General features: G+C 34.1%; 14 protein-coding genes and 1 long non-coding RNA gene across 23 annotated transcripts; 7 read left to right on the top strand and 8 right to left on the bottom strand.

The window, feature by feature from the left end:
* Positions 1-1,718: 1,718 nt before the first annotated feature.
* LOC149487693 (uncharacterized) lies at positions 1,719-2,230 on the bottom strand. Its single transcript, XM_089695953.1, has 2 exons — positions 1,991-2,230; positions 1,719-1,790 (listed from the first exon to the last, which is right to left on the bottom strand). Exons 1-2 carry the CDS (start codon positions 2,228-2,230, stop codon positions 1,719-1,721), a joined length of 312 nt encoding a protein of 103 aa, XP_089552079.1.
* Positions 2,231-10,520: 8,290 nt separating this feature from the next.
* Rip11 (Rab11 interacting protein) lies at positions 10,521-13,818 on the top strand. Its single transcript, XM_089696301.1, has one exon. The coding sequence runs from the start codon at positions 10,644-10,646 to the stop codon at positions 12,069-12,071; it is 1,428 nt and encodes a 475-aa protein (XP_089552427.1). The 5' UTR covers positions 10,521-10,643; the 3' UTR covers positions 12,072-13,818.
* LOC149487691 (protein KRTCAP2 homolog) lies at positions 13,804-15,541 on the bottom strand. Its single transcript, XM_089696305.1, has 4 exons — positions 15,405-15,541; positions 15,170-15,324; positions 14,334-14,461; positions 13,804-13,958 (listed from the first exon to the last, which is right to left on the bottom strand). Exons 1-4 carry the CDS (start codon positions 15,406-15,408, stop codon positions 13,850-13,852), a joined length of 396 nt encoding a protein of 131 aa, XP_089552431.1. The 5' UTR covers positions 15,409-15,541; the 3' UTR covers positions 13,804-13,849.
* A 982-nt stretch (positions 15,542-16,523) lies between these two features.
* Positions 16,524-20,095, top strand: Hmgcl (hydroxymethylglutaryl-CoA lyase). The gene is made up of 6 exons (XM_089696304.1): positions 16,524-16,742; positions 16,967-17,112; positions 17,235-17,358; positions 17,472-17,684; positions 17,792-17,980; positions 19,678-20,095. The coding sequence occupies exons 1-6, from the start codon at positions 16,683-16,685 to the stop codon at positions 19,948-19,950; spliced, it is 1,005 nt and encodes a 334-aa protein (XP_089552430.1). The 5' UTR covers positions 16,524-16,682; the 3' UTR covers positions 19,951-20,095.
* Positions 20,096-20,233: 138 nt separating this feature from the next.
* On the top strand, positions 20,234-23,161 carry NANS (N-acetylneuraminic acid synthase). The gene is made up of 5 exons (XM_089696303.1): positions 20,234-20,545; positions 21,191-21,406; positions 21,629-21,976; positions 22,256-22,406; positions 22,751-23,161. The coding sequence occupies exons 1-5, from the start codon at positions 20,417-20,419 to the stop codon at positions 22,954-22,956; spliced, it is 1,050 nt and encodes a 349-aa protein (XP_089552429.1). The 5' UTR covers positions 20,234-20,416; the 3' UTR covers positions 22,957-23,161.
* Positions 23,162-23,286: 125 nt separating this feature from the next.
* Positions 23,287-45,728, top strand: LOC149487688 (uncharacterized). 4 transcript variants are annotated; one of them, XM_089696322.1, is made up of 41 exons: positions 23,287-24,373; positions 26,740-26,846; positions 27,345-27,491; positions 28,465-28,562; positions 29,868-30,065; positions 30,400-30,558; positions 30,672-30,926; positions 31,070-31,233; positions 31,396-31,549; positions 31,796-31,978; positions 32,307-32,438; positions 34,874-34,964; positions 35,367-35,494; positions 35,584-35,760; positions 36,732-36,856; positions 37,151-37,292; positions 37,369-37,608; positions 37,683-37,836; positions 37,909-38,232; positions 38,311-38,471; positions 38,580-38,705; positions 38,839-39,063; positions 39,459-39,776; positions 39,864-40,035; positions 40,127-40,253; positions 40,346-40,460; positions 40,546-40,704; positions 40,779-41,000; positions 41,089-41,217; positions 41,321-41,485; positions 41,801-41,956; positions 42,060-42,158; positions 42,282-42,434; positions 42,652-42,789; positions 43,412-43,560; positions 43,876-43,993; positions 44,122-44,225; positions 44,598-44,760; positions 44,837-44,940; positions 45,117-45,216; positions 45,449-45,728. In XM_089696322.1, exons 1-41 carry the CDS (start codon positions 24,186-24,188, stop codon positions 45,509-45,511), a joined length of 6,432 nt encoding a protein of 2,143 aa, XP_089552448.1. In that variant the 5' UTR covers positions 23,287-24,185; the 3' UTR covers positions 45,512-45,728. The 4 variants fall into 4 exon arrangements, with proteins under 4 accessions (XP_089552448.1, XP_089552446.1, XP_089552445.1 ...); XM_089696320.1 differs by lacking the exon at positions 38,839-39,063 and having other exon boundaries at positions 23,288-24,373; positions 26,743-26,846; XM_089696319.1 differs by lacking the exon at positions 38,839-39,063 and having other exon boundaries at positions 23,288-24,373.
* On the bottom strand, positions 45,719-60,912 carry Cand1 (Cullin-associated and neddylation-dissociated 1). The gene is made up of 24 exons (XM_089696325.1): positions 60,687-60,912; positions 60,424-60,593; positions 60,122-60,335; positions 59,879-60,013; positions 59,618-59,775; positions 59,356-59,518; positions 59,052-59,225; positions 58,758-58,866; positions 56,253-56,386; positions 55,523-55,683; positions 54,786-54,988; positions 53,898-54,085; positions 53,625-53,753; positions 53,406-53,537; positions 52,637-52,808; positions 51,133-51,281; positions 50,320-50,480; positions 49,546-49,744; positions 49,157-49,276; positions 48,933-49,070; positions 48,204-48,392; positions 47,503-47,746; positions 46,556-46,702; positions 45,719-46,173 (listed from the first exon to the last, which is right to left on the bottom strand). Exons 1-24 carry the CDS (start codon positions 60,726-60,728, stop codon positions 46,043-46,045), a joined length of 3,762 nt encoding a protein of 1,253 aa, XP_089552451.1. The 5' UTR covers positions 60,729-60,912; the 3' UTR covers positions 45,719-46,042.
* A 15,482-nt stretch (positions 60,913-76,394) lies between these two features.
* Dbp73D (putative ATP-dependent RNA helicase Dbp73D) lies at positions 76,395-82,492 on the top strand. The gene is made up of 7 exons (XM_089696247.1): positions 76,395-76,568; positions 76,711-77,029; positions 77,310-77,591; positions 77,812-77,989; positions 78,367-79,018; positions 81,833-82,013; positions 82,237-82,492. The coding sequence occupies exons 1-7, from the start codon at positions 76,546-76,548 to the stop codon at positions 82,456-82,458; spliced, it is 1,857 nt and encodes a 618-aa protein (XP_089552373.1). The 5' UTR covers positions 76,395-76,545; the 3' UTR covers positions 82,459-82,492.
* Positions 79,254-81,427, bottom strand: LOC149487686 (KRAB domain-containing protein 2-like). The gene is made up of 2 exons (XM_089696248.1): positions 81,150-81,427; positions 79,254-81,042 (listed from the first exon to the last, which is right to left on the bottom strand). The coding sequence occupies exons 1-2, from the start codon at positions 81,235-81,237 to the stop codon at positions 80,081-80,083; spliced, it is 1,050 nt and encodes a 349-aa protein (XP_089552374.1). The 5' UTR covers positions 81,238-81,427; the 3' UTR covers positions 79,254-80,080.
* Positions 82,493-83,921: 1,429 nt separating the features above from the next.
* Positions 83,922-86,676, bottom strand: LOC149487684 (uncharacterized). Its single transcript, XM_089696246.1, has 4 exons — positions 86,036-86,676; positions 85,770-85,941; positions 85,550-85,697; positions 83,922-85,448 (listed from the first exon to the last, which is right to left on the bottom strand). The coding sequence occupies exons 1-4, from the start codon at positions 86,139-86,141 to the stop codon at positions 84,843-84,845; spliced, it is 1,032 nt and encodes a 343-aa protein (XP_089552372.1). The 5' UTR covers positions 86,142-86,676; the 3' UTR covers positions 83,922-84,842.
* Positions 86,677-87,778: 1,102 nt separating this feature from the next.
* Positions 87,779-114,368, bottom strand: gpp (DOT1 like histone lysine methyltransferase grappa). 5 transcript variants are annotated; one of them, XM_089696252.1, is made up of 18 exons: positions 114,145-114,368; positions 110,498-110,538; positions 106,957-107,095; positions 100,573-100,713; positions 100,305-100,490; positions 99,631-100,059; positions 99,131-99,297; positions 97,966-98,135; positions 95,556-95,710; positions 94,233-94,463; positions 93,911-94,117; positions 93,308-93,807; positions 92,995-93,223; positions 92,610-92,903; positions 92,334-92,573; positions 91,786-91,981; positions 90,822-91,055; positions 87,779-90,595 (listed from the first exon to the last, which is right to left on the bottom strand). In XM_089696252.1, the coding sequence occupies exons 1-18, from the start codon at positions 114,226-114,228 to the stop codon at positions 90,225-90,227; spliced, it is 4,014 nt and encodes a 1,337-aa protein (XP_089552378.1). In that variant the 5' UTR covers positions 114,229-114,368; the 3' UTR covers positions 87,779-90,224. The 5 variants fall into 5 exon arrangements, with proteins under 5 accessions (XP_089552378.1, XP_089552375.1, XP_089552376.1 ...); XM_089696249.1 differs by having other exon boundaries at positions 92,334-92,903; XM_089696250.1 differs by having other exon boundaries at positions 87,779-90,592; positions 92,334-92,903.
* LOC149487683 (uncharacterized) lies at positions 111,229-112,510 on the top strand. Its single transcript, XR_016315690.1, has 2 exons — positions 111,229-111,529; positions 112,320-112,510. It is a non-coding gene; the product is annotated as an uncharacterized LOC149487683 (long non-coding RNA).
* Positions 114,369-114,794: 426 nt separating the features above from the next.
* Ankrd49 (ankyrin repeat domain-containing protein 49) lies at positions 114,795-116,880 on the top strand. 2 transcript variants are annotated; one of them, XM_089696245.1, is made up of 4 exons: positions 114,795-114,826; positions 115,025-115,201; positions 115,415-115,720; positions 116,246-116,880. In XM_089696245.1, exons 2-4 carry the CDS (start codon positions 115,042-115,044, stop codon positions 116,488-116,490), a joined length of 711 nt encoding a protein of 236 aa, XP_089552371.1. In that variant the 5' UTR covers positions 114,795-114,826; positions 115,025-115,041; the 3' UTR covers positions 116,491-116,880. The 2 variants fall into 2 exon arrangements, with proteins under 2 accessions (XP_089552371.1, XP_089552369.1); XM_089696243.1 differs by having other exon boundaries at positions 114,814-114,830.
* Positions 116,204-122,786, bottom strand: rod (kinetochore component rough deal). The gene is made up of 2 exons (XM_089696242.1): positions 121,908-122,786; positions 116,204-121,739 (listed from the first exon to the last, which is right to left on the bottom strand). Exons 1-2 carry the CDS (start codon positions 122,640-122,642, stop codon positions 117,063-117,065), a joined length of 5,412 nt encoding a protein of 1,803 aa, XP_089552368.1. The 5' UTR covers positions 122,643-122,786; the 3' UTR covers positions 116,204-117,062.
* Positions 122,787-128,613: 5,827 nt separating this feature from the next.
* Positions 128,614-143,072, bottom strand: CAH1 (carbonic anhydrase 1). The gene is made up of 5 exons (XM_089696241.1): positions 142,768-143,072; positions 132,306-132,497; positions 131,075-131,292; positions 129,302-129,523; positions 128,614-128,804 (listed from the first exon to the last, which is right to left on the bottom strand). The coding sequence occupies exons 1-5, from the start codon at positions 142,802-142,804 to the stop codon at positions 128,676-128,678; spliced, it is 798 nt and encodes a 265-aa protein (XP_089552367.1). The 5' UTR covers positions 142,805-143,072; the 3' UTR covers positions 128,614-128,675.
* Positions 143,073-144,179: the final 1,107 nt, after the last annotated feature.

The raw sequence follows: 144,179 nt of genomic DNA, 5'->3' as shown, positions 1-144,179 counted from the left end.
TCGGAAATCACTTAATCTAAAGCTGAGTTGGATTTGCTGTAATTAAGAAATGCGTCGCCGAGCCTCTCGTATATTGCTTCCTCAGATTAACACCACGCTACCAGTTAATTTCCTACGTTCCACTCGTAATGGCACCATCTATGAAGCATTCCGCCGCGCTGTAATATTGTAGGACGCGACTGATTGGAGCCACATTTTTTATCGCTCTCTGTACTTAATTGTGAAAATAATTTGAAAATTACGCCACCTTACACTTTCAAATTATATTATACTAGCTTTTCGCCCGCGGCTTCGCCCGCGTTTTCAAAGAAAAACCCGTTCCCGTAGGATTTCCGGGATAAAACCTATCCTATGTCCTTAATCTCGGGTATCAAAATACATATCTCTATACCAAATTTCATGCAAATTGGTTCAGTAGTTAAGGCGTGATTGAGTAACATACAGACAGACAAAGTTACATTCGCATTTATAATATTAAGTATGGATGAGTAGTAAGTGCTAATAATAATATAAAGCTGAGAAATTTGTTAATTTGAAAGCGCTAATCTCAGGAACTACTAAACCATTATCAAAAATTATTTCACTGTTTGATAGAATATGCAATAATCCCTGAGTCTAATTAAAAAAGGCAAAATTTCAATAGAATTGTTAATTATTGTCCTGGGGCTGGGACCAACAACAAAAGTGATCAAATTAAATTTTGTGTTTAAATAAAAAGCACAGTTTAAAAACGTTTTCGTTATTTCTAGATAATGAGTACAATAGATTTAAAACAGTGTACTGTGTAATTAAAAACTCCTTACTATAGGGAGCTATAAAATCGTTCAATATGACTCTAATTGCCATTACGAAGCGCAAAAAAATTGCGCAACAGCTGTTCCTGAAATTGTTCTCTACGTAACGACTTTGAATCAAGTTTCCATTCAACTAAATACACCATTTATACCTGAAGCCGCCAGACTTTGTAGTTTGTGTAGTTGGGTACATAAATATTTTATAGCTTTATGAAATCCCTTGAAGTTATAGATATTCTGTCCAAGTTATTGTAGAGGTTGATTAATTAAAAATAATTCTTTACTTCGTAGGATTTTGAGAATTCAAAATAGCGTATCAAACAGTTTGAGTCTACTATTTACTACGTTTAATTATTATTCTCATACGATATCTACCTATATTAGAAACTCGTAACTTTGACCTCTTTTGTTAGTACATACTAGGTATTACAAAAATAAGGTCTAGGATCTTTCATATCTTATATACAAAACGAAAAGTAAAATTTATCAGACAGGTAGTTTAAATTAGAATGGCGCAATTCCTTTCATTTCGGGTGTATTGATATACATCGGTGTAAGCAACTTAGCAAGCAACTTCAGTTACAATTACGTTTGAGGTGCGAATGAATAATTAAGACACATAAATATACTGAAATAATGTTGCAATTTCATTGAAAATTTTAGTCATATAAAAATTTAAAAATATGGTTACTTAAATTACATTTTTCTTAATAATATACACTATACATATAAATTAATTATTATTAATAATATATACACTTTAAAAAAGCTTTAACATGATAAATAATATTATCTAATTGAATATTTCTATAAAAGTTTCTGTAGATCTATCATTTAAAATGAACAATATTTTCAATCATACAAAGTTACCTACGTATTTTTATGTAATAATTTATAACATATATTTGTTTTTACATTGCTAATTTATCTCTCTGGAGCCAATATTTCGTCGTTAAGATGTGGTCCGTGGCATTTCTCGCACACAACAATAAAATTCTGAAAAAGAAACGTTTAAGTTTAATTAAAATTCGCTTATCCTGGAATGTTCTTGTTTCATCAAGCAATTTATTCAGTTCATTTTCATTAATTTATAGGCAAAATATACATTGTATATACCGATATATATACCTACAATGTCTATCTTGCCTGTAAGTAAATGTAGCAAGAGTGTAGCAAAGTGTAGGATAAAGATTTACCAAATTGTATTGCAAACGCAGAAGATCCATAGCTTTATAATAATTATTTTCAGACTTCGATCCATGTTTCTCCATTAACCGCACTGTTGTTTGAGCCTGTTCCTCCAATTCGAGGAGGCTGTGTCGAGGTTCTTGTTTTTTTACTTCTCGTTTCCGACCGAATCTCGATCCCCAATTATGGTGACTACGTGGCATCATTGGACTAGAAGCCCCTTCTCTGTCTTCCTTTAAATTCACCATCATTCACTAACTGTCCAATAAATACTGAACTAAACTAGCTTCAATGATCTAATATAGGTACTACCCCATTTAATTATTGGAAAAATTCGAACAACTAATTACTAATCCTAAACGGATTAACATTATAAAAATTAAAAATAAGTCTTTCGTAGAAACATAAATTGATAATTACCTACAACAATGGACGAGGTAGCTCGATCATTTACTAGGTGCGTAAACAGCTCTTAACTAATTACTTTGTTTTGCGCGTAATTACCTAATGCAAAAACATCTACTTAATATTTTTAAGCAAATAATAGAATCAAGGAACCTAAAAGACTGTGACAAGTTATAATCTAGTTATATTTTATAATTATAACCTTATATTCCTGTAGAGTCGTACGTTAACTTCAAAAACCCGGCCAAGCGCCAGTCGGACTCGCGCGCGAAGGGTTCCGTACTATGGGGACCCCCCTTAATATTTTACTTTTTTGAATTTTTAGTATTAGCAGCAATGAAAATACATCATTTGTGAAAATTTCAGCTTTCTAGCTATCACGGTTTATGAGATACAGCCTGGAGACAGACAGACAGACAACGAAGTCTCAGTAATAGGATAGTAGGTACAGTGAAACCTGGTTTAGTGAGACATCAAGGGACCGGCAATGTCGTTTCACTTATAGAGGTATTCCACTTACCCAGTGTCTCAGATATACAGGCATAAATAAATATCTGTCTCATTTACGTTACGGTTCCAATAATAATTTGAAATTTTTCAAATAAACATCTGTATGATAGTAAAGCGAAACTAAAACTGAAGGTAATTGAAGCTCAAAATTAGTACTTACGTACTTGGATTTACTTGTGGAATTTGTGAGTAGAATAAGAATAAGTAAATAAACAATGTTATCTCAGTTACAGAGGTTTATGCATATACAATTTACTTGCTGTCTCAGTTATAGAGGTAACTATGATGATAAATCGAAAGAACAAATCCCAGATATAGAGGTATACCTCCTCCCACTAACAGAGGTAATTCAGTGCCAAAGTGTTGGGACCTTAGCATGAGTTCCAGTTATGGAGGTTTCTCACTTATCCAGGTCCCACTTAACCAAGTTTCACTGTAATAGGTAATAGGGTTTTACCCTTTGGGTACGGAACCCTAAAACCGGTTATTTGAGTAGATAAGTAATAACATTAACTGTACCTTAAAAAATATAAACCGCAGACTATGAGAAATAGAACCACAAAAACCAAGGCATGCCTTTTAGTTAAATTACATTTTCTATGATTTGAATAATTTGAATGCTTAGAAAATGAGTTTAAAAAACCTTTAAACTTTCATTAAAACGTTATTAACACAAAAGACTGCTGCATGAATCATCAAAATTTTAAAATGCAGCCTTACTACAGTATCGCGAAATATTCACTTTAGTTTAGTGAGGAATAACTGAGACGGATTTGGTCACAAAGAAGGAACATTAAGCCGTCTGCCGCTGTAATCCAGCTAAATCCGGTAATTAAAAACTTACGCTGACCAAATTTCAAAGCATTTAATATTTTTTCTTTGGATTAAGCAAGCTTTAATAATTACTTTAATATCATTGTATTGACATACAATATTAAAATTGTTATAAGTATGTAGATTGTAGGTGTTATAATTATAGAATTACTGATTCTGTAATTTGATCCATTGAAATGTTACATTTTTTAGGCCTGACCTTGAGTTTTTTAGAGGACGCAATTTTATTTTTTTGATGTGTAGGGGGGGTCAGTGTGAAGCTAAAACCAAGTTTGTGGGGTCGCCACCCTTGTCCCATGGCCGCCATCTTGAAAATAGCGGTTGAAATGGTTTTAACGATATATCTCTTAAACTATTTATCTGATAATAAAACAATTGTAACATTATTTGTTGCAAATTAAATTCTCTACAACTTTGATTCAGTAACTTTTTGTCGTAGAACTATAAATAAAAAAGTTATAAGCGAAAATGTTCAGAAATTAGAGTTATTTATATTTTTCAATAAAACTTTTTTTTATCATTTTACGAAGAAATGATATAAGACTATTTTTGTAGATTGTTTTTCGAGGAACAACTTTTATATACAACATTTTTTCATTACGTCAATAGCTAAGGTTTTACAGCGCTCAGAAGTGAGTACTATTTTTCAGTAGTAACTATACATAATAAATTGGCTATTGGCTCTTTTCCCAGACTCTACAACAATGGAAGCACACTGCAGAACATTTCAGCCCTGCTTTTCGACGTAAAAAAAAACGCACTTCCAGACTCTACCTCCTGGGTTGTGGGGAAAAGATTCAATAGTTAATTATTAATAATATTGTAAAATTAATTATTAAAAATATTATTATAACAAAAATAAAATAATTACTGGTGACAAATTATTATTAGTACACACATAATATATCGTATTCTGTATAGTAAAGAGTACTTAAAATAGTACTCACTTCAGATGGCTGTAAAACCTTAGCTATTTACTTAATGAAAAAATGTTGTAAATAAAAGTTGTTCTACGAAAAACAATCTACAAAAATGGTCTGATATAATTTCTTCGTAAACTTATAAAAAAAAAGTTTTATTGAAAAATATAAACATCTCTAATTTCTGAACATTTTCGCTTATAACTTTTTTATTTATAGTTCTACGACAAAAAGTTACTGAATCAAAGTTGTAGAGAATTTAATTTGCAACAAGTAATGTTACAATTGTTTTATTATCAGATAAATAGTTTAAGTGATATATCGTAAAAACCATTCCAACCGCTATTTTCAAGATGGCGGCCGTGGGACAAGGGTGGCGACCCCACAAACTTGGTGATAGCTTCACACTGACCCCCCCTACACATCAAAAAAATAAAATTGCGTCCTCTAAAAAATGCGACCCCAAATGTAACTTTTCAATGGACCAATTATAAATATAATTATGATGTGGGTAATATTTTTATGAGATTTATTACACGATAAGTACCTAATATCAATTATCAAAAAAAAAGACATGAAGACTATTTAAGACTTCTTATGTTTATTTTCTATAACAACACATTTTGATCATATTATTCGACAGATAGAAGTTATTAAAAGTAATTTAATGCCTTCTATTGTGATATTATTTTCAGTTAGCAAGGTGTAGGTAATAAGAAATTATCAAGCGTTGTCCTGAAATAGTTTAAGTTTCGAGATTAGACGAGATTAGAGGGTGGTGGGTAGCTCATCAATCAAAGTACTTAGACACGCTCTGCGATCCTTAGCAATTCCTATTAACGACGTTGCACTTGCTTACTTACTTTCGCTAGAGACTTTTGGTAAGAATTTCATCTTGAAATTACTAGCACCATTGTTTGGATTTTAGTAAAATGTCAAGATTTAATTCAACCCGAATCTTTCGTGTAGCAAGACTAATAAAAATGAAAAAGCTATTTCGTGTATTGAGATTGGAGAGGCAAATCTATAGGCAATTTTGATATAACCTCTATGTAGTAATTACATAGACAATAGAAAAATTTAATTATTCGTAGAAATGAATAATTAAATAAGTATATAAGTTAGTATAATAAATCGAATTCTATAATCGAATTCATCATCTATTTGGAAAAATACTTTATGAAAAGAATCAATTCCTCTTCATAAAAAAAAATGTTTTTTATTCGTACCTGAGTACACTGCTTAATCTAATCACCCTACACAAGCGTATGGGGACACAATTACCAATATTTAAAAAGTGTAAATGATAATAGGTATGTTCATTGTTCAACCCAACTCATTTATATGGATTATTTTTATTATAGTCGCTTTTTTGGACCAACTGCCTACTTTCAAGGCATTATCACTTTATATATAATCTTGCATTATATCATCAAAACCCTTTGGTTCTTTAACCAAACATTGATATTTATGCTCTGATTTAGATTTTGAAACATAAATTATGGTAATACAGACAAGATCAGGTACATGTCTGCCTATAGCCTTTTTTTTTTTTTTTTTTTTTTTTTTTTTTTTTTTTTTTTTTTTTTAGTGGGGAAATCTTGCATAGATACCCACGGCCTCCGGGGAAGAGGCCGTGGGTTATGTCGGATTCCTACCGACCAAAACCCCACTGTGTTCCGTCAAGCCGCATCAGCGACAGGGCCACGGGTATGTGTAGAATTCATCCGTGACCATGTCTGCCTATAGCCTACTAAATCATTCTAAAGCGATGTCCATCTAAGGAAAACAAACCACAGACGTCTACCCGAATTTAACTAAATCTAAACTCAAACTCAGAAAGCAATTCTACGACGTGGTTACATTGAAATTACATATTGAATAATTTATAACGTACCCTCTCGGTAGTAAAGCAATAGTAATAAATTATAATAATACATCCATAAACATTGCTTCTCTCTATTTATTCTTCTTATATAAGAAGGTACCTATATAGGTACCTTTCTACCAATTAGATGTAAAAACTGAAAAGTAAATCCGCATTGTCTGCAGCGAACCTAAATATTTTACCATGATTAGCATTGAACATGTGCCTCATAGAAATACTTTAAAAATAACGAAGTTCTATTTGAAAGGGTAATTAATACCTAATACTTCGGGTATTACAGGTTTCAGGTATGTAGGTTATAGGTACATATATAAATTTAGTTCTGACATTTTACTGATTATATTGATATTGAATCGGAAGATTATAAATAAAAATTGTCACTACTATACATTGTTCTGGAAACTTAAACAATTAGGTAATTCAAGTCAAACGTTACGTGATGAATTTCAAAATTATCTTTTACTAGCTGCTCCGCGCGGTTTCACCCCCGTGGCTCCACTCCTGTTGGTCGTAGCGTGATGATAATATATAGCCTATAACCTTCATAAATGGGCTATCTAACACCGAAAGAGTTTTTCAAATCGGACCAGTAGTTCCCGAGATTAGCGCGTTCAAACAAACAAACTCTTCAGCTTTATAATATTAAGTAGTATAGATATCAATATTTTCTTTTATTGGTCTTGCTCTTATTTGTATAAATATAAGTCACCTATAAAGGTTAAAATTAAACCTTTATTACGCAAGAAAATTACCTTATTCTACACGGTCTATTAAGCGAAAGCAACACAGAAATGAGGCATGTCCCATAAAAGCAGTGATACAAAAAAAGCTTGTAAAAATAATTTTATGTTTCACCTACATTAATCGGCAAAAGGGACATAAAAAATATGGTTCATAAAATTTACTAAGCTGTAACATTTTTTCTAACAGAAAATATCTAGTCAATTAAACGAAACACACCGTGTTATATTATTATGAATATAAAATGTTTTCTTTTTTTACATTTATATAATAGCTTTCCTCCCGCGGCTTCGTATCTAGTCGAAGGGAAACCCACATAGTTGCCGTTGCCCGTTACCGTGGAGTTCTCGGGATAAAAACTATTCTATGTGTCAGGATTCTCTTCTTCACGCTTAAACAACTCAAACTCAACTAAATTGGTTCGATTTCTATGAAATTTGGTACAATGTACATGTAGTTTGGGACATGGCGCGGACCGCGGGCACCGTACTCATTGTTATACCGCGGACTGCTGAGTGCCGGCTGCCCCGGCCCTGTCGACTTATGGATGTCAAGGGAAAAGAGAGCATTTTGAACGGCACGTTGTATGAAACGTATATCCGCCATTGAAAAGTTGCACCGCGCGATGGTCGGCGGTGTCTTTCCCCTGTCATCAAGAGTCGAGTTCCAAGCAAAGAGGGCGCCCCCCGGCCTTGTCGACTTATGGATGTCAAGGGAATAGAGAGCATTTTGAACGGCACGTTGTATGAAACGTATATCCGCCATTGAATGGTTGCACCGCGGGATGGTCGGCGTGGCGGTGTTTTTCCCCTGTCATCAAGAGTCGAGTTCCAAGCAAAGAGAGCGCCCAAGAGTTCGGCTTTCTCTTTAGCGGAATGGGTCTTCGTCCTTGTGCAAAGGTGGAAAGGATGAACGACAGAAGTTACCTTGGATGGCCTTGGCGAGGAACCAAAACGCCCGTGTTCCCGAAGGAAGTCGCGCTAGTCTATCGCCAAGTGCACCTATATAACTGGATTTAGCCCTAGCGATTTCTCGTTTGTAGGATCTAGAGGATTATAAATCTTACCATTGATTATAAAATCTTACTTGAGTAGACATATAGGAATATTTTTCAAAGATGCCTGTGTATAAAAATAGCAGTAGAGATCTCGAACAGTAGAAAAACGTGGAGGGGAGAGCGGAGCCACAACTGCTATGTACAATGGAATTTCTCGGCCAGTTTATTTATATAAATTAAACGTACTCTATTGAGAACATTTAAAAAAATAAGGTAATAAATTACGACTAATGAAAATAAAAAAAAAATAGTACAATATCTGTTTATTTAAATATATATGTATTACAATTACATTGTTGTCTACATCAAATATTTAATTGAAATGATAATATCATCGTGAAAGCGTTCTATTAGTCGTTTTTAATAGTGTTTTCTACCGGGATATGCTTTGTAGTGATGACGTTTTTCAACTCTTGCATGGTAAATAATTGGCAATCATCATTCTCTTCTATGTAGGTACTTGTATATTTGCTCCATTGCTGCATTATTTTCTTTTCAACATTACTGAGGTGAATTGAATTTTTCAGAAAATTATAACAATCCGAATTATATTTTGCTGCAAGTGTCTCTAAGTCGGTTATACCAGAAATCTTTTTCTGGATATCTCGATAATAATCGGTTTTCTGGACGGCTATAAAATTCGTGATGGATTCATTCAAAGTTGAAGTGTTGATGTATGAAATCTGACTACGCCGGCATTTTTTGGTATGGAGATACTTCAAAGACCTCGTCTACTCGAGAGAATGCCGCAATTTGGACGAATTAACCCGGAAATCGAGAGTAGCAGAAGAAACCATTAAAATAATAAAAAGGCATTCAGACGTTTAAAAGATAACTTTTTCCGGTTATGTCGCACTTGCAGTGAGCAACAGGGGGGGCATTTTGAAAATTTATTGTAGTTAAACACCTTGTAATTGGTTTAATTTTTTTTGCATTAAAATTTTGCACTTACCACTTTTAGATTTCAATTTTTTGATTGAAACCTTCTGAATAATAAAATGAAATTTTCAGGGTAGCTACCTCATAGATAGAGTAAGGTGAAGGATCTTAAGAAAGAAAAAATCAAGAAATTTCCGCCAAAAATAAGAAAATGCAAAAATATAACGGCTATGTGAACACGGGTTTAACAATTATCGCGAACACTAATAAAATGATACATATCTAGCAGGCGTTCATCATTATTTCGCCGATTCGTTTTCCACTAATATTTTTGTAAAAGTTATTGTCACATAAAGAGTAAAAAAAACATTTCGACTATCATAATACATACTATATTTTTTTAGTACGAATATGTTCTGGGAAAAGCAGTGAATATTATTGTTGTATGAAATATCTTAAAACTTTGAGGAGAGGAGAAAAAATATAAAAAAAAAATTGTTGTTGGCTACGTAGGTTTCAAAATTTCAAATATGGCATAGATCATTACGTAATGATTTAGGCATAACAATAAAAAGGCATAACAATAAAACTATAGTAATGGCAGTTATAAGGCAGTTATCATTTTATTCACCGAGGTCGGCGAATTGGTACCTACACCTAATTTTTTTGCATTTTCTTATGTATATAAAAATGTATTTCGCCATATAGATTTACAAAGGAATAAACTTATAAACTATAAAATAAATTACCTATGTATAGATGATCAATTAAAATTCAATCCTCTGCTCCAGCTGCTCCTGTTTTTTGTAAATTCCCGCACTTTTTTCAACAAGTACATTGTCAATGGTCAGTAAGTTTTTTTTATGGAGTGAAGACTAGATTGCTGACGACCTACAATTCTGAACGTTGGCATTGTTGCCAGTTTATAAAATGCATGCATGTTTATGAAATACTCCATTTTTCTAAAAATAAATTAAAATTCTATTCAAATTAACCTAACTCCATGAAATAAAACCTTTCAAGTAACGTTATATAATATGGAATGGCTATTTTATAAATTAGCTACTTTATTCAGTATAATATTATCACCACAAAAAACAATATTGTATTATTATTTTATATACAATATACATTGTCTATACTAATAAGAATTATTTGTTAGTACTTATATTTTAATTCATAATAATAATTTTAATTTTATTTTCGAAATATCTAGCAGGAGAAATGGTACGCATAAGGCAAGTGGCAACCCAGGTGTATGTGATTCATCATTCGCTATGATTGTATTGTGTTCTGTGATTGTGTTGTGTTCTTGTGATAATAAACCTACTGACAGTCTATTTCAAATAAAGTTGTTTTAGAAATAAATTAATTTAATTTAATTAGGCACGAGTGTTCATTTGTGAAATTTTAAAATACCTATAAATATGTGGGACCCTACACATGTTCAAGTAACAGTGCAAAGAGCTCGTAACTTACTAATAAAAGGTAAGAACGGTACAAATAACTGTTTTGTTACCATCTCTTTGGGCAAAGAAAAATTTCAAACTTCTGTTAAAATCAAGGCGACTGAAAACGTTGAGTGGTTCGAAGAATGTGAATTGCATATACCTACACAGGGAAATACTGCCGAAATTGTTTTAAAAGTCTATTGCGAAGATTTAATCAAAGACCATTTATTGGGTCAAATTTCGATTCCGTTAAAGGACCTAGATGTCTATGAACGTGCGAGAAACCGATGGTATCCCCTACGGGGAAAGCCTGGAAAGGAAGATAAGAACAGAGGTGAATTGGAAGTTAAAGTAGCATTCGTTGTTAAAGAAGGCAGTTTGAAAGATCTTTCAAAAAAAGATAAACACAAATCTTCATTATCAAGTCTCGCTCAGAATGTTGGAGGTAGTCTTATGAGCATTGGAAGTATTGAAAAACGAAAAAGTATAAAAAAATTAGCAAAAAATTTGGGTTCCAAAATGAATCTTACTAAAAAGGATAAGAAAAACGATTCATCTTCTCTGGGTGGTAGTGTTGGTAACCTAAGAAGTTCTATGTTATCTACACCAGACACTTCCACACCTAAAAGATCCTCAGGAGAAGCCGATCCTGGAGTTATAAGTGAAGATGAGGATGAATTTGCATTTGATGATCTGTCCCATAAAAGTTCAGGCAGTTCACTAAATGTGCAAACTTCATACATGCCACGCATAGCCAAATATACACCTTCCCCAGTAAATGCTTCACTTGAAAATTTAGGAGGAGGAGAATTTCTGCGAAGATCTACAAGCAGTACATTAGCAACAACAGAAAAGTCTACCCCTCTCAAACCTGTTCGTCTCAGTCTCGACACATTCACTCCTCCACAGTTGCCTGTTCAGGGCCTAGACAAAAATGATGAATGGTCTCAAAAATTAGTACCCCGCAAATCCATGAGTCAATTGGCAATCGATAGGGAAAAGTCATCAAGTCTTGAAAGGAACAAAAAATTAGACAGTCCTAATTCATTGAAAGAAAAGCCAAGCCCTAAGTTTTTCAAAAAGTTTGGAAACAATAATAAACCTAAAAAATTGCTAGAGGAACGTATCATTGTTGGTGAGGAAAATATAGTGGAAGAAGACGCTATTAATCCTGCATACAATAACATCCCTAAGACAATCTTGCAACAATTTGAAGGGATGCCGCGTGAGGATTTGATAGTATTAATTTATAATTTGCAAAAGGATGTTGAATCAGAAAAAAAGAAAAACAAGGATCTTGAGAATTATTTAGATGATTTATTGCTGAGAGTAATGGAAACAACACCAAGAATTTTACAAAATCCATATGTTCGCAATAACAGTATGCATATAAGAAATAAGTAATACATAAATCATAAAATAGTATAAATCATTGTTGGAAGTAAGTTTTTCAACACAGAAAATGTGACATTTTTTAAGAAAATTATTGAGTGAACAATTACGAGTATTACCAACAATGATAAATAAAATTTCAAATACTTAATACAATATACATATATGTTACGTTCTTGTTAAATAAGAATATTATATATGTAGTTTTATCTAAAAAATTAATTCATTTACAATATTGCGTCCGAAACAGTGCCTTAAAGATTTTATAATTCTGTGATAAAATTCACATTCAGGGATTATCAGTTAAATCTTTATTTACACAAATATTGTTATATGATTCTCTTTTATTGTTTTAGTATGTATAATAAGGTATTCTATTGGTCTATGATAATATCACTGTTATTAAACAACAGTTATTGTTATTTAGATAGTATTGTTTATATAATTAATAAGCATATTTTCTTCTTTGAAGGTATTGTTTGCGTGCCAAAATCAGTCATCTACTAAAATTAAAAATAAAGGCCATATCAAACTGATTATAAGATTGTACAATCTATTTGCTTCAAATTTACACTGTCATATTGGAAATCTTTTTGATGATTTGTGATAATTATAATATTTTGATATATTTTAATTATACATACTACAAAAAATCTTTTAAATTTTTCAAGAGGCATCAGGCATAAAGCATCTAATGAAAGTAAAGTATTATTATTGTTAAGGTGAAATAAATATATTTTAAAATCTATTCAGGTAAAATGGTAATTTAATTGTGCTGTTTCTTTTTTCCTTATAAATTGACAAAAATTCACTAATTGTAAGGCAATTTATTTATTATTAGCCATGTATGGTTAGTTACTTTTTAACAAAAATATTTTAATAAAAAATATTTTAAAAATATATTATTTTAAATTAAAACTTGTCAATTTATAAGCTAAAAAAAATAAATAAGTATAAAAAATTTACCACAATTGTACCATTATTTCCAAAATGTACATTTTGGAAATAAAAACTGTACCATAACTTAATTCATTGGCTTATATCATCATATTTTCCACTTTTAAAATTATGCTACTGCTCCTCCAGTATAACTCTTAATAATTTGTATTTTATTAAAGACACAAAAGATTGATATATATTCAGAATCCCAATGTCATATTAGGTAAGTATATAAAAATATTAAATACTAAAACCATATTTGAAAATAAGTGCAAATATACTTGGGTACATTCCCTTGTGCAATAAGATTAGTTTTAAGGGATACTTATAAGAATATTATAACAATTATTGTCTTGTGCAAATATATTTATTACTAATGTTAATTAAATACTTATAAAGATGAATGGTAGCTAAGTAAACACATGTAGTGAACTCTCTACACTAACATTCATCTTTATTGATATTTTAAATGATTTACTCATTACCTTATTAATTATTAAGTTGATTTAATTTCACAGTTGTGAATATGCTTTATTTCAAATTATTGCTTTTTAGTATATACTTTAGAGCATAACTAATGTTAAAACTTTAACTATAATCATTATAGCATATTATACATATCCATTAACATTTATGTTGAAGTATCAGGAGATACTGTATTCTCTTTTTATTAGAACTTTCTAAAAAGCTTAAGAGAATATTAAGTTCTACCTGATAAAATGTATAGTAACTTCATTCATATAATAGTGGAAAAAAGGAATGTGTGCTTTCTATTGTTGTAAAATTTGAATGATTAAAATAAACATTTTTTTTAACCAAATACTTTATTTATATATCATGTAAAGTACATATTACTTATGACGACGGCTTTTAACTTGCACAGTAGGTTGAACTGATGTTGCATAGGTCTTCTGTGATAACTTATTCATGTAGTAAATAGTCATGAGAGAAAAAATCAAACTGAAAAAAGTAAAAAAAAATAATATTAATATTTAAAACAAAACATGTCAATTGTGATAGGTATTTGGTATTTTAATACATAGTAGTAGTATATACAAAAAAAATAATTTTAAATTAAGGTAGCTTAGTTTTTGTAAGAGATTACAAATAATGATCCAAATGATAACATTAATTCTGGAATAATACTAATTTTTATAAATTAGTATTGTTATTGGGTGGAAGCTAGTACTTAAATAATGTTTTCATAATTAATTAAGAGTTCAAAAACATTTCACACGTTATTATGCAAAGCTTGTAACTTCATAAAATATAAATATAAAAAATCCAAAGGAAGTTTTTACATCAAAACAATTAGTATAAAAACTAAAAACATACCAAGTTGTAAAACAAATTCGGTGAACCATTCCTGCTGCTATTAAAGATATAGCCATGGACAAAATAATCTCTGGTAATTTCAATTGAAAGTTTTTTCCAAACAATGTGGCTTCTAGATTTCCTACTGCCTGTAGTTTTGTTTAGGAAAAAATGTTGCTTAATAAGTAGACATTAATACAAATCCATTTATATAATAACTAGCTGTATTTGAGGTTTAACCCGCATTGCTCCGCTCCTGTTGGTCTTAGCGTAATGATATATATTATAGTCTATAGCCTTCCTTGATAAATGGTCTATCTAACACCCAAAGAATTTTTCAAATTGGACCAGTAGTACCTGAGATTAGCGCATTCAAACAAACTCTTCAGCTTTATAATATTGGTATAGAACTTAATATATATGTATGAGTATCCTATTTGTCTTGAAACTTCTGAAGATTGTTGTTTACCAAAGAAATAATATTGTTGTTTAAGATTTTAATTACTGAACAAATAATGGGAAACAATAAAAATAAACATACCTATGATAGAAGAATCAAACATAATAAATAAAGTTAATAGATCTAATGAAATTAACAATATGATTAATTATATATAATTATATCTGAATATAATTTATTTATTTGGAAGAAAAAAATCTGAAATGTTAATTTTGTCCATATAATAATATGTAATAGGTACGTATATCCTAATACACTCCAGTTTCCAAATAATTTATTTTATTCCATGCTTATTAAAAATTTATAAAATTTAGAGAGATGTATAATGATGTGTGTGTAACATGTTATCTACTAAATCTAAAAAGTTTTACTTTATCACTTGTATTGTAAAGGATACGGTTACGAAGAACATGAACATCAACGAGCCAAGATAACCTCCAAATATGATTGTAATCGGAGACTTTACCAAAATGGGTTTGTACATTTGCATTCCAGAAAATATTAAAAGTGTTAATATCGATGATAATACAAAGGACGTGGCACTGTTAACAGCTGAAATGAGATAAAAATTAATCACAATTGTACATAAGATGTACATCATAATAATTATACATTTCATTCGATTTACTAACCCATTTTTTATTATTTTACTTCAATAGGTATTAGCTTTTTAGCTTTAATACAATTTACAGAGGATATTTCTAAAACAAGACGCCGGCTATTATTTTGTTGGTTCAGTTGACACTTGACATGCTCTATCAAAAATTAGAATTTACCATTTACAAACTGTCACAGCAAACTGTCAAATTGAGATGTACGTCAGCTTGATATTTTTTTTAGGATTTTATGGCCTGGCTACGAGTCTTTGCGTCAGCTTGATCTCCAGTAGTGAGTGGCAATAAATTATTACAATAAGAATAATTTTCAGAAGAGTCTTGATCAAATTGTATACTAGCAAATTTCTTTAGCTTTGGTTCGATCCTGAGCAGAAGTGAAAAAAATGGTACTGAATAAAATAATTGTATGACAGACGCGACCACGACGCGACATGCGCCTCAGAGCAAGATGAGAGGTACTCAATCACAGAACAAATATACTCTAGGGAGTACTCAATCGTCTCAATCCCTTCCATAATGTTCCTTAATTCACTGCGCTACAGTACAGTAATGTATAGTTTAAAATATCCAGTACTTAATATATTGTGTTTATAGTATGCTTTCGATTAACTTTACTTGATTGTTTGTATTAAACTCGATTTTGACCTATTTTTTAGATTCATTTCAAACGATTTCAAACGTTTTAAATATATCAACACAGCACATAGCAAATAATACAGTATGAGTAATATCAAGTATAATATATTTTGACGTCACAATATTGGGCGATAAGTTGATCCTATTTTTACAGTTAAATTATGCAGGTAGGACGGTAGGTATATAAATAGATAAACAGATTTATACCTACTTAATAAGACAAGACAAATTTCTTCAACTATGTAGTACTAATTGCTATATCATTAAGGTTTATTTTTCTTAGTTGGAGCAGAGCAGCAACAGATAAAAATAATTAACATTCATCATACATTCTAGGAAACATGGTTATAAAAATAAATTATAACATGACGATTAATGAATTAATAACTACATGAATAACTTCATTTGTTATGATTGAATAATATACCTATAGTTAGGTCTCTATAACTCTCTAGTCTACAAGAAATACGAACAAAAGTAGGTATCTCATCAGTAAAATAATATATTCATTCATATAATTATTATTCATGATAGCGCGTAGTATCTAGTTAAGTTATTTGTTCTTTCTTTATCAAAATGTCAAATATACGATGATAAAATAGGTAACAAATAGGTATTAAATGTTTCACACACAGTGAGCCTACCCGTGTTTCAATAATGCGTTTTGATAAAAATTTATTAGTACAATTGTGCAAAGTATCTGGCACTCGCTCTATAGTAAGTAAATCCATTTAAATGTCTTGTATTAAATTGAAATTAAAATATAAGTGTAAATTATGTTTATTTGCAGTTCAGTTATTTTGTGATGTAGGTCCAAAGGTATAAGGTCTATAATCAGTACAATTCTTTCTTGTTCTTCATAAGGTCTCTTTTTGTTTGACTTAGTAAATTTTATAGAAGTCGACTGCTTCACCTTTAATATTTATTTTATTGAATAACAGGGCAGTGCTGTACCGGAAATAAGAATTTATGAAGTAGGGCCAAGAGATGGTCTTCAAAACGAATCGAAATTTGTGCCAACAGATATTAAAGTGGAACTTATTCATAAATTGGCTAATGCTGGCCTGAAAAATATTGAATCAGCAAGGTACATATACTTATGTTTAAACCTTTATACAAATGATATAATAAAATTCTAATTAATAAATGTTTGCAACTTTGTAATCACTGAAAGCTGCAAATTCTTAATGTTATGTATTTTTCTTTTAGTTTTGTTAGTCCAAAATGGGTTAAACAAATGAGTGATGGTGTGGATGTGATGAAAAATATTAAAAGAGAACCTGATGTGAACTATCCTGTTCTTATTCCTAACTTAAAAGGATATGAAACTGCTGTGAGATTATATACAAATAAGATACCTATTTGTTTTGAATACTTATAAAAGGTTACAAAATTATTATATAATGTTTAAAATATAATACCTATTATGTTATTTCATATGTTTAGAAAAAATGCAACATACAAGAAATAGCCATCTTTCCTGCTGGCTCTGAAGCATTCTCACAGAAAAACTTGAACTGTTCTGTGGCAGACGGGCTGAAACGTTTTAAAGAAGTTGCAGAACGAGCCATCAAAGACGGAATCCGAGTTAGGGGTTACATATCATGTGTATTAGGCTGTCCTTATGAGGGTCCAATAAGTCCAAAGGCAATAGCAAAAGTATGTACAAATAGCTAATAATATGATATTTTAATATTTGTAATTTTTATACTTTATCATGCTTTTTTTTGTAGTAGCTATGATATTTTTTATGTCTTTTTGTTAAGATAACTGAAGAAGTACTTGATATGGGATGCTATGAAGTGTCTCTAGGGGATACCATAGGAGTGGGTACTGCTGGCTCGGTGCGGCGGATGATGAAAGAAGTCTTACATGTGACAACACCAGATAAGATTGCCCTTCACTTCCATGACACTTATGGCCAGGGTTTATCAAATTTAGTGGCTGGTCTTGAGGTAATTTGATTTTGCAATAGTACCACATATTATAACTAGTCTGTGTATCTACGCGTTTTCTTCATGAGGCTGAGGAAATTTTTACAGTAGCCTTTTTGATTTAAAAATAGTTGTCCATACTTAAACTTGGCACAATTAAAAAAAAAATTATTAGGTATTTTTTTTTATAATATAGACACCACAGAATATAGATGATATGTTTCAAAAATGTAGATACCATAATAATTTAATGTTTGTTTCAATATTTATAGACTCCAGAAAAATATAAATTGTCCCTACAATGTGTGCCTGTGAATCTGAAAATCAAATTTAATTTTAACTTATTCTTTTTAAGGCATTGGACAATATTGGTACATCTTAGCTATCATTGCACCTTTACATATTACATTAGCATATTATTAGCACTAATAATATCTAGTTATTGGATAGCTATATCTGGATGAATAAAAAGTTAAGTGCGTGTCGGTCCACGCGCAGTTCCGTATAGTTTTTCAAGTGAAACTTTTTTATGCGCGTTAAATTTCGTCTTCGGCATTTACCATCAAGTCATGGAGTAAGGAGACGATTTTGGTATCTTTGAATCTTGCCAAAGATGTTTCACTTCTGACACACACACGCACTCGCTCGGCACAAACGATCTTTTTTTAATTACATGAGACTAATTTTTCGACCATCCCTGTTTTCTAAAATTACGTGATATTTGTGAAGACATCGCCCATCGGCATCGTATACTTCCTTATAATATACAGGGTGTCCCGTAAGTAGTGGACCAACAGGTTATGGGGGGTAGAGAGACAATCAATTTTAGTATTTTTGTTAGTTATTAAGTCTCTCTACTCTCCATAACCCGTTGGTCCATTACTTACGGGACACCCTGTACATACAGGTATTTGATACAGTAGGTAGTTGATGAAAATTATACTGCACACGGGAAGATAAAAAAAGTATCACCTCCACTTGATATGTAGGGCCTAGGGGAGGTAATCTAAAAAATGTTCTTTCTTCTTTTATTTTACTTAGCCACTTAGGTACTTTTCGGGTTGACTAACGTATACCTACTCGTGTCAAATTACGAATTTCTAGTATGATTTGTACGAATAATTAAAGCGCGGTCAGACAGACGGACATAGCGAAAATTTTTAACAACAATCTTATCTATTGTCTTCTCTTGAAGATAACACAGATATTTACCTCATGATTTTATGGATTAGGAAATAGTCGTATGTACCTAAATAAGTGTGTTTTCTTCAATTTCTTCAGTATGCATTGCAATTTTTTTTATAACTTTTATTGCTTTTAAAAATATGCGGTTGGCTAAATTGTTGTTTATTCTTTTAAAAGGTCAAGGGTGAATGATATAAAATGTTTACATAATTATGTGGGTCTATAAATGCTGTATAGGTAGGTACTAGTTAAAACTACAGTATTCTAGAATACTTGACACGAGATACCTATGTACTTGTTTATGTTCAGATAAATATCGTTGAAAGGACATACTTTAGTCACTGATAAAAATATACACCCAATTGCTTATCAGAGAACATTATTTATTTAGCAATATAATTCAGAAAATGTTGACAATAACATTGAACGGGAAAATGTTTCTATTTCATTCTTGATTAAAATACGTAAACACACCCACTAGTGCGGTGCCGCTTACGTCATTGTGATATTATTAACATTACAAATTTTTGCAGTTTGGCATCAGGACTGTGGATTCTTCTGTCTCGGGTCTGGGCGGGTGCCCGTACGCCCGCGGGGCCAGCGGGAATCTCGCTACCGAAGATCTTGTTTATTTCTTATACGGCTTTGGAGTCAACACAAACATTGACCTAGTAAAGTTGGTGGAGGCGGGCCGCTTCATATCTAACTTCCTCGCAAAACCGACCGAGTCCAAAGTAAATCGAGCATTAGGGGATCGATTTAAAAATAATCACGATATCGTTGCGATTGCTTCTTGTGCGACATAGATAAAAGCCAATTATAATTCCAATATTTATTAAGAGTCGAAGAGTAATTACAATAAATTTATATGCAAAAACGTCGTTAATAAATACAGGCTATCAGCTATTGTTAGCAAATGATGCACAATAAAACGTTATTTTACATATTCAAGCGTGTTTTATTTTATACATAGGTACTTAGTATTTGTAATATGTACCTACTTATATCGATGTGGTCATAAACGGCGTTCAGCATACTGGTTTTTATCAATTATCATGCGGAGTGGGTACCATGACGGGGCAACGCGCACTAGTGCGGCGGGCGCGCACCGGGCTGCCCGCTTTTATATTGAATTGACCTTATTTACTCAATCAAAACTTTAACGAAAGGTCGATAAACCTTTCCTATACAATTTGTGACTCTCAGTTCATTATTAATACTCCAAGAATTGTCGTTTGTAAACAATTCCATGGGACAGTGGCCGCTACAAAGATGGTTGAAGTGAAAATAACAGGCGATATTAAAGTTGGAGGCAACAATCCTTGTTTTATCATCGCCGAAGTTGGACAAAATCATCAAGGTGACATTGAAATAGCGAAAAAGCTAATAAAGGCTGCCAAGGTAAGTTCCGAACTCCTAAAAAATATGAGACAATAATGTTAAATCTTGTTTTGTAGAAGGAAGTGTAGTTTGTAGAAATAACAGGAGGTGTTTTGCAATGAAGATTGAAGGCCTACAAGTATATATTCAATGCTATGTTAGCTAATAGACAGTTTAAACCAAACTAGTTCCTGATTTTTATTTTTTCTTTTGCCATTATAAACTCTTGAATATCTTATCTTTTTTCGATAACTGGTGGTTTGGTTCACCTACTTACCTATACATACACGAATACCTACTTATACGTACCTACACACCCCAATCAATAATATTTTTATCATTAATGTACTTGCTCCTCTTTGTTTTATTATCTAGACTAGATTATTTTTCGCATTTTAAAATACCTATGTTATGCAATTACATATTTATTATCAGTAGGTATTTTCGATTAAAATCTAGTTGTTATTTCAAATCTTCACTTTTATCAGTTATCTATATTTTACGAAACTAGGTATAAATATTGGTTCGGTATCCAACAAAAATATTTAAAATCTGATAATAAATGCATAACAATATCTAGTAACCTAACTACATCTTAATTTAACCTACTTAATAAATATTTTTTTGTTATTTTTTGTAAAAAGGCGAATGGTATGTGATTCACAGGATGCTGGAGCCAGTTGCGTCAAATTTCAAAAGACATGTCTCAAAGAAAAGTTCACCAAAAAGTACCTTGAACGATCATATGATAATCCAAACTCTTGGGGAAAAACTTATGGAGATCACAAAAGGCATTTAGAATTTTCAGAAGCTCAGTATAGGGAACTCTTTAAATATGCACATGAAGTTGGAATTCCCTTTACCGCGTCGGCTATGGATATGGTAAGACTTTTCATATCTGAAGGGCACTTTATTGTATAAGTTTGTAAACAAAGAGTAAATGAACAATTTACGATAATTAATGAGCACGCTCATTATTTATTGTTTGATATTTTTCCGCACATATGTTTTCTGTTTCTTCGAAAACAACCCGAGCACTATATTTAGACAAGTTCTGTATAAAAATATTATTAGTGACTTTTACACGACCTTTACATTTTTCAGGTATCATTCGATTTTCTGGTTAATCTAAAAGTGCCATTTATAAAAATCGGATCCGGAGACTCAAATAATTTATTGTTTTTGAAATATGCGGCGTCTAAGAAAATTCCACTTATAATATCGACAGGAATGGTAGACAAATCCGCTGTGAAAACAATTTATGATATTATATCGGCAGAACACAAACAATTTTGCTTGTTGCACTGTATATCGGCATATCCCGTGCCTTTCGAAGACTGCAATTTAACTGTCTTACAAGATTACAATAATACATTTGATGTTCCTGTGGGATATTCTGGTCAAGAGGTGGGAACTGCAGTGGCATTGGCAGCAGTCGCTTTGGGAGCAAAGGTAACATTTTTTAATTGTACCTTCTATAATATAAGATAAGATGCAACAAAATCGAATTAAAATTTATTCATAGAGATTAGAAACATAATTATGGAATATACGTTTATTGATGCGCAAATGTTATGATTGGAGGTGCTAAAGGAAGTCATATAATATCATAACGATTTTCGTCGGAAATCGGAAAAGAAAACGCAGTATCAAATTAATTTGCTAAAGTTCATTTACTTTCTGACTCTTCTGATAACATTAGCCTTTATCAATACATTATTTGCGTTACAGGTCTTAGAGAAACATATAACATTGGATAAGAGTATGAAGGGTACAGACCATGTCTGTTCTTTGACTCCAACCGAGTTCAAACAACTAGTGCGAGACGTCCGCGTTATTGAGGCGTCTTTGGGAACTCCTATTAAGAAAGTCGTAACATCTGGTTAGTATTCTTATTATTAAGAATGATATTTAATAAGAACATATAATAATCGACGATATAGATATGAATAAATTTTGGGTCCTTATTTGTTTTGTTGACTATCTTGCTAAAAAATTCGGTTTCAGAAGTTAATTTACATTTTTCCATTGAAAAAAAGAAGTCAAATTTAATTTAATTTTCACATGAGATGGAACGGGGAACTTAGCGGAACGATTTTTAACCGACTTTTCTATTGCATACAACATATACCTAAGCAAAAAGTATAATCAAATAATGTACATAATATAATCTTACTCTCCCGAGTACCACATGACTGCTAAATACTATTATTTGTTTATTTTCAGAAATACCCTGTATCGATAAACTCCAAAAGTCGCTCGTCATGGGTTGCACCAAAAACAAAGGAGAGATAATTTATCCTGGAGATGTAAAGATCAAAGTAGCCGAACCTAAAGGTCTGAATGCTTTGCACTTTGAGGAAGTTATTTACAAGACTCTCGTTTATGATAAGAAAGAAGATGAACCACTTAATGAGGGTGATTTCTGTTGAAAGTATACGATTTGAATACTTATATTTTGATGGCTGCTCAATGACAAAAATGCATGCTCATAAAATATAGTTATAATCTTACCAATAAAATACAAAAAGTAACAAAAACATATATTTTTAAGTTAACCACAAATAATCTAGTAATTGTATGATAAGTTTATATTTGTTATGTATTAAAGTAAAATATAATACTCGGCCGTTATAACTGATGTTTTATTTATCTTCATTAATGCTAAATATATAATATTTTTTAATCGTTAGATATATCCAATAATCCAATCAAAAATTCAATGTAACATCATTTCTGCTATAAACTTATATCAAAGGAACTGTAGTACTAGTTAATAATAGGATGGAAGTCTATAAATACATGAAATGGTGTGAAGAACACTTCACAAATAAAAATTATTATATTGGCAAAAGTTTTCCATGTCTCTCTTGACGTCAACCTTCATTCACGACCACGTGATCATTGTAAAATTAAACTATTGACGTTAACCACACATTTCTACAATTCCATTCCCACGAACTGCTTTAAATGTAAGCGGAGCTAGCTGCACTCGTTGAACGCGCAGTATGCGTGCGGGATGCTCCCTGACGTATGTTATAAACACAGACCGTTTTATTTTTATTGACGGTGAGAACAGGAGCGTGTGGTCCAGCAACGTGTGGTGTAATAGAGCATAAGTGGCGCAGCGGTGCGCATTGGCAAGCTGCCCGTGAAAGTGCCAGTCCCCGGAGCACCGGCCAGACCGACGCCTGCGCCGCGAAATCTTTATCCTTCGTGCCCGACCCTTAGCTCAATTTCATACAAGAACCAGAAAATATAATTCAACATTTTATATAAAACTGTCAAGAAAACTATCAATCAGCAACATTTGATGTGAAAGCGTATATTGTCCAAGCTATTCATGAGTTAGTCCATGCAGATATAGGTCGCCCGGTTTGATTCTGGCAGTGGGATATTTTTATTGTGCGGTGCAGACGAAAGAGTGCCACGACCACGTTGCTAGTTAAATGTTATTGCCTAACTATTAACCACAAAATTCATTCCATAAACTCTATAGATTATTGAAGTAAGTTCTAACTTCTAACACGACTCCGGGGTATATAGGTGCATAAAAGGGAGGTATGCATTGAAGTGAAATGATTCAGTCAGTGGCATTTATGTGAAATTGTTGACATTTGTAAAGTGCATTTGAAGGGAGTGTAGAAAGTGTGCAGCAAAAATGCATCATTTATATCCGATGGCGAAGGGTGACCCGATGTGCCCTTTGGGTTTCCACCCGCAAGTGCGGTGGCCAACTCGCTGCAAACGGTGTTTCAGAGATTACAAGGAACACGGCGGACGGAAAAGGGACGATGATTTCACTGCGTCTACACCAAGTCTCTCTACCTGGAACTCGCCATCATCACGGTGAGCGCGATAACTGAATATTATCAGCACGTGTATTATTCGGTTAAAAATACTCCTCTAATGCGTTTACGATATTCTGTAAAGTATACAGTATAATCAAGTGATTACCTACATCTCATAAAGTTATCTATCTATGTTTATCCTTTTTTTTTACACCTGTTAATAATAATAAAAAATATCAATCAATTTTCAATTACAATACATGGGTAATATACCATTGATGGTATACTATCCATGTATTTATATATTTAAATTTATTTATCTATAATTAATTCAAATTAATTATAGATAAATAAATTTCCCTGGTATATCAAAGCATTTCTCTGCGTTCGAGTCATGAAGATGCATGTTCCCAAAAATTATCTACACATTCCCATTTTAGAGAGTAAAGAAGGAAAGGTTTATTGTACCCTCGATAAATCATGAATGAATGCACGTTGCATAGGCACGTACCTACAGTGTACATATTACTTAAAAGTACACAACAATATACGGGTACCTACCACATTCTAGGGAATTGTTTAACAATTATACCTATACTTAAATGGACATTTATTTAATTTCAAATTCAAAAGATAAATGTTTTACTTTTGGAATTTCTTAATCTTTAGATTCCGAACACAAATCTCGTTTTCATCGCTGTAAATTAGTTCAAGTTCATCCCCGTTCTAAACAGTGAATGTGACTCATATCTATTACTAAATAGTAAGGAACTAATTACCTCTACCAATGTAATATTTAGTAGCAAGTATGTGAAAGTAGGCTAACAATACTGAAAATAATACTGAAATACTACTACTGTACAATTTTAAATAGGTTTTCAGGCTAAACAACAATACATGAAAAATGTACTTATTCAATAAACTTCGCCCATTAAATTTAGTAAATTTAATGGAATTATGAAGAAAGAATATTAGAAAAATGTTTATAAACATGCCTATGTAATATTATTTTTAGGACGTTTTAAATACGGTACCTATACCTTTAATATGGTTTACATTGAAACATGAATAAAATTGCAATGTTGATCTTACAGCAACAGTCTCGCAAATTCATAATACTGTGTGAACAATAATGTTATTACCATATAAACCCCCACAACTAGTATTACAAAGGAATCCTAACTCACGGTCCGCCCCGGCTTCGACCGTGGTACCTACATGTTTACGTTTTCTCTCCATAAGAACCATACGCGTTCTTCAAGGAATTAGGAATATTATACAAAAAAGAATTAACGAAATCGATGCGCTTACCAACATTTTGCAATTCATTTTTTTATTTTTATACAAATACTAGCTTACCGCCCGCGGCTTCGCCCACTTTGTCTAAAACCTAATAAATTATATACTTAAACCTTCCTCTTGATCACTCTATCTATAAAAAAAAACCGCATCAAAATCCGTTGCGTAGTTTTAAAGATTTAAGCATACAAAGGGACATAGGGACAGAGAAAGCGACTTTGTTTTATACTATGTAGTGATAGGTAAGTATACAGTTAAGTACTTAAGTTATGAAAAAAAATTGAATAGTTTGGATCTTAGAGCATTACCAACTAAGGTCTGGATATTCAAGCGATCGAATGCAAAATTTTGATCAACACTTACTTATTTCTTTTTTTTCTGTTAAACATAGATATATTGAAATAAAACTTGTGTGTTAAAAATTCTTCCCATGATGGATTGAGTTGATTTTCATTTCAGACAAAAATAATTATACAAGCTAGGAACATGACTTCGGGATTTTGTCCAATTCAATAGATAAAATCATATCTATGGTTGCACTACTTGTCGTTTGCGACTTTATTCGCATTAAAATTCCAATAAAAAAGGGTCCAAGTGTTCCCAAGTTTACGTAAACGAGTAATCTACTAAAATAATTTCATTGATTTTCCTAACTTGACGGTTTACGACATTAGTAGTAATGGTACAGGACGTTTTAATGGACCGCTGAACAGATTTAAAGAATCAGAAAGAACGTAAAAGCGATATTAGTCGTAAAAGATAAAAAGCAACATGCTCGTCAGTTGTGAGACCATAAAAAGAGAAACGTGGCACAACTCCAAATTCCTGAACGATTTCTCGAATTGTTTGCATTACTCCTAGTAAGATTGACGCAATAGTTGTCCATAAAGAAGCTTTGTTACTTTAATACATTTTAGATGCTTCAACTCAAATATTTCGTCGACTCGTGCTTATTTCACAAACATATTTTGTTGTTTCTATGAATGATGTTTCATATCCCCACAGCATATTCAATATTTACAAGACAAACAAAGAGAATGAAAACATAATGCATTAACACAACACAACAAATACCTACATACATTCAAATAAAAACAACGCACTATATTCTACTTAATATTGTAGAAGTCGTGATGAAGAGAATGGCGCAGACGGTGAGAGGACAAGCCGCGGCTGGTCTTCAAGCGTTAACCTCAGCTACAACGAACCTGCCAAAAAAGACTCTTCGTCAGGTAACATATTAATAACTCTTTGTATTTGACTAAAAATACCGTCTATTAGGCGATTCTTTCCGAAGCTAAAAATGCCAATATGAAAAAAAAGATGAGTTCTGTAGATACAATCGTCTCGTCGTTAGTCATACATCGTTTTAATGATCAAACAACACTCATCTCTGCTTTATGAATTAACTCAGCATTATATTATCGTAAAATAAGTTTAAAAATAACTACCTACTACATACCAAAATATACTTTCCTGGCTCTAATGCGTTATGAGACCAATCTCTTTGTGTACATTTATTTGAGAGTCGAGTAGGTATGTTTCGTCACCAATTGGGCAAATTCGCATAGTGATATGCACTCCATTCCACAGATGATTAATTTGACGCTGTAGCATAAAAACACCATCAGTATCGACTTGTAAAAACCTTTTCATTGCCTTCGTAAAACCAAGGCTAACAATGCGAAAAAAATAATATTTCAGGATATAATACCTCAAATATTTCACAGGGTCTAATAAATCCACGGCGTGGACGTCGACCCCTGACTTGGCAAACGAATCAGAGACCGCGACTGCGGTCACGGTTAACCTTAAATTACCGAAGAGGCGGTCTACCGGTCCACTGCCTTCACTGGACACCGGTCAAACTAACAATGGTAAGGTCTCATATTTCTTATTTGAATTGTTATTGCCATACGTTAATTGTGTATAGGCCTAGAGTTAATTCTGGGATAGAATTGCAATTTGTACTTACCACAGTACTTACAATAATAAATACGAGTAAAGGGATTTTTTTAATTATTTGTATAGAAAATACATATCATAGGTACAACACGATCATATAATATTTAAATATCTAATGAATGTACCTTGCCATTTTGGGAACAAACGTTCTTTCTATTCTATTGATCTATTATACATATTAAAATAACGATCAGCTTACCGTTATTTTAAAGATCTAATAAGGAACTATAGGTAGCACATTAAAGTAATGATGCCTTCACTATATGAAACTCGAATGAATATTTAATTAAGTACTGATCCGATAACAGAGATAAACTAAGTCTTAGGAGAAGATTAAGACTAGAAACTTTTTGTCACGCTTTTGCGGACGCACTAAATTATGTTTTCAGGAAATAAGGAATGAAGATATGTCTGGATATTTTTACGTAATAACGTGAATCTAATATAATAATATTGCGTAAAGATCATGTTAATTAAATCTAGACATAAGTAAACAAATCTTCCAAAAACACTAAAAATCAATAATATAAACCAAAATACGACATTAATCATATAATAGTTCAATAAGACATGATTTATTACTGTAACATAAAAACTTTTAATGAATATCTTCTTTTATTTACAGCTACACATATATATGGTAAACAATCTTGGAGTACCCTGTAATATAACATTTTGCTATATTCCTCATGTTCTCCCACGTCATGCGTACTGATTCCCCCTCTGCCTTCACCCACCACAATAAAATGGCCTAAGAATTATAACAGTTTGTAATGAATGATTGAGCTTATTAGCATTAATGAGCTTTTATATTTATTATAGGCTTTGCCCTTTTTAATGTTTTGTGTAGAAGATTTTATCCTCCCTTAAATTGTATATTGGCAGAATCCGTAACAGTTCGTCGGCCATCAGCGTCGCCGCCACCGACCACTGCACAGATCACCATCAATAAGAATGACTCACTTGCGGAACGTGTTAGAAAGGTATACATTTTATCATTGTCTTTGTCTATATGTGTAAAGAAGGAATGCATATAGGACAGTGCCAAGAATTTTATTTTGATTACTTTCTCACTACTTCGTTGAATCATTCTTATATTACGAGCGCTTTAATTAATCCACTGTAGACAATTTAAGTATTTATAGAATACAGGTGCAATGCTTGAACTCTTACTGAACTTCAGTGAACGAAATTGACGACTGATATATTTTTAAATTTCCTATGTCTGTTGGATGTGGGATTTGTTGATATGATAAGATAATATAATTAGGTAAAATGTTTAACATGAATTCGTGCCAGATGAATTCTCGGCAACAGTAATACGAATGCGTTCCATTTAAAAATAGAATTATTCAATAGAATACAGAACATAGGTAGATCGCCTACGCTATTATTGATTTCCGATAGATCTCACGCATAATTTTGAACCAAAAACAAATGTACATGTAAACTGGTCTTCCTGTATCGTGATATAAATGTGGAGTGCGCTTCAAGTAGGTCAGCGCAACAGACGGATTGCCATAGCTTTCAAGCGTGTTTCAAACCAATGCTAAAAATAACCGAAAGATCGTCATCATTTTAACATTTGGCACTGTAAATGACATTATAATTAATTAGATAAGGAATTGATCTTTAATTTGTTAAGCACCACTTCACTTTACACAAGTTTGAATAAAGTAAACATTTTATTCAAATAGAGGTTGATTAAAAGGCACTACTTCGGATGCAGTAAATATAAGGATGCTCATGAATGAAATGAATGAATGAAAAATACTTTATTGCACACTTAATACAGGATTATAAACTAAGAACCATACAAGTAACAACATGTACAGAGGGCGGTCTTATCGCTGTAAGCGATTTCTGCCAGACAACCCGAAAATTTAGAAGGATTACAATTATGGTGGTGGTGCATTACAAACTTAAAATTTTGATATGAACTAAAAGAAAATGAATAATAAATAAATATAAAATATAATTATAACCTAAAGAATAAATATACATAAATAATAAATCTATAAATAAATACATCATAATATATATATTATATATAAATATATACATACAAATATATACATACATACATACATGTGAAACTATAAAAAAAAATGCTCATGATTATACCTACAATGTAAAATGTCGTTTCAGAAAATCTTTTAGCAATAAAATATTATATTGTTACTCATTCGTTACTCTGTAATTATTTTTACATTTTAGAGAGTTAAATCTAGGTAGGTACCTATATATTTTTTTTACTTTGTAATTGGTCTCACAAATGAAATTCACAGATGCAGTTAATGAAGGCCCAAAGCAGTTTTGAGAAAGAATCAAGTCTAGAAAAGGAACGTGAAAGGAGAAGTTTATCTCGAAGTAAAGAAGAAGAAAAACCTAAAGCCAAAGAAGAAAAACCTAAAGCCAAAGAAGAGAAACCTAAAACGAAAGAAGAAAAATCAACTATTAAAGATGATGTCAATTTTATGATGCAGGTATGCATATATTATTGGCCTATTAATTTCAGTGTACTGTAATTGTACATCATTTCATATTTTTAATTTTGGCATCATTACTTACATAGTTTTTTAACAGGTTCAACTTGAATACATATGAAAAAGTTACCTTTAAAATAATTACATAATATCATCCGGGATAGGTTATTAGATCCGTTTACCATTAGCAGACCGTTAAAGCGTGACCGTAGAAACAAGAAATCCTGGTTCAATTTTCAGTAATGACTATAGAAAATGCCAGCAGGACAGATTACCTCCTTTCTTTTTCCAATAATTTTTCATCATACAATTTTTTTTTTTTCAAATATTATAGGTCAAAAGCAGCCGAAGTCCAGCAAGATCAAAGCCTCCAATACGTGGTGGGCCGACACGTGACAAAGAAGAAACGTCAGATGACGAACATAGTCTCGCAGGCACCACCACCACGGACACGGAGACCACACTTATTGATGGAAATGCTAAAGAGATGCAGGTAATTAATTTAAACTATTAATACTTAAAAAATAACAACTGAGCCCTAAACTGCATCTTGTTAATTCGCGTGTTACCGACTATTAATCTAATAAATTTTTTATTTTTCTTTAGGAACAAATCGAGAGTTTAAAATCAGAAGTTGATTTACTCAAAAAACGCTGTGAACGAGTTGAAAAGGAGAAAAGCGATATCCTTTTGAGGAGATTAGCAAATATCGATACGGTTAACAAATACTCAATAGGTCGATCTTCCGAAGTACTCAAACTACAACAGAAAGTCAATGATCTTACTACACAGAATGAAGATTTGAAGGACGAAAAGAAACATCTTTCACTTAGGATTAAAGAAGTTGAGGCTGAACTGGAGGTAAAAATGTCTTTTAAAAAGAAAGAAGTCATGTATGCATGCTAGGATACGTATTTTCTTGATAGAGATTTAAAATATCTATGCAATAATAAATAATAGAAATAAAAATATCTTGCTAATTGTACAAAAAAATATTTTTCTAGTCTCGGCCATCTGTTGAAGCTCAAACGCGACAGATCGAACAGTTAAGAGCGAAACTACTTGCTGCTGAAACGTTATGTGAAGAACTCATGGATGAAAACGAGGATATGAAGAAAGAGCTCCGGGATCTTGAGGAAGAAATAGAAGAAATGCAGGATACTTTCAGGTTGGAAAATAATATCGGGTTGTTTTCAATAGTAAAAAAATATTTCGTCAGAAAATAATATACTTTGGGTCATATATTTCGATAAATGTTGAACCTAATAAAATTTGTCATTGTGATTTTTTTTTACTTTAATTTATCTTTAAGTACTTGTATTTTGTACAGAGAGGATCAAGCAGACGAGTACTCATCTCTCAGACGGGAATTAGAACAAACAATTAAGAATTGCCGAGTATTGTCATTCAAGTTAAAGAAAACTGAGAGGAGAAATGAACAGTTGGAGCAAGAAAAAGCAGACCAAGAAAAGAAACTTTTAGAGGTATATTACGAATACTTTTGTCAAGTCGAAGATTCTATAGATTATTTCTGATACAACGTTTGTCGCGTTTGTTGGCGCTAGAAAATATGAAATAATTTTATAAAATGCTTAGGCCTATGCAATTTAACACCTTCCGCTCTGCCGTAAAATAGTTTTGTGTTGTTAAACGCCGTCAATGCTTTGATCATTACTAACTTCATTCTTATTAGAACATTTTTATTAAAATCAAGTGTCCGATATTTCCAGATAGTTGGTGGTAAGGATGGCATGGAACGCGAGAACCGTATAAAGGAGCTAGAGCAAGAAGTGGCTCGATCCAACGAAGTGTCGCTGCGGCTTCAACGGGACCTGGCGGAGGCCAACACCAAGCTCGCCGCCGCTACCGGGGCCCCACCAGCCAATCTCAAGAAACAGCCACCAACAGACGGCGTAAGTATAAACTACTAGCTTTCCGCCCGCGGCTTCGCCCGCGTTTTCAAAGAAAAACCAGCATAGTTCCCGTTCCCGTGGGATTTCCGGGATAAAACCATGTGTTAATCCAAGTTATATGTGTGCAAAATTTCATTGTAATCCGTTCAGAAGTATTTGCGTGAAAGAGTAACAAACATACACACACACATCACATAAAATTTAATTATATTTTAATTAGTTGGATTAGATATTATATATCAGAATTAGCATAGCGTTTTAACACATTTTTTTAAATACATACAATAAAAGCTCCAGAATAATTTTATATACCTATAATGTATTTCAGAAAAAAGTATCTCGCTCCTCGCTTACACGTGGAGGTAGTCAAGAGGATCCCGCGCAATTACTACGCGATCTGCAAGATTCGCTTGAAAGGGAAGCTGATTTACGCGAACAGTTACGCAATGCGGAAGAAGAGGTATCATTTTATATTATTACGACCTTTTAAAAAAAATCACGTATCACTTTATACATCACCTCATTAAACAGCTTGTTTATTCACTTTTTAACACTTTCAATTAATAATTTATTGGTAAGAATTATATATAGCCATAACAATATAAAACTTAGTACAAAAACCACAGCCAACTGGCGTGAAGCCAATTTGCATAAAATCGAGTCAACAACGGCATTAAATGGAGAAACACTTTATTGTAGGTAATATTATTATGATGCCACAATGCAATTTGTCTACGAAATCAAATTTTATATTTTCCACAGATAGTAAGATATTTAACTTAATTCTAAGTCGAAAATGTTTAAAATCAACTGAACGATAAACTTTATTAGATTCATCCAATTTCTTCGTAATTTCTATATTACCTACCTATTGATAGAGCAGGCTCCAAGGAGATGTTCGTTTGCAAAAATAGCGGACCTAAATCTGACTTCTGATATATATTGTATAGATCCCAGACATCCTATAGACAGATGTTGCCAACCAGTTTTGTGGTCCCCCTCTCCCCACCCCGGTAATTAAATATGGCATACAAAGAAAAAAATAAAAATTTCCAAAACATGCCGTGTGGGGTATCAAATGAAAGAGCTTATTGAGTAGATCACGAATATATAGCATACTATAACATTTCTTACACTTTCTCTAAGATTTTTTAGAAAATTTACGAAAATGCTCCATTTTTGAGTTAACTTTAAACAACTATAGATTGAAAACTTGTGAATATATTTTTTAAATTATTATTTTAAATAATTAACAATAGTCCATTGTTTACGATTCAATAGTTCGTAATAAGTGAGCTATACGTATGTGGTGGATTTGATGACCCCACAAAATGTTTTAAATTGCAAGGCGCAACTTTCACTGAAGTTATCGATTTGAAATCTAATCACACAGAGGCTGATTCAAGAATGTTCTACCATATTGCAGAGATAATTATTCTAAGCCCTGACACCGATATTTTTGTATTAGGCCTTTATTTCTGGCATAAACTTGAAAATATACTCGCCATCTTTGAATGCTCCCCCCACTCCCCCATGCAACTATTTCACTGTACGAACTATTGAATCGTAAACAATGGACTATTGTTAATTGTTTAAAATAATATTTAAAAAAATATATTCATGAGTTTTCAATCTATAGTGGTTTAAAATTAACTCAAAAATGGAGCATTTTCGTAAATTTTCTAAAAAATCTTAGAGAAAGTGTAAGAAATGTATGCTATATATTCGTGATCTACTCAATAAGCTCTTTCATTTGATACCCCCACACGGCATGTTTTGGAAATTTTTATTTTTTTCTTTGTATGCCATATTTAATTACCGGGGTGGGGAGAGGGGGACCACAAAACTGGTTGGCAACATCTGTCTATAGGATGTCTGGGATCTAAACAATATATATCAGAAGTCAGATTTAGGTCCGCTATTTTTGCAAACAAAACTCCACTGAGAGTCCGGTCTATGAAGTAAAATTTTATCCTCAATTGTCGCATTGAAGAAAAAAGTAGAGTTACTTGTAAATTAACTTTGAAGTACATTTAAAACTTTTATTTCATGGTCAAACAGGTAAATAAAAATCAACCAAGGTGCAATGACAAAAACTTGTCTTCGCAACTGAAATATCTTCCGTCCACGCAGCTCCATTCTTCTAGTAGCCAAGCTGCCAATGCGTCTGTTAACATTGACACTCGTAGCATTGTTGAAATGCAATACGAACTTGATAAAAATCTAACTTTGTCGAATATAGGCAAATTATTATCAATCGGCGTAAATAGAATAACCCAGTCGCCACAGGATTCCATATTATCCTATGCTGAGGGCTGTCAAACTGATATTATCATGACACACGATGTGGAAACGCATACTTCCAAAATAACTCTCGATTCTTGCATACAATGCGACAATAATGCTATAGATATGTTCACTCAAACCAATATAATTTTTTCAAAGAATAAAATTCAACAGACTGACGATTTCTTATCAGCTGTTTTTACACAAACAGATTCTCCTAAAACTAATGAGACGGGTGTGCAAATTTTGGCTTTAACTTTTGATACTAAATGTGTCGCGGTGGATACAAATATTTTTCAAACAATTGACACTGATACATCAGTTAAAATTCCTTCTACGATAAGTGAAAACACGCAAACTGAAGAATCGTATTTGAAATGTTCTAGAGAAAAATCAGACAGTCCCCCACTTTCATCCGAAAAATCAGTAGCCACAACATCAAATCAAATCGCATTTCCCTATGCGCTATTTAATCCATTGGCAGCGAGGTTACCCATTGTAGGTACATAAATTAACCATTTTATTTATGTTGCATATAACAGCACTATCATTTAAATCGTAGATTCATAACGCTGATCTATAACTAAATTAACCAACCGATATTTTCAGGCAAATAACTTGCGTAAAACAGCATCAAGAGTTGAGGACGACAATGAGTCCTTGCTACTACAGCTGAAGAAAATGGCTACCAAAGCCAGAAGTACGTCAAACTAATTATGTTATTGAGAATCCTTGTTTGTGTAACCCCAGTCACCGAACATCATTGTTTTAATCCGTGTTTCATACTTCATAACATTTTCATTCTGTGTTGCTCTCATTCCCTTGGCCCTTTACCCGATTTATATGTGGTAATCTTCTTAGATCTTAAAACTGTGATTGCCGTTACTAACATGCTTTCTCTTTAAAGTACTTCAACAAGCAAAACTTCTCTGGTAGCCATTTTCTCCGGTTTAGCTTTGTAGCTAAGATAAATATAAATTAAATTTATATTTTCGCTCTTGATTTCATTTGATTTGATATCATTACTAAAACTTTTATGTATTATTGGTGTATTTGAAAATATTTTAAAATATTGACTATTACAGTTAACAACTGTTTACAGGTCGTAAACTATCACCAACTGCTCCAAATAACAGGCTTTCAATTGAAGCACCAAATGAAAAAGACGAAGGTATATCTGATGAAGAGGATCCTGCTGAACTGCGTCTTCTACTTGAATTGAACGAACAGGTAACTACAGTCCAAAAGTAAAAGCAGAATATAATGTGGCCGTATATTTTCATTGGTGATTATACTCATAATTACTATTTATAAAATAGGAAGCTGCAGTGTTACGCAAAAAAGTAGAAGATTTAGAACAAGACAAAGAAACCTTAAAAAAACAAGTTAAAGATCTCACAGAAAAAGTTTCAAATGCAGCCACCAAACCCAATGCAAACACAGCTTTGCGCCGAATCACTAATAAAAGCGGTAATTTAGCAGAAGAAAAAGTAAAGGTAATATATATTTATATCTTATCCATTTTATATTGTTTATCCTGCGATAACCCGGACAGAACTGAGACCAGCGGCTAGAAAATCATAAAATTGTAATTATACCCTTGGCCTTATTATCTTTTTATAGCCTTTAAATACCTCCTTCATCAATGTTACTACAATTTTATATATATACTAGCGACCCGCCCCGGCTTCGCATGGGTGCAATGGCGGCCGGCCGGTACCGCCGCAAACGCTACGTCCCGCAATTTTTAAATCTGTAATATCTTCGAAAATATTCACTTAAATCATACGGTGTAAAGGGCCATATAGATCTATATTAAATGAACAATGTATTCAAGATATTTAATTGGTTAAGAATTAATGCTGTATTGGTTAAAATCGCTTCGAAAATTAGCCATTATTTGTCGTAAAAAGTAAATGACAAAAAAAAGTTATTGTGGGTTATCCATAAGAGATAGACATATAGGTACCATCGCGGACTTTTCTGTAGACCTTCTCAATGTGTATAATACTTAGTACATTATTTTGATAAAACTCGTAGGGTTCAGCCTACGACATCACACTAGAAACCTCAAAAATAACAGTACTTCTCCACTATTTAATGGATGTTATTATACATATAAACCTTCCTCTTGAATCACTCTATCTATTAAAAAAAACTGCATCAAAATCCGTTGCGTAGTTTCAAAGATTTAAGCGTACAAAGGGACATAGGGACATAGGGACAGGGAAAGCGACTTTGTTTTATACTATGTAGTGACTAGCGGTCCGCCCCGGCTTCGCCCGTGGTACATAATATTTACGTTTTCTCTACATAAGAACCATCCTCGTACTTCAAGGAATATAATAAAAAAAGAATTATCGAAATCGGTTCAGCCGTTCTCGAGTTATGCGCTTACCAACACATTTTGCGATTCATTTTTATATATAAAGAAGAAGATTTAAAACAAGATTTATCATACACGCAGGTCCTTGAAGATGAAATAGACGAACTTAGAAAAAAACTAATAGAGAAAGAAAGAGACTGTGAAAGATTACATGCAGAATTAAGTCTAGCCCATAAAAAACCAAAAGGATCATTAATGAAGAGCAAGTAAGTTAAAGCTTCTATTTTTGTACAAGCTTCTATTTTATACAAGACTAGCTGTGCCGCGCGGTTTCACCCGCATTAGTCCTCTCCTGTTGGTCTTAGCATGATGATATATAGCCTATATTACTCGTGGATAATGTAGCTTTGGAATGGTGAAAGAATTATTAAAATCGGTCCAGTAGTTTATGAGCCTATTCATTACAATCAATCAAACAAACAAAGTTTTCCTCTTCATAATATTAGTGTAGATACTATCATATATGTGTACGATATTTTAAATTATTGTCATGCGTGTAGGTCGTTAGATGGGGATCAGCAGAACGTAGACTTAAAACGACAATTACAAGTTATAGAACAAGAAGCTAGTGTTTTGAGAACGAAAACACAAAGCCTTGAAGCAGATAATGAAAAATTACAAGCAGAAAATAAACGATTACAGGTATTGTATAATTACTCAGATTATAAAGTCAAATATTTTGAAACTGTAACATATTATATTAACCTAAAATTTTCAGTTGCTCAAAGGTGCTAAGACATTAAAGACCGATAAATCATTAGAAACATCAACTCTTAAAGTTACTCAATTAGAAAAGGAATTAAAAGAAGCTTTAACTAAAATAAAGGAATTAGAAACTAATAAAGACGATAAGGGAGAAAAGAAAGTTAGGTTTAGTAGTGAAATATCAAAGAAAGAAGCAGACAGTTTGAAGCTGAAACAGGAAGAATTAGATAAATTAAAATTAAATTATAGCAAAGTAAGTATACAACAATAAATATACAAACACAATCTTAAATATCTATACTTAATCATTTTTTGTGTATTTAATAGCTCGAAAAAGAGAAAACTAAACTTCAGACATCACTAAAAGAACTGAAAGACGATGCTATGAAATCATTCAAGGCCAGAACACCGAAGAAGGTCACAGACTTAACAACTAAATTACAAATGAAAAAGATGGTGGAAGATTTGGAAAATGAAATCGGTATTTTTAATCGCTATGTTTGTTTGTTAGAACAGAATTTTGATATCTTAACTAATTTATTTTTTCCTTTAGGTGAACTATACGTTGTAATGAAAAATGCTGGTCTTTCGTCTGCGGATGTTAATATGAAAGCACAAATGACCAAAGATATTGAGGATATTAAAACGAAATTATCAAAGAAGGAATCCGAATTTACAAATGAGAAAAATCGTTTGCAAACCGAGATCGGAAATTTAAAAGATCTAAATACTAATATTGAAACTGAAAATAAATCACTACAAGAGAAAGCTAAAACTCTTGAAAGTGAAAACTACAATACTCTCACTGAAAATAAGAAATTAAAAGAGGAAATAAAAAAACTAGAATCCCAAATTGATAACTTAAATACTAATTTGAGTGAGTAATCTTAATTATACCTTTAATATGCAACATTACAATAGTAGTGAAAATAATTTAACTATTTATTATTTTTAGAGAAAAACGATTCTCAAAGTGCTACGCTATCAGATTGTAAGAAGAAAATCGAAGAACTTAAAAAGGAATTAGAGACCAAAGATAAAGAAGTTGAAAAGTTAAAAAAGCAAGCTGAAGCCCTTTCAAAGTTAGAGCAAGACAAAAATAAATTGCTTAAAGAGGTTTGTAACAAACAATAACTTATATAAAGACGTAATGATAAATCGGGAAGAAATACGATATTCACAATAAATAATATTACTTTGATTTTATTTTATTTTCATTTTTAGGTTGGGGACAAAACAAAAAAGATAGGTGAGTTGGAAAAAAAATTAAAGGACACTGAAGATAAATATAAGCGAACAGAGAAACTGTTAGCATCTCGAAAGGATCGTCTGTCTAAATTAGAGAAAGAGGTATGGGAATCGTTTTACTTTTTAAATATTAATTGCATTTATAATGTTGTTGTAATAATTTATAGTTACATTAGCAAGTATATATAAGCAGTAAGTAAAATAAATTTTATTATAAATCATACATTATCAATAGCTCTCTGAAGAAAAAGGCAACGTTGAAGCATTGAGTGATGCTAAGCGACGAATGTCTTTTGAATTATCAAGCGAAAAGGAAGAAATTCAATCAAAATTATTCAAGTCTGAAAACAAGTTTAAAACCTTAGAAACAGATATGAAGAAACTAAAAGCTGATTACGAGAGTAAAATAACTAATTTAGAATCAACAATAGCTGCCAAAGACATTCATATAAAGCAACTGGTATTTTAAAAATTAAAGCTAATCAAAGCGCATGTACCAATCCCCGATTTAGCATTTTTTCCTATTTATCGCTCAAGCATGAGTAAATCCCACTGTGGAATATTTGTTCCGGAGATTCGGAAAGGCATTAAAATCACAGTTAATTTAAATGTGATCTCGATTTTCTCAATAAAAACCTGTGTATGTAATGCTGACCAATCCCATTTTAGAGAAATGAATAAATATATCCATGCTATTTTTCACCTAGGTTTAGGTTTGCTTTGTTAGCCTGTAGGCCAACCTCAGATGAAGCATTTAATGTCCTTGTGTATCCCTAAATACGCGTGATAAAGCATGGCGTTTCTACTGCATCAAAATACTCTTCCCTATACTAACTAATGTATTGAACTTTACAGGAAGATGCTTTACGCGACACATCTAACCAAAAATACGATGAAGCAATATCATCTGTAGAATTGGCTCAGATTCAAGAGAAATATGACAGTACAGCAAAACAACTACAAGAGAAACAAGAAGAGTTAGCTTCGACTAAACAGGAACTAAGCAAAATAGAAAAGGAGTTTTCAGTTTCGAAAAATGAATTATCGCAACTCAATTCTACTATTAATAAAGCTGAAATGACTAAGAAAGAACTCGAAGAAAAATTGAAAGCAGAACAGAAGGAAACCAAATATTGGGAAAGCAAAACATCCGAAATTGAAACCGATTTACAGGTTAACTTAAAGATTGTGTTTCTAAAATATTTTAAAATATTATCTCGATCTTAAGAAACAATGTACAAAATGATCATCTTGTTTTAGGCGGAAAGAAAGAAGCTAGAGCGCATGCGTACATCTCACGATAAGGACACTAAAAATAAAGAAGCAGAGTTAGCAACTTTAAAAGGAAAATTAAAAATTCTCGAGCAAACCTCAGGAGCTGGTGCTAAGAGAATCGCAGAACTTAAACAGGAATACGAGGACACAATCAAAAGTTAGTTTAATGCAATGTGAATATTTTTAAGTGAATACAAAAACGGGGGAATCTGTACCTATAAAAATATACATATTGTTTTATTTTACAGAACTGGAACATAAAATAGCTATGGAAAAAGCTGAGTACGAAGAACTAACTGGCAAATATGAACTATTAGAAGAAGAACATGTAGTTACAAAAGCTAGACTAACTGTTGAGAAAGAACAAGCCCAAGGGTAAGAAAATATTAATTATCTCGTATTATTCACAAGCAATGTTTTAGTTTTATAGCTTCTATGTATATTATAATACTTTAAAATTATTTTAGCGACTTAATACACGCCCAAAAAGAACTGAATACAACACTTATGGAGCTTAAAACACTTCAAGAAAATTATGATACACAATCTTCTGCTTGGCTTAGTGAAAAAACAACTTTACAGGTATTTTTTTTTTATTCATAAATTAATAATAATAATAGCAAGTTTCTATTCAAATTTTTATTTTTATTACTATTTACATTGGTAGAAAGAAATATCATCTTTACAAGATCGTCTATGTGGAGGCGGTTGGGAAGTTGAGAAGTCACGGTTAAGCACAAAATTAGAGCAACGTGAGAAGGAATTACGAGATGCAATAGAAAAGCATGAAGTCTTGTCACATCATCACGATATTGCTAAAAAAGAAGTAAGTACCTGCTTTTTTCTTTCACTTTTTTTAAGGTTATTGGTAATTTATACGTTTTTAATGTATAATTTCAGTTGGATGAAGCCAAAAGAAAACTAGAAGACTATGAAAAAGTAAGCAAGGTTCAAAGGACTCTTACTGCAGATAATGCAGAACTTGAACGAGAACTAAACACATTAAATACTCGGTTGGAACAAATGGAAAAGGCTAGAAAGAACGAAATTTCAGAAACTAAAATGAGATATGAAGGCCAAATGAACTCGATGCGGGATGAGTTGAAGTCCTTACATAATCAAGTAATATATTTATTTATATTATTATGATTGTAGGTAACTATATTGCTATATTTTTGAACTATATTTAAATAATATATTTTTCTTTCAGGTGTCACGATTTAAACGAGAACGTGATAATTACAAACAAATGCTTGAATCAGCTCAGCAGACCCTAACAGACATGAAAAATGGCAATAAGACAAGAGCTCCAAGAGCCTCTATATCGAGTACAGATGATGTAAGTAACATTGTGATTCTTAAACTTATTACTATTTAAATTATCTCGTCTTCATCATTATTGTGCGTCATAACATAAAATATAAATTATGAACTAATTTCAGGAGGAATATCGCAATAAGGTAGCGACATTAGAGCAACAAGTAGCATGTTTAGAAGATGAACTATGTGAAGCAAGACTACTGTCTTCTAAACTTAACACTGAACTTGTCAGTGAACGATCATCGGCGGAAGTACGGTTAGCAGAAATGCAGTCACGTATTAATGAGGTACTTAAGTTACGAATTTATTTTTCTTTTATTAGGTACCTAATATTTATATAGATTACTAGATTTCCGCCTGCGGCTTCGTCTGCGTTTTCAAAGGAAAACCCGCAAAGTTCCCGTTCCTGCCGGATTTCCGTAATAAAAAGTAGCCTATGTGTTATTTTGGGTCTTCAACTACCTACATACCAAATTTCATTGTAATCGGTTCAGTAGTATTTGTGTGAAAGAGTAACAAACATCCATCCTCACAAACTTTCGCATTTATAATATTAGTAGGATTGTTGTGAACTCTTTTCAACATCTTTTTGTAATTTTCAGTACGAGGAAGACCGTCTGTTATCATCAGGAAGAGCCCGTGTCTCTGGGCTCGCTACTCGAATGGAACTCGCGTGGCACAAAGAGAGAGATGAACAACAACGACTGCTGCAGGAAACTTCCACGCTCGCCCGGGATTTGAGACAGACCCTGTTTGAGGTAATTCGTAATTTCGCCAAATTCACAAATACATGGGCACCTGCTTAAAAAGTTAAAATAAATTATCAAAAAATATTTATTTTTAACTAATATTATCTTTTAGTTGGAACGAGAGAGAGAAAAAGAGAGACTCGACATGAAGAGGCGTATGGATCAAATCAAACGAACTACAGAGGAAGAAACTGAAGAAGCTAAGAAGAAGGTACCTAGTACCGTCAATTTTTTTTTTAATGCTAATGATGAAAAAATCTGCTTTGAATTTAATTTATATAACGTGAGATATGTCTGCTTCATAAGATAGTCTAATAAAAGTTTAATTTCACAGGTGTCAGAATTACAGTGCGATCTATTAGAATTACGTGACGCCCACGCGAAGCTTCGTACAGCAAATGAGAAATTGAGGAGAGATAAGGAGCGACACGACCGCGACCGGGATCAAAATAAATTACTCGTCGGATCACTCAAACGGGCTCAACAGGTAATTGTTGGAAAAATTTAACAAATGGAAACGAAAATTTTGTTCGAACGAGTTTATGAGAGTTTATATACCTACTGTATATTGGTCAACTCTAAGATTCATAGATACTGTTTTTCGAATCGATGGTAAATGATAAAGATATGAAATGACGATTCGAAGTGCTTCTAAAAGAAGTCTAATTGAATAAATAAATGTTTGAGTTTGATTAATATTTCAGGAGGACGACCGCGTAATAACTCAGTTATTAGAAACAATAGACGATCTGATAAAACAGAGTCCTGAATTATTCCGCAATGAAACACCAATTAAACCTGAGAAGAGCCTCGCGACACCAACTCCGCCTAGAAGAAATAGAGTAAGAATTGAATACGATTTTTTTAAGTAAACACGCTATTTACAGCACGTGGTTATCCAGAATTCTTTACACATTTTTTTGAGAAAGGAACCATTATTATTTAGTTATAATGATCCGTTATTAAGTATCCTGTAGAAATCTATTACTGGCTCGAAAAATATATTTTTAATTTTCAAGTTAATAACAAAAAAAAAACGATTTTGCTTGTTTAGATGTATAAAAGTACGTATTTTGATTATTTTTTTATGAGAGAAATATTTTTCCTCATCATTTCACTATAAACGAGTAAGCGAGAGTTACTGAATTCGATTTATGATTGAACAGCAGAAACTCCAGCAGGACAATACGAAGATTAAATGAGAATTTCTACAATGCACTAATCTTTGTAAAAAATTGGTTGTCTGCAAAGTCGGTTTACTAACGATAGTTGAACGTGACAACGTCCGATTGTGCTTCTTTGTCACTCGTTCCGCGCTCTCGCTCGCACTTCAAGCCTTACATGGAACGCCTCAGATGAGTCAGAGCGAGGTAACGCCGCATGAGTCATGTTTTTTCGTGCGTGCAGCCGGCTTTATCGAACAGCTTAGCTAAAACATATTATCAACAATTTGCTTTCTTCCAGTCATCAAAGTCCCGTTCCCGTTCCGCGACGCCCGAGCACTCGACCGCAGAGCTAGTATCAACGGGCACGCGCTTGTTGCGTCTCGCGGACGAACTGCGGGCTTCACGTATTGCAGAGCGACAGAGACGACAACTCACTAATGCTAGACGGTACGTGTTTAGGGTAAAGCTCGCCTCAAAAGCGATATACACTCCAAATTAAAACATAGAGTATATAAAAAGGAGTAAGAGAGCATCTTTCCCATTTTATGTTCTTTTTAGATTTCTATAACAATGAGAATGAGTACAATATTTTATCTTTAAGTACCTGTACCTGTATAGGTAATACAGCTATACAGGTACAGGTACAAAATAAAATTGTTTAATTTGCGATAAATGGGAATGATATTATGGGCGAAGTGAAGAACAATATAAAAATTCATAGATCTATTTTATAAATGTAAACTTAATATAATATTTCAATAGTGCAATGTCTACTGAGCCACGTGACACCATGACAGTATCATCGACTTCGAGGGCTCCATCGCGAGTACCTTCCCTCAAGAAGCGATCAATCTCACTTGAGCAAACCACTAAGGATCAGGTAAAACCACCTAATGAACATTTTTAAACCTATTCAATTTATTTATAAAAAGCAAAGTGTGTGTGTGTGTAAGCCCTGGGTATATGTTATAAGTTTTATTAATGTAAACTTTTATTTACATTACATAGTCATCAATTTGGAAATCGGTTGACGACAGCAGTGTATCTTCAATGCAATCGCTGGACGGTGACGACAGATTATACACAATGCAACGGGATACTAGTCTAGACAGGCGAGTAAAACACACAAAAATATATATTATTACTATAGTTACATTATTTGAAGTAAAATTGTGATTTCAAAGCCTACCCAAGAGCGAGAAGGCAATATGTCATTGTGCGGCCGAAACTATGGGCAAAAGCAATTATTTCTATAGCTTGTGCGTTATTTTAGTACGTAATAATCACTGCAAAGTTCATGAAAATCCGTTCAGTGATTTTTGCGTGAAAGAATAACGAACATACATCCAACATCATGTTATAATAGATACTTAGTACAAACTAGGAATGTTCAACGTTCATATTAAAAGTAACAAATTACAATTCCCAATGTTTAGTAATTATATTTTCCCTAAGTCTTATATATTACTTTATTAAATTTACAGTCGTCTATCTGGAGGTTCAGCCCAGAGTGAAGTGTTGCCATCTGAGAAGAAAAAGAAGAAGAGTCTATTTGGCAAGTTAAAGAAGCTGACCAAATCAAGATCCATCGATGACCACGTTGACAGCGAAGCGGTTGATTTTAGACCCATTGGGAATGTATCGCAGGTATTTAACACTAATTCTATACATGTGTAATAAGATGTAAGTGTAACTTTCATTATCGTTCTTATTTCTATTACAGCAAGGTTCAGATTCAGATATGAGCGCAACGGGAAGCAAACAAAATTTACGTGGAAGATTGTCGGACATGTTCAGTAGAAAGGGGCAGTTATCGCGTGGCAATAGGTAATAATAGTTTGATTAGGAATTGATTTATGAATGTATTCTTAAAAGTAGTTGAAAAGTTATTAATTCAGGCTATTTAGATACGTTCATTTTTATGCAAGTATGTAGATAGTTTAGTAAGAGGTAAAGTGAAAATAAACGAGAATGCTATAAACTGATTTTTTATTTTTTTACAGCAAAGAGCAAAGCCCTGACACTGGCTCTACGAGTGGTTCCCGATCCATACTACGGAACGCTAGCTCGTCTACACTGCCACGTAGTGCTACTCTAAATACGGTATATTATTCAGTTAATAACTACTAAAATAATGTATTTTAAAAATAGAAAAAAGTTATTAATGTAAGAAAACTCCATGTTCCAAGACAGGCTATACTTCTAGACTTGGTACATAAGGAAAACTATTAGTGTAATGCTAGCTCATTTATGAAATGTGTAGTTGTGTGTAAGCTATTTAAACTTGTTGCATTGATAAAAAGTTAGATTTGTAATCTAAGTGTTATATTTACAGACTGAAAGTCAAAGTTCAAGAGCTGCGAGCACCACGCCCGGAACCAAGAGGAAAGGGAAATAAGCAGACAATTTTGTTTATCTTCATTATATTATATCCACCCTCCTTTAATTATTCCAAATAGCTTGTAATATCACAATACATATCAACGATAGAACTACCGGCGAAATATCTGTCTATTTTACAATGTATCTTAAATGCCAAATAATGCCACAAATGTTTGCAACCCCCAGTTTTTGTGTATTTACCTTTTTAAAAAATAAACGTTGATTAACATAAACATGCCTTTTATTGAGATTAACAAAATATATTCGTACAAAAGCGCACAAGTACAAGTGTAGAAGAGCGATCTTCACAAATAGTTTAATTACAATTTTAGCTACGAATGCGTCCAATCGACTCACTGTACACACATTAAAGTGAAACGCACCATATACGCACATATAAATTTATGACTAATTAAATGCCATCGCACTGGGCACATATAAAAAAGGAGCAATTCGAATAAAAAAAAACGAAAATAAGTGGAAAATCTATTAAAATTTTCATCATTTACAACATATTGAGTATGTGAACGAATCGGTAATGTCGCGGCTAGCTCTGGTCCATGAGGTTGGAGTCAAGTCCGGAACCGCTCGAGTCCTTCAGGATCGACTCGAAGATCGGCTGCAGGTCGGGGAACGACTTGATTTGCGTCACGAAGTCCATCAGGTGCGGGTTTTTTTCTGAAATTTACGGGCCCACGTCAAATGTCACATAACATTGCCAAATATCAATGAGAAAGACGAGATTTCACGAATCATATAAGTTCTAGAATTGATACTGTATACTTTGCAATTTTTAAAATAACTGATTCCACGGTCCACCTCCAAGCAACAATAAAAAGATATTAACACATTACAAAATGAATGATGACATATAACAATACACTTTAAAGAACATACATATTTTGCAATAAAATTCAATAATATTTTAATTATCTACTTGTAAATATGTAAATAATATTCTCCGAAAATACAAGACCAGTAACGGGCAACTTTTATTCCGGATCAACTCGAGCAAAATCAAAACCGGTACAAGCGGCTAGTTTAGCACAAAAGTACTAACCGGCTTCAGGAATCTGCAGCAGAGCAGCGGCTGCGCGCAGGGCGGAGCGCTTGAGCTCGTCCTGCTTCTCGTACTCCTGCTTCACCGAGTTCGCCTTCACCTTCATCGTACACGTCGCGCGCAATGGCTCCACTAGGCTCTCCAACCCTGTGCAAAGTTTCAGTGATCAACACTTTTTTTAGTGAAAAAAATTGGTTGTTTGTAAAGTAGGTTTACGATCGAGATGTTTACGTGATAACGTCTTATTGGTGGCAGCGCTCGAGATGAGACGGGAGATCGGTCCGTCTCTCTCTCGTTATACCTGCGATCGCGCTCGTGAGGTTTTGGTGTGACACAAGTTTCTGAACATGTCACCCAACTAAAACGATTTTAAAAACGTTATCACGTTAAAAATATATAATTTGCACATAACCTACTCGTATTATAAATGCGAAAGTTTGTTAGGGTGGATGAATATAATATGTATTTTTGTTACATACCTAACACATGAGTTCATTTCTATAAAATCAAATATTTCTTCAACTTTATTGCCCGCGGGTGAAACCGCGCGGCACCATACCAGGAGGAAACAATATACAAAATATGTTTATCCTATAACCTCATTTTTATGAAGCAAAGCAAAACACATCGCTTTAAAAAAAACAATCCTTCAAATTCTTTCACAACAATTCTCTAAACCGAAATCAACCACCTAGACCTCTCAATATTCAAATACTGAAGTATTTGTAAACCACTAAGGGCCGATTTTTCAATGCTTGGAGAAAACTTATCCGTCCAATAAAGTATTACACGATAATATTAAAATGTCACGTAAACTGTCAAATACGGGCAATTAGAATACGTTTTTAAAATGGTAGTTTTATACATTATTCGACGAATAAGTTTTATCCAAGCATTGAAAAATCGGCCCTAAAAAAAATACGTGTCCATACAAAACCACTACTAACTTTGCAGCACGACCGCGGGGCAGAGCGTAGCCAAGCGCGCGCACATCAAGTACGTGAGCATCTTTATATCGTAATGGTCACGTAGTCCATCCTCCACGTGTCGCAGGAACTCGAACACATCGAGCCGGTCGAGGCACGTGCCCAGCAGTGTGTACATGCACTCGAACGCCGCTTTGCGCAGGTCCAGCCCGTCGTCCACAGAGTGCTTGAACGGACCCATTTCTACCTCGCGGATCAGCTCTTTCTGTTGGAAAAATATGGAGCGGATAATGTTGTAGATTACAAAAATAACAATCTTGATTTGTAATGTTACATTTATTTATGTACATTGTAAGTTTTCGAGTTTATTTTTTGTATTTTTTTCTTGTCACAATAGGCAATCAAAACTGTTGTTGTTACCACTACAAATACCTATTTTCAGTAAAATATTTCTGGCAAATAATACAGTTCGATTCAAATGGTGGCGGTTCGAAAGTTAGCTGCGAACGCACGAGCGCGCAGGTATTCGGATATCTGCGCGCTCGTGCGTTCGCAACGACCTAACGTTCTAACCTAACCTAAACGTTCCGGTTATATCTAAAATTGTTATCTGCGCATCAGATCGTTCGATGTTCCGAGCCGCCATTAAGTTTGAATCGTACTGTGCACGACTGCTATAGAGGCGGCGATATATGTTCCTCTCGAATTGTTCGTGAGCTCACCTTGACCTTCGTCTCTCGGTAGATAGTGGGCAGCACGTGCGGCAGCAGGTCGCGCACGAGCGAGGGCTTGTTGTGCGCGGCCGAGTTGAACGCGACCAGCGCCACGCGCCGCACGCACAGCTCGGGGTCGCGCAGCGGCACCAGCAGCTCCGCCATGCACGCGCGCAGCAGGCCGTCTATCGCTTGCGGCTGGGGATTAGACACGTGTTATTGTCATCTGGATCAATTTTATTTATTAAGCTATTGCATAGCTTCGCGGGCCTTGAGCGCGGGGACCGAATCCAGAAATTCCGTAACGAAAAAACCTCACGCTCCCCACTCCGACGGGCACGGAGGTGTGGCTTGAAGGCATGCTATGCAATAGCTTTACCGCGGCAGTCCCCGAGTGCCACACGTTTTTTTTTTATAATTCTTTATTGAACAAACTTAAGAAAAACAGTTTTATGTTAATAGAGCAGTGTTACAATGAGAGCATAATTTACACAAAAGGAAGCTGCCTGATGCTGAACAGCAAACATGTTAATTTGAGTAACACGCATATCTTTGTGATGTGATGAGAGCGAAAGTAAAATAAATGTATTTTCTTCACAAAATGTATCATATTTTAATACATTTTTGCACATGAAAGTACATAATTAGTAATTATCGAATACTTTTTTGACAAAGTACATATTGATACAACAGCGGGAAGCAAAAGATACAAAGGAAGAACCGATTGCTTTCACTAACCTGATCTGAAATTGTAAACTTAACGGCAGTAACAGCAGTTGTCCTGGTGAGCGGCTCTGGCGACTTTAGGAACTCCTTGAGATGAGGCAACAAGTCTTGTGGCTCCAATAAACATAATTTTCCTAAACATTCTGCAACCTAAAGAAAAACAAAGTTAATTTTAGCATTCTTTTCGACAAGATAGTAAATATTATGTCGTAAAACAGGTAAGAAAATTTACTTACTACATTCCGAGACCCTTCCTCCGCGCATTGGCAGTGCTTTGATAACTGTACCCAGATTTCTGGTATGAAAGGCCTTAAGGCCTCAACTCCTTCGGGCGTTGTTGATTCACAAGCTATTATCTGAGATAAAATAAAATAATAATTACGTCTCGACACACTATATTAATTCTTTTGTTAATTGATTATTCAGATAGTTCTTGTACATTACGCATCTGCGTGTGTATTAAAAAAATTGCAATATAATTTTAATTATTTATTATTTCCTAAGTAAATTTTTATCTGGCTTATGATTTCATTTGAAATGAAGAAAAAATTACAAATTAGACAAGGTTACAAAAAATATCAGGGATTTATTTATTGCCAATATAATAAAACAGGTAAGTACATACTTCTCTAAGCGAGTGTAACAGCAGATACTGCCTCTTGGGTTGCGCCTCAATCTCTCCCAGTATGAAAGGCAGGAATTCAGGCAAATTGCCCACCGCTACTGAACCTAGCGCGTAGCTCGCGGCTGACTTCACCTCTTCGGACGATGGTGTGAACGAGTTGAGCAATACTTCCTTCAGATTCGGTATGGAGCTTAGATCCCTGTTGAAATAAAAAAAAGACGGGTTGCACTCCGGGAATGCCGGCAGAAGTGAAAACTTGATTATTAACGTTCAGCATGTTTGATATCCATCCGTCTTACGTTTTTTCGATCAGGTCACGTGTCCTGACGCGAGTTTAAAAAATATGTGCGTGTACTAATGTACACACGTAAGAAGTGAAACTTCTTCATGACCTTATTATTCATAATTTACTATATGCAACTTTACAGAAATACGTCGAATCAGGCATGGTAGGGATAAGAAAAAGATGGCGCGTAACGGAAAAATTGTTACACAAAATTTTTTCCAACCCCGATAATGAAGTTTCACTTCAATAAAGTAAATAAGTATAGTTATATGGTATAAAACACGGCAAACGTAGCGTAGGACGCCCTGCTACACGGTGGAGTGACGACATCCGCAGGGTTGCTGGGCATAACTGGCGACAACGAGCAAACGACGGGGCTCAGTGGCCTGCCATGACTGAGGCCTATGTCCAGCAGTGGACAAATGTAGGCTGAAAATGATAATGATGATGATGATGATGATATGGTATAATCGTATACAAGCACGTACAGATGCCTGCCGATCTCGGCGATGGCGAGCAGCGCGAACATGTGCACGGTGTCGGCGGGCGGGTCGGCCGCGTCGCGCAGGAAGGCGCGCGTGGTGTGCAGCGCCTCGCCAGAGCCGCCCACCACCACCGCCGCCACGCACTTCGCCAGCGAGTGGTACGACTGCAGACACACATGTGTAATAATAATAGACATGAACATTTTGTTACTTACTTAATTCAATTCAAAAAATGTTGTGTGGTTTTATGAAACCACGGTAAAAGTGAAACTTAGGCACAAAATTATCGTATTTGCACGATAATTATCGTACGGTTCCGAACACTGCTTTATACCTACTCGGCAGCCGACCGTCACGCGACATGCGCTTCACAGACCAAAAAGTTTGAGACGATGTAATAAAAGTTTCACTTTAAAAAAAATATTTTAAGAATGAGATGTATAGGTAAATAATATAAACTTTCCTATTGTATAGAATTTAAATTTATTACAACCATATTATTATTTCACATTATTGAAATAGCCCAAAAATTCGAAGAATACTTATTTTATGAATAAAAAAACAGTCTGTAATTTTTCAAGTTTCAGCATTGTTGAAATAATTATAAAAATGCTGAAACGCTGTGACTTGTGTTGTTGAATCACAACTTAATACAAATCTTGACCTTTACATCCTCAGAAAATATAATATTAACCCATTGAGCCCGAACGGCCCGATCGGTCCACGACACAATAGATTTTCTATCGTCTCTGTGATTCCGGGGCCTGAGTTATTAAAGTATGCTAAGGTGATTCGCAATCTACTGACAAAAGTTACCTGTTTAATATGATGTGCAGTAGCGTTATGTTCAGTGGGACGGTGTACAGGGGCCACTAACAGCGCAAGTAACTCCCTACGAGAGCATCCCGCTACGTCCGCTTCCACAAGCGCAGACAACACACCCACCATTGCCTTTAACGCACCACCTAGAATTTAATAATTTGTACTATTTGTTTTATAGGATATAAAATTAAAATATTCAAGTTATAATTTCCATTTATTATTTCCGAATAAAATTAAGTATATTGTTAGAAACAAATCCCCAACTGGCAACCCAAACCGAGAGGGTGGTTATAAAAATGAGTTGAACAGCGGATTTGACACTTGGCATTTGGCTCTTGGACGTAACGGTCGTTTTGGTTGTGTTTAGTCGTGTTAATTATTATTTTAGTCGATTATTATTTTATTGTTGAAGGTAGACATATAAAATCATTTTGTAAGGAATAAAACCTTTCTAGGTTGAATTTAAAATCCCTAAGAATATATATTCATTTTATTATAGAAAGTATATTAATTAAATATTCTTTTCAATATGCTTTATTACAGTTCATCATAACTTATTAATTATTTAGATAATGTATTGACTCTGGTTGCGATCTTGCAAATATGACTTTGAGTTTAAAAGCACTGACAGTAAAATCACTCATACAACAACCAGCTTGAGCTTTTGAAGTGAAACTTCTTAAGGCGCGTTGAGAGTAAAATTTCAAGGTCGCGTCATGGCAATTCCGACTTTAAAGTCTATATTTATATCTTCCGATTTAAGTGTCTTTGAATCTTGTTAAAGAACTTTCACTTCTGATACGAGTGCTCGGCACGCACGCTCTATTTTTTAACTATACATATTTATAGTATTGTTATACGATATTAGCACTGAATCATTTTGTATCAAATTATTGTCTTTTTTTTCTTTGGTACATATTTAAAGAAGAATTAATAAATCAATTATCTAGTATTCTAATACGCCGGCCACACACTCGACGAGTGGTATGGGAAGTAACGAAGAAAGTAGGCAGAGACATAGTGTGGCCACGTTACTAGTCATGCCACTCCTCGTGCTCATCGTCCTGCTCACTGCTCCCTATTTTGTCGGTTTTTGCGCGCGAGTCAAAGGACCGGCAATACGAGTGCGAGTGTCTGGCCACATACTCGCGCGATCGCAGTCCGCATCGAGCGCTCGCGCAAGATGCAAACGTATGCAAAATTGGAAATTATGTCGTCGCCAAGAATGGAATGGTCAAATGAAAAAGTGTTAATGTTTTTTATGTTTGAGGACGACGACGACGATGTATATTTTTACTAGATACATTAATATAATTAGCTATAGTAAAAATGCATAGCGCGCACGCTGCCATCGTTTCAACGTCCATTGTGTGAGACAAGGCAAATGACAAGTGTGGAGCATCGCGAGTAGAGCAGTGTGTGGGCAGAGAGGGCAATGTCGCGGCGAATATCGGCAGCGCGAGGAGCATAGTATTTCATAGTATTAAGTATGATCCACCTTGCAGCAGCGGCGAGTTGGCCAGCGCCAGTATGTTGGGCGTGAGCGCGGCGCGCGCGTCGTGCGTGAGCGCGGCCGGGCAGCGCCGGCACACGCGCGCCACCAGCGTCAGCGCCGTCTGCGCGCAGTGCAGGTCCGCCTCGCACACCAGCGCCGGCACTTCTGTTAGCACCTGGTGCACACCACGGTAATACACGCTTTAAATATTATGTTATATCCCTTAAGGGTAGCAGGGAGAAGCTGGCTGCGTATGGCCCTAGATAGGGAACCTTGGCGCAAAATAGGCTTTTAACCTTAAGACTTTTAACCTTAAGACGCCACCTAACGATTAATGGAAATAAACTGATGTCTGTCTGATAGACTGATGTGAATGTCATATAATGTATATTTAATGATAAGTAGAAACAAAGCTTATAATATAATCCTTATGGGAAACGCGTGTCCCTACAGTGTGAACATATTATATAGGCCAATGATGATAAATATTACAAACATTGACAACTAGTCTCTCAATCACGCTCCAAAATTTTCCGAAGCAAAACTCTGCCTACGTGTTTATTAGGCAGTTTTCTAATAAGCGACTTTGAACCTAATTTCCACATACAAACTTAAAAAGAACGTCTGCTATTTGATAAGATTATTCTGTCCGAATGATGTATGATTGAGTATTGAAGATATTTCTTATTTATTTATTTGTTGAAAATTAAGTATTCAATCAAATATTGATATTTTGCTTGAAACTTATTATTTGTATGATGAAATACTTTACCTTGCTCAACAATTCTATACTAATAGCGTTGCTGTAGTTTTGCACTAAGGTGTCGAGTAGCACCAATGTGGAAAGTTTTAACGCCCGTTGATTTTTTCGCAAAAACGATCCCAGAATAGGCACCGCATCTGACTGCAACAATCAAAACATAGTTAATAAATCCTACGTTTGAAAATTACAAAGCTTTAAAGAAATAACGGAAAAGATCACAATACATACCAATATGGGTCTCAGATCGATACGAAGAGGCGACGACGCAATTTTAGTCAATGCTTTGACTGTTGTAAGTCGTGTGATTTCATTGCGTAATCTCTCCAAAAATATTGGCAAACATACAGGCAGTTCATTCTGTAACAATAAAAGCAGCATATAAGATTCAAGAAGTCAGATGATATTGCAAGAATTCAGTTACTTAAATCTGTGAATTTTCAAATTCTGGCTGCAATTTTTTATTGATCTTTTAAAATGCATACAATTTTATTCTCTATGTACCTGTAAATAGTCACCAAAGTGGCATATAAGCTGTCCGCAAGTGGCGATCGCCCGTTCCTTCACTTCTTGGTCCATGTCCGTAGCGCGCAGCCTCACGAGCGTACATTCGTACATCGCCGGGATGAACTGCTGGAACTCTGCCGGTGGCGGCTCTACTTGTACGTCCCCATCGATGTTTTCGATGTTATCTGTATAGATGAATACATAAATATTTATAAACTGTTATGAGAGTACACGAAAAGGAGATGAAGGTGTAAAATTAAATATTCGTTGAAACTAGTTCAAGATTGTATGATAATAATTAATTGCACAATATAGATGAAATCCCTTAAGTATGTGGGTTGGTCTAATTATCATATTATGTATATATAGCGAAAGTAAGAAACACTAACACTTGGAAGGGGTCGCAACAGAAACAAAAAGCTATTTTTACCTTATATTCGATACTAACGAGTAATTTATGATATTTATATTGCCTAATTATAGCTACCCTGTTCATTGACATATTATTGACATATTATTAAAGTTGAAATAGTTTATACTTTAGGTAAAGTAGTAGATATGAGAGACCTAAATACTACAAACATGAAAAATCATGGAATAGTTTAGACTTCAGGTAAAGTAGTAGATATGAGAGACCATATTCATACTACAAACCTAAGACCTAAATACCTAAATACTACAAACATGAAAAATCATGGAATAGTTTAGACTTCAGGTAAAGTAGTAGATATGAGAGACCATATTCATACTACAAACCTAAGACCTAAATACCTAAATACTACAAACATGAAAAATCATGGAATAGTTTAGACTTCAGGTAAAGTAGTAGATATGAGAGACCATATTCATACTACAAACATGAAAAATCATGGATAAACAACGTACCCAATGGGCGCATGATCTTAACGAGCGCCTGCAGCACGCGCAGCGCCTCCGCGGTGACCTTGTAGAAGGGGTCGGGCACGCACGCCAGCACGGCCGGCAGCAGCGCCGCCACGTGCGCGCGCAGCCCCGCCGCGCCGCCGCGCACCAGCCACCACACGAACACTAGCGTCTCGATCTTCATTGAGGATGCGGTGCCTTTGTCCCTGTGTACCGTGCTATTTATTAACTAATGTTACTGTTTAGGTGTGCTAATAGTGACCATTTAGGATTAATAATAAAATATTATAATATGTAGACAGAACATCCTTACTAATATTATAAATGCGAAAGTAACTCTGTCTGTCTGTTACTCAATCACGCCTAAACTACTGAACCAATTTGCATGTGAAATTATGGAGATATTTTGATACCCGAGAAAGGACATAGGCTACCTTTTATTGCGAAATATGTACCACGGGCGAAGCTGGGACGGACCACTAGTCTACAATAAAACACAAAAGAGCCAAAAAACCGAGTGAGACACATCTTTGTGTTCAGGCATTACAAAATCATGACGTTATCAGTCACTATCGAATACTAATTCACTGTAAAACTTGTATAAAATGTTTGTTAAAAATATTTTTTTATAAAACAGAAAAACAATGTTGTAGGGTAAAAAGACTATTATGTTACACATAAGTTTCAATATTTGCCTAACATGCAAATTATAAACACAATCACCATAGACAAGTACTCACATGAGGGGCGGTGTAAGTGCGCGTATCACCCTAGCGGCGTGGTCTGTGAGGCAACCGGGCGCGGCCGCCAGCAGCTCGCGCAGTAGAGCCAGCGCCGCACCACGGGCGCGCACGCTCCGCCCGCGGATCACGCGTAACGCGCCGCGGACTATACTTGGCACCTGTGCCCAACATTTTCATAAATGGCCTTTTACTTATAACCAAGAAAAAATGTGTGGTTTTATGAAACCACGGTAAAAGTGAAACTGTTCGAACGGTTCCGAACACTGCTTTGTGTAGCGCATGTCGCGTGACGGTCGGCTGCCGAGTAGGTATACCTACTCGGCAGCCGCGATACACGCGACATGCGCTACACAGACCAAAAAGTTTGAGACGATGTAATAAAAGTTTCACTTTAAAAAATAAATTAAATGTATATTTTTCGAATATAATAAAGTGATTCAAAATTCATTCTAAAAAATATTCGTAATTTTATTCGTAAAAATTACGAATATTTTTCGTATCAAAATAAGCTATTAAATTCATTAATTCAAATTGGAATGAAAAAATCTATTAAAAATATTATTCCTCAAACAATCAAAATCAACACATAAATGATCACAAGAAGAAAGGTTAGAATTTTTATAACTAGAAATATTTTCACCTTTGAAAAAGCTACATTATGCCTGTGTTACAAAAGGTATACCTGTGTACTTTCATAATAATTTTTTTGTGACAATTAATAACTTACCCTTTGAATAAGCAATGCTTGTGGAGAGTTGTCAGTGGGCGCGATAGTCATCTGTAGAGCGGGAGGCGGACGCGTTGCTCTAAGTAACGCCGTATACGCACTCAAAATGTCGCACTTTACATTTTCTTCGCGCTCTTTAATATAAATAAATACATAATATTACTATTGGTCTAAGATCCGAACATAAGGCGAAATTCAACGGCGTGATAATAGAATGAGACCAATTTTATAATTAATTTAGTCTATTAAAAAATGTATTAAAAATGGGTTGACTGGGAAAATCCTGGACAGGACATTTTTAATGAATTAAATTTTTTTTATTTATTTTTATTTTTTACTAGCGGTCCGCCCCGGCTTCGCCCGTGGTACATATTTAAGTTTTCTCTACATAAAAACCATCCTCGTACTTCAAGGAATATAATAAAAAAAGAATTATCGAAATCGGTTCAGCCGTTCTCGAGTTATGCGCTTACCAACACATTTTGCGAATCATTTTTATATATGACGGGAGAAGGGCCCAAAGGCTATTTTTAAAAAGAGTGACGTCAGCAATTCTGACGTCAACATCATCAGAGCAGACGCTCATACTCGAAGTAGAACGCCCGTGGGTATTTTAATGCCTTTTTAAACTACGTGGAAATTATAGAGAGAGCTCCGAACGCTCCAACGGCCGGCGTGTGAATGTGCTCTGTGCCGTCGGGCGCTCGTATTTAAAGCGAACCATGACTCACAAGAATTAGTTTGAGTGTTGCCACTCGAATTTTTACAATGAATTTTTATCATTTTTAACAAACATTAATTATTTCGTTAATTTAATTATTTCATTAGTGGTTGATTAATGAATCAACCACTTATTTAAAAAGATCAAAGTAAACTTTAGCTAGTTATAATTATTTAGTAGTTTGAGGGTAGTCGTTTATCGTCGTTGCGCCGACACGGCCATACTGACAGGCGGTGCGCGCTCTGCACCAGCCTCGTTGTAAAAGTCTGTAACAATGTCAAGTTATAATCTTGGCGTGTTTTGTGTCGGTTCTCGGAGAGTCTCGGAGAGTCTCGAAGGTTCTCGTAGATTTCTCGGAGGTTCTCGTAGATTTTAAGTCTAACACGGCCATACTGACAATCGTACGTCCTCGTACGCCTTTTCTCGTATTACAACACTACGGTAGTTCATCTCGGGATTTCAGAAACACACTGCCTCGGCCACACTGACCTTTCAGAATACTGAACACTCCACATGACAGAGACAGTCCGTTCGCGTATCATGTGATCAACACCTACTCATTTGTGATATAGGCAGATTCTCGAAGGTTCTCGTAGATTTCTCGGAGGTTCTCGTAGATTTATGCTTATCACAAAGAGAGGCGCAGCTCAGATAACACACACAATTCCTTCGATGAACTACACTCCCGTTACAATAATCCACGTAACAAACTTTTACTTTACACAACGCACGAAAAAACACAAACGCCAGTATGCCGTTACAAAACTACGTAAACGTTAACATTTAAAAATAGAGAGCTTGAATTCTATCCCACTTCTGATGACGGGAGAAGGGCCCAAAGGCTATTTTTAAAAAGAGTGACGTCAGCAATTCTGACGTCAACATCATCAGAGCAGACGCTCATACTCGAAGTAGAACGCCCGTGGGTATTTTAATGCCTTTTTAAACTACGTGGAAATTATAGAGAGAGCTCCGAACGCTCCAACGGCCGGCGTGTGAATGTGCTCTGTGCCGTCGGGCGCTCGTATTTAAAGCGAACCATGACTCACAAGAATTAGTTTGAGTGTTGCCACTCGAATTTTTACAATGAATTTTTATCATTTTTAACAAACATTAATTATTTCGTTAATTTAATTATTTCATTAGTGGTTGATTAATGAATCAACCACTTATTTAAAAAGATCAAAGTAAACTTTAGCTAGTTATAATTATTTAGTAGTTTGAGGGTAGTCGTTTATCGTCGTTGCGCCGACATATATAAGAAGATTAATTGCAGTTTCGAGATAATAAAACAATTTTGTAATAAAACAGTGCTGACATAATTTATTTTTTCATCATCTTATCAAGTGAAAGTAACTGGTACCGACATACCTGTTTATACCTGCCAACCTAGCCGTTTGTCCCGGTAAATATTAGAAAACGACTATGACTGCACATTCTGTAGGTTTCATACTTTAAGTCTATTATATATTTTTTTTTTATTATCTTGATACTGCAATTAATTAAAAAAAATGTTTTTTTTTAAATTCATTAAAAATGTCCTGTCCAGGATTTTCCCAGTCAACCCATTTTTAATACATTTTTTAATAGACTAAATTAATTATAAAATTGGTCTCATTCTATTATCACGCCGTTGAATTTCGCCTTATGTTCGGATCTTAGACCATATAGTATCAAAGTTACATGTTCTTATCTAATAAATAATTAATTAGTCTAAACAACAATTGTAATTTTTACTATTTTTAGTATATTCTCTTGTGTTTTAATTGAAGATTAAATCTTACCTTTGAACCTGGCTATCAATGCTGGTGAAACTGTAATGTACATTTCTGCTAACAGCTCATGCCGAGTTGAAATCACAGACTCAAGGCATTTTGCTGCAGCTCTTCTCACCTGTACAAAAGAGAATGTTGTTTTAAACAAAATAATAATCTTAAAATAAAATTATATAATTATAAAAAATTGAATGATGATTGGGTACATGCATGACTTGTTTTGAATAAGATTGAAAATGGAAAAAAGTGAAAGAATTTATGAGTTGACGTCAATAAATACACTACAAAATGCAATGATCATACCTTCCAAGACATATCATCATCATCTGAATATTCTTCAGAGTCAGATTCAGGGTCCGCATCTGGTTCAAAAGATTCTTCCTCCATTTCTTCGTCCTCCCCGCCACCTCCTTCTTCCTCATCTTCATAGTTATAATTTGGATCATATGTTATCATTTTTAAGCACAAATCAATAATCTGAAATATATATAAAATTATTTACTATTTAGGTTATGTTTGTATGCCAAAAAGCTACAAAGATTTCAGTGTGATTTTAATTAAATACAAGGTCTCGTCATATTTTGTTCAATTACAAAAGAACACTTACAGTAGGTATGTGAGGTTGAACCTCTTTGGGACATTTAAGTACGATAGCTTCAAGGGCTTGCAAACAGTGCTCCCTCAATTCTTCATCAGAATCAGTGGAATGTTCTAGAACCTGAGGTGCTACTCTCCATAACTGTTCACCAAATCTGTGGCCAGCTTGACGACTTAAAATAAAACCATCAATGAATTAATTTTCAATGAAACTATTATGTGAAATTTAAAATAATAAATAGTACAATTTTGTTCAACTCATAATTTCTTACCAAATGGAAGCAATACATTGTATATGTGTACGGCTTACGCTAGCTGATGTAGAAGTACTTAAGCCCTCCAAAAGATGATCAATGAGTTTGTTATATAATGTAGCATTACAAGACATAACTAAATGGGATAATGCTACAATAGTTCGCTTGCGGACAGCCTGGAAAAATATTATAAGTATTGATTTCATACAAGTTAGATAAGGTACATGTTTAAGATTGCATTCACAATTTAAATTATATAATTTAATTGCCACTACATACCTGACGAGGTGAAGCAAGTTGTGGAAGTAAAGAATTTAAAAGCATGGGGTGAAACGAAATTAAGAGCCCTCCAAATCTACTAAGTAGATCAGCCAAGATATCAAGTGCTTCCAATTGTACAGACACATCCTCTTGCTGTAAAATAAGCAGATAAATTATTTCTAAATGGTACCCTAGTCTATAAATAATAATTTATAACTATACAAGTAACATAGAAATGTTTTGGTTATAATGTCCATTTACCTTCTCAATAGCACTGCTCAGTCTACCAGTTATTTTTTTACAGACATTTGCTGCTAAAGTGTTGGATCCCAAAGGTAATTCTGATATTACAGTTTTTAGGCCAATGCTACTTATATCACGAAGTTGCTCTGTATCTGACAACATATTGGCACAAAGGGTTTCCACTATACCCTCGACTTGATATTCCTTGACTTTGTTTACTAATGGTCCGAGACTGTGAAAATGAGTAAAAAAGTTGTTAGCCTAAATAAACTAAGCACCTTCTGTACTGTGTGTTATAGTAAAAATAAGGGAAAACATACCACTTTACAGCCAAATTTTGAACCTCCCCGTTCTTGTCTTCGAGTAAACGAAGTAACATTTTTACAACTTTTCTTTCAGAATCATCGTCAAGTTTGATGCTATCTTTTTGCAACTCAGTCATCAAATCATTTGTAGCCATAAATCGAAAGTCCTTATCATTAGAAGTCATCTGTAATGATAGATAAAATGAAATTAAAACACTGTAAATGCTTATAACAATGAAGAAACGTAGTTATAATTGGAAAATGAATGCACCGGTTACCTTCTCCAGAAGATTTGCTATTTGATAGGAAACACTAGCCATTTTGATCGGTTATAGTTTTCGTTTTTCCAAAACAGCGAACGTTATGAATTCATAAGATCTTAAATTTTCTTTTTTATAGTCATAAATTGTGAACAAACTGACAGAAAATCTAATTTAATCCACTGAAAAGATCGAAAAATAATGCACCGATTGATAGATGATTGTTCCTGTCATAGTGATTTAAATTCTCTTTGGTTCCTGTTCCATGCCAAGCGAGAAAATAGATTTGTACAGATTAATAAGATTATTAAACTAAATGTTACCATGACCACCTTAGAGTATATATACTATCTATAGAGTGCGAATAACCAAGTGGGAACAGTAGGCAGTAGGCACAGGTGGGAACAACACGTCACGACGTTCCCGCCGCGAGTGCTCGTAGTCGTGGTTGAGTGCTATCGAAGTGCGTTTCTCTGGGGAACAGGTACAATATCAGGTACACTTCTCGAACTCTATATCTTCTCTTGTATCGGCTTTTCGGTAATATTTCAAAAGAAATATAATTATCTGTTCTAAGTTTAATATTTTACAGCATATTCAAAAGCAAAATGATGTCGATAAAAACATTTCAGGTAGTTCGAGAAGTGTGCCTGATTTAGTAAAAGCTAATTTTCACACTGTTTGTACAGTGCGACACAAAAGAGATGAAAATAAATGAGGGCGCCACCGTCGCTCATATAGCAACACTGATACTGCGACGCAAGCGATCTTGATACTATAGAATAAAAATCTAAAAATCTATATAATATAATCTAAAATAAATACCGCGATTTAAACCGTTATAATTGTTTCATTGTAGCAATAGTGTAAATTTAAGACAAAAATACATTAGTATTTTAATTGACCTACCTAGGTCAAATTTTACTTAAATGTATTTGGAATTAGTTATTTTATAAAAATCGGTCAAGTGTTTAGACTGCAGAGGCGCACATAGAATCAAACATACAAACAAACAAGCATACATGCTGCTCAAACACATTACCCTCTTTCTGGGTCCGTCGGGTAGAAAAAAAACAAGGCGATTTGAAAACTACATATTTTTATTTTTTTTTGTAGATAAATTTTGTACATTAATATAATTCATCAAAATCTAAATATTCTACTCCTTCAAAGGACTGATCATCACTCTGTTTCGAAGTACCTCTCCTGTTTGGCTGGCGTTGAAAATTTGCCTTCATTTCTACTCCCTTCCTCTACTATCCTGCGTACTGTGCTTTCAGAAACCCCTATAACAAACGAATTAAGATGAATAAAATCAAATAGTACATTTAACATATTTTTATAGTAGCTTAAAACTAAAACTTCCTTTATTTTATTAATTTTTTTTTAATGTAGGAGGCCAGCGTCCCTGCGCTACACTAGTAAGTAGTTAGTAAGCTAAATCTAAAATATGATTTTTTTTCTTATGGTTTGATTGATTAATAGATAGCTGTATGAAAACAATTATCACTATACTATGTAGTAAAATCTAAACTAGGTACTTTATTTGAGGCTGGTTGGATTGGATATAACTTCTTGACTCAAATTGTGCTGGTCGCACTATAAAAACAAGTTTTTGTTTACATACAAATAACCTCAAATTAAATTGCGAAAACGTAATAATCGCCATACATACATACATTTAACACTCGTCACTAATGGAATATTCTATTTTACGTAGTACTGAACAAAAATAAATGGAATCTCACTGGTATATTCTGCTGTACGTTTGTAAACGTTTTCCAAATTAGTCAATAACTTTCCAGCTTGAAATTCGGACAAACACCGAATAAAAACTTTATACACGACATCACGGACACCGCTACGTTTAACCTTTTTCATGATGTCTCCTTTTTTATTTAAATTTCTTGTTCTAAATAACAATTTTATCTCAATAATTCTCCACTTCACGAAAAAAACAACAAATTTTTATTCAACTTGACAGCTACATTGGCAATTCAGGGTTGCCAGGTAATGAAAAACGAATTAGTTCCAAAATAATTAATTTCATCTCTTTTATGTCGTACTATATGCATTTCCTGAGAACATTTACTATGGTGGTGTCTTAGATTACAAAATAAAATACAGATGGAGCATGTCAATCATTCATCGCCCTTGTCAAAGAAAATACGAAATCAAAAACGAATACGTTCCTCCGCTAGTGCTATAGCGATTCTAGTGTCATGCAATACGTCAAAAGGGTTTACTATTGTAGTAAAAAAATGCTGTCTTGTGATATTAAAACGCTGTAAAACTTGTTCCCGAAAACAAACAAAAAGATAAAACATCGTTTTACAGATTTTCTGTAGATTATTTGGCTTATTTAATTTTGTATACAAATAATAATTTTACAAATACGAAGGAATTCAAAACTTCAACGTATGCTGCCAGTATTTTGAAAATGAATTTGCCATTTTTAGGGGTAAAATGGTTAAAAGATATTCGGGGTAGTGCTGTTGGATTTTTCGATCGTGAATGTGATTATTTGTATAGTGCAATAAAAGTTCATGGTCATTATTAGATTATTTTAAAAAGCATTATACATTTTTTTGTTACTTTTATAAAAAGCGTCGTTTTCGCTTGCGATTTAATTCATGTGAACACATGATGGATATGATGAAAATAAAATGTCCCGCATTCTCGACTAAAAACTACCGCTATTCGCATTCATATGTTTTGAAAAATAAAAACTTTTTTTAATGTAAGTAATTTATTTAATAAAAATTGAATAAAATTATTTTGTCCATGTATAACTTTAGTAGATAGGTGATAAAATATTTTTTACAATATTATAAAATAATATCAAAAACCCGAATTTATATTAAAATAAAAATTTAAACATGACTGCTAATAATTTATGTAGCCTACGTCACTACCACCACAGCTACCATCATAATTCAGATGATTGCAATGACACCTCATAAGTCACAACTCAAAATCGATCCAACAGTTTATACTGCAGGGCGTGTCAAAGAAATATTATACATACATACCTACACTCGAAAAACATAACCCTCTTTCTTCCGTAGTCGGGGAAAATTTTGGGAAAATTTTCAATATCTGGTAACATAACACCCACACAGAAGCACCGTGTACGTACAGTGCAACGGCGAAATGACAGCACACATAGCTTTATGGAAATGACGATAAATTATTCGGTTTAGTTCGGCAACGCTCCATCTGTCTTTTATTTTGTAATCTAAGGGTGGTGTTTATTTTTTTTACACCATATGAAAGTAGAGATTTCAATGAATAAAAGGCACCCCAAGTTTTTGAAAAAAGCTGATATTTTGACGGGTGACTTTTCGATTGAAAATTAGGTTGTTTTTTTGGTATTAATTCAAAATAAGGCGAAAAAATAAATATTTTCAATCAAATGAACTACAGTGTATTTGGGACATAATAAAGTAAATTTTCACCAAATTTCGTAGAAAAACAATAAATTTTGAAGTAGATAAAAATAAAAAAACCAAAAACTTGGTTTTTTGAATTTTTCACCTAAATTTTGAGGTTATGTGAAAAAATTGTTAATACAAAAGTTGTAGATCCTTTTATTACCTACAACTTTGCCATTGAACTTTTTTCCGTAGGACTTGTAGTTTTGTCGGAAATCGAGAGAGACCGTTTTTTTTCTCTTAAAAGCTCCCCCCTCCCACTTCCCGAACTCGGATTGACCGTAATTTATTTTTCCTTACATTTTTATCATATTTCCCCCCTTTTCTAATGGGTTTCATCCGACTGCGATTTTTTTTTGTTTCAAAAATTATCTACTCTAGTCTATATTATCGTTAGTAATATTATTAATTGTTGGAAAATTTTTTAAAGCTTTCGTTTCATTGAAGTTTCTTCGAAATAATAAAAGTTAATTCAATTTGTGTTAAAAAAATAAATATAAGTATGGATGAAGGTACAAACATTAACTTTCTTTTTATATTTCACATTTAAAATGTGAATACAAAACAACGAACAACGATCACATTCACATTCACATTCACATTCACATTCACATTCACATTCACATTCACATTCACATTCACATTCACATTCACATTGTTCGTTGTTCGTTGTTCGTTGTTCGTTGTTCGTTGTTCGTTGTTCGTTGTTCGTTGTTCATTGTTCGTTGTTCGTTGTTCGTTGTTCGTTGTTCGTTGTTCGATGTTCGTTGTTCGTGTTTGTGTTCATGTTTGTGTTTGTGTTTGTGTTCGGATTAAAATTCGTGTTCGTGTTCGTGTTCGTGTTCGTGTTCGTGTTCGTTGTTCGTTGTTCGTTGTTCGTTGTTCGTTGTTCGTTGTTCGTTGTTCGTTGTTCGGTGTTCGTTGTTCGTTGTTCGTTGTTCGTTGTTCGTTGTTCGTTGTTCGTTGTTCGTTGTTCGTTGTTCGTTGTTCGTTGTTCGATGTTCGTTGTTCGTGTTTGTGTTTGTGTTCGAATCAAAATTCGTGTTCGTGTTCGTGCTCGTGTTCGCTGATCGCTGTTCGTTGTTCGTTTTCATGTTCGTGTTTGTGTTTGTGTATGTTCACATTCACATTCACATTCACATTGTTCGTTGTTCGTTGTTCGTTGTTCGTTGTTCGTTGTTCGTGTTTGTGTTTGTGTTCGAATTAAAATTCGTGTTCGTGTTCGTGTTCGTGTTCGTTGTTCGTTGTTCGTTGTTCGTTGTTCGTTGTTCGTTGTTCGGTGTTCGTTGTTCGTTGTTCGTTGTTCGTTGTTCGTTGTTCGTTGTTCGTTGTTCGTTGTTCGTTGTTCGTTGTTCGTTGTTCGTTGTTCGTTGTTCGTTGTTCGTTGTTCGTTGTTCGTTGTTCGTTGTTCGTGTTTGTGTTTGTGTTCGAATTAAAATTCGTGTTCGTGTTCGTGTTCGTGTTCGTGTTCGTGCTCGTGTTTGTGCTCGTGTTCGTGTTCGTGTTCGTTGTTCGTTGTTCGTTGTTCGTTGTTCGTTGTTCGTTGTTCGTTGTTCGTTGTCCGATGTCCGATGTCCGTTGTTCGTTGTTCGTTGTTCGTTGTTCGTTGTTCGTTGTTCGTTGTTCGTTGTTCGTTGTTCGTTGTTCGTTGTTCGTTGTTCGTTGTTCGTTGTTCGTTGTTCGTTGTTCGTTGTTCGTTGTTCGTTGTTCGTTGTTCGTTGTTCGTTGTTCGTTGTTCGTTGTTCGTTGTTCGTTGTTCGTTGTTCGTTGTTCGTTGTTCGTTGTTCGTTGTTCGTGTTTGTGTTTGTGTTTGTGTTCGAATTAAAATTCGTGTTCGCGTTCGTGTTCGTGTTCGTGTTCGTGTTCGTGTTCGTTGTTCGTTGTTCGTTGTTCGTTGTTCGGTATTCGTTGTTCGTTGTTCGTTGTTCGTTGTTCGTTGTTCGTTGTTCGTTGTTCGTTGTTCGTTGTTCGTTGTTCGTTGTTCGTTGTCCGTTGTCCGTTGTTCGTTGTTCGTTGTTCGTTGTTCGTTGTTCGTTGTTCTTGTTTGTGTTTGTGTTTGTGTTTGTGTTCGAATTAAAATTCGTGTTTGTGTTCGTTGTTCGTTGTTCGTTGTTCGTTGTTCGTTGTTCGTTGTTCGATGTTCGTTGTTCGTTGTTCGTTGTTCGTTGTTCGTTGTTCGTTGTTCGTTGTTCGTTGTTCGTTGTTCGTTGTTCGTTGTTCATTGTTCGTTGTTCGTTGTTCGTTGTTCGTTGTTCGTTGTTCGTTGTTCGTTGTTCGTTGTTCGTTGTTCGTTGTTCGTTGTTCGTTGTTCGTTGTTCGTTGTTCGTTGTTCGTTGTTCGTTGTTCGTTGTTCGTTGTTCGTTGTTCGCTGTTCGCTGTTCGCTGATAACTGTTCGTTGTTCGTTTTCATGTTCGTGTTTGTGTTTGTGTATGTTCACATTCACATTCACATTCACATTCACATTCACATTGTTCGTTGTTCGTTGTTCGTTGTTCGTTGTTCGTTGTTCGGTGTTCGTTGTTCGTTGTTCGTTGTTCGTTGTTCGTTGTTCGTTGTTCGTTGTTCGTTGTTCGTTGTTCGTTGTTCGCTGTTCGCTGTTCGCTGATAACTGTTCGTTGTTCGTTGTTGTTCGTTTTTTTTTTTTTTTTTTTTTTTGGTCTACAAAACTGGTTACAAATGTTTGTGATTTAATCTATTAATTATGTACTATCATGCAGTTGATTTATAACCTTCTGGATGTAGACACAGCATGCAAATTTACAAATTTCAATTGGATACCTTATCTATGTATAACAATAATTATAATAACTATTTATTTGATGAAATTTAATAATTTATTCCTAATTGAGACCAGAGAACCACTAAATATGTCTATTTCTGATCGGATACTATTTGCATAGGTACACATTCGAAACAAAGGTGCATGTTGAGATTAGTTTTACTTGAAGCTGGCAGAAAACATTATCTGTTTTGTAAACGAGTAGTGATACGCGGAACTGAAAGACAAATGCGCTCCAAGACATCAGGACAATCTGCTTCCCCATGAAGAACCTTATAAAGAAATAAGATATCTGCTACTTTCCTGCGTGTATGTAAACCACTCAAGTTAAAGTACGATAGACGCTGGTCATAGGAAGTTAAAACCCTACATTTATGTTCTGAGTAACTAAGATAATACAAAAAACGTTTCTGGACTCTTTCAATTCTATCGGAATGGACTTGGTAACTAGGACTCCAGACAGCTGAACAATACTCTAGTATTCCACGAACGAGGGTGCTATAAATTAAAATGGTAAGTTGAGGTTGTTTCAGGAATCTCATTTGTCTCGTGACGAAGCCGGATAATTGTGAAGCTTTTTTTAACAATATGATCGTAATGGTTTCTAAAACTTAAAGAACTATCCATGATCACGCCTAGGTCACGGATAAAGCTCACTTCCGTGAGTGGTAAATTATTGATAAGGTAAGTTACGGGTGTTCGAATTTTCTTTCTAGAGAATGTAATGTGATGGCATTTATTAATATTTAAGCACATCTGATTATTTGTACACCATTTTTGTATATTATTTAAGTCTGATTGAAGTATATTAACATCTGTTTTATCCTTAATCGTTCTATAAACTTTTAAATCATCAGCGTACATTCTATAGTTTGATTGTATTAAACGGGGGAGGTCGTTAATAAATATTAAAAAGAAGAGAGGACCGAGATGGGAGCCCTGTGGTATTCCCGATGGAATAGTATAGGGGGTAGATTTAAAACCTCGGATTGAGACAAGCTGGGAGCGGTTGCGTAAATATGACTCGCACCATCTTAATAAGGATCCGTGTATCCCCATATTTGAGAGCTTATGTAAAAGAAGATCATGATTTACTAAGTCGAACGCCTTTCTGAAATCGGTGTATACGGCATGCACCTCGAGATTCTTATCAAGTGCTTCAGCTATATTAGATACATAACCTACTAGATTTGTGTTTGTTGATTTACGGGGCAGAAACCCGTGCTGGTTTTGATCAATTTTACATTTAATGTGGGCCAAAAGTTTAGTATTTACTATGTCTTCTAGAACTTTTCCAGGTGTACTTAGAATTGAGATAGGTCGGTACTGGGTAATCTCGTTTAATGAGCCTGCTTTGTGAATCGGAGTTAAGTGTGCGAGTTTCCAAGTAGATGGGAAGACGCTGAATATGCATAATGCTTCGTTGTTCGTTGTTCGTTGTTCGTTGTTCGTTGTTCGTTGTTCGTTGTTCGTGTTTGTGTTTGTGTTTGTGTTCAAATTAAAATTCATGTTCGTGTTCGTGTTCGTGTTCGTGTTCGTGTTCGTGTTCGTTGTTCGTTGTTCGTTGTTCGTTGTTCGTTGTTCGTTGTTCGGTATTCGGTATTCGTTGTTCGTTGTTCGTTGTTCGTTGTTCGTTGTTCGTTGTTCGTTGTTCGATGTTCGTTGTTCGTTGTTCGTTGTTCGTTGTTCGTTGTTCGTTGTTCGTTGTTCGTTGTTCGTTGTTCGTTGTTCGTTGTTCGTTGTTCGTTGTTCGTTGTTCGTTGTTCGTGTTTGACTAAAAGCAACGTTATTAGGACACTGACTTTAATTTTTCTAGACTTCCTATGACTACAGCCTCAGACACCTCGTCCTTCTTTATAAATATCCTACCACCGCGCACCCAAACGAATTTATAGTTTATTTCTTTTGCTCTCAATCTAGCAGCAGCATAAATTACTTTATTATGTTGTGATAAATGCTCAATTACATAGATAGGTGAGGGCTTATCTGATGCTATACCAAGATCACTAGAGTTCAATTTGTTATTTTTGTTATTCTTGTTGTATTGTTGGCAAGCTGCAAGAAAGGTGTCACGTATCCGTGGGCTGCCAAACTTTACGAGAACAGAACGAGGTCTGTTACTTTTTGAATTCATTTTGGCGATTCTTGAGCAATACATTATGTCGGAGTCTTTTATATTACATTTTATGACTTTGCTGAGCTGGAGAACGGTATTAACTAAATTCTCGGAGCGATGTTCAGGCACGCAGTGTAATTCCACATTACTAGAACGTGCATGCTGTTCCATTAAATTCAAATCTCTTCTCATGTCATTTAGCGCGTTCATTAAGGAAGCGTTGTCCTTTTCCAATTTGTTTATTATTGTGCATTTTTCCTCAAGAACTGACTTAATCTCTTCGTATTGACTATTGTAGAATGCAAGTGCTTGTTGAAAATCGGCTATTAAATTATTGATTTTACTGAACTGTTCGTTAACCAATGACTTGACTGAATCTCTAAGAGCCTGACTTATTTCTTGTCTGATTATTTCCCTTAACGTGCTGCTTCTTAGATCGGATAATAATGTATTATTATCGCTGTTGTTATCAACCGCGGCCTGTTGCGACTCGCTACTATGAGACGCGCAGTCGCTTAACGGAGAAGGCACTCTTACCGCACGAACAGGTGTATTCGTGTTATCCAATTTTGGTTCTTTATTAACACATCCAGGGCATATCCACGAACTCTTAGCTTGCACATGCATTGATTTAAAACGCCTTTCAGTTATATTTGCGCAAAGCAGATCAAACCATAAATTGCATTTAAAACATTGCAGGCCATCTCGGCTTTTAAAAGCGCCCATACAGCCGGCACAATTAATTGAAGACATGACGAAGCAATTATTATCGAGTACAGAGTTTGATATAAAAGCGCTTCAAGCTATGCAACTAATATATTACGTTTAGTCCTATAAGCACATTCAAGCAGTGAGATGCTGTATTTGTCGTCCTGATTTAGCAATCTACGGTCACGGCAAGAAGGTCGTAAGCGCCAGGAAATCAGCGTCGCTTACGCGTTTTGGTCGTAAACACTGTTGACACTTCGAAATATAACGACTATTTATGTTTTATAGTTATTATTCGACATTTACACTGTTCACTGAGTATATAATAGTTATCCAATAGTTTGTTTATATAGTTACCAATGTTGAAGACACGATAAAATACTCGAACTGCACTTTTAACTAACAAAATTAATTAAATAAACAGGAGCAAATGATAAACACTACGTTCTTTCAAAGTTTCAAACAGCTGATCGAATGTTCACATTCACATTCACATTCACATTCACTTACACATTCACATTCACATTTACATTCACATTCACATTCACATTCACATTCACATTCACATTCACATTCACATTCACATTCACATTCACATTCACATTCACATTCACATTCACATTCACATTCACATTCACATTCACATTCACATTCACATTCACATTCACATTCACATTCACATTCACATTCACATTCACATTCACATTCACATTCACATTCACATTCACATTCACATTCACATTCACATTCACATTCACATTCACATTCACATTCACATTCACATTCACATTCACATTCACATTCACATTCACATTCACATTCACATTCACATTCACATTCACATTCACATTCACATTCACATTCACATTCACATTCACATTCACATTCACATTCACATTCACATTCACATTCACATTCACATTCACCGAACGACGTCGTCGTCGTTCGTCAACAACAACGAACAACGAACATCGAACAACGAACAACGAACAACGAACAACGAACAACGAACAACGAACAACGAACAACGAACAACGAACAACGAACAACGAACAACGAACAACGAACAACGAACAACGAACAACGAACAACGAACAACGAACAACGAACAACGAACAACGAACAACGAACAACGAACAACGAACAACGAACAACGAACAACGAACAACGAACAACGAACAACGAACAACGAACAACGAACAACGAACAACGAACAACGAACAACGAACAACGAACAACGAACAACGAACAACGAACAACGAACAACGAACAACGAACAACGAACAACGAACAACGAACAACGAACAACGAACAACGAACAACGAACAACGAACAACGAACAACGAACAACGAACAACGAACAACGAACAACGAACAACGAAAACGAAAACGAAAACGAAAAACGAACAACGAACAACGAACAACGAACAACGAACAACGAACAACGAACAACGAACAACGAACAACGAACAACGAACAACGAACAACGAACAACGAACAACGAACAACGAACAACGAACAACGAACAACGAACAACGAACAACGAACAACGAACACACGAACACGAACACGAACACGAACACGAACACGAACACGAACACGAACACGAACACAAACACACGAACACGAACACGAACAACGAACATCGAACAACGAACAACGAACAACTAACAACGAACAACGAACAACGAACAACGAATACCGAACAACGAACAACGAACAACGAACAACGAACAACGAACAACGAACAACGAACAACGAACAACGAACAACGAACAACGAACAACGAACAATGAACAACGAACACACGAACACGAACACGAACACGAACACGAACACGAACACGAACACGAACACGAACACAAACACACGAACACGAACACGAACAACGAACATCGAACAACGAACAACGAACAACTAACAACGAACAAAGAACAACGAACAACGAACAACGAACAACGAACAACGAACAATGAACAACGAACAACGAACAACGAACAACGAACAACGAACAACGAACAACGAACACCGAACAACGAACAACGAACAACGAACAACGAACAACGAACAACGAACAACGAACAACGAACAACGAACAACGAACAATGTGAATGTGAATGTGAATGTGAATGTGAATGTGAATGTGAATGTGAATGTGAATGTGAATGTGAATGTGAACATACACAAACACAAACACGAACATGAAAACGAACAACGAACAGCGAACAGCGAACAGCGAACAGCGAACAGCGAACAGCGAACAGCGAACAGCGAACAGCGAACAGCGAACAGCGAACAGCGAACAGCGAACAGCGAACAGCGAACAGCGAACAGCGAACAGCGAACAGCGAACAGCGAACAGCGAACAGCGAACAACGAACAACGAACAACGAACAACGAACAACGAACAACGAACAACGAACAACGAACAACGAACACACGAACACGAACACGAACACGAACACGAACACGAACACCCGAACACGAACACGAACACGAACACGAACACGAACAACGAACATCGAACAACGAACAACGAACAACGAACAACGAACAACGAACAACGAACAACGAACAACGAACAACGAACAACGAACAACGAACAACGAACAACGAACAACGAACAACGAACAACGAACAATGAACAACGAACTACGAACAACGAACAACGAATACCGAACAACGAACAACGAACAACGAACAACGAACAACGAACAACGAACAACGAACAACGAACAACGAACAACGAACAACGAACAACGAACAACGAACAACGAACAACGAACAACGAACAACGAACAACGAACAACGAACAACGAACAACGAACAACGAACAACGAACAACGAACAACGAACAACGAACAACGAACAACGAACAACGAACAACGAACAACGAACAACGAACAACGAACAATGTGAATGTGAATGTGAATGTGAATGTGAACATACACAAACACAAACACGAACATGAAAACGAACAACGAACAGCGAACAGCGAACAGCGAACAGCGAACAGCGAACAGCGAACAGCGAACAGCGAACAGCGAACAGCGAACAGCGAACAGCGAACAGCGAACAGCGAACAGCGAACAGCGAACAGCGAACAGCGAACAGCGAACAGCGAACAGCGAACAACGAACAACGAACAACGAACAACGAACAACGAACAACGAACAACGAACAACGAACAACGAACAACGAACAACGAACAAGGAACAACGAACAACGAACAACGAACACACGAACACGAACACGAACACGAACACGAACACGAACACGAACACGAACAACGAACACGAACACGAACACCCGAACACGAACACAAACACGAACACGAACACGAACACGAACAACGAACATCGAACAACGAACAACGAACAACGAACAACGAACAACGAACAACGAACAACGAACAACGAACAACGAACAACGAACAACGAACAACGAACAACGAACAACGAACAACGAACAACGAACAACGAACAACGAACAACGAACAACGAACAACGAACAACGAACAACGAACAATGTGAATGTGAATGTGAATGTGAATGTGAACATACACAAACACAAACACGAACATGAAAACGAACAACGAACAGCGAACAGCGAACAGCGAACAGCGAACAGCGAACAGCGAACAGCGAACAGCGAACAGCGAACAGCGAACAGCGAACAGCGAACAGCGAACAGCGAACAGCGAACAGCGAACAGCGAACAGCGAACAGCGAACAGCGAACAACGAACAACGAACAACGAACAACGAACAACGAACAACGAACAACGAACAACGAACAACGAACAACGAACAACGAACAAGGAACAACGAACAACGAACAACGAACACACGAACACGAACACGAACACGAACACGAACACGAACACGAACACGAACAACGAACACGAACACGAACACCCGAACACGAACACAAACACGAACACGAACACGAACACGAACAACGAACATCGAACAACGAACAACGAACAACGAACAACGAACAACGAACAACGAACAACGAACAACGAACAACGAACAACGAACAACGAACAACGAACAACGAACAACGAACAACGAACAACGAACAACGAACAACGAACAACGAACAACGAACAACGAACAACGAACACACGAACAACGAACAACGAACAACGAACAACGAACAACGAACACCGAACAACGAACAACGAACAACGAACAACGAACAACGAACAACGAACAACGAACAACGAACAACGAACAACGAACAACGAACAACGAACAACGAACAACGAACAACGAACAATGTGAATGTGAATGTGAATGTGAATGTGAATGTGAATGTGAATGTGAATGTGAATGTGAATGTGAATGTGAATGTGAATGTGAATGTGAATGTGAATGTGAATGTGAATGTGAATGTGAATGTGAATGTGAATGTGAATGTGAATGTGAATGTGAATGTGAATGTGAATGTGAATGTGAATGTGAATGTGAATGTGAATGTGAAATGTGAATGTGAATGTGAATGTGAATGTGAATGTGAATGTGAATGTGAATGTGAATGTGAATGTGAATGTGAATGTGAATGTGAATGTGAATGTGAATGTGAATGTGAATGTGAATGTGAATGTGAATGTGAACATACACAAACACAAACACGAACATGAAAACGAACAGCGAACAGCGAACAGCGAACAGCGAACAGCGAACAGCGAACAGCGAACAACGAACAACGAACAACGAACAAAGAACAACGAACAACGAGCAACGAACAACGAACCACGAACAACGAACAACGAACAACGAACAACGAACAACGAACAACGAACACACGAACACGAACACGAACACGAACACGAACACGAATACACGAACTCGAACAACGAACAACGAACAACGAACAACGAACAACGAACAACGAACAACGAACAACGAACAACGAACACACGAACACGAACACGAACACGAACACGAACACGAACACGAACACGAACACGAACACGAACACGAACACGAACACGAACACGAACACACGAACACGAACACACGAACACGAACACGAACACCAACTTGCCAAGTTAGGTGTGAAAGGGATAAAAAAACATACAGGCGTCATTCAACGTCATATTTTCTTGTTACAAGTTAATGTTCATACTGAAATCTCCAGTGTTTTAGATATAAGCTTCTTGCTCATCTGCCTACGATGTGCACTAAGCAATTTGTGCAATACACGCGCTCTATACTACTGTAATATATACTCTAAGATGACCACACTATGTTTTGAGATATTAATTTATTTTATATATTACTAGCGGTCCGCCCCGGCTTCGCCCGTGGTACATGTTTACGTTTTCTCTACATAAGAACCATCCTCGTACTTCAAGGAATATAATAAAAAAAGAATTATCGAAATCGGTTCAGCCGTTCTCGAGTTATGCGCTTACCAACACATTTTGCGATTCATTTTTATATATAAAAAGAAAAAAGACTAGCTTTCCGCCCGCGGCTTCGCCCGCGTTTTCAAAGAAAAACCCGCATAGTTCCCGTTCCCTTGGGATTTCCGGGATAAAACCTATCCTATGTGTGAATCTAAGTTACCATCTATATTGCTACAGCCACACTACCTTACCGTCTACCGGGCTGTTACCGCAATAATTATGGCATTATATTACCGTCTAAATTATTGCATGAACTGATGTGGTTATACTAGAGTTTACCTAGATATGTCGGTAATTATTGGCATTTACCGCAGCAAAAAAAATATTAGTTAATAATTAATATATAATATGGTTTCTGTATAATTCATCAAGGATTCTTTCTTTTTCAAAAGGATTTTTTCTTTTTCAAATCATCTATTGTACTTGGAAATGATAAATTTTGTTTGATCCGACGCCACGCATCATTGTGTACACTGCGATTTTTATAGTTCTTCTGTTGGGTAGTACATGAAGTACGATAATTATTTGTATGATACAAATAATTATCGTACTTCATGGACAGGTCCCGCCCACTTAGTGATGCCTACACAGAATTATTCAATGATGGGTCGATAGATTAAAATAATCGATAGAAATACTCTGTAAAATATATCCGATACAGAAAAACTCTTCTATCACTACATAGTATAAAACAAAGTCGCTTTCTCTGTCCCTATGTCCCTTTGTACGCTTAAATCTTTGAAACTACCCAACGGATTTTAATGCGGTTTTTTTTTAATAGATAGAGTGATTCAAGAGGAAGGTTTATATGTATAATAACATCCATTAAATAGTGGAGAAGTACTGTTATTTGCGAGGTTTCTAATGTGATGTCGTATAAAATTACATTTTTTCCCCCTACGAGTTTTATCAAAATAATGTACTAACTATAGTACACATTGAAAAGGTCTACAGAAAAGTCCGTGATGGTATATGTCTACCTCTTATGGATAACCCACAATAACTTTTTTTGTCATTTACTTTTTACGACAAATAATGGCTAATTTTCGAAGCGATTTTAACCAATACAGCATTAATCATTAACCAATTAAATACCTTGAATACATTGTTCATTTAATATAGATCTATATGGCCCTTTACACCGTATGATTTAAGTGAATATTTTCGAAGATATTACAGATTTAAAAATTGCGGGACGTAGCGTTTGCATTTAGTACGTTTACGTCTCGTTTACGTTGTGGACAGACTATATACTCTTTGACGAGTAATGTCACTTTTGACTTGTGAGAAAGAAAACAAATCAATGTGATGTGGGCAAATAGGTTATGTGTTGAAAAACTTATGTTTTAAATCAAAATATTGTTTAGATTAATAACATATTATCAAATTACTCAAGGTGCAGCTGCCTAAACTGAACAAAAATGGATTTATTTATAATCAATAGGTCTGTGTTAATTTTGTGTCCGATATTTTATGGTCTTTGTGGATTAAGTATTTATTCCCTAAGTTATGTACTATTCTAAATAAAGCATATCTTTAAAAATCTACTTACTAAGTCTACTCACTTTATAATTATTGCATTTCAGATATAAAGGAACCGACGATAATAATGATGTCTCAGAATCCTTACATCTGCAAAGGCTCAAGGAACAAATTGAAGAAAGAAAAAAAGTCTCTGCTAAAAAAGTTTCAGTCGACGTATCATCATCAACATTGATCGTAGAAGTATTAAATGAATCAAAAGAAAATTTGGACCTCCCAGAAACTAACACAAATAGTATAGAAATTAAGTCTCAACCAGATATTGAAAAAACTTTGAAAACTGAAGTTAAAAAAGATGAAATAAATAAACGTATGACCGATTTCCAAGTATTGGGTAGTAGTGATTTTGAAAAAAAACCTCAGGTATAGTTTTTTTTTTAAATTTAGTGATTTAAAAAATTTTGAACTCTCTGAAACAAGTGAATTTGAATCGTCAAGTATATCAAATTTGAACTAGAGTTACTGGAAAAAATAATTATGAACCTTTTTAATTAAATTTTTTACCAATATTTTGATTTGTGAACCAAAATAGACTAAAATTCAGGTACTTGTATCATTTACATTTATGAAAGTAAATAGTGTGTGTTATTGTGTTCTGTTATTGGCTGAAGTATGAAAAATTGTATTATTTTTCTTTCTTCAGGTTGAACGAGTCTTACCATACTGGTTGTCACATGCATACAGTGTATCGAAAAACCTGCAAAAGCTAACTTGCAAAGTGGAAGAACAAGCTTGGTTACACAATATACTAAAGGAGAATTTGGCTAGAGAAGGTGTCACTCATTTATTTCCAGTCCAAGAGCAAGTTATACCATTTATACTGCAGGAACATAAGCTACCTGCTCCACTGTGGCCTCATGATGTTTGTGTCTCCGCACCAACAGGCAGTGGCAAAACACTATCTTTTGTTCTGCCAATAATACAGGTAAAATAAATATAAATTAAAACCAGAGATAGGAAAAAGATAATTATATAAACCATAGTTAACACTTATTATACCTGTGAACTTGTCATAATTATTTTGTTCCACCCTATAATTAAATATAAATTACGAATTTCTACACATGCTTTAGCATGTATGGCCTTTTTGCTGTGGAGCGCTTAAGATTTTGCTTCTTCTTAAAATATTTAACTCTTTCTTTTAGACACTTATGCCTGAATTAGGACATCACATAAGAGCTCTTATTGTGCTACCTGTTCAAGAACTGGCTGCTCAAGTTGCTGCAGTGTTTAGAAAATATTGTACAAACACTGGGCTTAAAGTGGCCTTGTTAAGTGGATCCATACCATGGCAGAAAGAACAACAACAAATACTTAGATATAGTAAGGACCTAAATATATTCTAGTAGTATATAAACTGTTAAGTTATACATATTTTATTTATCTTCTTAATACTATTATAAAGGCGAAAGTTTGTAAGGATGTATGGATGTAAGGATGTATGGATGTATGGATGTATGGATGTTTGTTACTCTTTCACGTAAAAACTACTGAACCGATTACAATGAAATTCAGCACACATATAGAGGGTAACTTGGATTAACACATAGGATAGGTTTTATCCCGGAAATCCCACGGGAACGGGAACTATGCGGGTTTTCCTTTGAAAACGCGGGCGAAGCCGCGGGCGGAAATCTAGTATTAAATATATTTTATGTTTAATAATGAAAAATGTTTAATATCTCTATTTTATTTCACAGCTGATACACATGGATGGATAAGTGAAGCAGATATTATTGTATGTACGGCAGGTAGATTAGTAGAGCACCTACAAAATACTGAAGGATTCTCATTAAAATACTTAAAATTTCTTGTAATAGATGAAGCTGACAGAATTATGGACAATATCCAAAATGATTGGTTGTATCACTTGTATAAACACATAAAACTGGAAGGGCATGCAACAAATAAAATTGCACATCTAAACTGGGATTTCATCTGTGATACAAAAGCACCACCACACAAGCTTTTATTTTCAGCAACATTATCTCCTGATCCAGAATTGTTAGAACAGTGGGGTCTATTTCAGCCTAAACTATTCTCAGTTGCTCCTATATCAGACTCGTTAAATAAACTTCAAATCAAAAAGTATACAACTCCAGATGAATTACAGGAACAGTTTGTATTGTGTTCCACTGAAGAAAAGCCTCTTGTACTATATCATTTTCTGGTTGAACAAAAATGGGATAAAGTTCTATGCTTCACAAATTCAGGTCAATCAGCTCATAGATTGACAGTGCTTTTAAATAATTGGGCACAGAATCAAATCAAAATAGCAGAATTGTCTGCATCATTAGATAGATCATCAAGGGATAATGTTTTGAAGAAATTTAAGAAATGTGAAATTAATGTGTATGTATATGATTTTTTATTTTTATTTTATTTATTTATATTACTAGCTATTCTCCACGGTTACCACATTGAATCACATTGCTCGGCTCCTATTGGTCTTAGCGTTATGTTATATAGCCTAAATGCTGTCTCGAATTGTTATTCATGCAAATTTTGAAGAAAATCCATGTAGTACTTTTTGAGTTTAGCCTGGACATGCATGCAGAGAAACAGGTAAAAATTCTAAACGCTCCCAAGTATTTGAAAAAAATATATATTTAATGTACAGTTTTAACTGTTCTACGATTTTATCATATTTTATTATTTTTGTTTTTGCACTGGTTTACAAATACATTTTTGAAAACCCTGGCCCTAATAAAGATTCCCGTGTCACAATTTCCTTAAGAGATATTCGTAAATATTATGTTATGTATCATCATCGGAATATCATAATTGTAATCTATAGATGAAAATTGCATTTCTTGCCATGCAAACCAACTTTTTATGATTCCTGTATACTCTGTTTCGGAAAGTCAACAAATTCTCCTCTTATATTCTGTGTGTCCGAAGGACTACGGTCTACTTTAGGAACGCTAATAATGACCATTCAACCAATACACAGTTGTGGTAGTTTTTTTTTGCCATATTATTTACCATTTTCTCGGCAGCTAGTTTTGTTTCTTTGAGTTTCGTTTTGTTTGAATATTCACTTTTCTTAAGAATCTTTGAACCATAGCCTTCATCCAACAATTCACAAATCGCAAAAAAATAAATAAATAGCAAACATCGTATGTTCACATAGCCTGCACTTATATGCCCCAGTACAGCCATTTTGTACATACAGCAAAAGTGAACTTTGACTCTTGGTCCGCTTACTCCTCGGTTTTTGTATGGTTTTTGTTGTCATCTTGAACTTAAAAATTATAACATGACTCCAATTCAATATTTGGATCCCATTCAATTTGATCAGGAACTTCAATATATATTTAAGTTCGTCATTTTTAATCTCTAAATTTACAGGATTTATAGCTGAATCCACAAGATGTTGTTTTTGCTACTGAATTCTTGCTGCTTGAGGTTTTGTTATTGTTCTTCTGTTTTAACGTTACTAAGAATTGAAATAGGTGTACCCAAATCATTTAATCCAGATTTGGGATTACAGCCAAATAAAGCTTTGTATGGAGATCTTCCAAGGATGTGATGAAATGAAACATTTTTTTTGTATTGAACATGATGGCATCCTACAGACCAATTTGTCGAGTTGTTGTCATTCATCCACGTCTTCAACATATTGTCGACATCCTGGTTGCTTCTTTGTTCACTGACCTCTACCTGTTTCTGAGGACGCCTAGGGCTCCCATGAACTATTTTACACTCAGGCCATATTGTAGTTAATTCTTCGATAATTTTTTCCGTGAATTCACGTCCGTTATCAGATTGCAAGATGTAAGGTGTTCCAAAAATCATAAATATTTTCATTAACTCTATTGCTACTTCCTGTGCTGTTTTAGTTTTAAGCGGCCGAAGGCTAACGAATTTTGTGGCATCGTCTTCGTAATTCAATAACCACTTGTACTCGTCATCGGGACAAGACTGAAAGTCTATCAAATCTACCTGCGCTCGCATATTGAAATCCTGAGATACAATTGGCTTTGTTACTATACCTTTTTTGGGTAAGGCCTTTTTCATTTCACAGGTAGGACAAAGATCAAGAAATATTTCTATTGCTTTTCTTGGTATATAATATCTTGACTTGATAGCATGTATCATTTTGTCTCGTCCACCATGACCGCATGCATTATGGATTTCTTGCAATGTTGCAAAATATTCACTTGTAGATATTATACGCACCGTCGGGTCATCAGGAGATTTCCTTTTAAATATTAAAAAATCTTCGTTAGCTATTTCCATAATATCATACTTTGATATCCAGTAATAATCCATAGATGTCCTGGCTTGCTTAAAAACCATGGACACCCTAGCCTTTCGAACATTGTTTATAACCTCTGAAATTCTTTCGGTAGTCCATGGTTTTCTTTGGGATCCTGAAACAGTAACAACATAATAAATTGTTGTTGTGTTCACGTTATCAAGTAATAAGTTAACAAGACCAAATTCTCACAAATAAACGAAACAAAAACAATGAACTTACCTTGATTTTGTTGTTCGTATACAGCCAGTTTCGATTCAAATTTTTCTTTAAAAGTAGCCGGCTGCGGCGTAATAATAGGTAAATCCATGCTATCAAACTATTTTAATACGAATAAAGCACTTGTAAATTAAATAAAAAATCAACACTGCCATCTGTACGAGATGTTTGACGCCATATTTGTTTTGGAGACTACTAGCGCCGCAGTGGGAAAAAATAAACTAAATTTCAATTACTTGACTGATTTTATATCCGCTCTAATCAAAGGGCTATCCGGCAATGTTTCATTCCGTTAACTATATAGTTAGACGTTGAACTTGAGTGACATTTCACGCTTGTTATAGCAACTTCTGCCTTGTCATTAAAAATTGATTGACGTCAATCAATGAATGTGCTAGTCATTCAATCAAATAGCAAGTTTCACCAGATGACGGTGACTTATCCATACTTCCATACTAATATTATAAATGCGAAAGTAACTCTGTCTGTCTGTCTGTCTGTTACTCAATCACGCCTAAACTACTGAACCAATTTGCATGAAATTTGGTATGGAGATATTTTGATACCCGAGAAAGGACATAGGCTACCTTTTATTGCGAAATATGTACCACGGGCGAAGCCGGGGCGGACCTCTAGTTGTATATATAGATTCATAAAAATATCCTAAAATATGTTTTTTTTTACAGTATTATAAGCACTGACGCTTTAGCAAGAGGAATTGATATACCAGATTGTAATTATGTAATATCATATGATCCTCCTAAGAATATAAAGACCTATGTACATAGAATAGGACGAACTGGCAGAGCTGGTAACCTAGGGAATGCAGTTACTATCTTAGTTCAGAACCAAATGCAGATGTTTAAGGTATTGCAAAGTTATATTCTTTCCTTTTAGTACCTATAGTTTCTTAATAAAGCAATTCATAGTTTGCACTTAAATCTCAGTTGTTTTTAATGACGAAAATCGACAGCTAGGTATATTATAATACTTTCAATAGTTGCAGAAATTAATACCTACTTAACTTTTATTGTATACAAACAAAAAAATAGTAAATAATCAACATCATTATATTCATTAATAATTCCAGGAAATACTGCAATCCGGAGGCAAGGCGGAAATCCCACAAATAGAAGTTACATCAGACAAGTTAACACCTCTAATTGGTAGTTATCAGTTAGCTATTTCCTCAACGAAACAGTCAATATACGTTGAAAATAATACAAAGGTTAAAAAATCCATCGAATTAAAGAGAGGAGCTAAAACAAAATCGCGAAAACGAAAACATAGCGAAAGCAAGAATACCAATTAACTGTCAATAAATCTTAAATAAGTTATGAAAATAAGATGTTTTATTTTTATCTCCAACTACCTACTTACCTATCTATCTACCTATCAAATCGTCATTTATAAAAATATGACTAAATATAATAACCGCAACCTTGCTGAATTGCTTGCTCTTTCTAAATAGCCGCAGGCACTATATTTTTTATTTCTCTATTATTTTTAATAAGTTAGTAAGGAGGCATTGGGATTGGCCGTCGTTTGACCCCCCTCCCCCCTCCTACACAGTCAGCTGACCCTCCCCCACCACTACACAATTAGCTCACCCCCACCCTTGAGTATTTACCAAACGGCAAACTACACGAATTATTTTAAAAATACTGATGGTCCATTTTCGGCATAATTTTCTTAGGCTATACACCTATCTAATAATAAATAAATATGGAGTAAATAAATAATTGTATTCATAATGGGCACAAATTCGAATTAAATCTGTCCATTATAAGTGGGTCTAAATCGAGTCAAAAGGCATACCCAGCCTTTTTTTTAACATTGGGAAATGCCTTTACGCATCCCCCTCTGCAGTTTTTCTGCGTGAGAGGGTATGTGGGACTCGCGAGAAGCCATACCCACTAAAACCCAACGGTAGCCACCGTTCACCTTTGGCGGCAGGGGTTAACAGCCAGGCCTTATATACCCTCTAAGTTCTAACCGCGTACGTGGAGAGTGCCGCGACTTACCCAAGCCCGTAAGGGTCAGCTCACACCGAGACGCGACGCGGCGCGACGCTGCGCGCACTTTTTTCATAGAGCGACTCAGAATATACTTTATTCACTACACGAAAAGATACACATTACATTGTGAGAATTCAGATTACGTTGCACCACGCAGCGCTGCGCCTCGAGGTGCCTCGCGGCGTAGCAATGTGTATCTTTTCGTGTAGTGAATAAAGTATATTCTGAGTCGCTCTATGAAAAATGTGCGCGCAGCGTCGCGCCGCGTCGCGTCTCGGTGTGAGCTGACCCTAAGGTAACGTCGGTATCAGAAGATAATGCCGCCCTATTGCCGGGCAAAAGGCATATAGCCTACGGGTGAAGCTAATATATGCGTGTTACAAAGCGTGCACATCTTTAGGTGAATATTGCACTAGGCGCTGAGCACTTTTGTGAGCCTGAATTACACTATGTTGCTTAGTACATAGCAAGTCGCTATTTTGTTTGCGGCTGGAAGGGCTGCTTCTATATTCATTATTATGTGCTTCTGGCTACATATCTATACTAATATTATAAAGCCCAAGAGTTTGTTTGTTTGAACGCGCTAATCTCACGAACTACTGGTCCGATTTGAAAAATTATTTCGGTGTCAGATAGTACATTCGAGGAAGACCAAAAGGAGCGGAGCCACGCGGGTGAAACCGCGGAGCGCAGCTAGTAGTAATATACTTTTATTAAGAAAATAATGAGATTCAATTGAAAAGTAAAAGACAAAAACTATTTAAAAAAATATATTTATTTCTTTAGTATCACATAAGTACTAGGTACTTGTCATGTTAAAAACTTGTTACAAATATTATATCAAAGTGTGTAGATGAATATTGAATAGTAATATACATGAAAAATTTCATAGCAAGATTTACAAGTTCTATAAAATAAAGCGATTTTAAAATGTTTATACAAATTTAAAATACATGTATACATAATATTATATTCTTATAGATGTTCATTATATTTTGATAATATGTATATCTAAAATCTAACAGAGTTCAATAAAAACTTATTCATAGTGAGGCCATCCATATTCTATTCTTTTGAATTCATTTCATGTTGATTGGTTAATTTGATTCATTTTCTTGGCAAATATTAGGTAATAAAGGATAAAAATCCTAAACTCACTCACATATTGTCTGTTCTAATTCTTTGTGAAACACATCTTTGTGAAATATAGCTGTGAAAAGCTGACAATAAAAAAAATAAAAATTTAAATATTTCCTACATTGGCATGTTCTAATGAGAAATTCCCATAGGACTTTTTATTTGTGTTTTTTAAAATATGACAAAGGCCTCATATTTTAAATATACTTTGTTCAACAGTTTTTTTATAGTTAGTAAAACTTAGTAATTATTTACATTATGCAACTGCAACCCTTATAACAATACTGTCTGTGTGATGTCATTATAGCTATTATTAAGTTTTACAATGAACCTATTTTTTACATTGACTAGTATTGGTTTAACGGTAATGAACACCATGCGTTAGTAAGGAGGCAAGTAAACATATTTATAACACTACTTGGTGGGGCTTGAATTTTCAATAGAATTATAAAGTATAAACATTGTATAACAGCAAAGCTGCAATATGTCTTCTAATATCTAAGCATTTATATAAAATATCAGAAAAATACAAATAATTTAACTAAAACTGGATAAGATCTTCACTTGGTTTGTCTATTGTCTCTTTGCTAGAATTTAAACTATGGTTACTAGAATGAGCAATAGCATCATCACTGTGTTTCGGTGAAATTTTTCTCCTGGGGGGAATAGGTGCTACATCTAAAATACTGTTTTGACCTAAAATTTTTCCTTGCTCAGTGAATGTGTTAATATCCTTTTTCATATCAGTTCTTCTGCTGCTTGGTGACAATTTTGTTCTTACAGGAGGACTAGGTGCAGTCCTTGAGTATAGAGGTCTGTTATCAAAAATAGATACGTCAATGGGATTTAAACTAGCTGTTAAAATTGATGTTTTGCTCTTTTCCAAAGAGTACCCTTTGTTATCTGTCTTTGGTTCATTATCTAGATCATTGTTAGTATAAAATATTGCTTTATTTTGATATTCAGATCTTAAATGTCTATGAGCTTGGACGTCTGATTTACTCCTTTCTAGAGTAAATGCACCATTGGTATGAAGATGACAGCTAAAGGAGCTAGTGTTAACTGTGCAAGCTGGTACCGTAGAGAATGGTACCGAAGGTGCCCACAAACAAGCACCATCATTCCGTGGAACAAGAAGAAGGGGATCCTAAAACAAAAGGGAATGTTTTTTTAATGAAGAATTAGATATTGAATAATCTTTGTAAAAAGTATCATTTTTTATTCAGCGATACATAATTACATTATTACCTTGCCAGTTATAGAATAAATCTTTGACTGAAGGGCATGTAACTGATTACGTAAGTACTCATATGAACACTGTCTTAACTTCAATACCCATTGCACCACATTATCTTCACTTCGAGCAGCAAAAATATGACGCTTGTCTGGTTCATCACTACAAAATATATCAACATTAATTTTGTTGGTAATATTGCAAAATGCTCAATATATTTTAATTCATACTTACATAAAAGAAATTGAGAATGAGAATGAAATGTGATGTCCATGTTCCATTTGGACGGATGAGTTTTCCATGACAAAAACTCCGGCTGGGGTTTTTGTGTCAAAATTTCCCATCTCATTTATTTTAAAATAAAATAAGTAGTTGTTTATTAATCTAAACCATCTTTCTTTGTATGCTAAAATAACATTAATTAATAAGGAATAAAAGTATATAGCTACAAATGCAAATGAAATCAAAAAACATGTATTTTATTCTTATTAGTATATCACCTGTTTGATTTCGATAATTTCCTGATATTTTTTTGTAATTTAATCTACCTTCCATAATGCAAGGCTTGTCGCTCAGAAGAGCGAGTTCTTTTAGATTGCATTTCATGAGTTCAGTTAATTGTGAGATTTCTATAAATATTTCTTCTTCTTTTCTTTGTTTAAAAGCACCGCCAAATCAGGGGACTGTGCTTATATAATGTGTATAATTATAGTTTGGATTCTAGGTAATGTTATCTGAATTTGATATATATTATGAAGACCAATTTTATTAAAATTTTGATTGTTTCGTTCGTATAAGCACACTCAGTTTTATTATGTCGTTCAACAACTTAGAATCTAATAAAGAAAAGTCGACTTCATATTGATAGTCTTGTTTATGTTTTAAAATAATATAATACACATTGCTAGGAAATTTCAAAGGATTTTTCTTACGAATATCGCAATTCGTGGCGAGACAATGCACATTTTGGGAAAATATTAAGATCTTAGAGCACAACACACGGATGTTTTTATATTTAGATTGAATAATAATCTCTTTTGAATTACGCAATTAAATAAAATGCCTCCCTATTTCTAACTATAATATCAAGAAAAAATAAAAATAGTAAATACAGTTAGAGTTACGGTCAATGGTCATTGCTCACTGTGTAATGTCAATGTCATATTTTTTTTATTCATAACCAATAGATAAAGTATTACCAGAGCAGACAGATAACCAAATAAAAAAAAAAATCTCGCTTTGAAAGAAGTCCCACGGTAAATATGGCGAGGATCAGAGTGGATCCGATCGTGAGGATGCTCCACGGGTACTGTCGCGTCCATAACTCAATTACTAATAAAATAATATATTATTGGTTAAACATTATGAATGATATTATTATGTATCAGTACTAGTATAGTATAATATATCAAAATATCATTGAATATATCTCATTATGGCCGGCTCGGAAGTTCGGTGCAGGTGCGAGTGCGGGTATTGTCATCAGGACAATACCGCAATAATTTTGGGATTAATGTCATGTGTTGTGTTGCAAATTTAATACTTGATATGAAATATTATATCGAAAACTTCCCCAAGTTTTGGAACTTTAGAACTTTTGGAAGTTTTTCACGACCATACAGCAAAAATTAATTTACTTGCAATTTTAACAATGTTCCGGACTGCGGACAAGGTTGCAAAATGAGATTTATTGTCGTCCCAATGTACAATTCACTTGGCCAAAGTTTGAAAACTTTTGGAATTATTATGTATTAAATTTTCGATTTCGAATGTCAATACTGACTGGACTAAAATGTTATAAAGAACGTTTAAATAATCCATACCACCATACTAATATTATAAATGCGAAAGTAACTCTGTCTGTCTGTCTGTTACTCAATCACGCCTAAACTACTGAACCAATTTGCATGAAATTTGGTATGGAGATATTTTGATACCCGAGAAAAGACATAGGCTACCTTTTATTGCGAAATATGTACCACGGGCGAAGCCGGGGCGGACCTATAGTACTGTATATTTTGCACCTTTGACCTTTCTAACGTATACATGAAAATACGTCCACATGAAAATAAAACTATAATCAAGTCTTTGGTGACTACTATAATCAACGAAATTTTTTTTCTGTTAATTTATACAATACAAAAATAAATTCATTGAAATGAATGTTAATTGTTAGTATAGTCTATAGTTTTAACTCAAATTTGTATTTTATAAATGTTTAAATCTATAAATAAAAGAAACAGTTATTATTACTCATTTATTTTAACTTTTAGTACAAAATAAAACTAGTACACAGGGATACATCTCAAACCTAGCATTTGCAATTGATGAATAGTCCGAGGCTTACGACAATAAGTCTTCTCATTTGTACTATTTTAGACACTAACGTCACACTGATTAGCTCATTTTCCCCAAATAAAAATAAAAGTTAGTCAAAACTGAATAATGCAATCACTCTTCGAGATCTGGTCAAGCTACATCGTATGCCAATATATAATACTACCTTACTTATGGTAATTCCGAACCAATTATTAAATCAACTTACATACGTCTTATTCCAATACATAATTTTGAGGTTTGGAGCGGCATTGGTGAGTATCAGGCACAATCAAGCCAGTGCACTCCAATGTTTAAAATACACAAACGACGTGATACTTTTGACAAAAATTGGTTTTATATTTGTTCATTTCAAATTCAGTATCTGATATTGTCATTTATGTATTGTAAGCATTTATCAATATATATATCTCTTTCTTTTCACAATGATCTCAAATTTCACCTTGATTCGAGTACATTTTAACACTAATGTTGACATGACATGATTTTTTTTTTATTGTGAGGCTATGAGCATTTTATTCTATAATGGATTCTGCTTATTGCCCAGTTTGCTAGCGAATTATTCTATGTTCTTTATTAATAAATAAAAAATAAATGGGCTTAAAATGCTCATTCCTCTTAAGATGGTCCTATGTGGAAATTGAAGAGGAGATAAATCAATATTCAAGAAACAGATTAGAGGACAACTAAGGAGTTGAAGACAAAAATTCTTAGTAAATATTTGAAGCATAATTAATGTCGTGATTTTTGTTACATAATTTTGGAAAGGTTAACCGGTAACTTTAAATGATTTAAAATAGCACTTCATGATTTTTTACTTAATAATCCCAAAAAAAGTTCTAAGAAATCCATTTAGACCTTATAAAATGTAAGCCTTACGTCTAAAAGGCGGATATTTTTTCGTGAGCGACAGTATTTAATATTACATTCCAGGTTAATTGTTATGCAATTTATACTTATTACGGAACTCGACGTGATATTTGTATTGTACAAATGTGGGAATTAACATTTCATTCTATATTGACCCTGTTCCTAGCGAGAACTACGAATTATTGACTAATAATGCATTTCACTTAAATATAAAATGCATATCTATTTACAATTGAATGTGTAAAAAATTTAGTGTCCCTTGTATTCGACTGAAAGGAACTATTTATAAGGCTATTTTTAACAACTTGCCAATAACTGTTTTTATTCAGTAAAAAATTATATCATGATTGTTCACCTGCATTTTGATATATAACCTCATACCTAAGTGCATTTACCTAAATTTTAAGTTACAATCATGTGTCTATTTACAACTTGTTCAATTTTTTGGCACGACCAAGACATTGCGCCCGTCAAACATAGTAAAATCAGTCAAATAAAATTTCCAATATAAAAATTTAAATATTATTTACATTTATTCAAGCTTGCACTGTTAAGACATTTCATACACTTATTATACAGTATTTATATCAGGTGAAATGTTATTAATATTGCATCACTTTGAACATATTTCTTTAATTGTATAAGAATGCAAACTTTCAGCTGTATAAATACCTTGCGTTTCTATTGTTACTTTGCAAGCCGGAATATAATTTACCTCATTTCGTTGGATATGAAAATAAAGATTCATGATCTTTTTATTAAAAATTGATATAATATCACATTTTATTGAACATTATTATAGTTCACTTGACTACATTAAGACAGTCGTGTTCAACATGATTATCATAATGTATTCTAGACCATTGTTACATTGAATGACTATTGTAGATTCAAGTCGAGTATGTACCATAAGGCAGCGGCTATGTAAACGGCAGTATATGGAGCTTCTTTAAAGCATATTTTATACTAATTATAATCGAATTAATCTAACCTTCTATCCATACTATCATTACGTTCATCTGTTGTATTTACAAGTTCATTAACAATACAATTATCTAATTTATTAAAGACATACTCAAAGAAATGATTCACATTATTCAGACAGAGCTCACCATAACATCAAAAACGAAACACAAAACAACAAACATCCATCTAAACCGGAGTAAAAACGAACCGTTGCACAATCACCGAATCGCGTATTTCGATTTCTAAGAGCTAAATGAACACATGAAATACATTTCGCCGCGGCGCGATCGTTCGCTGCGTTCCGGAAAACGACATAGAAACTAACATTAAATAATTACATTTCTTAAACGTAAAATAAACTCAATAATATACATAATTACATTATATATTCGAAAAAAAAATAACAAATAAAATCGATAGTCAATATGCGGGAAGCGTATCGATCGCGGAGGCGAGACGGGCGCTCCGTAGCGGGCAGTGTGTATGTCGGCCGCGGCGGCGCTACGTGCTCGAGCGTCACATGGGCGGGCGCTCCCACTCCACGGCGGGCGGCGGCGTGCTGGCCCACGTGTTCCAGCGCTCGCGCCGGAAGAAGCGCTTCTTGAAGTGGTGCGTCGGGGGCGACGGCGCGGGCGGCGAGGGCGCCGGCGGCGAGGGCGCGGGCGGCGAGGGCGCCGACGGGGAGGGCGCGGGGGGCGCGGGCGCCGCCGCCGCCGCCGCGCGGCCCGCCTCCCCGATGCCCGAGTCCGGCGACGTGTTGCACGCCTCGTCCGAGCGCCGGCGCTTGTCCTCTATTGCCGTGGACGCGAACGAGATTATTTGATCGAACCGGAATGCGATCCGGTCTTGCCACTTGCTCTCCTCGACTTCTTCACCGCCCTCACCTTCTGAAATCAATTTTATATAAGTATGTGTGATCGTAGAACTGAGTGTATACCAACATCTGGTTGAATATATTTTAGGTGATAGAGTGTCATTTAACAGTTTAGGCATGCTAGAAATTATAACAACCGATGTGCTCAATTTCTCGCTGATGTTACATGTTAATATAGGACATGCTCGTTAATAAAAGAAAAAAAATCTTTTATTTGAAAAATCAACAGGTGTACTGACCGGGTGGGCGGTCGGGCAGCTCGTCGACGAGCGGTGTGGAGGTGTTGGAGTGCGGGTCGGGCGGCGGCGTGCGGCGGCGCGGCTCGTCCCCGTCCCCCGCGCCCCCGCCCCCGCCCGCGCCCCCGCCGGCCCCGCTCCCCGCGCCCGGCCCCGCGCCGCCCGCGCTCTGCTCGCCGCTGCGCCCGCGCCAGTACTCTGACGCCAGCACGCGCGCTTGCAGACACGCTGCCAACCCTGTATATCCAACCACATTTCAATTGATGCCCTATATCAGACGTAGTGGCAAGTGAGCGATGCATGTGAAATACTATAGTGCTCGAGCGTTTCAGTCTTAAGTGGTATTCGCTCGTCTATTTTATAGATATACTAACAGATCATTTATAACAGAAACCAAAACCATTTAAAGCGACTAATAAATTGAATAATCAAGTCTATAATGCCTACGAAACCTCAATAAAAAGCAAAATAATAGCATGCAATGTTTTATCTGAGGCAAAAAGAATAGTGTGCAAAGATATTTTTTGAAACATATTGGGCTATTGTTTCATGTGCTCACAAATTACATAAGATGCGAATAAAATGAAAAAACATAATTTTAATATATTGCATTTAAAAAAATAAATATAATGAAGAAGTAAATGTAGGCCAAGCCCAAATAGTTTTCAGAAGAATTGAAAGCACTAAAGAAATCTATGAAATAAATAAAAATATCTGATATAAAAAGCAAAGATGAACCGAGTCAAAAAGGTAATTCGAATCGATAAAAAAGAGAATCAGAATACAGCCGTCGACCGCTGCATCTCGATTGCATTACATTATCTTTCTGAAAGGGAATATAATACAGCGGAGAGAGCAGACGTCACCTGGCATCACAGATTCAATCGTTTACCGATTCGACGAGTACAAAATTCATGCAATATAGAATCACTCACGGCAATCTATCGATATAAGAAAAGTGTGTGACCTTCGAGCGGCTGGTGCGGGGCGGGCGGGTCGTGGTAGCGCGCGCTCATGTGCACGGCCGCGTTGATGATGCTCTGGTTGCTGATCTCCAGCGTGCGCTCGATCTCGCCGTTCACCAGGTCGCCGATGGTGCGCGCGCCGCCCGACACGCGTTCCTGCGACAAATGCCGACGGAGCGCTAGCTTCGCTGGGGACACCTTCGCAGAGATTCGTTACGTTCAGATATGTACACCGCTTGCGTGTGCGCTCCGTGTGCGCCTCTCCAGTGTCCACGTTATCGCTCCCGTTTACAGGTTTTATACTACATGGTTTTGTACATCTACTACTATTTGTATACATATAAATTTATAGAAAATACTAAATAACAAAACAAAAATTAAATCTAAAAATAATAAACGATATATTAAAATTAATTAAAAACACAACAATGTAACATGGTTGCAAAAGATAAAATTATCAAAAAGTAAATGAAAGTTTTAACAGGATGAAACAATCAAGTATAACTCAAATTAATAATGAAGACAACTATCACAGCATTTTCCAAATTACCTGTGTATAATCTGGTTGCGAGGGGTGGTGGTTGCGTATGTCCGGCGGGCGCGGCTCGTGGTGCGCGTGCGAGGGGCGTGGCTCCCGCCGCTCGTACCCGTACCGCTCGCGGCGCACGTCCCTCACGTCGCGACCGTCCCGCTCCCGCACATCCCTGGGGTCGCGCGTGTCCCGGGCGTCACGCATATCTCTCTGATCCCGCATATCCCTCGAGTCACGCATGTCACGTGAGTCTCGCATGTCACGTGAGTCTCGCATGTCACGTGAGTCTCGCATTTCTCGCGAGTCGCGCACGTCTCTGGGATCGCGCATGTCCCGCGGGTCACGCACGTCTCTGGGATCGCGTACGTCTCTGGGATCGCGTACGTCTCTAGGATCGCGCACGTCTCTAGGATCACGCACGTCTCTAGGATCGCGCACTTCTCTTGGATCGCGCACGTCCCGCATTGGTCGAGCGTACGCTTGCGACGCATTCCCCGAAGATGCCGGCCGCGCCGCGTAAGCTGGATGCGGACCGTTCGGCCTCACGTACCCGTTGTTGTAAGCGTGATTTGGTACTGGTTGTCTTGGCTGTGGAATTATATAATTTCAGTGAAGCCATAATAAAATATCTTACATGCAACATATCCAAATCAAGTATAGACAAATAGAAATAACTAACCTCGAGTCGAGAAGCTTTGCGTTGTTCTTGATCTTCATTCAACACTGAAGTTATTATGCTCTTCAAACGATCTTCGAAATTGATCACTTTAGGTGATTCCTGCACTTTAGTGACCACGTTGAGCGGCTTCTGCGACTTGACGGGCGACTGACGCGACAGCGGCGTCACTTGTCCGCTTCGCTGCGGCGGTATTTGTGAACGATGTATTGGAAGAGCTGCCTTTTGTTGCCTGCAAAAAAGTAAACGTCAATACAATTTTTGTTTTATGATGAAGTGCAATACTTTTATTGTACATTTTAAAGTCGAAAGTTACCTGTGATCAGCAAGTCGATCTGGGTCTTTTATATATCCATTCACAATAACATTTGGTTTGGTTATTTTTCCAGCTTCTATTTGTCGCCCCGTTTCTAGTATTTTCTGAGCCAAGATCTCAGGGTTCTGTTCCTCAATTTTGCCAACATCTGGCACATCTGGCCAATCCTGGGATCTGGACCGATGGTCTCGAGATTTCCTCGGTTTCGAGTTCACTGTGTGCGGCTTAACAGTCGCTACAGGCACTGTCGGCGTCGGTGCTTTTTGTTGTTCACTTGCCTTCTCCATTTGAATAATTTCATTTTGCAAGTGACCAACTTGTGCGTGTAACCGTTTCCTATGTGCTAATGTGGCCGATATTTCTTTCAATATGCAATCGTGCGCTATACTCTGCGTGATCTCAACGTCTGGCGGTATGTGCCCTAGCTGTCTATACTTTTCAGTTATCTCAAATGTTCTTTGCTTTACAAGCATAGCTTGTTCTACTTCTATATTATTTACCTGAAAGAAGAAATGGTCATAAGTAAATTGATATTTACATTGAATGCATTTACATTTGAATTAACATATAATTAATTAACAATGAATATTTTGAAATATTGACCTGAGCCTGCAGTTTGCTCGCTTTACTTTGAAGCTCTTTATGCCTTCCCACAATTTCCTTTGCCTTCGCCAAAAGATCAACCGTATTATTAGCGTGAATACCCAATTCACTCATGCGCGCTTTCAACAATGCCACACTGTCGCTAATAAGAACACTTATTTGTTTATCCAACTGAGAGGCTCTTGATTTTAATTTTTGGTTTCTTTCCTGCAAAATTAATAAAGCATTTAATTATATTTAAAAAAAGGTGCGGTCTACGCATTATCATAAGTTAATAATTTATTACTTGCAATTGTGAAAGTACAAAGTGTCCGTCGTTTACCTTCTCCTTATCGATCTGGTGTCGTATCTCGAGCGCGTACTCGGGCGAGTTCATTCGCGCGATGAAGGCGAGGTACTGGTCGCGGAACATGTCGAGCAGCAGCTGCAGGCTGTAGGGCGTGCGCGGCGAGCGCGGGATGTCCAGCTCCGAGTGCAGCCGCTCCGGCGACTGCAGCTGCACGCCCAGCGCCGACAGCCGCTGCTCCACGCACCCGGGCGGCGGCGCCGTCACCTGACCGCGCAAACACTCGTATAGATATTGCAGTTTCGAAGACTAAGCAAAGTGCTTTCGTTACAAAAAGCATTTTCAGCTTGGCAATCGTTATTATTGTAATAGGCAAATATTATAATCTGTATTTTGGTTATTATATAGTCTGTATGGTATCACTGTAAACTGCAATTGTCTTTGCCCTCCTCCTGTCTCCGTGGTTCGTAGTGTAATGTCGTGTGCGCATAATGTAGTTTGTAATAAAGTATTATAAAAATAAAGATAATTTATCAGCATCCACAATTAGTTGTGTTTCAATATACAATTATTTCAACAGTTATAAAAAAAATATTGTATATAATATTTGAAGAAATAATATAAAAAAGCAACACATGATAAACATCAGGCTATTGCACGCCTCATAAGCGAAGGGTTGAGGTGGGTACTACTGTCACTTCGCGCAAAACATCTGATTTTTCAAACTTAAAATGTCTTTATGTATCATACATTGCACTTGTAAGATAATACATACACACACATATTAAGAAAAAACACTATTTTTAACGTTCATGATATTTTTGATGTCATTTTTGTTATTTAAACTAGTTAAAAAACAGTTTAAAAAAGTTCTGTCTTGGACGTCCGTGTGTCTGTATGTGCGGATCCTTTTTCTTGTTAACACGATAGCGACCGAAATACTTTACTAATCGAGTCTTTTTTTTTCTCTTACGCTTGAGTATGCTCAGGAATAGAACCCTTTCATTTTTCAGGGTCTGATTCGATGTGGTTTAATTGTTATTAAATAAACAAAAATAATAATTAATAAATATTTATTAAAAAAAAAAATATGAGGCGTGCACTTTTGGATTTTCCAAATTATATTTTATTTTTATGCTTCATTTACATGTCAAAGCGTGAATGTTGCGGACAAAGTGCTCTAAATACTTATTATGAATAACTGCAAATAAATCAAACCAAAACAGTTACCATTTAGTTGTTATGGTATAAAAATGTTTGCGTCCATCCTTTAGAGTTTAGACTTTAGAAGAAGCATGTAAAATAATAATAAAATCAAAAGAACCTGGTGATTCGGTAAGTCAACGGTATTTAACTCACAGCGCCATTGTGTATAGTGGAGGCGAGCGTGGTGGAGTGCAGCAGGTCGAGGCCGGCGATGTTGGGTCTCGCGGCGCGGCGCCGCTTCGCCCGCGCGGCCCGCCGCCGCGCGCCGCCCGCGCTCGCGCTGCGCTTCGTGCTGCGTCCGCGACGATCTACACGCGACATCACATTTAATACAACGCTTCATGTCATGTAAAGGGAATAAACGCTACACGACGAAAAGGATGAGTGCAGAGCGGTGTAAAATAAAATTGAAGCTATTGAAATGGGAAGAGAAAAGCTGGTTGTTGAAATTGCAATCAAAAAGTACTTGCATAGTCATGGGCTTCTTGACGTTAGAGCAAAATAAATTTGTTTAGTGAAATAATTTAATTTGTTAATGATAGACATGCCTATATTAGGAATTGGTTTATTATCTGTGAAACCAATTGGTGTCATCTGTTTCGCGATATTTTTTATTTAATTTTAAATGAGTGTGTAGACTTTGTAGGTGTGAACAGTGTAATGAAGTAAATAAGTTAAATGTGAGTATGTTTGTAGTATTTTCACTCTCAACACTTTCTAGTATTTTCAAACCATTATTGACAAAATTACTTTTCATATATTAAATTTAGATCACACCTTCAAAGTAGTTAAATAAGCGAATAATAATTTGTTCACTACGGTAATTTTATTGAAACATGCTTAACCATTAGAGCTCCTAGCGCTTATTAATTATACATTAAAATTAAACAATTTATAAACCACAATGAAAATATTAATAAGATGAAGAAGTGAAAATACACAAAGCATTTATTATATTCACAGTAAATAAGAAAATAACTCACTCACTAAGTAGTACTGTAAACAAATTATCATGCACTAAATAAAACACCTACCAGTTAGCTAGCTCAGAAAAGTTAAGTTTAGCTTTCAAGAAAAAACATCTAACAACATATTTGTATAAATCATGTACTGCTAAGCTCATACTTCTAACTAAACAAACCTGTCAAACAGAGGATGTCGGTAGTTTGATGAAGTTAACTTGTCTATACTCTATGACCATTTTAAATCTCTTAACAATACAACACTGAATGTAATTTTGAATGATCCTCTGTAATCTTTAATTCAAAAATGTCTGTTTGAGATTCAAGGTTTCAATAAAACATCCAAATTGTTCAAAATAGTTCCAAATCCTCAAACAGATTGAATGATTCCATAATGTTGTGATAGAGGGACCATGAAACCGAGCATACTCTGACCGCTGTATGTTAAGCATAGCAGGAGTCCTGCGACATAATTTTGAAGTAAGATTATAAATAATATATTATAGATTATGCAGGTTTTTATTTATAGAATAAATGTTGCTATGTATGACAACTAATAAAATGACAATGTTTTCGAATGAAAAGGGCCAAAGGAAAATAAGTATTATGATCTTTAGTATTTTCTAGTGTTAGATTTTACGCGAGTATTACACATTTAAAAATTAAAGGTTTTTAACCGATTTTAAACGCGATTTATTCATTATATTATTTTCCCGACGTTTCGAACACTTTACAGCGACTTTACAGCGTGGTCACGGGCAGACTGAAACGTCGGGAAAATAATACAATGAATAAATCGCGTTTAAAATCCGTTAAAAATCTATAATTTCTAAATATTATGAATTATGATCTTATGATCTTTAGGTAAATTACAACCATTATTAATAGTAAATAGCGACATTTATTTTACGTGAACCTAGTTAACTTATTATAATAATATAAGCTATCTCAAAATTGAGCAAGTGTGGTGGTAAGGAGATTTGTGCAAATTAAACAGGCATAATTTTGATATTTAGTTTTATAGCATTCAAATGCTATATAAATGAGAAACGAAATGAATTTTTTTAAATAAATGAACAGGACCTGCACCGCACTTGACAACTATTTTGAGACATTCTGGATATATATTTGGGTTGCTCCTTATAATGTGCATTATACTGTTTCGAAACTAGTCATACGATCTCAAGCATAAATTAATTGTTGTTGACAAGTATTAATTTTTGAACCACACATGACTTTTACAATATGTTATACTAAAAATAGGTTTTTTTTGTAAATTATTATGTTATTACTAATCCAATTATGAACAAGCTTTACCAACACTTAAGTTTCTTTTGTTTAAACTGGACAGATTAATAAGCCGATAATTCCGTATTATGTACATAAACATACGGTAAATTCGTGTATTTTTTTTCTCCCTTAACTCTCAAAGATTACTCAACTCAACTTTTAATCCGTCAGTCCTCGGATCACAGACACAATAGAAAATCTATTGTGTCTCGGCCCGATCGGGCCGCTCGGTGGTCAATGGGTTAAACAGTTTCAAACCACCATACAAACAGTATTATATAACCATATATGATATAACATCATATACATACTGGAGTCTGACGAGGAGGCCCAGGGCGCGCCCCACTCGCGCGGCGCGGGCTCGGGGCCGGGCGGCGCGTCGTCCGTGCCGCTCGACTCCTCGTCGCTCTCGTCGCTCGAGCGCCGCGCCACGCGACGCTTCGCCACTGTGGCGCGCGCTCGCGTTCTGCCGTTCTCACCCCTGTTGTGCGAAACAAGTATACATATTTTATGTACACCTTTATTATATCGGAGTTTTGAAGTGAAAACTTCTTTAGCGGCGTTGAGCACTTTTTCTGTAATGGGTATAAAATCTTAAACTCGCGTCAGGACACGTGACCTGATCGAAAAAGCGTAAGACGGATGGATATCAAACATGCTCAACGTTAATAATCAAGTTTTCACTTCTGCCGGCACTCCCGGAGTGCAATCCGTCTTTTTTAGTATTTGTTGTTATAGCGGCATAGGAAACACATAATTTATGAAAATTTCATCTTTCTAGCTATCATGGTTTATGGGATACAGCCTGGAGACAGACAGACAACGAAGTCTCAGTAATAGGGTCCCATTTCAAACTTTTTGTACGGAACCCTGAAAAGACTACATACAAACATTATTTATTGTGAAGAGAGTTTGTTTGTTTGTACTTGTAAAAGCGAGTAAAAATTTAAAATACGCGTACTCGAACAATAATGTGCGTAGTCTATTCATACTAATATTTATACCAAAAAACCAAAAACAGATTTAGGTCAGTCTCATCTGCTCGATATAACTATGATTTCGCTTTCGGAGTGACGTTTTTATTTTTATGAAATACTATTACGTATCCTTTGTTTATATGTAGATAGATAGCGTCTACAGTTAGCTACCATATTTAATTCATTTTATCTCCAACACATATAATATTATGTACAAACTATACTTACGTCGTAAACTACAGAGTATAATTTCTCAAAAAAAAAAGACGGGTTGCACTCCGGGAGTGCCAGCAGAAGTGAAAACTTGATTATTAACGTTCAGCATGTTTGATATTTTGGAATGGTATCCGTCTTACGCATGGAATATAAGGGCTAAAAAAAAATCCGTCTTACGCTTTTTCGATCAGGCCACGTGTCCTGACGCGAGATTTTATACCCAACGCCGCTAAAGAAGTTTTCACTTCAATTATGCAAAAGAAAACTAATGTTCAATAAGTACCTAATAGGCCTAGTCGGTCTCGCAACCTTCCTCCTCCTTTCTGGCAGTGAGCCGGTGCTATGATTACTATTTCCATTGAGCAAATCGGGTGTAGGTTGCCTCGTTGGTGGCGCGCTTACATTCCTTTTGCTAGATCCTTCTCCCTCATCACATCCGTTTTGGATTCCCTGCACGAAACACATATTGTAACTACATCTTAGAATATTATCATATAGTATTTCACACAACATTTACTACTACAACTAGTATATACTGAACATATCATAATCCTTGTTTTGTATTGATAAACATGATATATAATACACGTCAGTGATAAATTGCGTAACATGAGATAAATTATTATTTTATATGACTATTTCAATTTAACAAGTCCATTTCCATATATTGTATTTAATTAATATTTAATTTTAATGGTAATTCTTGACTGCAGATGAAAATTTTGTTAAGCATGCACTAAAAAATTAAAAATAGCAATAAGTAATATTTGATTGGAAACAGACCCTTTTGCTGACCTTGAGTTTCGGATTTTTCAGTCTTTGAAAGTATCTCTCTAATTTGGTCCTATCTATTATGTGTAAATAGTAAGATACTGGCTTTCCTGTCCAAGACACGGAACCTTTCAGCGGTGACATTTCACTAACATGCATTATGGTCCCAATGTCGCTTAAGTTTCTGTCAGTTATCCTAAAGTTAAGTGGACAAAAGCTCTTTGACGATACGATTTTCGCGCCATCTTTTAAATCTGCAAATCTTTCTTTCAATTGGTGATCGACGTGGGGCCCAAACGCAAAATTGTTCACAAAAACAATTGTAGCGGAATTTATCTTTTCTCTATGTTCATCCATCAAAAAGTCTCCTTTTATCAATTTGTATTCTCCGTATTTTTTGCCATACCATTTCATCCACATCCTAAAATTTAGATCCATGTTCTGAAAAAGAATAAACACGTCATATTAAGATGTTTGTTTGGAAATTCGAGGTAAGAAGAAAGTTATCAACACATTATATTAAATAAATAGAAAACAGATGATAACAGATGATTATGGTTAAACATTTGCTTCTACGATCATTCGAAACTTTGACGATTAGTAGTGTTACGCAAGCTTTCCCTCGCTTCATGCATATTCTATAATATAACGGAATTTGTAGTAAAAATAAATATTACAAAACATACCTCTGCATATTTACTAGGCACTTCCGCTTTCTCGACACCAAAACAGATGCGACAGGGTGTCGCGGCCGCCATTTGTAGCACAACTTGGCCAACGCCTGATCCCAAATCCACGAACACATCTTCGGCAGTTATATCTATTTGATCTATCATTTGACATACTAGCTCATAAGAAGTTTCGCCGTATACCTAAAAAGCACAAATATGTGAATATTAATATGCAATGTTTGATCGAATATATGCAACAACAAACGAAATTCATTAATCATACCTCAGGTGAAAAAGGCTCATAATTGTTTAATTTTTCTGGGTCGGCAACGGCTTGGTTATAAGTTTGCTGTAGAATGTGCTTCAGCAAACCTCTGGACGGGTACTTGTTTAGGCGTTGAGCTGGCAGTGATGTACCTTTTTCCTATAAAAACCGATAAGTACAATTTAAAGCCTCTTTCAAATTTAGATAAGACACAATAAAAAATAAAATTTTAAATTCATTGTTTTTAAAAATAATATTGGTAGTGGTTAGTATTTTTCTTTAAATATGTAGCTGCATTTTACTTTGGAAAATGTAAACACAAATTACATTCAGCTAGGGAATGCAATCCCGATCCCGCGGGATCCCGATCTCGCGAGATCTCGTGTAATTTTTCGGGATCAATCCCGACGCATAATATGACGAGATCCCGTTCGAGATTGACGGGATTGGGCGGCAGTGGTCAGCGACGCAACACACAGCCACTCGGAGCGCAAGCTTTTCAATTTTTCCTAATTTTTACTAATTCCCTTGAAATAAGCTTATTGTTTGGATTACCTAATTTACCTACGTTAATTTCCTTACAACCTGATTATTATTTAGTTGGTAAAATCTTATTATTATAACCTTTATTATTTAATCAAATAATAAAGGTTTTTATTTTCTTTCGAGTAACATGTTATTTTAGTTAACCTCACTAGGGGGCATCCATAAATTACCTTACACGTTAATAGGGGGGGAGGGTATCATCTTTATGTGACATAATGTGACAAGGGGCAGGGGGGATCCAAAGCTTTAGTGACGTGACATAGGTAATAAAACGAAACGAAATTTGTACGTGAGCAAAAAACTTTGAACAGAAAATTTTTAATCTACCTACCTATTTGTATTTATTAATAACTAGCGGTCCGCCCCGGCTTCGCCCGTGGTACATATTTATGTTTTCTCTACATAAGAACCATCCTGGTACTTCAAGGAATATAATAAAAAAAGAATTATCGAAATCGGTCCACCCGTTCTCGAGTTATGCGCTTACCAACACATTTTGCGATTCATTTTTATATATAAGATTTCGCACTCTCGCTATAAGATTATCTCTTACGTAACAAAGTCATGTTGTAATGCAAGTGGGACACAAAAATTTACGATTTTTAAAATTTTCGATATCTAAGATTATTAATTAATAAGTAAAAATAAGTAAAAAAATGAAAATAACTGTTTTCTATTATTTTTAGATACATGCATAAGTTTGAAAAATGTGTGACGTCACATTAGGGGGGACGAGGTACTAAAAATGTGACAACCTGTGACAAGGAGGGGTTGAAAAGTTCTAAAATTCGCGTGACGTAATTTATGGATGGCCTCCTATCACAAACAAGCAGTTATTAGCTTTTTCAGTCATCTGAATTCAACTTTTTTTTTTAATTAGACGGGATCCCGAATATTCCGGGATCCCGCGGGATTGATATTTCTAATCCCGCGGGATCCCGAATTTGCAATCTCGAGTCGGGATTGCATTCCCTACATTCAGCCCATTTGTTTGAATTGATTTTAATTACGACCGGTTTCGATAGATCGATGATTTATCGAGTGGAACTAGTGCACTATGTGTTTTAATAATTCGAAAGTAGTATAAACGAAACGTTAAATAAAAAGAAAATTATAAATCCTTTGGAAGTAAACTTTTATAGCCCGTGACGTTGCTTCTTTATAAATATACTATCAAATATTATATCAATATACACGCAGAATTTTTTTAATAGATAAATTCATGACAATAATGTATCAATAAACATTTTGTGTTGAAATAAAAATATTTATCGTGTCAGAAATTCATTCAATAACCTTGACATTCGTGCTTAAATGACCTAAATAAAGGAACAACAAACGACTACCTATACGACCTTGTATCGGATTGCAATATGGTTTATAGCAGCAATACACTACCTACAATAAGTAAATATATGCTACATATATGTAATAATTATTTCTTATTCTCTAAAGCACCAATAAAAACAATTATAAAATAATAAATTGAATTTGTTTTTTATCTAGATGTATAATATAATTAAAATGAAATATTATATTTGGAACAAGTGGGCGCAAATACCATCTGGTCTGATAGCACAAACATAGCAAACTGTGGGTGCGCGGCCTCGAGCTTTCCTTATTTGTTTTGATTAAGCTTTGAAGCATGGGCACTGCGTTGACGTCGAATATTGAAATTCTTCATTTTCCGGGATTCGTTTTTCTATATGATTAAGCCAATCTGCTTCTATTAAATATATCATATTTTATATAGGGAAAATTAAGATGATACAGCAGACCACTGCTAAAACCAAAAAAAAAACTAAAATGCATAATATGTCATCACAAAACATGTTCAATAACAATTAACAATAATTGGGACTTAGAATTTTTTTTTTTTTTTATACCGATTGCGCAGTCAAAAAAAGGTCATTAACACTACGTGAGACATTCGCGTTCGTTTAATAATGCGGTCATCGACCTCGTGTGCGAACCACACCAAATTTTAATCGATTCTTATTTGAATAAGGCTATTATTATTTTGCTGTCCAATTATTTATAGAACATTATAGTTGTGACGTGACCGCATAGCATCAGAAACAAAAAAAAATGCATATTCTTTTATGATTAGTCACATAATATTTTATCTTTAGTTTTTAAAACAATGAGTGAAGGCAATCAACTTTTGGTTGAGACGTTTGTCCGCATGCTAAGGTCAATCAACTTGAAGATTGACGGTAATGTCGATGACTGAGTGTAGTAGGATGGTAATTCTTAAACTTTCACAAGTCAAGCAGTTTATAGATAAACAGATTTTTTATGAACACAAAATAAGAAAATGTATTCATAATTAGGGAAGACAAAATTCATATACAACATACAATCTACATACATGTACATATTATTTAGTTCGAGAGTTTGAATGACTCAATTTTGAAAATTCTTTCACCGTTACCGTTAGTTTGCAACATTATTCTTGAGCGACATAGGTACTTAGGTTATATTTTTTACGTTTAGTGTGACCGTCTTTCACGTCGCAAATGTGGGATGAGCCAACAGTGAATAGATCGACGTTATTTTACACAGATTGTAAATTGTATTTTATATGCGAAGAAACCGTTGAATCAAAAGGGCTGTTTAGATGATTACAATTAAATAAATAAGTTAAAAACGAGGCCCTACAAAAAAAAATAATTTGGAAAATCCAAAAGTGCACGCCTCATAATTTTTTTTTTAATAAATATTTATTAATTATTATTTTTGTTTATTTAATAACAATTAAACCACATCGAATCAGACCCTGAAAAATGAAAGGGTTCTATTCCTGAGCATACTCAAGCGTAAGAGAAAAAAAAAGACTCGATTAGTAAAGTATTTCGGTCGCAAGAAAAAGGATCCGCACATACAGACACACGGACGTCCAAGACAGAACTTTTTTAAACTGTTTTTTAACTAGTTTAAATAACAAAAATGACATCAAAAATATCATGAACGTTAAAAATAGTGTTTTTTCTTAATATGTGTGTGTATGTATTATCTTACAAGTGCAATGTATGATACATAAAGACATTTTAAGTTTGAAAAATCAGATGTTTTGCGCGAAGTGACAGTAGTACCCACCTCAACGCTTCGCTTATGAGGCGTGCAATAAGACGATATTTGTTTCTAAGGGAAATTTTACAAGGTAACAAAGTAAATAAATTATTTTTACTGAGTGGATTATATCAAATTTATCTATACTTTTATATCCATACATACTAATGAATCTAATAATATAAAGCTGGAGAGTTTTTTGTTTGCTTGTTTGAACGCGCGAATCTCTGGCACTACTGGGCCGATTACAAACATTATTTCACTGTTGTACATAAGTGCTCGATCCCTGGGCCTGGGGCTTAAATCATTATGTACCACGGACGAAGCAGAACTATTGTGTAGAAGTCAATGGTTATTTTTTATTATAAAATATATGAAATAAACAATTTAATTAAGTTCCACGCGCACAAGATATGATGATAGTTTGTAGTTCCTACATAACAGCACAGTATTACAATATTATTTCCTACAGTAAGGAATCGCCTTTGATGTCGCGCGATGCCGCCGCCAGCGTAGGTACTTACGCTGCCACACGAAAATACGCTAGGGTTGCAACAAATGGGAAATAAAACAATTTTGATTATTAATATTATGATGAAATCATTTATTCATATGTACATTCAAAATAATTGCGATTATTAAATCTGATGTAATTATTTGTTCATAAATATATAATTACAGATATTGCACTGCTAAATATTATTTACGTGGACACTTTATTTTTGGATGTTCTTAATTGTATATTATACCATTTAACTAAGTTATGCATTCGCATTGGGATGTACAATCTGATTAGAAAATAATGAGGACAACATATACATAGCTTTGATTTTAATTCAACAGATACAATTAATACAATCTTTCTGAAATATTGTTTCCTTCTGGGATTTCAATGTAGATTTACATCCGTAAACGGAACAGTTTTTGCGCGTCATAATAGAATATGTAAGTACCTATGTATAATAAAATTATTACACAAAAAATACGACTGCGTCATCCTTTCGCGATAGTTAATGCAAACTCAGCGTGATTGCATTAAGCGGCCCGCGTCGCCCGACCCCCCGCCAGTTCCCCTCCGTTTCTCTGTACAAGTACATTCGTCGCCATACTGTAGGATGGTAATACTGTGATAACAGACTCAAGGTTACGTACCTACGTGTTTAGGTATGCGGGTGCAAGTCATCGATGACGGTGACATCATGAATTAAGTACTGTGTACATTTGCAGTTATCAACATTTAATACTTTTAAGAGTTCAAAATATGGTTAAATATTTTGAATATTTTCAATTTTTGAATATAAAAAATCCTCTGCTGTTTCGTTTTTTAATCTAAAGATAAGTTAAATTAATTGGAGAATAGATTAATTGTTGTGTTAAGTAGAACGGCTGTTAAAGATAAAAAAAATCTAGGTCTAAACTTTATTAATGATTTTAAAATGTCCCATATTTCTCAAACAGTAGACGTCCAGTATTTATCATCCCGGTCCACTATGTTATATGTTATACGTATGTTTCTATACCGATATTTTATAATGTAAACAAAATTTATGCGGTTCCAAGTTACTACATAAAACTAAAGGAATTCGCTTTATACTAGGATATTGTTACCAACTTCTATATTTACGGACTCAAATAGAATGCATCGTTTAATAATAGATCTCTCAAGCGGTGTCTGCTACGACTACGACCATCGATCGTTTTGTTGCGTCCTCGACGGATGACGCCATCTTTGCCCTCACGTCCCCTCTTATAGCTGTACCTCCTCGTCATCATGCCCCTCACTGCCCCCTATTTTCTCTGACTGTGTAAATAATGCATTAGAGATTGATTGACCATATGCATTTGTGCAAATTATTCTTATATAATAGCATGTTAATTATAATTACTATTCATATTAAAGATTATATTGCAAGTACATCTATTTTGTACCGGACACTTTTTATAATAGGTCATTGAAATAGTACAGCTTAACCAGGAAATGAAACACAAATAGAATGAAGTGGCATTGAAGATGTTACTAATAGGAAACCATGCCAACTATAGTTTGAATCTCCACATAATAATATTACCACTAATCATTCCAAATATTTTAAAATATACCTACTTATTGATTATAAATACACAATGTTATTTTTCCCTGCTATCTTCCTTTAAATTAGAGTCGTTTTTTTAAAGTGTTCAATTTCAATGTTATGAAATTTATCAGTTTAATAATCATGATTTTTAATGTGAACTGTCTATAAAATACTGGAACCAAAAATATTGTGTTTAGAAATCATTATTCAGTAATTTCTAATTAATACGAATAGTTTGAGAATCAATGTTATGTTTCGCGATAAAGTTGTTTATATCTATGACCCACGTGACACGAGTCACACAAGCAAGGGTCGCGCGATGTTACGCACGGGGGTCGCGGAATGCCCTCGATGCACCGGCAGCGGTCGTTTCACTTGATCGACTTAATGTTGGTATGTATTACGAAATTATTCATATGACGAAAAAAAGGAAATATAAACGTATGTTTAAAGATAATTTTTTGAAAAATTTGTAATAAAGTATTTGACCTCATCGAACAAAACGCGCATAGTGCGACAGCTCGTGATACTATGACCTTAAAGTGTGTTCACACATGACATTGTAGATTAACCTTATTCAATTTAATATGCTCCTTTGATATCAGTAAGAAAACGCACAGCCAATATTGTTTGTTTTTCTATCCACTAAGAATAAATCTATGTACATTTATATGTATAGGTATAATTAAGAAACAAATTTAAAACTTACCAAAGCAACTACTGAGTCTATGGCGCGGTTGAAGCGGTCGCAAAGAGCTCGCATACTTTCGTATGAGTGGGTGTCGTAGTCGCTTAGGATGTTCTTCTCCAAGGCACCCTTCATTTCCGGTAGGTCGTCGCATACCCACCTTTTAAATAAAAAAGACATTAAACTTTTTAATCAATATTACTTGCCAATGTTTAATTACATAATGTCTATTGTCTTTATTTCAGCATACTTTATGTACACACAAATGCCATAGTAAAATCCCACCAGTTTAGTTGTTTTATTATAACCTGTTTATCGGCTTCATCTCAATTACGTCAGAGAAAAAAAAAGTAATAAAGAAAGTTTTAAAGACAGGTTTCAAGGTCACTGAATGTGAGTGAACGTCGAGAGGTCGCCAGGCCATGCCCACCCGACCTCACGGGAGCAAAGGGTGACCCGCTTTGTAAAGCTTCTCTATTTATGCTAATTAAAGCAGTGCAAATTTATGTGAATGTTTTTAATAGCTTTTAGAATAATGCACATTTTATTAATCCATACTAATATTATAAATGCGAAAGTAACTTTGTCTGTCTGTCTGTTACTCAATCACGCCTAAACTACTGAACCAATTTTCATGAAATTTGGTATGGAGATATTTTGATACCCGAAAAAGGACATAGGCTACTTTTTATCCCGGGAAAATGACGCAATCTCGGAAATCCCACGAGAACGCGGGTTTTTCTTTGACTGCGCGGGCGAAGCCGCGGGCGGAAAGTGGAAACCTAGTATAGATTATATTATTACAGAACACATTGTAATTTTGTAAAAGGCAATGCTAAATAATATATTTATATTTTAATAGTGAAAAATATGCAATGAAAGGTCATTGTACCGATTATACATTAAATAAAATAAACAAGATAAGTTTTCAAAACCTTGGCATTCTTAGAATATTTTTTTTTTGTTAATTTATAATTTACATAAAACTCTACCTTACGTGCTTAACGTGAAAATAGATATTTATGACCTTTGACCCCTGATTTTTAAACTTGCCACGAACCAATTATATGTGAATTTTGAGAACAGTTTTAGAATGCCAGAATACAAGTTTTTACGTGATAATTAATTAACAGGGTATCTCGATTTTCTGAGATTTTCAACTAATTTGGCCTAAAATTACTGCACTAACTCAAAATTCCAGGCAAAGTAACTTTGCATTGCAAATAACAATCAAATTAAAAGCGTGATTTCATAAAAATAAAAATTTCACTTGTAATTACAATTATACAAAATAAATGTAAATTGTTCAACGTTATTGTGTTCCTTATCAGTATATCACTATATTTATAGTGTTCACGCAGGTACATTGTTTTATTGCAGGTCGGGCAGTAGGGCGATGTCAAAAGTGGTTTGTACTAACAATGCTTGTTACTCATCAGTTCAAGCAAAATTGTTTGGGCGGTCGTTAACACCGTGCGTTGTGCGTCCTTCGTAAGTCAAACAATCACGCAACTAATAGTTATCAGAGCACGTTGATGATCGTCGACGAGTTTATTAACGTAAATCGTACCATTACATGATGCCTCCATTATAAACAATTTTATAATAAAAAAAAGACGTGTGGCACTCGGGGACTGCCGCGGTAAAGCTATTGCATAGCATGCCTTCAAGTCACACCTCCGTGTCCGTCGGAGTGGGGAGCGTGAGGTTTTTCGTTACGGAATTTCTCAATTCGGTCCCCGCGCTCAAGGCCCGCGATAGAAGCTATGCAATAGCACAATATACAGATACATACAGTAAGGAAACTTCATACAAAATGTTCGAAATGGCTCCCCCCCCATCAAGCGTGTTTACAAGGGTATTGAGGGGGATCGATAGTAGCGGGTGACACATCCACAGATTTTGAATATAGTATGGAAAAAAGTTTAAAGTGATGTCAATTCACATTAAATAAATATCGATTGTTTCAGTTTGTAGCCCTTTCAATAAATATATTTGTAAATACCATATCTGACTACAAGTTAAAGAGACTATTTTTTAATTTCTATAGATATGGCAGTATGAGTTTTATATTATGCTGACATATTTTCTATCAAAATGATAGCTACAAATAGTACCTATTAGGAGTCCAGTCTGTTTAAAGATCGCATCTATTTTTTACGCAATCTAGAAGAGCACGAAAATATAAAAACAGGAAACCTTAAAAAAATCTTGTTTAAATTTATGTGCATAATTACGTAAATATTAGGGAAGAAAAAGATAGATATTATAATTATTGTATTTTTATCGATACGTGGCGTCTCCACTTTGTCAAGCACTAAGCCTGTCAAACTATTTTCTTTTTCTTCCTAAAACAAAAAGGTAGAGGTTCTATGCTCGTATAATAATTTTAATTTATTTTTGCATATTTTGTGTTTTTTAATTTAATTTAATTTATCGTTTTAAAAATAATTTAGTAGGTATACCTACATACAAGTATTGTAAATTCTGGTTTAAAATAATTATTGAATATATGTATAATACAAATATCAAGCATTATAAATAATTTAGGTACATTAAATAGCCTTCGGCGTCCATAACAAAACTAGATTTCGAAATATAGCACTGATAAAAACGTATTTACTTTTACAAGCTGTATTAATTCGGATTGTTTCTTCTTGTAAATTCATATTTAGGCTACACCATTTTTGTATTTTAACGGGTTTTAATCTCCAAATTACCACAAAATCAACTGTGAAAAAAAGCAAACAGAAATATACAGGCCGAATTGATAACCTTCTCCGTTATTTTTCAAGTCGGTTAAATATCAAAAAGTAACAGCCCTATAGCTATACGTCATAATTTCATGTGGGGGGCTTAGTTTCCTAACTGTATGTGCGTAGTATATATCTGTCAACTGTGGCAATAGCTTAAAATAAAATGGATATTGAACACTTTTCCGAGATTTTATATTAATTTCGATAGTATTAGCTTTGTATATCTTATCATATAAATCTAATCTTCTATTAAATTATATCTGAAATGTATTCAATTATAAATGAGGAGATCCTCAATGATATCTATTATCTAGCCATTAAGCATACACCAGTCTGCTAACAATATTTTTTAATAATTAAAATACAACATAAGCTTGTATAATTATGCTCCTATAATCTCTCCTTCTACCCACCTATGTTATGCTATTCCATCAGGCCCCGGAATCACAGACACAATAGAAAATCTATTGTGTCGCGGTCGGATCTGGCCGCTCGGTGGTTGAGGGGTTAAATGAATATAAATGAAGTTACATATTTAATGCTGTTCCCAATAAAAAAAAAGTTGTGTGGTTTTATGAAACCACGGTAAAAGTGAAACTTAGGCACAACTTAGGTACGGTTCGACCGTCACGCGACATGCGCTACACAGACCAAAAAGTTTGAGACGATGTAATAAAAGTTTCACTTTAAAAATATTTAAACCTATTTGGCTGTTATTCTGTATTAGATGGATAATGTATTTTTATGTCAAAAAACATAAAAAATGTTTTAAAAATAAAAATTCATAGTGTTCAATGTCCACTCACCTTATAGTTTCTACTATCTCCAGGGCCCCATCGTGTTTGTCCTAAAACAATTTATAGTTATTTTAAAAATAAATACATACTATTCTTTATACTTATGCATACTTCCTGAAGGTAATGTTTTAACCATCAATCATCTCTATGTTAATCTTTGAGCAAGTGAAATTCTTGCTACAATAGCTATTGACTAGCTATATTTTGACTATGTATATTTGAAAATTTTCATAAGTTTAAATTGCTTTTTATAATCGACACACAGTAGATTTATCAGTAAATTTATACAACCTTTGTGTGTTTATATTAGATTCATACAATTCTTTAATACTTATTTAATGGACCTAGTGATTTACAACTCAATAATTTATTTACGCAGATTATATTTTTCTAAATAAGGGCTGATTTTTCAATCCTTGGTTAAAACTTATCCGTCCAATAAAGTATTACACGATAATATTAAAATGTCACCTATAAACTGTCAAATACAGGTCATTAGAATATATTTTTGAAATGGTAGTTTAATATGTTATTCAGGGCCGATTTTTCAATGCTTGGATAAAACTTATCCGTCCAATAAAGTATTGCACGATAATATTAAAATATCACGTAAACTGTCAAATACGGGCAATTAGTATACATTTTTAAAATGGTAGTTTTATACATTATTCGACGAATAAGTTTTAACCAAGGATTGAAAAATCAGCCCTCAACGAATAACTTTTAACCAAGGATTAACCTCTTGATCACCGTAAGGCCCGATCGGGCCGCGCTATGACGTAATACGCCATTCTGTTCAACACCGTTAGGCCCTATCGGGCCGCGCTTCCTCATCGACTTTAACCCGAAATATAATATATTTAGAGTCTACTTTTGTTTGAACAAGTTTAGTCATAGACAAACATTGATAAATATGCCATCGAGTCAAACGAAAAAATACAGTGCACTATGGACGCTTCTATATTTTTTATCTACGTTTAGAGGCCTCTTTGTTTGAAGTGTCATTGTGCAACTCGTGCGTGTTTATTGGATTTTTGTAAGGTAAGTACTATAAAATATCGGATAACTGTTACTAAACTGTGTTATTGTGCATATATTGAAGCTCTGTAGATAATTGGTTGTAAAAAATACATTGTAATATGAGTGATTTTCAAGTTCAAAAGTGACTACCTATAGTCGCATATTTCCGGAGATTTCATTGCGATTTAGGTTCGTGAATACTATAAAATTACTAAAACACTCAATTGAAACTAGTTTCCATTCAGATTTGACCTTTTTTCTAATCATTTTTATTAGAAATTTTGTAATAAAAATACGAGAATTTCTGTATTCGATGTATCAAAATAACGGTTTTCTTGATAAATTCTCAGCACGCCATTTTGATCCCTATTTGTATGAATGTACGGAGGTGAATGGCTTGCAAGGCGTATTTTAATAGTTACGGAGGATTGTCGATAGCTTTATCGATAGGTCGACAGATGATTATGGTTGGATGTATAATATAATGATATGTATTTGTAAATATGAAAGTTTGTGTATTCGCCAGAATAAAGTAAATAAAATTTATTACATCTTGATTTTTAACTACTTCAAAAAAGGGAGTTTGTTGATTTATATTTATTTTTATATTTATTTGATTTGATTGGTATGTATGAGAAATTGTGAGAATTGCAGTTTTCGTGTATGTTTGTCTGTATCAGTTTGTAAATATGAGTGTATAGTTTCATAATTGTATGTATATTTGTAAAATTGTTTGTATGTTTGTCATACATACAAACTTTTCCTCTTTATAATATTTGTATAGATAAAAATGTTTATTTTTTTTTCACAGGATGGAGATAATAGCCTTCGGTATAATAACAAGAATTTTATGGGAATGCCGCCGATTAGGAAATACACATATCCAGCAATATATTTATTTCAAATTGAGTTGAACGCAATGATGATGATGATGATGATGATGATGATAAACATTATAACCACTGTTTATATTTTTCGTGCAAATAAAGCAATTGTAACATGTTGTATTTTTTTATTACCCTACACAAATTGTATTCCTTACACAAAACGTGACTATCGATAAACTAGAAAAAGAATAGGTACATCCCTAGTGATGTTATTGTTTCGTCGGGTCGTGTTTCAAGTGCCGTTTTTATAAACATCTCAATGTTATTTGTCAAATTGTTTACATAAGTGGATAGCATAGGTCCTTGTTATTTGTATTATAACTGAGAATGCATTTATTTTCTGCAATCTAGTCCATAGAACACGTTTGCAAACTTTGGACATGTAAAACAGCTATACTTTCTTGGTACCTAATAATCATATCAATTTTTATAAGATAGGAAATATATCAATGAGTAAATTGTCGTTTTCAGAATGATAAAATATGGCTTGAATGCGGAATAATTAATTTTTTTGTGAAAGGCAATTTCTGGTCGCCATTTTGGAAATTGCGCATGCGATGTCATCCAAATTTTGATAGTTTGATACCGGGATCGAGGGGTTAAAAAAATCAGCCCTTATATGTTGGCAGTTACTTCAGAAATATGACAATTGCTGTTCTATGAAATAACCTTTGAGAAGATTGATGAAGAGAATTGAGAATTAAAACTGTAATATGCTTATAGTTACTGATATTATTAAATACTTTGTTTAACATAATAGAAAGCATCATTAACTGTGTTAGTATTTATTATTTTTGATAATTTATTAACTATTGTGAAGAATTACATACCATATTAAAAACCTATATTTGTTTCTGAACAATACTGTAATTATAGTATTTATCAGTGATATTTAAAATAATAATTACTAAAAATAAATGTAATTAATGTGTTACGTAAAGACATCTCTTGGATCTATTGAATGTCATTCAGAGTAGCTAAAAATGAAAACTATAAATTCTTGAGGTCTGTGGAGTTCTGAATTCATATAACCATACTCCACAAATAAATAAAAAATGAAATTAAATTAATCATTATATTAATCCTTATAGTAAATAGTAATGATAAATATATATTATAAGTAGTAGACACATACATAACAAATTCTAATCATCATAACCTTATTCAATAGATTGTGTTGATATACACCAAACATTAGATACAAAAAAGTAAAATTATTCAAAACAAATAATAATTGTACCTACTTATGTACTGTAATTTTTGGGAGATAACAAGTGTTTGATGTCTTATTAAGATGTTTTTTTTTATTTGTTTGTTGTTTAAAATGCAAATATAGATGATGAATAAAATATACGCAACAGCAGGGTGTACATATCTAAAAAAAGCCGACACCTTGACAAAACACGAGGTCAATACACTCGAGAAATATAGAAGCCATGTGATCAGAAGACTATTTAAAATTATTCTTCTTCCTATCTAATGGTTTATAAATATTGAAGAAAAAAAATGTTATGACACCACATGAATGTATAGCTATGAAAAAATATTGTGTTTATAATAATATGTAGTAACAGAAACACATATTAGCAATGATTATGAAAACACTACGAAATAAAGTCTTATATTTATATAACGGTATTTATAAGATGTAAAGAAACTACTTTCATATTATGACCACATAAAACTGAAGTACAATTTTGTTATGTGCATGCTAATTTCTAAGTTTATCATCGCTAATGCTTTCCTTACCGAGCCATGACCCGATGTAAGAGGCCATGTATAAACAACGGGTTCCGCGCCTGCAGGAGAATGCAAGCGTAAATCCAAAGCCATTATAAGATAACCGCTGCATTAAAGCACACTTTTTTCACTTATACACTAAATTTAACACTAAAAACAATTGGTATTAACATAATTTCACTGCACTTTCACACACACACATTCTTAACTAGGCTAGGCGCCATGTTGAAAATAATATCAATTCAAACATGGCCGACATATTTTATGTTGGTAACAAAAGCCACAGAGTTGAAACTTAACCAAATTATTGTTTTAATTTTTTAAATTAATCAATTTGTTATCAAATTATTGCTCAAAACATAATAAATATATTGAATAAAACATAGAATTTTTTAAATTTCTTATAATTAAGACAGTCGGTTTAGTGTGGATATCTGTATTAAAAGCGATTAAAAGAATATGTTTGACGGCTTTAAATGTTTCTATTTCTTCCAAAGAGTAAAGTAATATATGATTTCTTCTTAATTAATAAACAATAATAACAAATAATACTTTGGCTAAATTAAATAATATTAAGCTCGTCGACTACCTAGGTCTTACCTAGGTACGTACCTACTATGGAACGAACATGTCGTTTCATTTGACAGTTGACATAAGAGATTTATTGATATTTTGATTGATGCCTGAGCCGGTAGGTAGGCATTAATGCGACGCAATATAATAAATAAATTTTTATTTTAAGTAAAATACAGCTTATCAGGTTTGATTAAAAACAGCTATCTGTGCATCACATCGGAAAAAATATTTTTTATTACCTATATAATTTTTGGGCCTGATTTTTGCAATATTTACTACTGAAACTAATTATCAGACGTTTTTATTTCTATAGAAAAAAATAAAACCAACATGTCATCTGATTCTGAAGATGAAGTTATTAAACACCGTGATTACAAAGAAATTGCTGATGAAATAGAATGTTGTAAAAGAAATCCTGAAACTTCTGGAATGTTTGTATCAGGTTGGGATGATGCTGAAGTTGATGTAGATACTGTTAAAAATCCTCAAGGTAATTGTTTTTCTTAATAAATATAGTACTTAATAAAAAATAAAAAATAAATAAATATTTCAGGACAATTTTTCACACACGGCACAATCTGATCCCATACTAAGCTTTTGCTTGTGTTATGGAAACCAGATGGCTGATAAACATACATATATAATTTTAAATAAATACTAATAATGATCAAAATGTATATTAACTAAGGACAACATATTTCAGCAAATCCTATCGACCATGTCTTATGGGCAGCTGAAAAGGGGGAGCTGGACACCTTAAAAAGTTTGTTAGAAAATCAGCCCGGTTTCGTTCACGCAACTGATTCTGATGGATATACTCCACTACATCGTGCTGCATATAGCAATCATGTCAATATTATATCATATTTGCTAAGTGCAGGGGCTAATATTGGTTCTAGAACAGAACTTGGTTGGACACCATTACACTCTGCTTGCAATTGGAATAACTATGCGGCAGCAGCAAGACTTCTTGCAGGAGGAGCAAGTCCTCTTGCTCTCTCTGACGGAGGTAACACTTTCTCTAACTAATTTCTTGTATCTAATGTTTATTCATTTATTTTTCTAACATTTCAATTTCATTTTAATTTCTTCCTCATTATGGTTATAACCAACCACTAAAAAGTTAGTCTATTTTGTCTCAACCAGTATTCTTCAAACTCTCACAACACATTCTGCATTAGAAATTTAAAATATTAGTCTGAATAGCAAGATGATAAGCGAGGCAAATAATGAACATGCAGATTCGCCTTTAGAAAGGTTTTTCTAAAATTATTATTTTATTACAATAAATTTATTTTACATTGTACAAAATATAATGTGCGAGATCTATTTATGTGCATGATAGTTGTTATTGATAAGTTTAGAGGTTTCATTCAATGCACTGAATACAGTGGTAACATAAGGTATAATTATAAGACCCACCAATAGGTGGGTCTTATAATTATACCTTATGTTAAGATTAGATAAACTTAAATAAAAAAAAACAAGCATATTTAGATTGGATTTATTAAAATTATACAAAACATATTTTCAGCACAATCACCATTGCATCTTGCAGCAGCAATTAGCCACTGTAAATCTACACTGCTCATCTTATTTTTACGAGAGGATATAATAGAAATTGCAAGAAGACCTAACAAATCAAAGGAAACCCCTGAACAATTGGCACGGCGTCATGGAATTTATGCTCCATTATTTGAAATGGTTTTGCCGGCCGTATCTTATATAAAATCTTTAGCTTTTACTTGTAATCCATATTATAGGAATACATCTCAGTGAAACTTGATTTAAAATTACTCATTAAGAAAATATTGTCATGGTGCATTTACACATTCGTGCCATTAGGGGTTTTTGGATTAGTGCTCCGAATAACAATGCATGTGTAAAGAGTGCATTTGTTATTCACCTTAATATTCGCTTATTTATGTTCAGACAGGGTTTTTTGGACGGATTCAAAGACGAATGTGTGAAGTTCACGACGACATAATATACCAACGTTTCGTCAAGTGAAGAGACAAAAGGCGAATAGCAATGTTTAAATGCACCATTAAATTTAATTATTAGCTCATGTGCTGGTGTTACAATATATATTGCATTAATATAAATTATCAGTAATGTTCTGATCATTCAATTTCTTATGATAAAATATATAAATTACAACTAGAATAACACCTTTGTGTAGTTATTGATCATTTTAAAACTTTACAATCAATTAATAATTAATATATTTTGTTTTTATTACATTTGTTTTCTTTTTATTACAATGCAATTAGTTAAAACAGAAAATGATTTAATTGCTATTTTTACAGTATAAATAAATATTATACTATTCTAAAATTTAGTAGACCTGTTTACCTGCAGATCTTTCTTGTCACATTTTCTAGAACACACATAGCACTTGATACAAGAAATGATTCCGAATGTAAATTTTTTAAACCTATTATTAAATTCCTTTTATCTATTTTTGTTAACTCTTTCAATGTTTCTCTAGTTTCAGATTTCATATAAGGCAAAACTAAACAACCTAGGGCAAGACATTTACATCTCATACAATTTTTCCATATTTCAACTAGATCTTCATCTTTTATAAATGGACATAAAGGCAGAAGGTTTAAAGCCTGTAGACATTTGTTCTTTTGTTTATCTGTTATTGGATAATCTGCTCTTTTAAAAGGATTAAGAAGTATAGCCCGCCAAGCCGTACAAATAACATTATCTAGTGGACATGCCATTTTTAGTAGTAAAGGAATAATTTCATCAAAAAGGGAACATCTTAACAGTAATGGTATGTAATCACATAAAATTTTTTGATTTCCAAATCTATGTGCTAATTCTGCAGATACTTTTAAGGCTTCCACGCTCCCACCAGATGCTTGAAGTAATTGATTTAGAGCCATCATTTTATCCTGTTTGAAAGTGGCCACAATCCAGGGCATATCAATCCTTTCTAGATATACGATATACAAGAGCTCCAGTAAAGTTGGCCACAGTTTCTCATGATCAATGTTTGTGACTTTAACTGCAGTCTCTTGATCAACAACACTCATAAAACACTGAAGTGCCCTAAGTTTTTTAGATTTATTATAATCATTTTCATCATCAAAAGCAATGCGAGAAAGATAAATGGCCCCCATTTTGGCACAAGTTGCTTTGAGTATGTACTTAGCTGTTATTAGTTCTACAGTATTAAGACTTGGTGAATTTTTATCTTTTCTATCAATAAGATTTTCCAAGATTTGAATTCGAATGGAATTGATGTTAATGCCATTTTTATCAGCTATTTCGTTTGCAGCTCTGTTTATATCGTGCCGACCAATTTTACTCACAAATTTTGGGTGTAAATACAATGCGTGGATAAGTTGCGTGGGCTCCGATGCAAGGCGTAGGAGTTCTTCACAAACCCAATCTATTTTATGTAACGCATGTCGCGTTGAAAGAGTAGAGTGAAGACGCTCCATTTGGCGTACAGCTCGGTTATCAGGCTGAATTGCTGCCCAACGTTGAGAAAATTGGTAACAAAGCTGAGCAACTGCCACTTGATCAGCACCTCGAGCACAGCCCTGTAGCACATAGAACAGACACGCTCCAGCCCATTCCATGTTTGCAATATGTCTGACACATTTGTGTGCAGTTCTCAATAGAGGTTCTTCACTAGATATCAATTTCCATGTATCATTGTCTTTTACATCCACTTCATTTGTGCTGTTCTGTTTCCGTGAAGTCATAGTTTGTTTTACTGCATTACTACAAATCATATCCTTTGCTGTCTGAATATTAGAATCAAGTGATAATATAGAGACTACAGGAAGCCAACGTTCATATGTTTCTAGAGTAATTTCCGATTTCAAATTGGACCACATATCGTCTCGAAGGAATAAGTGGAAAGGCAATCTATAATGGCCGATTTCTGGAAACAGGCCCTTCACAGAAAAATGTTCGAATTCATATTGCTTGGGGGTACCTTTTCGTTGGTATTCTTTCAGAAAATTCAAAATCAAGTATTCTTTCAAGTACCGGCTTTCAGAAAACGAGGATATTAGTAAGGTGTAAATACATAGTAGAACTTCATAGAAGTAAGGATTGATGGATATCACACAACCATGAATCACAACTTCACCATTTCTCCAGAAATCATTCAAAATATCCTTCAAGAATTCTGTATTTTCGACATTTTGCCAGATTGTTAAACATTTTGATATTAACTCTTTCTCATCATTTTCCAGTAGTATTTCTCGATAACCTAAATCATTCTTGGATATTTTATATTTTAACTCCCAATTGGTCAATAACGAAATTAATAGTAATGATAATCCATCGTTTAGACAAACATTGAGGGTACGGCATAAGTCCACTAACCTTTCAAAGCTTGTATTAGGATATTGTTTGAGGATATAGAACAATAAAACTTTTACATCCCATGTTTCTTCCGTACAATCGGGAAGAGCGATTTCTGCTAGATTAATGTTAAATTTAGATTTTAAAATGTACTGTGGAGGATAAGATAAGGAGTCTCCTGGGATAATATTTTCTAAAGCCAATGTATGACGTATTGGAGGCGAAGTTAAGTAATAAATTACTGCTGGTGATAAAGTTTCAGATTGCCCACGTAACAATTCTAAAAAGTACATACTATCTGATATTATATCAGGCTTATTTATAAGAAGTAAAAGAGATGTTAAAATAACTTGATCAAGATCTTGAGACGCAATAATCTTGTTTACTAATTTTTTTACTATTTTCTCTTTCAATTTATAAAAGCACTCCCTTGATATATTGTTACAAACAATTTCTTGTAAGGTAGAGTATGCTATTATCCTAAGAGGAATAAAATCGCTTCCATTGCAATGACTGGGGAGGTCATTTGTGAATTTATCAATTGTACCACAATTGGAATAAAAATTAATCAATTCATGCAGAGAACTTACAGATGACATTGGCAAAAATACATAATTGAATTTCCAAGTTAAAGTTAGGTTTTTCATTATAATATTTGTATTTTTAATTGCATTAAGTATGCCCAGTATATCAATTAATAAATGAAGATATTCTTCAGGGCAATTCAAAGTTAAATCAGAAAGAAGACTATGCGACATAAGTATCAATGATGGATTTTCTTCATGATTCAATTGGCTCAAGGGATATTCTAAATTATGTTTATTTTTCAGTTTTTGTGTTATCCATTGATTTATAATGCTTTGGACTTTATGATTTGTAGAACTCTGGTGAATAAGATCTCGTAACTTAAGATCTGAACGGAGGAGATATTCAATACAGCGAATGTGGCCCGAATTTTCAGTCTGATCATTTCTTTTCAAATTATTTAACTTCATCTCATAGTAATCCTCATTGTAAACATCATTAAGACCTGCATTTATACCATAGGAGTTTTTGAGGTGATACAGTTTTTCAACAGCAGCAATTTGTATTTCTTGTTGATAATGTGATCCTTTTATAAAATCTAAATAATTTCTCTCTATTGTATTGTTACGCGAACCGCAAACTATGTGCTCATATTTATTTTCTACACTCTTGATCAAAAGTTTTTTGTCTCGATTTGACAAAGTTCTGAAATACTCTAATGCAGCTTTCGTTTCACATTCTCTTAAACATTTATCTATATATGATACATTGGCATAACTAGTGTAAGCAGGCATTATATAAGTGATTGTTTTCAAATCATCTAAATTAATTGTTGGCCCATTAATTATTTTATGAATAACCAACATATAATCATTAAAATTGATGGGAAAATTATACTTTTTTAAAATAACCTTGAGTTTAGCATAATTTACTTCTTTGTTTATTTCTTGAGCTAAAAGTTTATCTGATTCGGTTATTGTAAAGTCATTATAAGGTAATGCAGCAGCAGATTTAGCTAGGGTTTCAACTGTAGTATCCCATGGTACATCCAAATATTTCAATACTTGCAGCAGACAATCAAGTCTATTTGTAGGTGAATGAAATGCATTAAGCAAAATTTCTAATCTTACAGCATCAACATTTCCACCACTACTTGCAGTTTGCATTTCTATAAAAGAACGTATTGTTTCATCCAAATCAAACTGATAGCGATTTGCATATGATGTGAGGCTTTCTTTTAAAAATATTTCTAAATCTTCTGTATAGCAACGTCTCAACATTATTAAAGCTACTTCAGTAGGACTTTGCGATGTTATTTCAGTAATTAACATGTTTATTTTAAATTTTTCCTTTAATTCTATTATGTACTTTATATGATCTTTTAGTATGTCTAAATCATCAATTGTTATGGGTCTGATAACAATAGTTTTTAAAGATGATTCTAAAACATCTATAATAGCTTCAATATATTTCAAACCAATTTTAGGCCAAAACGCTGATTGCTCTAATGAAAAAATTCTTTCTGTGGTCCATTTAGCAATTAAGTCTATATTAAAAGGATTTTCATCCAACAGACTCGGAATAAAATTGCGTAACCATACAATTAATGTACCTAGCTTAATGTTTATAGGTATAGCATGCAGTATTTTCAATATATCATCACAATTAGTTTTCCTATTTATTTTAGAATATTTAAGCCAGCAAATCGAAGCTAGGTCTAAATCTGACTTCGAAATAAATAATTGACACAACTCAACAACTTGTTTTTCAAACAAATCAATATCACTGTAATGCATAATGCCTCTAAAATATATGTACTCTAATAAATCTACTTTTATCATAATATCAAGGAATGAATTTATAATGCTATCATCATTTGTTAAAAATACCTTTTTTTGTATAGAACACAATATGGACTTGTATGTTACATTATGTTTGCATAGTTTGATAGCGATACCTATGAGAAAGGACAAATCTTCAATGTCATTGAACAAGTTCAATAATTGAGGTTGTATACAAACTTCATTTGTTTTGCTTAATACATCTTGAACCAATTGCTTCAATTCAGACTTCAAAACTTCTTGTGATATTTTAGGTGTTGCCATGAAATCTGTGGAGTGTTCATCTTGCTTTTCAATATTTCTCAAGGAAGTAGAAAAAAACAAAACCTGCAAACAATTTTATATTTGTGTGAACATAAGAATGATTGTTTTAAGATATTTATTAGAGAAAAGATATCTTGCAAACAGATGCTTGAATTGATTGCATGTTTTAAACTATATCTACTTAACTTATATAAAAATGCTCATGTATAAAGGATAAAAAAATATATTTACTTCTTTGTCCCATAAAAGATAGTAGAAATTATTATCATGCGATCCCAGTGGCACATAATTTGACTCTGTATTTTCAAAATCATATGCTTTGTTAAAACTTTTTGAATCAATTGCCCACATTTGTCCCCTGTTTGATACAACTATTGAGTCACCCCATGGTACCATATGCTCCAAATCTTTGTTAGTACATAATGTTTCAGTCAAACCTGTGACTGGACATTTAAGCAATAAAGTCATGTTTGATGTGCACATGTTGAGACCATTTTGATAAGTATTTTGTGTGCCTTGTAATCGATATGGTGCCTTTTCAAGGGAGACAATTGTCTCAGTTGTGCCCTTTTCAAACTCTCCATTTAGTTGCTCTTGTGTATATGGATTTAAGAGTCTTTCACCACTTTCGCTTATGAATATAATATTTATTCCATCAGTTTCAAATTCACGAATTTTATAATTAGCGTAGTTGTCACATTTAATTTTTAATAAGGCACCTTTCAAAATGTTAATAACAATAACTTCCGAAGACTTCAATGCTAGCCAGACGTTATTTCCCACTAGTGCATGATGATTAATTTCATACTCGAAGCTGTATATTTTATTTGAGGCATCTTTGTCATTTAAATCGATCACTTCAATATTTTTAAGATCTTCAAACAGCACTACTTTTGGATACACAAATAAGGCTCTTATTTGGTCTTTGTTACACGTTGTATTAAGTTTTTTTATTAATACTTGCATTTTTATAACACTCGATAAGAATTTACTATATCGCTTTTAATTATGGTTTGTATTTTTTCTAGTATCAAAAATAAAACCCTGAGCCGTTCTTTACAAGTTCAACGATTATTATTTGAATTCAAAATCTATTGTTTACCTACCTCTTGCAAGTGATTTGACGTAAACATTTTTTTAATAGGTAGGATACAAGTGTTTTTGTTAAATTGTCACAAAGGTTATCATAAAAAAGTTGCATGTTCTGTAAAATTAAATTGGTATGATATTTTTTTTCTTTAACTACAATATACGATGAAATCTATTAGAAAAAGAAAAAAATCAAATGGCAAAGTTGTCGGTAATAAAAAGCTTAGAATATTATAGTAGAAACGGTCTACGTCTATGCCGTAGTCTATGCGAACAAAGTAGCATTTAAGCTGCGCGTCGACTGGATCGGAATCGGAGCGGACGGATGGTCATATATAACGTGCATTTGCATTATGGAGGACAGTGACGAGGACATTTTTGTAATAAGTTCTATTTTAACCAAAGAGGAAGAGAGAAACAAGATAAAATGAAAGATGTGGGTTCATAATATAAACTCAAAAGTATTAACGTTCAGTGAATTTCATACATTATAATTTATAATATCCTGATTTATTATTAACTTACCCTCCATGTAAATTTATAAAGCATTTGAATGCCATAAAACCAAAAATATCAATTACCTCCATGTTCTTATATTACATATTTAATTAATATTATATCAAAAAGGTTATTTGAAAATATGTATTACTTAAGACTTTAACATGGTAACCTTTTTTATTGCCTTCATATGAGTAAGTCAATACAAAAAATCTAATAAGAATATAAAGAAGGCGCAGAAATACCGATCCAGTGCACGCACTACCATAGAAATCAATACAAAGCAACAAATCAGTCCGCTCCGTACGCTTTGACTCCGATCCAGTGGTCGCGCAGCTTTATAGCCGACAAAGATAAATTAATATACATTACTACCATTAGCCGAAAAGAATTATCAACTCACGTAAGTATACAAAACTCTCTTATTAACACTTTTTTCACATACCTAACGTAAAAATAAAAATGTTCAATATTTTGTTTTTTATTTTTATCTTTTACATTTTTTTTCTCGAAATTTGTTGAATACTAACCTTTTTATGTCTCAAAATATATGCTGTAATTTATTTGATGTGAAATATTTATCTTTTCACTTTATTTTTAATTAATATCGGAAAAAACCCTTTTCAATCGAAAATTCACTTTTCTGATGTTTATTGCAACTGATTGCAACATTATCTACAAGAATCGTTAGGTGCATATTTACATCACTACAGTCTATACTCTACAGTAAACACTGATCAGTTTGGTTTGAAATTTGAATTGAGAAGATAAGTGTAGTTGGTTTAGTTTTCTAAATTCTTTAAATTAATGACAGTAAAAGTGGTTTAATAATTCATAGTTTTGATTGATTAATGTATTAAATATACTCTAAACTTACTCTAAAATTAAAATATATTCATTTACTAGCTTCCGCCCGCGACTCCGTCCGCGCGGATGTCGGTTTTCGCGTGGATGGTTTATTTCTCCATTTTGAGTAACTCTGACAATGACATCTTATAAATATCTATTGGACCCAAATACGGCTAGGCCTATAATAATACGCAACGTGTGTTCGCGGTTCTACAGAACAACGTCTATAATTAATAAAACTGAAAAATTAAGATTAATTTTTTTCTACGTATTTTTCCAGGATAAAAAGTATCCTATTTTACGCCCAGGATAATAAGGTATAATTATACCAAGTTTCATCGAAATCGAACCGTTAGTTTTCACGTGATGCCTTCACATACAGACAGACAGACAGACAGACAGACAGACAGACAGACAAAAATTTTTTTAATCACATATTTGGGTTTGGTATCGATCCAGTAACACCCCCTGGTATTTATTTTTTCAATATTTTCAATGTACAGAATTGACCCTTCTACAGATTTATTATATGTATAGATATTCTATTCGTGTATCAACGATTCTTTGTATGTATAATACCTACTTAGCTTGTATATCTTCTTATATATAAAATTCTCGTGTCACAATGTTAGTCTGCATACTCCTCCGAAACGGGTGGACCGATTCTAATGAAATTTTCTGTGCATATCGGGTAAGTCTGAGAATCGGCCAACATCTATTTTTCATATGTACCACGGGCGAAGCCGGGGCGGACCGCTAGTAATAAATATATATTTGTGTATACGTAAAATGTCGAGTGTTTAGTTCTATTAGTTTAAAACAAAGAGTAAACCATACTAGTGTTCTGTGGAGTAAATTATTAATTACATATATGGAAAAGCAAAATGAAAATTGGTCATTTTCCGACCGCGCCAAATGCAAATGTCAACAGAAGTCTTTTGGAAATTGGGATTACTGAACACCTGCAGTACTTAAGTAGGATTACAACTATCACTAAATCTTAACCTAATCACAATAATAACTATAATACACATATAATAGAATTAAAATTATTCTCGAAGCCATTTGGTGGTGCAAGTTTCGTACCTATAGTTCGTAGCATGTTTGTTATCTATACTAATATTATAAAGAGGAAAAGTTTGTAAGTATGTATGTATGTATGTATGTATGGTTTTCACGCAAAAACTACTGGACCGATTTTAAAAATTCTTTCACCATTAGAAAGCTGCATCTTTACTGAGCAACATAGGCTATATTGCATTTTCAAAAAAATTAGAGATCCTTACCAAAAATGCAATAATGTAACCCAAGGTGTAAAAAAATCCTCAATAAAACTTCTGTCATCGCGTGCGCTGCGGAATCTATTGAAGATAGAACAAAAAAATGTTCTACGGTATTATAGAATGGATCAATATCTACAAGAAAGTCCGCGATACCATATGTCCATCTTCAATAGTTATGTTACTACAACAACTTTTTTACGTTTTCAAAGTAAATAGAAGTGCCGACAGTAATCAAACCATGTTATCCATACACATATATTAATCCTTATCCCATTAAATGATGTTTTATTATAGACTGTTTCAATACCAGCAAAATACTTTTTAAATGAAAAGAATTGGATATTCCATTCAAAAGATATAACGAATTTTTAAAAGTGTCAATCTACAGAAAATAGTAGGTATACTGTTCGAGCAGGCCGTAGTGCGGGGGTCACGGAGGAATTCTACCAATATGCGTCTTGACGGAACACAGTGGGGTTTTGGACGGTAGGAATCCGACATAACCCACGGCCCCTCCCCCGGAGGCCGTGGGTATCTATGAAAGATTTCCCCACTAAAACAAAAAAAAAAAAAAAGGCCGTAGTGCGGGACGGGGTAAAGGTGATTTTCATGTCATCATGTGATTAAAAATTAAACCTATAGTCCGACCTATAGTAGACTTTTCACTGTAACGATATCGCTATCTATGCGAGTGAAACCGCAGGGCATTGCTAGTTATATTATAATTATGTACCTAAGTTATGTAGGTACCTAATACCTATTGTTTATTGTTTTATGCCCCAGCCACACTATGCTACTCGTCCTGCTACTCGTGCTGCTCCTCGTCCTGCTCATCGCGCTGCCGCTCGCCTCGATATTGCCGTCTGGCCACACACTGCTCTACTCGCGCGATTAATCGCGACGCTCTTCACTAGGGATGGGTCGTCGACGTATTTTTCATCAACGAGACTAGATAGTTAAATGTCGTTCATCAACTAGTCATTCAACTAGTTAAAATCTTCGACTAGTCCATGTGTAAAATAAATAACTATTATTAAATAAATTCTTAAAACAATAAATTCTAATCTCAATAAAACAATTAATAAATATTTATGCTTTCTTACAAAAATTATACTCCCTAAAAAAAGTATTACTAAAAAACTTATTATCGTTTGTTTTTATAGTTTAAATTCAAAACATTGGTCTTGTAAACCAAAAATATTTTTTTTAATAAACTTCAAAGAAAAGACTTTATTCTTATCAATAAGACTGTTTAGCCGTTGAATTCAACTAGTGCATTGGTGAGCGATGGACTAGTCGAATCGTTGAGTGTACATATAAGACGGTTAATTTAACTAGTCCGTTGATTCCATGACGCCCATCCCTAATTCGCACTCGTATTGCCGGTCCTTTGACTCGCGCGCAAAAGCCGACAGCAGTGAGCAGGACGATGAGCACGACGAGTGGCATGACGAGTAACGTGGCCACACTACGTCCCTGCCTACTTCCCTCGTCACTTCCCATACCACTCGTCGAGTCGTGTGGCTGGGGTATAATAATTCCGCACAAAGCAGCAGCAGCAGCATTGTGCGCAATTATTTAAATTTATTAGAGTTACGGTTAGGGGTACGGCTTGTTGCGTATTTTATTTTTACAATTATTGTTATTTTTATAATAATAATTAATTCAATCTTGTTAATTAATTAATGTTATAGAATATAGTATTTTAAAACTGCACCAACAATCGTTACATTTTAATAATTATTAATAGGTATATTATAGGTACTAGCGATCCGCCCCGGCTTCGCACGTGGCACATATTTACGTTTTCTCTACATAAGAACCATCCTCGTACTTCAAGGAATATAATAAAAAAAGAATTATCGAAATCGGTTCAGCCGTACGAATAATAATAATATTTTACTGCCAACGACCGCGACGGAAAGGCCATGCGCAGACGACAGACTATCCGTGACGCACTTTTTAGTCTGTGAAAATAGAACCTATGAAATTATATGCAGTAACGCACACGACGCGCAAAAAGTCCGGCGCACAAAAAATCCGTGTAATTCGGGCAGACCGCACCGCGCCGCTCCGCACAAAAGTGTGTGAAAAGAATTGAACGTTTGCTTCAACGCGCGCTAACGCAGACGGCGCACACTTTACACGATTTCCATAGCGTCTACGTCCCTACAGCTCTGCCGACAAAATGATCGAAGATGTGCGTCGTGTGCGTTGAGTCTGTGAAAAATCCGCGACCGACTTTTTGCGCGCCATGCAGACTTTTTGTGCGCCGCAGACTCGATCACACAAAAAGTGTGCCGTCTGCGCAGGGCCAAAGAAAAATAAAAGCCAGCAATAGGTATATGTACGTATTTAATTTTATTTAACTAAAATATACAGTATTTTACTGAAAAATAATATGAACATTAAATGTTACATATTTGCAACGTTACAATTATCTATTTTGAGATCTGCGATGCGCTATTGAGCTGTGTTTTTATATTAAGGTATCTTTTCTTAGCTCATCATTGAAGATCAATTTTATTAAAGTTCATAGTGAACTGAAACACTGCATTTGTTCATAATTTCTGCACATATTCAAAATATTGTTCACATAATACCTTACTTTACGATCTAATCTAATTACTAAATAGACAACACAGTTAACATAACTGTGGTGCTGAATGCTGATGTACAAAGTACCTTTATAAGGACTAAAATAATAAAAATTCACACAATTCCAATGATTTAATCATAAGACGTTATCTATAATGCACACATTGGATTATTCAATGAAACTGGCAATGAAAATTAATATTGATTCGAAAATAATTAGTTAAATGCTTTTATTCACATCGAATCAGTATTTTATTACTATAGCGGTATAGCCTATTAGTAAGGTAATATTAATACACAAGGTAAATATTGATATACATCAAATATTTAGGTAAACATTATGTATATTTAAATGTTGAATAAATAGGAAATTCTATACGTATAGTTACTTAATCATAATATTATTTAAGGCACATTCTCATTACAATAATAAGGCCTCTAATGACGTATTAGTTTCACCCGTATTTATCAATAATAGCTGCGATTATTATTAAAATACTTATTTGATTTACAAAATCTACGACAGATCCAAAACTATTCGAGATTTTAAGATAAATTCACTCTTTGATATTGTGTTTCCCGAATCGGATTAATACATCGGCATGCCCGTCTTTCTACTCATGTGGGCATGCGGTGTTGAAAAGTAGTGAATCGTAAATCTTTCTGTTTAATAACATTTGTTTTAATTAAGTCCATAATCGCGCAATTCCCTGTTGCCCAGCGGAAGTGTCGGCCGGTAATTGTGGAGCAGCTCCATAGCTTCCTCGCCGCATGACGCTTCGCCACATCTGAGCTTGCGCATCAACGCCAACTGCAATATTATTTCATAAAATATTAGTTTCACATGATTTAATCATCTTATTGAAATTTTCAATGTCAATGTTATTGGATAGAGTCAACAACAATTTAGAATAAGCATTGAAGTATATTTTTATTGCTGTTATTCATCCGGTGTCGTCAAAATCTTCACCACGTAAATATTTCTGCTAAACCAGCTTTCTGCCCACAGCTTCGCCCGGGTTGACTAAAACTTAAGGAATAATATATTTAAATCTTTCTTTTTAATCAATTTACCTATTTAAATAGGTAAATTGATAATTGTAAAATTTACCGATATAGGTAAAATGCAACAAATCAGTGGCGTAGTTTTACATAGGGACAGACGGACAGCATGATGCGACTTTGTTGATGTTTACTGCTTAGGTACCTACTCTAAAATCCAAACCAGCCTATGACTGTTAATCATTCTATATTTTTCTTTCCTATGTAATATATGGTATTAATTATTCGTAACATTAAGATACGTACCTGCTCAGCAGAGACTTCAACGGGTTGTTTAAACAGGATCCAGGTGACCGATTCCGTGCAAGGCGGCGTTGTAAGTGATCCAGGGTATGTCCAGTAAGCAATTTGGTTTGGTAGAAGGTGAGCTGGATCCAAAGGTTCAGACATTGTTACTTTGTCTCCCTTATGTTGGATGAACGGAAGTAGCCGTACGACCTTGTCTAACTCTTCATGCTTCGATCCAACCTGAATTAAAAATTATTATTCATAAATTATTATTTATAGGTTAAATAATACAAACAGTATTTTATTAAATAGTTTCGATACTATAGTGACGATAACACGAGAGAAAGGTCGGCTGTATCTTTTCATATCTTTACGTAACTAATAATGAACATGCAATGTTCTTGTGTAGGTAGGTGTACATATAAATACATTTCACTTTCTATAATTATATATCTACATTCAAGTAATATTTTTATTTATGTAATTTATTTGAGACTAAGATTGGTTGTAAACAGTAGGTACCTATTTATCATTTAATGTTTAAAGAAGTCGTGATTATTTCGTAATTACGATCATCAACTGCATAATATGATTATCTACCACTTAAATAGGTACGTATTTTAACTTTTAAGCAATATAAAAATACTAAGTTACATTAAATGTAACACAACATATTTTGTAAGGATATAGGTATGTATTGTGTTACACATTTCACAACTATTATCCTTATTGTACATTTACAGTTTATAGGATGTCATATTATTATGTACCTAGGTATTATTTATAGTTTGTATAGGACACGATTCAGTTATCTAAGTTTGAGCTAGAATACGTATAGATGTTAGAATGTATCGCGGTAAAAGGATTGAGTTGCAAGGCTTCTGTGACGAATATAAACTAGATTAAATTATATAAGTTGAATGCTTATATGATGATATAATATATGCAATATCATGCATAAATTTATATTGAAAACAGCATAGCTTTGATAATTAATCAGCTAGGTATATTACGTACGATCGAAAGATAAATAATGAATATGACATCTTGAGAGATTTGTGTTTATAATATTATCCGAAATTCATTTATAAATGTACATTTAATAGATAGTTAAGAAAAGTCGTGAGGTCAATACAGTCTGTAATTTGTTGTATCAAAAGAAATAGGTATTATAAGAATAGTCCACGCGTAAAGTGAAAGTAGCATTCGGAAGCCGAGAGATTGTAGAGTCACAGATTAGAGAATAGTTACTTGGTAGAGTGCCCGTATTAATCTCCAAACAGAATTTAAAGAGTTGTGTTGGTGAATAGAACGCTCTGAAATTAAATGCGTATAGCGGATGTTTCCAATCATCCCATCGTTTGATCCGTATGCAGCACGGATGCAAGCCAAGTGTCCGACTTGTGTATTGATACTAGCAACGGCTAAGTACTAACTATAAGTACCAAATTAAGTTCAATGCATCTCATATAAAACATACCTACATATACATAGTAACATTCAAAGATTTTAGATTTTTGTACTGTCTGAAATGCTTATTTCTATGTTGTAAGGTAGGTATGTTGAAGTATATTTATTTCCGAGATACTGTTGTAGGTTATTATGAGGACATTATTGTTGTATGAAAAAGTTTATCTCAAAAAAATATTTTCTTACAGTTCACAAAAATATGATTTGATTTTTTTATCGATCGTTCAAAGTATATTATTAAACTTTTTATTTCCATACACATATACACATACAATCAATGGTCAAGGATAATGTATTTATTATTCATGATTTTCAACTTACCACCAAAAATACACCAAGTACGGCTAGTCCATCCGGTTGGCCAGCTGCTTCTGAGAAGCTACGGTATTTGCTGGTATTCCAGTGTACAAGGTGAAGTTCTCCGGAGAAAGACCGACCGTCAACCGTGTGTTCTGAACCCTCGCCATTTACAGCGCCCCAGTGGCAATGCCACTGTTGCAGTTTATATACATCTGACCCCAATGGACCCCCTCGTAGTTCTGAAAATTTAAGTTTATGATTCAATAGCATGGTTACGAAACCGGTGGCAGTAATCAAATTATAAGAAGACAAATTGCAAAGTCGATCTCGAGTAGTAACATTTTTTAATTAGAGTATCGATAAAAAATTTACTCAAAACAAACAGAATCGAAAAGCATTTCCCTGATTCTCAGTTCTAATGACATTCTATAGTATGTAAATGACTCGTGTATGTAGACATATATTATGGTTCGAAGAATACTGCAATATTTAAAGTAGGTAGTCTAGAAATAAACCAAATGTTTGTTATAATTTTGTGCTCTTACACATTATTATGAATAACATAACATTTTCGGTTAGTTTCAGGAATAATTCTAAGTGCCCATTGCGGTTTATTTTTAGTCGAATTAGAATTTGAACCGATTGCTTCAAACATAATTTACAAGAACTACGTATTGCGTTTAAGTCTTTACACTATGCAATATACAAATAATATACCATGTAAGTGATACCAATAAAGTGACTCATGCGAGTAAACGGGGAAGTTGTCTGGAATCGATAGGAATTGCAAATTGACTCGCACCCACTGCGCAAAACTGCTTACTTCCACTTACACGCTAATCAGTGGCACATGGAGAAGTATAGTAACATTTATTGGTATAGTCCCCCAAAAGTCAATATCGTGGAAATGTAATAACATGCTTAAATATAGACAGTCTTTCAAAAATTAAAGTGACATACCTATTACCTACCAATTTTTGTGAAAAGCTTTGTTCGTTGCAGTTAATCGTTTCTTTTATTTATAAGTGATAGGAAGGAATTAATACAGTTTTGCAATTAATATTTTCTTTAAACTAAATATAGATATTTAAAACTGGTTATGGTAATATTTCCGAGATTTCATTATGAGTCATTAAAACTTTCATAAGCAGATGAGGAAAATGTTTACTATCGAATAGCATTACGACTGATTCCGACTAAATGTAAAGGTTATGTTAATAAGAGAGATAAATGTTAATGCTGTAATATTTACCTGAGTTATAACCATTTTCGTCTACGCGCCAGCAGTATCCAGGGTTGACCACGGAGCGGGGGTGGTTGACAGAGTACTGCCAAGCTAGTGGTGGTGCGCTCCCGCCGCTACTCGCCTGAGTCGTTATGATATCTACAGGACTCTGTCTTGCACCTCTTGCTTCTGGGAACTTCTCAACCCACGTAGAAGGGCCTAAAAATATTGGTTACCTATATGATTAATACAAGCTGTGCCCCGCGGTTATACTAGCATTGCTCCTCTACTATAATTGGTCATAGCGTCTTAGCCTGAAAGAATTTTCAAATCGGACCCGTAGTTCCTGAGATTATCGTCCAACCAACCAACTAACAAGAGAATCAAACTCTTGAGCTTTATAATATATTATATTATATTATCATTATTTTAATCCTAAAAAACTCTCCCACTTTTTCTAATTCACATGATTTAATTCAAGCGATCAAAAGTGCTTTAGGGTATTTTTCCTTTTATATCCTTTAGTTGATGTAAAAGTAAACCAGTTTGGAAGTTCTTTGCTTGAGACTTTGCTGATAAGTATAAAAAATATTATCTATCAAGCACATCAAAGTCAAGCTCATATTTGTAGTTATGACAAATTTTAATCCCTGTAATTACATGGCATCAACTTGATGTGATAAGGATGAAGGGATGTCACAATTAGGTGAGCGCTTCTCAATTTTTTTTTTACATTTTATACAATGGTAAGTGTTTACTTATGCGGTGAAGATGTGACAAATGTGACAAGTAGGTAAATTATTTAATCACTGATATAAAAAATCCTTCACTATTTTATAATTTTTTTATAACACTCATGTTGTTGTTGCTTACAAAAATACTAAGTATTGTAACCTCGTATGTTTTTTTCAGGTTGTTTGTACATTAATAACCTTACCTAACTGTTAAATGCACGTTTTTGTCCATACTTTGAACATTTTCTCTTCTACATTTCCGGTTTCAGTTAAGTACCTACCTAGTAGTTACCTGTATTATATCTCGAATCGGTAGCGATACATTTTAGTATCAGAAAAAAATATATTTGACAACCCATAATAGTTATTAGTTCTAGGATCTTTTGTCTATCTATACTAATATTATAAAGAGGAAACGTTTGTATGTATGTATGTATGTATGTATGTATGGTTTTCACGCATAAACTACTGGACCGATTTTGATGAAATTTGGCACAGATAATCTTTAGACCCTGAGAAAGAACATAGGCTACCTTTTATTGCGAAATATGTACCACGGGCGAAGCCGGGGCGGACCGCTAGTATTTTATATAATTGCAGCCGATTTTTTTCCGTGTAGGAAATTGCAAAATATTATCCAAAATTTGGTATATACTTATATAATTGTAATGACCACATTGAAGTCATTAATTTATGCGTCATTGAAAATCTGAATACAATAATTATGTAGATTTTAGTGACATTGGTTGCGTTGGGGTCACTCAGTCGTAACCCATAGTTTCGTGATCATGACGAATTAAAATAGCAATATCATCATGTAGTACAGGATCCATCGCCCATTTTTGCAAGTGATTACTATCAAGCTAATTTTCCGTGAGTAGCTTTATTTTGATGAGACGCCCAATAATTTCCTATACGAAACTCTCGATTGTGGTAGCTAACAGAGGTAACAAGGATACAATTTTTTAATTTGATGGTTCTCAAATATTTATTACTAACTGAATTCTTTTTTTTTTGTTCAATCTCAAGATAATTATCTAAATTATTCGAAAAAATATTTGTCCTACAAAATCTATGGTTTGATCAAAGAGTCCCCCTTTCTAATGTGTACCTATCGATACGAGGTCATCATAAATGATTACTAGCCAGCTGATTTTTTTGTTTTCACTTAGTTAATATTTATACGATTCAACAGACATATTGTCCTACAAATTGCGTAAATAAATATTTGAGAACCATCAAATCAAAATTTTTTATCCTTGTTACCTCTCTTAGCTACCGCAATCGAGAGTTTCGTACAGGAAATTATTGGTCGTCTCATCAAAATAAAGCTACTCACGGAAAATTAGCTTGATAGTAATCACTTGCAAAAATGGGCGATGGATCCTGAACTAATGTCCAAATGTAGAGATTTCGTTAGCAAATTTTTGATTGAAATTAGTTGATTTATTTATTTACATATTAATTTGAACTCATATACATATAATATGTAGGTATATAAAGACGATCCGCTCAAAGAGACGAACAAAGTCGGTAAAGACGTAGTTTTAAACTATTATCTATTTATTTTAATCGATCGTGTAGTTTTTCAGTTAAATTGAAATTTTATAATAATATGTACTTATCGTAAAATTTATTTACCGTAGCAGTGGTTTTGATTTTGCTTATTTATGATAACACTAACAATTAAGCTATTTCTATCACATTTATAGGTTCTGCTCGAATTGCATTTTGTAGTTTGGTTTTTGCTTTATACATTGCAAAACACAAAAAATACTGAGAACCGAGAAGATTGTGGTTCTAGAAAAACAAATGAATTGTTCACCAAATTTATTTAATGCCGATGGCAATTAGTGACGGCCAAAACCAATATTAGCTTGATAACAGTATACTGATGATGGAATGATTTGTTCAAAGGCCAAAGCTAATTTAAAACACATTGACTTCGGGAATTAAGAGCATATAGGTAGGTATAAATCTAAAAATTTAGAAATATTTTACTTTATATTAATTACTTACCTAACTATTAAGTAGTTACTTGAGTAGATTTTTAATGACAAAGTATAGTTTTTAATAAATAATTACGTCAAATATACCTTCTATGTATCTATCTAGTCCTAAATTTTAGCATATTATAACAATAGGTATACAGTATACCTACTTTAAATATAAAAAATCCAAGTGAGACGAATACGCATACACATACAACTTAAAAGGGCAGATGATTTTTTTACCTCATTTATATATATAAAAGATTTGTACCTAGTTACTTCCATCGTAACTTGGTATTTAATATTAATTATTATAGCTGGCCTTCCTAGTTCCGATTATTTACAATGTCCAGACTGTGGTCCAGACCGTTAGTTGAATGGCCGCGGCGCGGCGGCGCTTTATAAAGAGGCTAGGCTACTAATTAAATTTATTTTGTATATTTATTATTTGATTCAGCTAGTTAGGTGTGACATGATCTTTATTATCTTATGTATATTTAAAAAAAAAAAACAAGATCATTCTTATACAATATATCATAAAATCCCTAATTGTTAGCTAACAGCTTAACAAATAGATAACAATGCAATTATCACATACAATTAGACCTCGTTGTGTTATATTGACCCATCTTTAACAGGTTTCTATACATAGTAGGTGTAGAAAATGATGATTTGACATCAAATTTTCACATTGAAATTATAATGGATTGGTAAATAATCAGTTATCAGAGCAACATTTTACATATTTTGTTTAAAATTTTATACATATAAATTGTTTATCATAAACATTTTATTAATAGGTTCATATCTACCTACTTATTTTGCTGTGTGAAGTTTTTGAACTGCCAAGTTTCAAGGCAAATCCGGAAAAAGAAAGGAGGCAAATTAGGGCCGACGCGACGTCGCGAGAAAAGTACACCTACATAATAAAATTAAGGTTTTGAAAATTGATCCTTCAATGAAATCTTGTTCGTAAGTATCGTAACCTCAATTATATAGTTTCGATCACTTCCTTATTTAGGCGCGTTCGAATTACGTTCTTTCTGATTCCGAGGGAATATATTAATTGTTAAATAGCGAGCAACGATTAACCTTCATTTCCGCACTGAAACGTAAACGTCGAGGTCACCGCAACCAACAATCTGTTCAACCGGTGAGTCTGTCTCAACTCTCAAGTGCACATACTGACTTAATGACACTATAAATCATTACATAAATGACGTAAAAACAATGAAAGCAAAAATGTATAATCGTCTGGCAATAATCTTCTATTCTTACATATTAGTTTTTGCCATAGAGATTTTGCTATAAACGTAAATTTTACAGTACCTACGTCATTACTACAAAACTAGAAAAATATTTCGGAAATGTCACTGCGTACATGGCTGTTTTAATATAAGTATGCATTAGGTTGTAAGTACCGACTGATTAAATTTTATGATGATAAGATAGAAGGTGTAGTTAGTTCTCAAACTGTATTCTAACCATGTGTCATCACAGCAATACGAATTACCGCAAATACCTCATCATTATCAGCATGCAACAATCGTAGGAAGGTACAATGAGATTACCCAGCAGTATTGTATAGACCGTACTCTTTTATGTTACAATATGTTATCTTAAGTTACAAGCGTTATGAATTAATTTATCTTCTCGCAACTTGAATAATAACGTGTTACTTTCACATTTACGCCAATATAAGTACTTGTTCAATATTTTCATCTTGATTATAAAAAAATCCGTGGCCGCAATTTTGTACTTATAGCAGTCGTTAATTTGTATCTATTTATTATTCTATATAAAACTAGCGGTCCGCCCCGGCTTCGCCCGTGGTACATATTTACTTTTTCTCTACATAAGAACCATCCTCGTACTTCAAAGAATATAATAAAAAAACAATTATCGAAATCGGTTCAGCCGTTCTCGAGTTATGCGCTTACCAACACATTTTGCGATTCATTTTTATATATAAGACTAGCGGTCCGCCCCGGCTTCGCCCGTGTTACATATTTACGTTTTCTCTACATAAAAACCATCCTCGTACTTCAAGGAATATAATAAAAAAAGAATTATCGAAATCGGTTCAGCCGTTCTCGAGTTATGCGCTTACCAACACATTTTGCGATTCATTTTTATATATAAGATTATGCAGTTAGGAAGCTGATCGCGACCTATGCTAACATAAAAAATTCATAATAATAAAAGTAAGCAGAAAAAATCTGAGACTCGATATCCTACAATATTGAACGGAACCAGTGGCAGTGTACTACTAATCCTGTCGCACTTGGCCGTTGTCGTATTTGTAGACTCATTTGCAGTCTCCAAGTTTCATTAGTAGAATATGTCATCCTTTAGTAGTAACTTGTATCTATACTTATTATAAAAACATAAAGTTATTTATTTAAAACCATCAAGAATAAATAATATATTTACAAGAATACATTTTATAGGGATGCGCCGATGAACTTTGTTTTATATTCGGTATTCGCGGGGCGGGCGCGCCCGGACGCGTGAACGGAACTTCTTATTATCGGCCTATTTATCTATTTATTTATTATACCTAATCATATAGTATTACAAAAAAAATTCGTATAATAAGTATGTATAATGAGTTGAAAAAAGAACAAAATGAATAATATAAGAAATGTATAACTAATAAGAATCTGCTACTGCCGAGTGCCGGCCTCTAGGTATTATTGTATGATATCGGCTTCATTTGTGGCTTCATTAAATACACTTATAATACACATCTCAGTATTTTTCATTTAAATTTATAAATCGATAATTGGTTACACATTCATCATAACAACAAAATTATAAAAATAAACGAAAACCGACGACAACGACAAACGACATTTATTTTCAAATAAACATGTTATTTTAAATATTTCATCGTTAAAATATTCTCGTACAGTCCCCGAGCCTTTCAAAGGTAGCTCGGCAACGTATCTAATATGTAAATCATGTATTTATAAGTTCTATATAAACTAATGAAATTGGGTAAATGTATCCAGGTCCATATGTATAATTCATAGAAAGTCTTCGTGATAGAGATAAATCTAGTGGCGGAGTTTTCAAAACAACGATATTTTAATCGGATGAATTTCAGGTACATTTTCAATTCCGTGAGTGTAGACTGCGTAGATGATATAAAATAAAACGTATTTACAAATTGTTTTTGATTTCACTTTTCCTCGTTAAACCTTGTACGAAACTATGACATGCACGCTTATAAATCTAAAAAAAATAATCTGTTATTGTTTAAACTGTTATGGTTATAACAGGCTTTCATCTGAAAATTTAAAACTACGTTTTACGTGGATCACGTTCCTTTGTGAAGATAATAAAAAGACTAACGTTATTACTAGTCATAATTTCATAACTGGTGGTTCTCTCTGTAGTTGAAGTTATTTGCATCGACAAACACGCAGTTATCAGCTATAATATAATTCCCAAGTAACGGATGTCGATTGTCGAGATCATAGACATCGTCACGATATATCGACATCGTCTTATCGAATCCAATTATAGAGACACTGTTTATTTCTATTTCTATACATATTTATGGAATAAGAAATGTTGCATAAAGAAAATAAATATTTAGCAATACGAAAAGGGAAAATGTATGATAGCGATTAAAAGATAACTAGGTACTGTTCTGACTCCGAATATTTATCTGAATTCTTAAATTTAACCCTAACCGCCGCGGCCGCTAGAGACAAAAAAGTTTAGCCTACGATTACATAAACATTAATCTGAGTTATGTACTTACTTTATTTAATTTAGTTTTATTTTTAGCATCAACAGTTGAAATTATTTAATTAGTTTTTTTTTATATTACCATTTATTAAGATGTTCAATCAGAGTAATTTCATACTGAATACTGATAGTGATCAAATCAGTTAGTTTCCTAATCGCACATACTTATTACTTTCAAGTATTGATTACTTTCATAATGAAATGCAGTAAAAATATTTAAAGGGACAGTATAATACGGTCTACTTATATCTTTGTCAAAATATAATATTATATAACTAGGTAGAAGGAAATAAACGTTTTGAATAATAAAATACAATATTTACAGTGCAACATCGTGCTTAAGCGTTTAACAACCATTTAAAGTTGGTCATGATTTTTTTTACAATACACAGGGTGTCCCACTGTTGGTATACTAAGCTCAAAGGAGGTTATAGTTTTGCATACGCTGAGTTCGTAAAAATACTTATAAAATTCCAGACGCATTTTTTTTTCGAAATTCTTAGAACTCTATGTGTACACCCATAACAAGCAACCTGCCCAACTTTACCACCAGCACGTGAGCTATCGTTTAAGATTATGTTTTCATAGACAAAATGCTTACAATAGCGAAGCGGTATATTATGCCGGCTGCGCGAAGCTAGAGAAAAAAACATGGATTTTCCATTGAGATATACATATGGAGACGACACCGCCTACATCACTTATGTTCCGCTCAACATACGCCATATGGCGTAACTGCACGCTCATTTTTTATTTGTTTTAAAGTGAAACGCATCAAATATGCCTTCGTGTGTCAGTTACGATATTGCACAAATAATACAAATAATACGGAAAAGTGCAAAGGAATAACTTTCATCGGTAAGTACCTAACTAGATAATAATTTTTAAAACTTAGTTAGAGCAAAAAAATGGCGCACAGATTTTGTTCGTGGTGTCTCCTCGACCATACGTAGTAATATTATCTCAATGGGATTTTCAGGAAAAATTTAGCAAAAAATTTTTGACGTAATTTTGTTGTTTAAGCACAGACTAATAATAAGTATTTTTTACGTGATCAGTGTATGCTAACTACAAGTCTCTTCGCGCTTAGTATACCAATAGTGTGACACCCTGTATATATAGGTATAGCATATTTTTTAATATACAATATGTAGGTAAAAATAAGATATATTATGTTCTACTATCGTATTATTAAAAAAGAAATTTAATTAGTTTTTCGTAAAAATACATAGATAGGTAATATTTTAAGGATTATAGAATATACGGTGTGTATCTACATATTATAGACCCTTATCTTTGAGCAGAAAAAATATACTAGCTTACCGCCCGCGGCTTCGCCCGCTTCGTCTGAAACCTAATAAATTATATACAAAAACCTTCCTCAAAAAAAAATCAACAACAAAATCAAATCACTCTATCTATTAAAAAAAACCGCATCAAAATCCGTTGCGTTTAAAGATTTAAGCATACAAAGGGACATAGGGACAGAAAAAGCGACTTTGTTTTATACTGTACTAGCGACCCGCCCCGGCTTCGCACGGGTGCAATGCTAAATACACTACAGAAAAACTGTGAACGTTGTACATATATAAAAAAAACCGATGAACGCACTGATCCTGCAGCCGGATCGCGTACTAATAGCGTCCCGGCCAACCGGTACCGCCGCAAACGCTACGTCCCGCAATTTTTAAATCTGTAATATCTTCGAAAATATTCACTTAAATCATACGGTGTAAAGTGCCATATAGATCTATATTAAATGAACAATGTATTCAAGGTATTTAATTGGTTAAGGATTAATGCTGTATTGGTGAAAATCGCTTCGAAAATTAGCTATTATTTGTCGTAAAAAGTAAATGACAAAAAAATGTTATTGTGGGTTATCCATAAGAGATAGACATATACCATCGCGGACTTTTCTGTAGACCTTTTCAATGTGTATAATACTTAGTACATTATTTTGATAAAACCCGTAGGGTTCAGCCTGCGTTTGCAATATAAGCGGAAACAATGTAATTTTTTACGACATCACATTAGAAACCTCAAAAATAACAGTACTTCTCCACTATTTAATATATCTATACTTACTATACTTATAATAAATCTGTAGAGAGGCCAATTCTGTACATGAAATATATTTAAAAAAAAACTATGAAGGGGTGATAAGGGATCGCTACTGATGCCAAAAATGCAATCAGTAAAATTTTTGTCTGTCTGTCTGTCTGTCTGTCTGTCTGTCTGTATATTCGTTATAGAAACAAAAACTACACGACGGATTTTAACGAAATTTGGCACAATTATTCTTCATACTCCTGGGCAGGTTATAGTAAAAGAATCATGTAAATCGGTGTAGAAACACCAAAGTTATACATGAAATACGCTATAAGTCATCGCGCGTGAATTACATGCCATAAGGATTATTTTTGTGTATCAGTTGCCGCGTTCGACGCGCTTCGTGGCGGGAGCTATAAAAAGGCGGCGGGTCCGCACCCGTTTCGCGTTGTCACGGCTTCACGTGTGAACGGCTGAACCGATTTCGATAATTCTTTTCTATTATATTCCTTGAAGTACGAGGATGGTTCTTATGTAGAGAAAACGTAAATATGTACCACGGGCGAAGCCGGGGCGGACCGCTAGTTATACATATAAACCTTCCTCTTGAATCACTCTATCTATTAAAAAAAACCGCATCAAAATCCGTTGCGTAGTTTCAAAGATTTAAGCGTACAAAGGGACATAGGGACATAGGGACACGGAAAGCGACTTTGTTTTATACTATGTAGTGATAGTGATATGTAGGTAGTGACATACTACGAAACTACAAAATTTAGGACTTGATTATGTCTGTCTCTTGAATATTAAAAATGCGAAAGTTTGTGAGGATGGATCTTTGTTACCGATTACAACGAAATTTGGTACATATGTAGGTAGCTGAAAATCCAGACTGAGACATAGGGCGGGTTTTTCTTTGAATACGCGCGCGAAGGCGGCCACTTTCCATCATAAATATTATTTAATTATTTTTAAAATTAGGTGTATGAAATTTTGTTATCTATTGTTTTTTATTATATATAATAGTGTAGGTAGGACATATTATTTATAATTAGAAAAAAAGTTGAACCATATTAAATCCAAAATTGGTCAGTTTTCAGGGTTTTGACTAAACTTGCGAGTTGAAAGTTAGGACTGAGCTAGGCCTAATTTGACTGGTCCATACAGGATATTTTTCTGTAAAACTGTAAAAAATATTTTGAAAACTGCTCATATATAGATATACTTATAGGTTCATACTTTTTTATAAATCATTTAACAATCTGGTAATTTGTACAATTGAATACTTAGAACTATTATTTAACTAACAACTCGTTAATTAATTGATGATGGTGGATGTTGGGAATATATTTATCAAACACAACTTTATAACAATAAGGAAATAAGGTAGGTATTTCAGGCAGATTTTCTTTATATATCTTCCTTATGTACTCGCCCTAAACTCTGATTAAGAGTTTTTATATCACTAGACGTTAATGAGATAATAATATTTGACACACATGCCGAGTTATTTACTTTATGATTATTTAGATGGATGATTAAGATTACTACGAGACAGGAATATTGCAAAATCACTATTCCTACCGAAAATATTATTTATTTTTTTGTATTAACATCAACATGTGTCATGAAAAGTCGAATTTGATTCACATTATTTAACAGACCATTAAACTATTTAACGAAAAACCCTGTTGTTTACCTTCTACGTAATAAGTAGGTATCTGGTTTGTATTTACGTATTGTAATGAGTCATAAATTTATGGATATAATTAACTTATTCAAATTCATATTATTAAACTGAAGAGCGCTTGTAGAGTAACTGCTTTATATTTCAGAGTTGCATACTTATGTACTTGCGTGAAATCGGTCACGTGCTTCGATGTAAACAAACCGGTTTTTTGTAAGTGGCGTTCAACAGTTATCAATGTAAATAACGTAAGCAGGTACACTCACCGTTCTCACCGGTGTATCCCCATTCTTGGTTAGACATGATGACACTGAACTTTTGTAAACAACGAACGGCACACGGTTTGCGGAGGTGTCTACTGTATAAGGGTTAACGTGGTTAAGCCGTAACTGCGTCCAAGTGCGCGCAGGGTCTCCGCTTTATAGATGCACAAGAGCTGTAGGTTCGGGCGGAGGCGGAGGCGGGCGCTGAAGAGGACGCGGGCGCGGGAGGAGAGGACCGCTCGCGCGCGCTCCGCCGTGCTACTGCGTGCAGCGCGCGCGGCCCGTGCCCTCCACGCGCTCTACGGCTTAGCTAAGCATACGTCGGCACTCGCCGCACCGCCCCTCTTCGCTTTCTAATCTATTGTAATTTGTAACTGCACTTAGTTATTAAATATGTTCAGAAAATTACTAAACATATTTTATTATTTCGTTTAGGCATGTGCGCGGTCGATTGTTAATTTGCGTGGCGAATAGTTCTTGTTTCTTTTTGAGGAAAAATTTTGGAAATCCAAAAGAATATTTCAAAACAATTTCATTATTTGCAGCGAATTTCATTTCTATTGCTGCTTATATTTTTTTAAACATTATCTTCCGGTAGGTATGTATCCGGTACGGTAAGTATCGTAGACGTAGAGTAACATAGATATTCACCTATATTATTTAATTAAAACAATCATGATCATATCACACATACGTATTAATTAATAAAAAAAAAATAATATCAATTCATTATCAACGAAAAAAAAAATCGCCCAAGTGCGAATCCAACTCGCGACTCTAAGTAGGTACATATACAAATTAGGTACATACAAAAATGCTAAAGACCAAAAAAATTCTGCGCCAAACATAGGTTATCCTCAATTTTGATCGTTGATATAGTGGCAATGTAAGTAAGTCCTCGCTGAAAATGTCTAAAAAAACAATTTAGTGGTGTAACTGAAACTACCAATATTAATTTACTCGTACATTGAACATAGAATTGAATAAAAAAAAATACAATTGCATTATTTTATAGTGAAATGTTTATTATTTTTATCGTGTATCTACATTTGGTTAGCATAAAGCATTACACAAAAAATATAAAAAAAAATCTCTTTTACACACATGATTTCCTGCACAATTGTAGTCAGAAAATAATAAAAAGAAAACAATATTGCATACCTATATTTAAAACGTACTACCGAGCGTTTTAAATTCAACAATGAGTATAATTGTGTAATGTAGTGTACATAGACCTTCATATTTATCCCGATATATCCGAATTTGATAACCTGCGATGTTAATAATACCTACATAATTATCAATATGATAAAACGTAAAAATTATCTTTATTAATATAAATATTTGTTTTATTAGGAAATTATAGGCATAAAGTATTTAAATCTGAATCAATATTTAAAAGTACTCGAGCCATG

The sequence above is a fragment of the Colias philodice genome, chromosome 6 (assembly GCF_061535455.1).
Source record: "Colias philodice isolate Cphi_HAF_F1 chromosome 6, ilColPhil1 Martin Lab GWU primary, whole genome shotgun sequence".
Classification (NCBI taxonomy): Eukaryota; Metazoa; Arthropoda; class Insecta; order Lepidoptera; family Pieridae; genus Colias; species Colias philodice.
This window is presented reverse-complemented; position numbering and strand designations above follow the sequence as displayed.

What these genes read in the sequence shown, in the direction of transcription:
- Hmgcl (XM_089696304.1), top strand. Translation starts at nt 16,683, where the DNA reads ATGCGTTTTGATAAAAATTTATTAGTACAATTGTGCAAAGTATCTGGC. An exon ending in AAAAATATTGAATCAGCAAG is followed by an intron (nt 17,113 to 17,234) that starts GTACATATACTT and finishes TTTTTCTTTTAG; the next exon opens with TTTTGTTAGTCCAAAATGGG. An exon ending in ATTTAGTGGCTGGTCTTGAG is followed by an intron (nt 17,981 to 19,677) that starts GTAATTTGATTT and finishes AAATTTTTGCAG; the next exon opens with TTTGGCATCAGGACTGTGGA.
- Rip11 (XM_089696301.1), top strand. Translation starts at nt 10,644, where the DNA reads ATGTGGGACCCTACACATGTTCAAGTAACAGTGCAAAGAGCTCGTAAC.
- LOC149487691 (XM_089696305.1), bottom strand. An exon ending in TGTTCATGTTCTTCGTAACC is followed by an intron (nt 14,462 to 15,169) that starts GTATCCTTTACA and finishes ACAAAACTACAG; the next exon opens with GCAGTAGGAAATCTAGAAGC. An exon ending in CGAATTTGTTTTACAACTTG is followed by an intron (nt 13,959 to 14,333) that starts GTATGTTTTTAG and finishes TACTTTTTTCAG; the next exon opens with TTTGATTTTTTCTCTCATGA.
- NANS (XM_089696303.1), top strand. Translation starts at nt 20,417, where the DNA reads ATGGTTGAAGTGAAAATAACAGGCGATATTAAAGTTGGAGGCAACAAT. An exon ending in AGCTAATAAAGGCTGCCAAG is followed by an intron (nt 20,546 to 21,190) that starts GTAAGTTCCGAA and finishes TGTGATTCACAG; the next exon opens with GATGCTGGAGCCAGTTGCGT. An exon ending in CAGTCGCTTTGGGAGCAAAG is followed by an intron (nt 21,977 to 22,255) that starts GTAACATTTTTT and finishes TTTGCGTTACAG; the next exon opens with GTCTTAGAGAAACATATAAC.
- Dbp73D (XM_089696247.1), top strand. Translation starts at nt 76,546, where the DNA reads ATGGATTTATTTATAATCAATAG. An exon ending in GATTTATTTATAATCAATAG is followed by an intron (nt 76,569 to 76,710) that starts GTCTGTGTTAAT and finishes ATTGCATTTCAG; the next exon opens with ATATAAAGGAACCGACGATA. An exon ending in ACCAAATGCAGATGTTTAAG is followed by an intron (nt 82,014 to 82,236) that starts GTATTGCAAAGT and finishes TAATAATTCCAG; the next exon opens with GAAATACTGCAATCCGGAGG.
- gpp (XM_089696249.1), bottom strand. Translation starts at nt 114,228, where the DNA reads ATGGCTTTGGATTTACGCTTGCATTCTCCTGCAGGCGCGGAACCCGTT. An exon ending in ATGAGCCTTTTTCACCTGAG is followed by an intron (nt 100,491 to 100,572) that starts GTATGATTAATG and finishes TGTGCTTTTTAG; the next exon opens with GTATACGGCGAAACTTCTTA. An exon ending in GCTGCCCGACCGCCCACCCG is followed by an intron (nt 90,596 to 90,821) that starts GTCAGTACACCT and finishes AATTGATTTCAG; the next exon opens with AAGGTGAGGGCGGTGAAGAA.
- LOC149487686 (XM_089696248.1), bottom strand. Translation starts at nt 81,237, where the DNA reads ATGGATTTACCTATTATTACGCCGCAGCCGGCTACTTTTAAAGAAAAA. An exon ending in ATACGAACAACAAAATCAAG is followed by an intron (nt 81,043 to 81,149) that starts GTAAGTTCATTG and finishes TTACTGTTTCAG; the next exon opens with GATCCCAAAGAAAACCATGG.
- rod (XM_089696242.1), bottom strand. Translation starts at nt 122,642, where the DNA reads ATGCAAGTATTAATAAAAAAACTTAATACAACGTGTAACAAAGACCAA. An exon ending in ATCTTTTATGGGACAAAGAA is followed by an intron (nt 121,740 to 121,907) that starts GTAAATATATTT and finishes AATTGTTTGCAG; the next exon opens with GTTTTGTTTTTTTCTACTTC.
- CAH1 (XM_089696241.1), bottom strand. Translation starts at nt 142,804, where the DNA reads ATGTCTAACCAAGAATGGGGATACACCGGTGAGAACG. An exon ending in CGAAAATGGTTATAACTCAG is followed by an intron (nt 131,293 to 132,305) that starts GTAAATATTACA and finishes TTAAATTTTCAG; the next exon opens with AACTACGAGGGGGTCCATTG. An exon ending in TACTTGGTGTATTTTTGGTG is followed by an intron (nt 129,524 to 131,074) that starts GTAAGTTGAAAA and finishes TTTTTAATTCAG; the next exon opens with GTTGGATCGAAGCATGAAGA.
- Cand1 (XM_089696325.1), bottom strand. Translation starts at nt 60,728, where the DNA reads ATGGCTAGTGTTTCCTATCAAATAGCAAATCTTCTGGAGAAG. An exon ending in TGAGCAGTGCTATTGAGAAG is followed by an intron (nt 60,014 to 60,121) that starts GTAAATGGACAT and finishes CTTATTTTACAG; the next exon opens with CAAGAGGATGTGTCTGTACA. An exon ending in AACTTGCTTCACCTCGTCAG is followed by an intron (nt 59,776 to 59,878) that starts GTATGTAGTGGC and finishes ATATTTTTCCAG; the next exon opens with GCTGTCCGCAAGCGAACTAT.
- LOC149487684 (XM_089696246.1), bottom strand. Translation starts at nt 86,141, where the DNA reads ATGAAATGCAATCTAAAAGAACTCGCTCTTCTGAGCGACAAGCCTTGC. An exon ending in AAATTATCGAAATCAAACAG is followed by an intron (nt 85,942 to 86,035) that starts GTGATATACTAA and finishes ATGTTATTTTAG; the next exon opens with CATACAAAGAAAGATGGTTT. An exon ending in TTTATTCTATAACTGGCAAG is followed by an intron (nt 85,449 to 85,549) that starts GTAATAATGTAA and finishes CTTTTGTTTTAG; the next exon opens with GATCCCCTTCTTCTTGTTCC.
- LOC149487688 (XM_089696322.1), top strand. Translation starts at nt 24,186, where the DNA reads ATGCATCATTTATATCCGATGGCGAAGGGTGACCCGATGTGCCCTTTG. An exon ending in GAAATGCTAAAGAGATGCAG is followed by an intron (nt 30,559 to 30,671) that starts GTAATTAATTTA and finishes ATTTTTCTTTAG; the next exon opens with GAACAAATCGAGAGTTTAAA. An exon ending in AAAATAAATTGCTTAAAGAG is followed by an intron (nt 38,472 to 38,579) that starts GTTTGTAACAAA and finishes TTTCATTTTTAG; the next exon opens with GTTGGGGACAAAACAAAAAA.
- LOC149487693 (XM_089695953.1), bottom strand. Translation starts at nt 2,230, where the DNA reads ATGGTGAATTTAAAGGAAGACAGAGAAGGGGCTTCTAGTCCAATGATG. An exon ending in TGCGTTTGCAATACAATTTG is followed by an intron (nt 1,791 to 1,990) that starts GTAAATCTTTAT and finishes TTTCTTTTTCAG; the next exon opens with AATTTTATTGTTGTGTGCGA.
- Ankrd49 (XM_089696243.1), top strand. An exon ending in TACTGTTAAAAATCCTCAAG is followed by an intron (nt 115,202 to 115,414) that starts GTAATTGTTTTT and finishes AACATATTTCAG; the next exon opens with CAAATCCTATCGACCATGTC. An exon ending in TCTTGCTCTCTCTGACGGAG is followed by an intron (nt 115,721 to 116,245) that starts GTAACACTTTCT and finishes ACATATTTTCAG; the next exon opens with CACAATCACCATTGCATCTT.